The following is a 114,449-nucleotide window of genomic DNA, read 5'->3' on the forward strand; positions in this document are numbered from 1 at the left end:
TACAGGTGCTTGCATATATCAGAGACCTATGATCAGCTAAGGAAAAATCAGTCACCCCAAAAGGGCTGTCAGATACTGTGCTGCTTTCTCAGCAGGCTCTTATTCCACATAAGAGCTAAAAATCCATCAGGTGCTCATAGAATCTAGTTCCTATCTGTGTTACCCACACATTTCTCATAAAGAAACTGGGCCGTCCCTCTTGGTGATGCCCCAAGAAACACATGGATTTTCTGAACACCAGAGATAGCAGGAATGATGAAGGAAGTGAGATTTTAACAACATGGAGATGAGCATTGCTGTGCTTTAGCTGGAAACTCATTTCTCTGAGAAACAGATTTCAGTGCTGAATACAAGTAAATCAATATTCACCATTCACCTACACGCAAACATTTTAAAGCATGAAGTATGAAGTATTTTCCTCATCTTGCCTCTGGCAAGAACCTCAAATTGCACAAATAGGTTACCACTCTTTGTTACAAGAAAGAAACTAGTCTACGAGGAGTTCCCCTCAGGACAGAGCTGAGATACTGTTGTGGTGAAATGGAAAAAACCAAAAAGTTCAGAAAAGTGCTGTCCATGTAGAACAATATAATTGAATTAAAATTTTGTATGGTTCCAGTGTAAGAGAAAATAAATTTGAAATAGACTCATGTCATAACCCTTCTCCTCAACTGTCAAATACTGCGCTGCTTAAACAGAAGAAATTCCCATTGATTTCACTTTTCAGTGTTCATGATCAAACCCCACATTTGTCATTAACAAAGGCACTGCCACCTTCCTGGTGCCTGCTCTGGCTTTTCCTCAATTACTTCAAATATTCCAAGTGTCTTTCGCAAATTAAGTTCATCAGAACAATGCTGCCCCCTATCTGCTGGCACTATAAATTGTCACAATTTTTAATTTACTTCGTTGATTTAAATGCAAATATTTAACAGTTTAGTTAGCAGCCATTTGCTATGTTTTTCCCTTTCAGAAAGGAAGCAGAATCTTATTCAAAGTGGTGTTATTGATCTTACCTGGGTCCCTGAGCTGGCACATCATTAGGTCAGATTAAAGGTGAACCTAGAAATCAAAGGAAATTCAGCTACTAAAATTTGTACGCATTTGTTACTGCCTTTTTGGCTGGGGCAATTAAAAATTATGCTTAGTTCAAATGTACCTGCTGTTTAATTATATCCCGTACATTCAGAGGAAGCAAATTTATCTCAACTTATCTCTAAAGAGAAGTTCTGCAAAATAAAGCAGCCCTCATCTGTACTGAAGGGACTTCTGAGGAGGATTACCATGCTAAAATAGCTCAGAGGTGGACATCAGAAGAGAAGAAATGTAACTGATGACCCAATATATCATATTTGGCAGAAAACTGTCATTACAAGCAGGCTGACAAAAAGTTCAAGATGAAGGGGTGGACATTGATCATCTTGCATTCGCTCCTGCTTGTGGAATTTCTCTATTTCTAGTTGTGCACAGACTCCTGTTGAGCAAGAAAAAGGCTTGCAACAGCCCTGAGAGAATTTATATTTAGTGTTCTCAAGGTGGACAAAAGGGGATAGAAATGCGGGTCTTTGTACCTTTCAAGATACACAGGGAATAGGTGACTTACTTCTGGTCATACATGAAGCATGAAAAGGCTGAAAAATTTCTTCCTAGCTCACTGGTTTTATCACAGAACAACTTCTTTTTTTCTTCCAGAAAGGGCTCTGTATAAGCTGAAGAGCTTCAGGAATTTTAAATGTCAGCTTTCAAGCACCAGTTGCCACAGATTCTTCATCTCCTCTGAAACCTGAAGCCATTCACCTAAATCTGCAGTAGGATGGAACAAAACACGAATGCCAAAAGACCTAACCCACCTGAATCAGCCCAGGATCCCTTAAGAAGATAACAATTTCTTCTTGGGATAACAATTCTCCTGAAGATTTATTATGTAAAAAAATTAGAAGCAGATAAATAGAAAATACGGCCTTTCTATCTTACCTCCAACTTGAGCTGACTATAACATATCCATCCAATCAACTCTGTAAAATCTTAGAATTATAAAATGTTTTAGTTTGGAAGGCACATTAAAGATAATCAAACCCCCCTGCCATGGGCAGGGAATGTCAGTCTTACATCTCAAACAAGATGTCAGTCTTGCATCTTAAAGAAGAAATTATAGTAAGGAACACACTTTAAGACTTTGTATAGGCCCAAAGAGATTGCGATCAGTTACCAGTGTTGAAAATTTGTTGCTAGAGAAAAACATTCCTAGGGCTAAAAAGGGAAGCTCTGTTCAGATTCCAGGTTGGAATTGAGTTTGTCTTCATTCAAGGCCACAGAATAAGCCTGCTTGTCTGGATAGGCCTGAGGTGACATAAGAAAAATAAGACAGAAAGGAAAAGACGAGATCTGAGAGTAAAAGAAAAGAACAAAGCTGAGAAACAGAAGTAAGCTGCAAAATCCATGAATCTACATCCCTTTTGTGCTGGAAAAGGCCCTTGTCTTTAAAGTCTGAAAATAAAGAATTTTCTTTGGGGAGCATAAAAAAGTTTCTCCATATAGTATTGCCTCTGGCACAAAATAACTGTGTTCCTTAGTTACTCAAAGCAAACTGAAAAGCAACAGGTCAATGTGAGGAATAGCTCCATTCCTCCAAGGAGAATACAAGTGCTGCCACAACTCAAAGAGATGAATTCAGGGTATCTGAATTGCAGAACGGCAGATTTTCTCTCCGAGCATGAATTTTCATCTATCTGATGTAATGCAAAGATAATCACCCTACTGAACCAAGAGTTTGAATCAGAAACCAGGAATCAAAAAAGAGAAAACACAGTACAACACTGAAACCTTGCAACATAAAGGATGTTGTTGTTACACTAGCATTATACCTGTAACAACATTGAGGACACTTCAGCAATAACAATCCCTGATTTTCAATATATTACTGTAAGCCTTTCCAGAGAAACAGGCCATTTTGCACTCTGAATAGACTAAATAAGATGCACAAAAGCGGGGACATCAAAGTCCTCATTCTAACATTAAATTAATAAAAGATTCCATGATCACATGGAATTATCCAGTATTATTATTCTAAGGGCTTTCCTTCGTTGAGACTCAGTTACATACTTTAGAAAAAGAAACCAGCACAAAATGCTCAGGGCAGCCATCACCTCATTTAGTTGAGCAGCTGTGTAGTATTTGTCTTTATCCTAGCAGGTTGGGTACACAATTGGTCAGGTTTTAGACACACCTATCTGCTTAGATCAGAGGTTTCTGTGCCAAGCTATTTCTTGCAATTTTTACTTGCAGATGGACTACAGCTAAAGTTACCTGAGGCACTATGGCCAGATGCTCTTATTTAAGGCCGAACACTGCAGCAAGCTCTGATGATGCAGCCCTGTGTCTGAACTCATCCTGTAAAGAGAAGGGTAAATTCTGTATATCTTTATGTTTAATATGTGGCATATGAAGAAACACGGAAGGTTCAACAGATTAATTTTTGGGGGGGATCCCCAAAACAAGATGATTATTTAACAGTTAAAGCCATTATTAATGTCTTTAACCAAATCTGACATAGCTGGTGGGCATGACCAAGCATTTTTGATGTAGAGCCTCTACTGTCATACATTACTCCATTACCTTCCTCTCAAGCTATATCCCCCCTGCACACTTCATAGTCATCTCTGTGGAAGAAATGGATTATTTTAAACACAAGACACTTGTATTTGTATCTCGCTGGTAAACTTATGGTGATACTTAAATGTTTGTTCTCACAGATACTCCAAAAATAGAAAAAAAGTTACTTGGGAATTACATCCTGAGTGAGTTACTCTGTCCCCAGGTTGTAATTGCTGTCTCAGGAGAGGCAGGGAGAGCTGCAGAGGCTGGAATGCGCAAGGGACCACGACTCCCACGAAACACTAGACAAAAAAAGGCACTTGCTGCTAGGAGAGGCAACTTTCCCGAGAAATCACGCCCCCAGGGCCTTGATGAGGAAAAGCTATCGAGTTTCCCATTGAAGCAGCCCTCTGAACGTCGCTTCGCAGAGAAATCAGACACTGGGAACAGCGTTCTTTGGTTCCACCTCATGCACATGATCAGCTCCAGAGGGAGGAGTTTGTTCCCACGGCTACCGAGTCGGACGAAGGGGTTAGGAGCAGGTGGCTCCCTTGGAGCTTTTGGGAGCCGGATGTGCAGCCTGCAGCACGGCAAAAGCAGGAGTGAATGCGAGATGATCAGTGCCCCCTCCCTCCCAGCCGCACAGCAAGAAGCAAGTCTCGATGAACCTTCCAAAAAACAGGAGAAACAAACCTCAGCTGTGTCAGTCAGAGGTAGGTGCAGGCTGCCTCCCAGATGAGTTTGCATGCTTTGTTAACACCCAGGGCTGCTGGAGCGCTGAAATGTGGCTTCAGGATATTGTGTAGCATATTTACCTATAAACTCCTTTGCCTCTTTTCTCTGTGGGTAGAAATAAGATACATATTTTCAGTGCTGCCTCTTTTTGTGGGGGTTGCAATAAAAAGACTTTTTTCCTCGAGCTGTTTGCCATTCTCTGCATGTGTTCTTTGCCACTGATGCACTGAAAACTGGGGTGCAGTTTAGTAAGGAGAGTGGAGACCAAAGGTCTGTTTTCATCTGGTTAATTCTTACTTTTCTTTGCTCAGTTTAAAGTAGCCCATGTAAAAGCACTTTTCGTCTTTAGGTTTGTCCTCCAGCACTGGGTGAATGGTTTTCTTCCCTTCTAAATTAGAATGGTGTGTGGTTGCTATGGAAATGTTACCTGGTTTTCTTCTTAGTTATTTAAATATATAAGCATACATGTTTGTCTCCTGAGTTTGCGCAGACTTCAGTTCTCCATCTCTCTGATAGTTTTGTTTTGGGCCCAGTTTATACACCTGTTCCTGGAAACTTGTAACGTGTTGTGTCTGGTATAAGCTGTTGGCTTTTATTCTGAATAACTTGAAAAGACAAGCAGACAGACAATTGTTGCCTGCATGTTCACTCCACGAATCAAGATCCAAAATGGGGGAGACACCCAAATCATTTTCTTTCCTGAAGTGATAGTCTCTTGACTCTACACTCAGTCTCTGACCAAGAATTGAGAATGCCTATCAGGCAGCCACTTTTGGGAATTCAAAACCATTTCATCTCTGAAGATACTGGTGTGAAAATAAATTTTTTTTAATATTGCTTTCTGAAGTGGGCTTTTGGGGAAGATGCTTTTGGCCCTCTGGCTTTTTCTCTGGCAGGAGGAAGTCTTCTCACCCCAACTTCGGTCATGGTCACCCCGCAGTATGTGATACTTTGCTGCCTAAATACCATGAAAAAGATGATGCATGCCCTCTCCTACCCCCTTATGAGAGGATTTTTGTCTCCGTTCTCAAGCGCGGCATCATTAAACCACCTATCGCCATCCAGCGGCCGTGAGGGGGTTTAACTCTGGTGCCCATCGCCTGAAGGGGGCACATGTGAGCAGCCATGGTGGGGTCAACGGGAAGGGTGAAGGGGCAGACACCGCGGCGGCTCGGCCCCGGTATCCCCGTCACAGCTTATCCGAGCCTACGGCGGGATGTAAGTGGGCGGCTCCTTTAGGATCGGCCCGCGGCCGCGGGAGGGCTGCGCCCCGGGGAGGAGACCGGAGAAGGGGCGAGGCACTTTTCCTCAGTGTGAGGGAGCGGCCCTCTCTGGGGATGGGGTGGTGGGTGCCTGCCCTCATGAGGTACAAAGCCCGTTGGAGCGGCAATGTGGAGGGTTGATAGAGGTTTAAAGGAGTTTGGAGCAGACCTGTGCAGGTGGGGGAGGCCGGTCAGGAACACTCGGGGGTCCTTCATTTCCCACCACGGAAAGGCAGGTGGCTGCATGTGACGGACATTTTGTCAGCACATGGCTGGGTCCTTACCACTGTCGCCACTGGGGGGATCCATAACTAGCCGTGTCTTCCTTTTCCTCGTGGAAAACGCAGCCGGGGAGAGGAAGTGGCAAGGCAGCCGTAGTTTAGGAAGAGTGCCTGTCGTCGTGGTAGAGCTGAACTTTCCAGGGGGAGGTTGTGTGAGGGTTGGAGGCAGTGTTTTCCCATTAAGGAAGTATTTCTGGTACTCAGAATTGGGGTCTGGAATTCCCAGAATTCTGCTTTCTCCATTATGTGTCCTTAGGAAGCACCTACGGAGGTCTTTTTCAGTCTAGTGGGTTTATTGAAGGTGTTAAATTGGCCGTGGTATGGAAACTGCTACTACAGCTACCTCTTGATTTACAACATAGTCCTATGTCTTCTAGAGGACCAGTCACCGAGGAAAATTCAAATAATGCAAATAAAACCTCATCAAATACCATCTGGCTCAAAGCTACCCCTGAGTAATAAGTTGTTTTTTTTTTTCATTTTTCCTTTTCTGCCCCTGAGGTTTACAGAGTTGTCCCCCAACACATAAATTAGTTGTGTAATTTGGGACTGTTAATAGCAATCACATTCCCAAAACTAGATATGTACTAGTCTAGACTTGCCCTAGATTTCAAGTTTTTCTTTTCTTTTGGACATACCTCCAAAAGCACATTGGTGAGGAAAAGGTCTGTTTGGCTTTAATCGGGCAGGTCGGCATAGGCAACATTTGTAGCCAAGGTCAAGGCAGATGTTTATCAAAATCTCATCTTTGGTTTCTCGTAGAAAAAATCTGTATCTGGAAACATCATAGGAAAGTGGTCATGGGTATGATTTGCCACCAATTATTGCAAAACTTAGCAGGCAAGTACTTAGAAAAGCCTGCATCTGCGTTCATTCTGCAAAGCAAAGCATAAGACTTTAAAAAGGAGAGAAACTATCTCCCTGAATATCCTTCATTCCTCCTGCGATGTTAAAATTGTATGGGAAAATTAATTTTTGTTACATAAAGTTGATTTTTAGTATGTTAGAAAATAAAGAGAAATCTCTTTCTCCACAGGTGCTGTTACAATGAGCAAGAATATCCAGGAATTAAGGTAGTACACAGATTTTAATTGTTATTAGATAAATTCCTGTACCTGCTGTTGTCATTATAGTAAACAGCACACTTACTGAAAATGGAAGCCAGAAGATTCCTAAGATGTAGTCTGTTATAATAATGTGACAGGAAAGCTGTGAACACAAAATTTAAGGCTATGGTTGCCCAAGGCACTCTGCAGTGAAGGATGAAGTACACTGCATGATGTAATTTGTGTGCAAGGGTAATAGCTGAATTTGTATCCGCAGCGGAATGAGCTCTTCACTGGCAATGGGATTTCTGCACAAAGAGCAGTATATAGTACTGCCCTTTGGAAAGAATTTGCAGGGGTCTATGATTCTCCCTACTCTTAGATTCAGATTTATTCAGCATTGGAGAAGTGATACTTGTGAAATTCAGTGATTTTTACTGTTTTGAGTGTTTGGGATTTTTTTCCCCAGAATGTAGTGATTGGATTTAGTGATTTTTGTGTACAGTTATGTATATAATATTATATGATTCTATATAATATTTGAAAGTGTCTCCCAACAAAGGATAATTAATGATTTGAAAATTAATTGCCAGCAGAGAAGAACTGGGATTGTATTTTTCTCCCCAAAGCTTTGATTTACTGATTCACTCAGACTCTGATGGATCAGGCTGAAGTGTAATCTCACCAGTGCACTCATTGCAACAGTGTCTAGTGGCAGATGTCACAAGAAAAATGGTGAGGGAAAAGAGGCATTCTTGCGTCGTACATTGCAGTGTCCGGGGAATTGGAACGTAAAGACTTACTGAATCTAAATATCTGTCCCAACTGTCAAATTTATTAGTCTTTAGTATTTGTATAGTCATTCTTTTAACCTATTTACACATTTAGGTTATACTCCACAATAACAGGGCAGTGTTGATAGAACCTCCAGCCTTGCCTCATCTTCACAGTTCCAGGGTTACAAACTCAAGATGCTTTTCCCTATGCTGTGAAGTTCTGTTTGCTTCAGTGTCTTCTGATCTTGTTTCATCAGTAATGCCACAGAAAGAAAATTAAGGTTTATCAGGATGCCTTAATACAGCTGCATAGAGGCAGCATAAGAAGTGCAGTGCACAGACATAGGGACTTACTGCATTGTGAAAAGAAGTGCTGCGTGGGCAGAAATCAACTGTGCATGTTGTAATTGGGTCATTTGTGAATGTCACAGTCCTGGTATGTACACACAAGAGTACTGATGCTCAATGACAGGGAGCTGCTCTCCTTGCTGATCTCCTTGTCTTCCTTCAACTGTAGACTTGCCAATTAAACTGTTTTTCCACAATTTCACATTCCCATTTGTCCCTCAACTATTTTTTTCTTCATGTTTCCTCTTAGTTTTCTTTTCTTTACTGCTTAGAGGTGAACTGCCAAAACTTGTCTGTTATTCTCACTTAGATGGATTTCTTTTTCTTTTGGTCGGAAAAACTCATTTTGCCTTTTTTTAACTTATCTGCCTGCTTTACTTACACACACACACACACACACACACGCACACACCCCGACTCCCCGTCAGGAGTGTAGCAAATTATCTGATGCCAGATCAAGTCCAATAAAATCAGATGGTGTGTATTGGCACAGTTTTCCTTTCTTCTGTGCTCAAGGTTTTATGCAACCAAACAGGTCTCTTGATTCTAAGTTCTCTTAGATGTGTCTTATCATGCCTGCAAATAAAGTATTTGATAGATTTCTATGGGTTTGATGGACTGTATAGTTCCAGCTTTGTCTCAGTAAGGTAGTAATTTACTGGCCAGCTAGGAGAAAAAATGTGGAAATAAAGGGAAATCCCTTTTCGGAAGGTAAACCAACTTAATTCTCTTTGATGAAATGCTGCTTTACTTCTTTGGACTTTAATAGATTATGCCTGCTAGTGGCAAAAGACCATAGTTCAATTGACTACAGTGGAGCTGCAGCAGTTGAAGATCTGTCACATGCAAACCAGGAAGGTACAGCAGTGTTGTCAAATAAATTCTCTGGTTTCACTTTTTTTTCAGTTAGTCCTGTCAGGTTTAATTTGTGATGGAGTGCAGTTGGATACTCCTCTGTATTCAGTCCTGCCTTTTCAGCAAATGTTTTTGTGTGCTTTTCTGCAGGAAGAGACTGGAAAAACAGCCAAAAGAGTCTCTGAAACTCCACAAAGAAACCACCAAATGCATGGTGGAATCAATGATACATTCTTTGAGTCATGAGGAATCTTTACCAAGTGGCGATATGCCTAGTGTGGGCAAGTATTAAATAGATTTCAGAAGATTTGGGAGTAAATTACTATAAACATTGCAGACTGTTATGTGATTTAGAAGTTCATGTTATGTATTTCAAGTTGAATCCTCTTTAGGCCCTGTGTCTTGAGCAGCTCTTGTTAGCACAAGCCCAAGGTAAAGGCAGAGCAGCTCTGAAGTGTTCTCTGAACACCCAGTTTCACACAGCCAGTGGGGGATCCGGGAATTGGCTGAATTTGTTCTACTTAGAAAAGATGATTCCTAGGTTGTACTGTTGGTAGGCACTAAGAGGCACAAACACCCAGTTGTACAGACGATGGATTATTCTCACATATGACTTTTGCTTCAGCAGTTAAATTTATCTGCCTTTCAGGTGCTGCTAGTCCATTTCTCAGCAACCAGAATCTTTTAGATTCTTCCATTCTCAGCACAGTGATGAAAAGCTCAGCCTGTTCTAGTACCACTAGCAGTCCACCCAATAATGTCTGTTCCAAATATGAAATACATACTGATTCTGAGAAAGAAAACGTGAGTGGTGCTGGCAAAGAACACATGGAAAATATTCTAGAAGAATACTCACAGAAAGGTAGAGATGCACAGAAGAGGCTGAATGAAGTGAGTTGCAGATTTGGGGCAGCTTATTGAAATATAGAAAAGCTTTTGTTTTTTTTTTTTGTCATTGCTGAGTCCTTTGACAGTTTCACCATCACTGTTTTGAGCTTCCACTTGGCTGCTGTAAATTGTACTTGGCCATCATGATTCCCACGTGCCTTTTGACAGAAATAGACATTGGGTAGTAGTGTTGGCATGATCCTTGTAACAGTGTTCCATGCATAGTCAGTCCATGACAGCACAGTGTGACTAGCAAGTTAACTAAGACATATTAAAAAAACCCTTAATTCCCATACCCTTGCTGCTCTCAGCCTCTTTTTTTTTTTTTTTTTTTTTTTTTTTGGGGGGGGTGGTGGGGTGGGTGGGTGGGGTGAGGTGTGGCAGGGGTTATTTAATATTTTGGTTGGTTTAGCATCCTTGGGGTTTTTTCCTCCTTTAGACTACTGAGCTACATGAGCAACAGAAAAGCAATGTAAGGTTGATCATTGCTGATTTGAAGACCAAACTGATGGAAGTGCAATTGGAAAGAGATGCGCTTCAGGATGCTAGGTATGAAGGCCAGGACAGATGTGTTGTGAGGAGTGTATATATGGGCTTTGAGAGGCACACCACATCTCCTAAATGAGAAGCTTGCCCTCAGGAATGACAACGATGAGATTGTGGCACCTTGGTTTAGAAAATGGCTTACTATGTAGCTGTAAGAAAAATGGCAGTTGATCAGCGTAAGTATTATACCTGTTATTCAGGATAAAAATCTATGTTGTGAATTCTGTTTTCTGAATTATTTCCTTTTCCCAATTCAGACAAAAGGAATCCCAGAGCCAAGAGAATATCAAAATACAGCTAAAAACTGCTATTCAAAAACTGGAAGCTGCCAGCCACCTGCAGGAGGAAATGCTAAGGGAGGCTGACAGCCAAACTGAACATCTGGAAAAGATGGTCCACAGCCATGAGGAAGTACTTCTGGAACTCCATAGCATCCTCATGGACTACGAAGACAGCACAGGCAGGAAACTTTGTGACCATGAGAATGTTACTAGCCGACACATGCACAGCCTGAGCACAGGACTTGCTGACTTACTGCAAGATTTAGACTCAGATGTGTCATACCTCAAAGAAAAGGTTGCCCTGGTATGTGAAGAAAGTTACACTTTTCCTTCCAAGGCATTTATGTTCTGTATTTTTAGAAGGTATTTTTGATAACTCTGTGACCTCCCATCTAAAGCGGCTGAAGGAAATGGTTATGGTATAAAGGCATACAGATGCTACTTTGCAGTTAAGATGGCAGGTGCTGGTTTGCCAGCCTTTTACAGTACCCTGAACTTGAGGTTGGGTTTATTGCCAGAATTTAACCATGTGTAACTGGTTTCACAGTTTAAGGTGGCAGAAAAGGAAGGAAATTACACTTTGAAATCTACAGTTTCAAGTACCTCTTCTGTAAGCATTAGCATTGTCATCTATTTGCAATAGGTAGAAGAAGAACTTGAGTCACTGAAAAAAGATTCACAAACCCCAAAGCAACTGCTTCAGCAACACCAAAATAGGTACCTGTTCTCCATTTATTTATTAATATAACATAAATAGATGTTTTTTCACATGTTCCACAGATAGTTCTTTTCTGATGACGATGATATTGGGGGGTGGGGGAATTGACTGGATGGGCAGCAAGCAATGTTTTGGAGGACTTAATAATTGTTCCACTCCAGATGTTTCTTTGCTCTTGACTTTCTGTTGCTTTTTCCTTCCATGCTGACAATTTCCTGTTTTATTCACTGCATCAAAACCTACTATTTTGAAAGAATCGCTACACCTTAATTTTCCAGGTGTGATTGGCTGCTTAGGTGGACTTCTAGAATTTGTTGGGAGACTAGTTCCACCATTGAAAGAAAAGATTGAAAGCAATCACTTTAGTACTTGTATCAACTTCTTCTCATTAATTTCACTAAGAGCTTTATCCTTCCCTCTTCAAGAAGTCCTAATTTCCCCAGCTATCCACCTGAATTATATGGTAACCTGTTCAAAATAAAAGGGTCAGTAACTCAATACATAACATTTCATTCACAATAGAACATCAAAATGGTTAAATTTCTGAATACTGGAAAATATCATGTTTTCAGTGCAGAAGTTACTACTTGCCAAGACTAAAATTGTAACCAGTATTTTCTTTTTGAAACAGGATTGAGCAACTAGTAAGTGAGCATTAACAGGAGGTGGCAGCACTGACTGATAAAGCACAATGCACATAGCTGTGCAAATAGTGTGGAAAGCCAGATGGAGATAATTCAGAATGTTTTGTGATTATAGTATAGAAAATGTTAAGAGTAACCTTAACTTTAGAGAAAGTTTATGCTGCTTGTATACTCTGCTCTCTGCCCTGCACTTTTTTTATGTGATCCCACTGTGAGTGATAATCCTACTGCAAAGCAGTGAGTTTCAGTGGTCATAATGATTGCAGTGAAAACCACAAGATGTTTCATACTTCCATGGTTCTTACAGTTTCTAATTTCTCTACCTAAAAATTTTCTTAGAGAACAAACAAGAAATCAGAATTCAGTGCGTGCACATCAAGTTAGTCACTTCGAATCTACAGTTTCTCAGCTGCATTCTGAATTACAAGAAGCTAAGAGGATATATGAAGACAAGGTGTGTATGGATTTCTGTGTTAGCATTAGTGCCAATGAAACTGTATATGCCTGAATGTTCCAGTTATATAAGAAAAGTATTTTTGTAAGGGCTTGCTTCAGAAAAACTGTGGACAATAAGATAAATTACATCATCCTTGACTTGATTTGTTTGTGTTAGTTTTAAGAACACGTTATCTTTCTTTTTAGCACAAAATATCTCTGCAAAACTCACTGAACAAAATAGTTTTGCTGAGTGTATTGAGAGCATACCATAATGATGCTTTCTGGAGATAAATAAAAATATTTTGCGCTGCAAACATCACTTGTACATGGAGGACAAGAATGTTGTTGTACTGTACCGCAAGAAAATATGTCAGCAAAAAAAGCAGTAAAAATAACTTCTTATTTATGTTGCACTGCCCAGAAAAATGTTTTCATAACTTTTTGTCTTGGTAAGTGGAAGGATGGGAGGACATTGAGATTACAGCAGTGTTTGACAAGCATTCAGGTGCCCGCAGATGCCCCATTTGTGAGTTAAGAATCTTTAAAAATTATTGAAATCCAAAGGCTTCTATTGAAATCCAAAGGCTTCATACCAACAGGATACAATACAGGCGAAAAAAAAAAAGGGTCTGGGCAGCACCTGTGTATTCAAACTATTTCTTAATCCCATTAGAAAACATTAATCTTGACTTTTTTTTTTTACCCTGCTGCTCCCTGAAGCCCAACTCCTTTCCAGGTTGTACAGCATGGAGTTACTGCCAAAAAATAGAGAGAATTTCTTACAGTTACACAAAAAATCTCTGCCATGTCTTGAACTGCAGCATTTTGTATCCCATTTCTATATCACACCCACTGCATCTTTTAATTATTTCACTGCTTTTGTTTCCAGTTTTATAAACAATTTGAATATCTTTAAATTCCTTCTTATTTGTGATGAAAGATAATTCATGTTTTCTTTAGAAAATTATCTGAAAACCGTTACTGTCCACTCTCTTTAAAAATCAGTGGAGCTGATCCATGCAGAAATGCTTGATGGATCCAAATCCATCTTAGATTACAAGTCATGAGGATTTAGGCATCCTTCTCCAACATACTGTTGAAAAGGGAAAGTTCAGGTCACAGGAGTTCCATGAAGTTTGGCAGAGCTCATGGTCTCTGATCCAAAAAGGTCTGAGAATGGAATGGCAGGGATGTGCAGGTCAAGCCAGTAAAGCAATGGGGTGTGTGTGTACTTGCAGTATAAAACAGCAGGAAGGACATGGTGGTATATCATTTCCGTAGGTTTCCGCTTCTGTCAATCCCATTGATTGACATGTATTAAAACTCACATCAGTCAGTTCCAAAAGTAAGTTTTTACAGCATCATAACTGACCTGTAGGGAATTTCCAAATAAATATCCATTATTGTATCTCATCCTCCAGGAGGGTACAGTATATGGTATGTTTTCATGTTGGCTTTACCTGAATTCTTTTGATTGAAATCATGCAGCACACAGCATAAGGTCGTATCAGATTTATAGCTCTAACTATAGTGTATACTCCATAGGCGTGTTCCCTTACAGAATGCTTACCTTGTAACAGATGTAAAATTGGAAACTGGGAATCAATTTAAGTCTATTTTTCACAGTCTACCAACTCCAGAAAATGTTTGGGTTGTATATCTATGAAAGAATATGCTACTTTATCCAATAAAAACTGCTTTTCAAAAGGAAGTGTAATAAACTGAATTGCTAAGGGAGACTTTAGTGAGAGACAAGTTGATAGCTGGAGATAATTTGATCTTAGGCTGTTATGTGGAGTCATTCCTTGGAAGATGTGAGAGAGAATCTAAATAAAGGTTTTATAAATGTATGTCTTGCTTTTAGAACATGGCTTCCTCCAGGGCTTCTCTGGTGAGGTAAAAACCTTAGCAACTAAAATTTTCAAGAGAGTAGGTGAAAACTAAAGCCAAAGATGAAGTTAAGCATCAGTTTCAGTATGAGGAATGACTGAGCTGATTAGGACTCTTCAGCCTGGAAAACAGATGTTACATAAATGAGGTTTGCAAGATCAGAACCAGTGTGAAAAGGATGATTGAGAATGAAAGGATGAAAAGGGTGACATCTCATGGTCTCTTCCAGCATAAAATCTTGGGATCTTTAAAAGCAAGGTTTAAAAAATCAGAAAACTGTGTTGGTTCATGCAACAGGCAGTAGACATGGGGAAGGTCCTGCCAAAGTACATTGAAGTTGCAGCAGCTTGCAGAATTGGGCAGGGCTAAGAGTAATGCTCCATCCCTGCCGGTGTTCAAGACCAGGTTGGACAGAGCCCTGGGTGACATGGTTTAGTGTGAGGTGTCCCTGCCCATGGCAGGGGGGGTTGGAACTAGATGATCTTCAGGTCCTTTCCAGCCCTAACTATGATTCTATGATTCTATGGTATAAGTTGTTGATACGAGACAGTTTCAGCAGTCAGAAAAATGTGGTACTTTAGTGGACATAAATCTAAATATGTAAGTGATCTGTTTGCATATGCTACATAAAACCTGCTGTTAGACCTCAGTGTGTCTGACGAACTTCACTATATCATTAAACACAGGGCAAATGTGGCTGAATATATGCTTGGGACGAACTTCTCCCTAAATTAACTTAATTGTATAGGAAAGGCCCTATGTGAGACGAGCTCTTTCTGTCACTGTCAGAGAAAGCACTGTTGATAATGTTGTTCACAGTTGTTGAGCTCTGTAGAGGGTGCACTTCAGGTTTAAATTTTCTGCGAAAATATGGAGTAGTTGTGTAAGGAGGGATTCAGTGAGGAAGTAACCTGGGATTTACTGAGATTTCTCCTAGTGGAGGGCTCCACAAGATGAGAGGAACCCCTTTCAGAAAGGACCTAAGCCCATTACAGGAAGAAGAGGCCCTCAAAATGTCCTTCTGCTATTTAGCCATTGGAGCTTCAGGAGGAGAACCAGTCCAGTTCAGGGGAAGAAAAACTTCATAAGAAGATCTTCAGAACTTTCCCTTGACAACATCTTTTCATTATGATGTGCCCAACCTCCATTTGGTGAAAGGCCTGAGGTTTTGGCGCTAACCCTGCATAAATGGTCCATTAGTAATTAAAAAGAATTATGTCTTCATTATAATCAGATGCATGAAAGAGAAGGGCAAAAGAGGAAGGAAAGAGATGAATGGTTTTGTCACAAGCTGAAGAAACATTTTTAAGGAAGTAGAAAGGAAATGCCCAGCTTTTGATGGTAGCCAAAAGAGAGATTGCAGATCCTGAAGTGCTTGTTAGAAGAGTGGTGTAGGAGATTTCATGTATTCTTATTGAATGATTCCATATAGATTGTGTTTTAGTCATACTTGTATTATGTTGGCTTTTCTAACTTGTAGTATTACAAATCAAGCAAGGAGCTTGAACTTTTTTTCTCAAGTGGCTGTTTTCCTGTTCCATTTAATGTTTACAGTGCAGGTAAGGAATTAAAGAGCTGTGGATCAGGGTGGAAGCCAGTTCATTCTCAGGAACCTCAGTTAGCTCTGCAATGAAATTGATGTTAATCGCTGAAAAACAACACAGTTCTGAATACACCTAGGGAGTAACTGCTGAGCTAAAAGATGATGTTTGGTCTTCTTTTGAGTAGAACCTAGAAGGACAGTAGAAAAAATCCAATGTAGTATTTAAAATAGAGTATGTTAAGGTAATTATTAATGAATATTTTTCTTTATTCTAGGTCAAAGATCTTGAGAAGCAGTTGCACCTAGCTCATTCTGAGGTGGCAGAAGCTCAGACAGAACAGGATCAAAGCAGCCAAGAATCTGGATATCCAAATAACGAGACTCATCAGTTACTGGTAAAAACGAGTGATCGTATAGAAAAGAATCTTGCTTTCTAAAAGCTTCTCTCTACTGATGGTGTTGAGATTTACTCATTGCTTGTTTATGAAGTGCAGCAGCCCCCTTATAATTAAGTATGAGCAGTATTTTTTATTTTTTTTATGAGGATTATTTAGAAAATTGAATTAGCCATCAAGAAAATTTCCCAAGGGCCTTTGCCATTAGTTATGCAGGCCATTCTGTATTAAGATTAACTTTGTCAAAAACACAAAACCTTTGAATCTTATGCAAATCATATTAAAGATCCTGAGCCACCTTCACTTTAACCTCACAGTTTAGGTCCCTCTGTTCAAGAACCTTGATCCCTTAACACTTTTTTGCAAGACATATCTGGGATTTTCCTAATAGCACTAAACATTCCTTTGTAATTGATTAAGAATATTCACAAATTGAACATGCAGTATAAAAAAACTTTGCCACATAGGGTTGATTTCACCACAACTGACTTCATATACTATAATTAGCCTTGCTTTTCTTCTTACACAAGATTATTCCTTAATGACTGAATTTTGGGATATTAGTTCATGTGGTTTCATTAGGTTTGTTTGCCTAGTTATTGTCACAGTGCTCTGAAAGAGATGTTGAAATAATTTCATTCCACACTGAATTCTGCTACTCAAGGGTATGCTAGTGTAAATCTTTTCCTGGCTGGAAAACAGACTGGAGACAGAAAAATCGTTCTATAATTGTGGGTTAGGAAACTCCTTTTAGGATTCCATTTATTTCTGTCTTCAGCTCTTGTTTTTATTCTGCCATTCTCTGCGCTTCCCAGTTGGTTTTCTACTTCCACTTTTACAATATGCAGATGGTTACAACAGCAAAAGTTATGACTAGCAGAAATGCCTACTGATAATTCAGTTTGTGCGCATTTTAGATTTATATTTTCAAAATGAATCGCTCTGAAATGTCAGGATTTTTTAATAATACTTACATTCTAAATTATCATTTATAATTTCAATTATGGACTGTTACATCTGAGGTAGAAGAGATTTAAGCTATGGGGAACATGTGGCAAGTTGCTTCATGAGATGTAATGAGCAATTCTTATTAGTGGTAAAGATGGATATTTATCAAGAGCAGCCTTCCTTGGAATGCAGTGTGCTTCATTGTTTTTCATTTGATACAGACACAACACAAACTTTTTTTAATTTTGTAGCTTACACTGATTTTGGAATAGATATAAGTGACATGAAAGACTTCAGTGCTGAGGTGTTACATGCTTCAAAATAACTATAGCAGCAGTATATGAAGTTGAAACTTACTGCTTTGTTGGAAGAAAACATGTAAGAGGTGTCAGACTAGTTTAGCCAATATTCCTGTCTTCTGCTAAGTGTAAATCCATACAGTAGTCCCTATTCAGTTATCAAATTGTGTAATTGAATGTTGCTGATGTTAAGAGAAAGAAGAAAAAAATCCTAAATGTGATTAAAGAGGGAGGTGACTTTAATTTCTTGTAGCTTGAACTTCATAAAAAAGAGATAGAACTAAGTCTAGAAAAAGAGCAGAACAAGCAAATCTGGGATCAGAACACAGACAGCAGCATCAGCATTGACCATCTGAGGAGACAACTAGACAACAAAACCAAGCAACTGCAGTGTATGGAAAACATAGCAAAGGAAATGGGGACTGAATGTCAGAGACAAATGGAGTACCAGGTTGGTGAGCAGCTGCAATGTAATAGTATTCAGGATAGAAAGAGTGCCAAGTAGGGACTTTACTTCAGGTAGAAGCATTATAACTGGTTACTATGGGATGGGGGGCCTCTGGGGCTAACATGGCAAAATTTTGCTTCCAAAGATGCAGATACATGACACTCAAAACCTGCATTTTTTCTCCATTTTTTTTTCCCTTTTCTGACCTGTCCAGCCCTCACTTCGCATTACTTATAAAGATGTAGAACCATTATTTAAATTTTGATTTTTGACATGCAAGGCTTAGGAGGAGGTGAATGTTCTGCTGATCATGTGCTTGATTTTGACTATAAACCTCTGAAACAACCTTGTGTAAATTTCTAGAAAGTTTGATGTTCGCAGATGTAACAAACAAACTATTGAAGGTAGTATTTTCTGTAAGAATAATTGGTAAATGAAAGGCCTTCATAATGCTTTCATTTATGTAGTGCTTAATGAAAGCATAATGAAGTTTATGTTTATAAACCTAAGCTGAATGCAGTGCTATGTCAGAAAGAATTAATTCTGACGAAGTAGATTCCTAGACACTGACTTGTAGTACTTCTTTCTTCAAGAGTACTTCTTCAAGTACTTCTCTTTTTTCAAGACTTCAGCCCCTCAGAAATGAGCTGTAATTAGGTATCCCTCTTTGCATTATGGGTAAAGATCAAGCTAATTACTTTGTATTTCGACCAAACCACAGGCTTGTGGTACCTCACATAGCCTTCTACATTTTCTCAATCCATTGTTTTTCCTTTAAAATCCTCCCACCAGGAAGTTTATTCTTTTCTCCTGTTCCTATTTTGTACAATTAGCATATCCTGAGTCAACAGTACTTGATGCTTTAAATGATGCACATTGCTGCCTGCAGGAATAAAATCAGTATAAATTATTCACGTACATACTTTTTTTCCACCCAACTTACAGTGCTGTCAGTTGAGTTCTAACACTTAAAGTTCTTTTGCCTCAGCTGCGCTAAATTGCCTACTAACATTGCAGGTTTGTGGTTTTGTTGGTTTTGGTTTTTTCCCATCAGTTTAACCTTTTCCTTTTTCTATAATAAACCCCCAATATTCTAAGCAATACTTTACTTATTAAGATGGGGAAAGGAAAGAAAACAAGAAGAATCACATAGTCATTATAGACTAGATCATGCTGACCTAATTTTCTTGTAAAGCCCAGATGTTTTAAGGTGAACGCTAGAAAAACAGAAATGTGACAGAAAGTTTTAAAGGTAGAAATAAATGTTTCTCTTGGTTGATCTTTATATTTCTGTTATTCAGATGGCTGCAATTAAGGAAAAAAATAAAAGCATTGGAAGAATCTCCTCTTTGACTGTCCAACTGGAGTCAACCAAGGAAACGCTCCGTAAAGTTAAAGAAGATCTTACAGCCAAACAGATCGATTTGGAGATTGCTGAGAAAACAGTGTCAAATCTGACAGCCTGTCTGCGGGAGAAAGAGAGAGCGCTTGAGGTTACCAGTGAGGAAATTGGGAAGCTGCATTCACAATTTAGCAGTAGGATGCAGGAGTTCCAGCATCTCAAGAATGAAGAGGACTGTTTACATTATGTGCAGTCAGAGTGTGAAACACTGAAACTGCAGATATCAGAGAAGGAAAGGATTATTGAGATCTTCCAAAAGCAAATTGATAACATGACCCAAATTGTGGGCCAGCACAGTCGAGCTGCTGGAGCAATAGAAGTTGAGAAATCCCAGCTTATAAAAGAAATAGATGACTGGAAACTCAAAGCAGAAGAACTTAAGGTGTGCAAACAATGCTTTATTTAAGTCTTTGTAATACAGTAAATATTTTCTGTTTTTAAATGTTTGTCTTAATACTGTGGTTTTAACGCAGATCAGACAATGCACCTTGAATCCTAGCAGCAATAAAAGAGTTAGTGGGCAGAGAGAATATTACCACCAAAAATGAATAATTCACTGGTAAAAAGCAGTTGTCAAAAGGCTTCTGAAAGCTGGAATATAACATGCTGTCCTCAGTGGTACAGTTGTCCCCACCAGTAACAGAACCAGAAATACAAAGTGCAAAGTGTTACTGAAAAATAATACAGAGGAAGCACTCAGAATTCCAAACTGAAGACACTATTTAGAACTGCTTATTACTCTGACAAGAATTACAGGATAGGGCAGTCTTATGTAGGTCAGTATCTTCAGAATAAATTCACTCCAGATGGGGAATCTCATTCTCTTCTGGGAGAGTTAGGGGTGAATATGGAGGTGCTGCTAGTAAAGGATGGAAATAATTTTCATATAATATACCTGCTAAGATTAAATATGCTGTAAACCATCAGATCAGATTCTGTTGCACCCTTTTTGCCTGGATTAGCAATTTTCACAGAACTAATCTGTCCACTTTACTCTAATTTTCTTTCTTGCCCCAAACTCTTCACTGACAACCAAGTTTTAAAGTAATGATGATGTCTGCACATCTTCATGCTTATTTTATATAATTATGTGTATTGCATATAGTTAACATTGTCTTTTATGTAAGTAGATTGCAAAGGATGAGAAAGAAACCAGAATACATGAAATGGAAGCCAGACTGAGTAAACTGGAACTGGAGAAGGTTAAACTGGTTAACACCTGCAATGAGAGGCTCCATGCACTTAACGATACGAAACTGGAAAAAGACCGGCTAATGAATGAACTTGAAGCCAGTCGGGGTGAGCTAGCTGGCCTTGCAGGTAGGGAGCCTCAACTTGGCTCAGCTCTGATAGCCGCTAAATTGGGCTGGTGTTAAAAATAAAAGAGCAGCTTGCTTGCTGAATCCAAATATGGCTGCTGGTACAGCAGAAGGTTCCCTGCCAGCAAGGGGTGGTCAGGTCACTTCAGAGAGCTATGTCGTGATTTGGGATTCTGGCACACAATGGTGGGAGTACAATCTTTATGCAGTCTCTCACTACCCTGAACAAAAGTACTTAAACTGCCTGGCTCTGGAGACTGAAGAAGGAGACATAGTAAATCACAGAAGATACTTGACTGCTTTTTACTGAGTGTTATTAAAGAGCACTAGAGGATCCTATTAACAGGCTGTGGTCAAATTACAGTGGAACTTTGTTTCTGTTTTGTTGTAGCTTTGCTACAGTGTTGTTTAGAAATTTTTATGTTGTAACTCCACTGTTTTCAGAAGTAATGTGAGGGAAAGCAAATCAAGATAATATAAAAAAAAAATCAAAAGTAAGGTCTGGAACTAAGCGAACCACCAAAATTCAGGGGGATCCTCAGCTAAATCTGCACTGCAGCCAGTCAGATGATACTGTTCACATGTTTTGCTCTAGACACCCCTCTACTCTCGTAAAATTCCCATTGGGAACATGGATGTCCTCACTTCTAAACTTACTAAGTTTTGTAAGAATTAAACAGAGCCTGTGTGTCTGCCTTTAACTTTGTACAGTACTATCAGGGTGAATGAGCTTTAAGAAAGGCTTATTGGAGTGAATGACCACAGAGAAATTAAGGCCAAGCTGTTGACAGAGTCTGAGCTCACAGCTGACTAGCTTGTAATGGTGTGGATGACATAAGAGTTGCAGAGAAATAAGAGGAGCAGAGCTGAGAAGCAGAGTTACATGGGAATGTTTGACAAATTAGATCAGTTCAGCCCTTGGTTATAAGTATGGCTGGAGAAAAGAATGACCAGGGTAAAATGCTGTCTCTCACCAATACCCTTAACTTTCACAGTGTGCAGTTGGGTCTAGCAGCAGAATTCAGAAACATGGGTTTATACCACTTACTTGAGCTGTTGCTTTTGTGAGCAACCAAAGAACACATTTGTTACTGGTGAAATAGAAGCTTTTGATGACATGCAGGACAATGAATTGCTAGTTGTGCGTTTGTTAGTTATTTGCTTTATGCCTTAGCTATCTGCATGTCTCATACTCCTTTTAAGAAAGTAGGTGAGAGATCAGTAATCTTGGCTAGAAGAATGAAAATTTTTTGTCACTATAATTTCAATCTTGCTCTCACCAGAGGGATTTGAAGATTTTAAGAGGTACTACCAGGATAAAATCAAGGAGATGGAAAATACAGCAAACAGACTGAAAACGCAGTTGAAATCTGCCCAAGCTGAATTGGAACAGACCAGGACTGCTCTAAAGGCTATGGAAGGATATGATGGCAATGGTAATTATGGATTGAACTTCCCCAGAATCACATACATTTATATTTTTAATGAGGGGATTTTTCTAAGTATTGATCCCTCAATAGATACTATGATAATATTGCAGATGTTTTGTGAAATAAATAATCAGTACTGCAGATAACAGCATACTTTTATTTAACCTTTTACTACATACTGTAAAACTTAAATGAGAAGTTGAGTTTCCTTGGGTGATCTTTATGCCCATTTCCAGGGAATGCTCTCTTTTCATCTTGTGAGTGTGATGGGTCTGGTGCCACTACCATGGACAAACTCTAGCTAATGCTAATGGGTGGTTTGCACACATAAGTGACTATGGAATCCTGGTTCGACTTACTTATTCTAACATATTACTGGTAACCAACTTCCAGAGTCTTTTGACAGAATACTTAATCAATGTTGTTCATTGAGAATGAACTTTGTCTTTTATAGCTATGAAAGTTGCAGTGGGAATGCAGAAGCAGATCACAGTCAAGAGAGGACAGATGGATGTGTTACAGAGCAAGATTAAATTCTTGGAAGAAGCAATGACAAATGCAGCTAAGGTCAGAGGAGCTCCCTGTAAAAGTATTTAACTGTATTTAGAGAAATTTCTATTTAGAGAAATGCATGGTCCAAAGCACAATTGTCCCAAGAAGGACCAAAGAGAATTTTACTTGGTGTAATGATCACCTTCCCTGTCCTCCCCCTAACATATATGAGAGAATATCTCCACTACATAAATAAGCCTTCTGTATAAAGACAGGTTTTAATTTATAGTTATTCTCTGTGAAAGAACAGTACTAGTTTCAGTAAGAAGCAGGCTCTTACATATCCATTCTTTTACAAAATGTCAGCTAATGCATTTTGTATCCTTCTGAATGGATCTAAAATCTGAGATGTTAATCTCATTGTGACCAGTCTGATTGTACTTTTCTTTATAAGAACTATCTTCTTGCTGCAGAAACCTCATCTTTCTGTAAAATGCAATAGCTAAGCTTCTGAAAGGGTTGATTCAGATCTGTCAAAGAGAAAAAAATAATGCAGAAAACAAATACATATAATGTAGATAGTTACAAATTTTTTACTCATACTTTTTATCCTCATCTTAAATTCAGGAGAAGCATTACCTCAGAGAAAAAAATTGTAAACTAGGTCAAGAACTGAGCTATATTACAGCAGAAAACACCAGGATTGCTGGGGAACTGGAGATCCTGAGATCACAAGACAAACTTCTAAAAGAAAAAATATCCAAGATGGAGGCAGCCCTTGATAAGGTAATTTAAGGGGCTTTGAGTGAGACCTTCCTTTACAGTGATTTAGGAAGAGAATGTCTGACCTCTTACCTAGGTTGTATTTAAGTATGTCCTATTCACAGGTACTGTAAGATTCTTACCTGAAGAAAGATCTGTAGTTAAGACTGTCTTTTGGGTTTTTTTAACGGTAACAGTCTTCTGTTTTCATTAAGAGAATTCTTGATTTACTCCTTACTATTTTAGGAAAATTAAAGCTGCAGGGAATTTAAAGCAGATTAGGCTGACCTTCTGGACCTGGCTCTGGCTTTTTGGCACAAAGAAACTCTTATGTGGAAAGAGGGACAATTATTCAGTATAACAGGGGCTCCACTGAAATCAAGCATTGGCACACCCAGGCTCAGCACACTTCTTCGTGCTCCTTCTCTCTCTTTTTGCGCTTTGGCCTAGAGCTTCCACTCTTCTTTCTATCCTGATAAGCCCTCAGTGAAAAATAGCTCCATAATTAGATTTTTTCATACCTTTTCAGGGTAAACTTGTAAAGAAGAAAGAGTATATAACAAGAAGACAGGTCAACAAAGTTATCAGCCACCCATTTTAAAACCTTGAGTTCTGCCACACTAGCACAGTTGAATTTTCTAATCCCAGAGGTGTTCAGTAGGTCTAGGACTGTCCCTGAAGGGATTAGCTCCCTCCTGTGATATCATGGTGTGCATATTATGACTACTAGGATCATGTCACAGGTGAGTTGCTTTTGTAAATCTCTCAAGAAAGGCATCTGGTCATATTGCAGTATATCTATACTGATAGCAGTAGATAAATACAGCATCTCTCTTTGTACCTTGTTTCTTTATCAGAAAGAAAATAGAAGACTGTAATCCACAGAAAGTTAGCAAAATTAATGCCTCTTTTTTCCTCTCTTACAGGCATCACTGCAATTTGCAGAATGTCAGTGCATAATCCAGTGTCAGGAACAAGAAGCAATGCGCTTCAGATTGCAGCATACTTTAGATGTAAAAGTAAGTATGTTACTGAGAAGTATGGGTATAAATTTAGATGCATTTGCTTTCTGTCCTGACTTCATGCTTACCTCTATTTATTGCCAAGTACTCTAAAAAGCCTGTGTTCTGAAACCTCTTTTTGCATGTTCTCCATCAGGGACTGTAGCAATAAGACAAGGGGTAATGGGTTTAAACTTACACAGGGGAAGTTCAGGTTAGATATAAGGAAGAAGTTCTTTACTGTGAGGGTGGTGAGGCACTGGAACAGGTTGCCCAAAGTGGTAAATGTTCCATCCCTGGCAGCACTCAAGACCAGTTTGGACAGAGCCTTGGGCGATGTGGTCTAGAGTGAGGTGTCCCTGACCATGGCAGGGGATTTGGAGCTGGATGATCTTAAGGTCCTTTCCAACCCAAACCATTCTGTGATTCTGTGATTCTATGATTGTTGCACAAGTAATGTCCATAATTTCAGTTACTTTGAAGTGCTATGTACAGTAAGGGCTATAAAAAAAATCAATAGCTACAGGAATACTGGATCATATGCTTCAGCTCCTGGGCTTTGGTTTCAGTGACACTTCATCATTTTCTTGCAGCCTTAGGCAAATAAAAGCAAGAAATGTTAATGGCATTATGATGGAAAATGAATTGTAGAGGTCTGAAGGGATGTCTTTTATTAGTGTGAACTGTTACAGCTAGAAAGCACTAACAATCTTTGGGGCACCCACATCTTTCTTCAGGCCTGAAGTAAAACCAGCAACCTTAAAGCTACATAAAGTCTGGAAACAAGGACTCTGAGAATCTGATTTTGCTAATTAAGTTAGGCAGCACCAAAGAAAATCATGTTTAAGAAGCCAGGAGAGATGTTAGCAGGGAGAAAGAAAATACAGTCATGAGACATCTGGGACAGAAAAAGGAAAACTTGTAATTGACATCTGTCAAGCTATAGAGCAGTAGTGAAAGATGGGGTATAGGGAAAATCATGCAGTAATGAAAAGCCAGTATCTCTCTCATAGAGCCTAGAACTTTTATTGCCCAATAGATTCAGTCCAATCTCTACCTTTACTAATGAGTTTAATAGAGAATATTATTTACCTTTGCCTTACTTGTAACCATAGACTATTAAGGCTGCAATGAAAGTACTGCTATAAATGAATGGTACACTTGGAATAGAATTACTGTTAATTTTAGTGACCCACCCCAATTGCTAGTTTTGAGTGAGAAACAAAATATTACTTTTAAAATACCACTCTACATCAGAGTGATATCTACATCAGTGATCCAGTAAGTACTTCATATGAACAATGGCAAAGGCGGGAAATCTCTTACTCAAATGAAAGAAATTCTCATGCAAGTGGGAAAAAAGAGGTACAGGAAATGTGAGACAGTTTAATTTTGTAATGGCCCTGAGATCTCCTCCATTTGAATGGTTTCAGAGCGTACGTTAAAATTCTGACAAGAAATGAAACTGCCGCTCCTGCACCTGATACAGTCACTAGAAGGTGTATGTCTGAGCACACCTAATATACACTAAGAAGTGTTTGAGAAATGAGTGGTGCATATTATAAGGTATTTGGCTAAGAGATGCCCTGCTACAGAGGGTATGATGTCTATACCCATTTATTCTGCTTAGCTGTACTTGCTTATTCTGCCTGGCTCATGTTTTTTCCACAGGAGCTGCAGGGCCGAGGCTACTTGGCACCTTTCCCTTCAGGCAAGCTGCGGCACATAGTGCCCCTTTCCCACCTGCACTCAGCTGTCATGCCACCTTCCCTGAATCTGGCCAGCTGTGTCACTCAAGTGAGTACCTGTCTCAAAATGGGAGACATCACAGGAAATGGGAATGTTCCAAAGAGTAAAAATAATGTGGGATTGATAAATGAGAGAGCATCCAGTAGGACTGTCCAAGAGTGAATTCTTAACACCAAAGATGAAAAAATTTTCTGTAGCTTCTTGTATGCTAGGGCCTCTCAGATTTTCTTTCTTTTTATATGTAAAAAACAACCAGACAATAAAAAAATCTATGGATTGTAATAGGAGTTTATCTTACCTCTATCACCAATGACATTTATAATCTGTTAAAATTGAAGGTACTGATCTGTAAGCAGTTTGATCTTCACGGGGGGGTTTTTTGGGGTTTTGTTGTTTTGGGGTTTTTTTTGCTAGTACTCTACTTGCTGTATATCCCTTACATTTGGCAGTGAAAATAGACTGGTACATAATTTCTGATAAATTTCATCATCTGATCCACCTGTAGTAGCTTTACTTAAATCTTTCTCCAAGCTGGCTTTCACTATGACCAATTTTATTCTAAAAGACATATCACTGTCCTTCCTTTCTTTTCTTTTTGTACATCTTTAGGTGCTAGTGTTCTGTTTTTTCATTACAGAATACATCAACTCAAATCTCTCATGCAAAAATAGAATCTTTTAGTATTTTCTGTGTAGATTTTATCTCATTCTCCAAAAGGGACCTGATGTATCTCCCATAGAAATTGGTAGAGGTTTTTTCATTAATTTTTACCTCAAAATCTGTAGGAGATTACAAGCTACTGCAGATCTTTTTCAATAATATTTTCTGTTTTACTTTCTAATGTGGTGACAAACATTTACATCAAGGAACAAAGGAGAGTTAAGTCTGTAAACTCCCTGCAGTATCAGGTACTCCCCTTCTCTTTACTTTAATTGATGTATACTTCTGATGATAAAGTAGGATTTTTAATGTAGTACCATGGCAACAACCTAACAGGTCATAAGAGAACTTGATTCAAGGTCTACTTGAATCTTCTTGGTTCCTGCATGGTTAGTTATTGTACAAAATGAAGCAGCTCTGTCATGTGAGACAGAGACCCTACCTGATCAATAGCCTGGTTTCTTAGCCAGAGTTTGGGAAAGATGGATTTGGTCTAAGTATCGCATTGACCGGTTATGAAGCTGAGGACTTGTTCTCCATAGAAGCTCTGCTGAAACTACTGTGTTCCCATTGGAAGTAACTTTTTCTTTTTCAATAAAAACATGCTAGCAAAATGTTTCTAGCCAGTTCCATCCACAGATGAAGCATAACTCAGTAGGAGCAGTGCTTTGAACATAAGAAGTGCTTGAGTAGTCTGAAGAATCTAGATCTTTCTGTCAAGAGAGGATTCTTTGAACCAGGCCTTTGCCTCGAGTCCCAGTTAGTAAAATGAGAATAATATTGCACTTCATCTCAGAGCATAGCTGTGACAATGAAGTGGTTTATATTTGCAGACAGCTCAGCTGTGATAGAAATGAGTGCCTAGACAACACCATGATACAACTAGTATTTCAGTCTTCAGAGCTGTGTTTGTGTACTGGACAGTAGTACCTGGGGTCACAGGTCAGAAAGGAGCAAACAGATTTGTCACATAAACAATGATTACTGGTGCTGCGTATTGAAAAAGGTAATGGTTGTAGAGGGGTGGGGGGAAAACTTTCATAATGAAAGGCTTATTCTAATGTTTTTGACCTTGAAACAGTAGTCATAACCTTTTTACAACATTTATTGAAAATGCAGATGTTAGCCATATCCTTCCTCAGTTGTATTTAGTTGCTTTACACATTGCTGTCAGATAACTTCCAGATAAAAGTGCAGTCATATTTGGAGAGTATTTTGACAGTTTTCCCATAATCAAGTCTAGTCTCCAACACTTCTGAACTAAAATGACAAAAAATCTGCCTTGTTTCTAACTGTGAAGACAAGAGTAGAGGGCGGGAAATACGTGACTTTGGATGAGTATAGGAAGGAACTGAAAAAGAGAGTACCTTTATAAATACTTTGTAACTGAAATTTATTTCAGATGTCTTCCAAGCCATACATTTTTAAGGATGAACCATTGCAAGATCTAAAGAGGATTCTTCAAGAATTAACAAGCTCAGGCAATGATATTCCCTCTGTGGATCTTGGCAAGGATGGCCACAATGGTGGGAGAAAATCACCTTTAGCAGCCATGTAAGAGTATTACTTCTGTTGCATGCTGTGTACTTGTCTTGCCTTTAACTGGGATCTGGCTATTTGTGTGCCGCAGGAGCAAACCTTTTTGCAAGAAAATAAGGTTTACAAGTTAGCTTGAGTTAACCTGAAAGCTTCCAAAAATTCTGTTGTTTTCAAGGTTCCTCAGATGCTGTAGGTGGTAGTGTAATAGAAGGTTACTACACCATTTGCCTTTATTTGTTGCTTTTTGATGTTTCTGCTTTTGTTTTCATGTAGAACTCTCTTAGTCCTTTGCCTTGTGAAAATATCCTTCCTCTCCTTGTTGTAGCAGCTAATTACTAAACAACTGATAATGGCCTGAAGTTGAGAAATCAATACAGCTCAAATTCTAATGTTTCTAAGCCAGAACATAAAGATACTACATAAAGGAAAATATAAGTAATGGACTTCAATTAGAATCATATTTATTTAAACCATGACACTTCTCCCATCATACACACTGTTGGAACAAAATTATATTGGTCAATATCCTATGTATTCCAGGTTCGATGCTGTGTTTGGTGCTGTGTTCTACTGAAGACTAGAATTTCCTTGTAGATCAAAACTCTGAGATAGCTTAGTGAAGTAATGATGTGTTAAGATTCATTGGTCAGGCTTGTGTCCATAATCTCCAAAGCTTGTGGTTTTATATACTACAGAATGGATGTTAAACAAGTGGGAAGGATTACCAAAAGGCATTCATCACCTTGGCATTTTCTGGAAAAAAAAATAAATTGTGGTGACATCCACAAGACATTGCTGAAGTCTGTAGAAGTTAAGAAGCTTCCTTTTAAATAGATACTTTATTAATTAAATAGAGGACCTTTACAAAAGGATACACAAGTGGTATACGGAAAGCTGGAACAATGTGCTTCTAGGTAGCTTTAGCAGAGACAAGATTTTGTAGATTGTCTCCTATGAAAATTGAGATGAAGCTCATTTACTACTTTTTTTCTCCTGTTCACAGTGCCTTAGTTAAAAGTTGTAGTGTATCCAAAATTACAATATCAGAATATAAGATGGCAAATACCAGATGCCATTTGCTGTAAAATCTTACTTGATTTATTTTTTTTTTTGTCTATTCCAAAGCTGAGGTTGTCACAAAAAGCCTGACATAGAGCAAGAAGTCTTAGTATGATAAACAAAGATAGCACTTTGTGTGCTTCAAGCGTGCTTAGCAGACGTGGTGTAGATAGAGATGGAATAGCAGAGCTGCTGGTGGAAATGGAGCAGTTCTACAAAAGGTCAACGTTAAATTCAGCAAGATTTTACTTCTTTGGAACACTACCAAGTGTCTCTCAATGCTCAAATTAGTCTAGCTATTTGGGTTTTTTAAATTAATTATCCATTTCCATTCTCTTACCAAATACCACTGTACTCTAAAAATTTACAGTGCCTGAGGAAAGACATAGGTCCAAACCTGTAAGAGGCAAGAGTTTATGTTATGGTGAAATATGGGCTAAATAGAGGCTGGTCTGAAGAAGCTAATTAAAAGCATTGTGTGAGTAACCAGAAGGGAGACTGCAGTGGCACTAGTTGTCTAAAGCAGTTATTGGTTTTTTTTTCCATCTTTATGACTGTGAATCTAGTAATTTCTTTCCCAGAGAAATAGTTTAAATTCCCTCTAACACTAATAGACTTATTTTAGTGGACTCATATAACAATTTTATGATGTCTTTTCTTCAGTATTACAATGTGGCTGCCATTGTACTCTGCTTAAGAAACAAGCTTATCTTCTAAAAATGTGAATGTAGTGATCCTACTGGCATGGCCTTTGCTGGGTTTTTGACAGTGATGTGTGTTTCTCTACAGGGAGACTGCATCTAAAGACTCTGCTACTGAAAACAGCATGGAAAAGGATACTTGTGGATGGTGAGAAGTGCTTTCACTCAGCTGAGTAACCTACTTCTTAAAATACTCATTTAAGAACAAGTTCCTAAGGCTTCTTTAATACAGCGTCACCCCTGAGCTTGTTTATGTTGGTTTATTCATAATGGTAAGGCTTCCTGGGAATTACAAAACAAAGCTGTGATGTTACTTTCATCCTTCTAAGAAAGAGCTCTGGAGTTTCTTTACATCGTTAGCTTTTAATTTACATGTATAAAATCTGGAGATTACATAGGAGAGCTTCATGTTCTCACTGTATTGGCTAGCTAGTATTACCAAAACTTAGCATAATACTTTCAGAATGCCAGTTTTGCCATCATTTTGCTTGCAGGGATCCTTTATCCTTCCATACAGCAGATCTTCAGTCCCAAGATGTTACCCTGCCCTTTACATCCCTTGGTAAGTTTTCACTGGCTGCAGCTGAGGATGAATGTGCCGTATCAATATCCAACTGGAACATTAAATAATATTACAAAAAATATAGTCCAAATACAATATATTTTCCTAGGTCATTACCCAAATACCTATCAGGTTCTGTTACAAAGTCTTTACTGAACTTGCTGTAAATCTGTATTTTGTTGCAAACCAGGTCCATGCAGGTTGATACCACTGTACCTAAAATGGTTATCTTCCATAGTAGTTATTCATGAATAGCAATGTGTACTATGGATAATATTGTCACATTTTTGGTGCCTAAATTTAGGCTTTTGAATTCTATATTCAGATATATAAATATGGATGTGCTTTTGAGAGGAATCAGTTCATTGCAAATTCCATTGATTTCTTTCCAAGTACTGGGTGGTCAGTACCTCTTAAAATGTGGTGACGTGAGTTTAGTAACCTAACCAGAGATAGAAAGATACAGCTTTGAGCATTAGGGTTTGAAGATACCAGACTTTGCCACCGTCTCTTTTTTTGCCCATTGATTATCCATTCTGTGAATTTTCTCTGGGATTTGCCTGCAGATGCTCATATATTTAATTATTCTCTATTATTATTTAAGCCACTGTGCTCCAGGAATAGGCTAGAATTCCTCTGTTTGTCCTGAGGAGTAACTACGATAGGTCCTCTTTTTATATTTTTGAATATTAAAGAAAATCTCCTGGGTAGCTACTGTCAGCCTTCTAGCAAACCTACTCAACATCCAGGGATTTTTCCTAGCTCCCAAAGCAGCTGCAAGCAGGTTTTTTTACATAAAAGACTTGAGATGTAGTTCAGCAAGGGGAGTTTGTTAGAAACCCCCCAAATTATTTTCAGGATGTTCGAGGAGAGGGGTGTTAAGAGTAAGGAAACAGACTATGGGAAGAAAAAGGGAAAACCTGTAGTAAATATTTCCCTTATTAGTTGCCTGCAACCTCTTCTTTATTTTTACATGCACACAGTGTGCCAGCATATGAAAATCTGTTACATAATCTGTCGATTGCATATTTCTGTGCATGTCTTGTCTCTTTTCCTTATGACTCCCTTTCTGCCAGGAACTCAAAGCATATCAGTCACTTGTTGGAAAGAAGGGAAATGGCAGACCTGTGTGAGCAACATTATTTTTTCTGCTTCTTATAACTAAGTTATGAGATCAAAATCAGCAGTAACGTACGGGGACCGCTGGGGTTTAGCACCTAGGATACTCCCTACAGACACAGCAGAAAAAGCAGGCCCTGCTTTCTCCTAGGCAGTTTTACTGGCTGTTCTTTACACAAGAATCACTTTAAGAGAAACAAGCATTTTGCAAAGAGGCTATACTCTCCTGCAGCGTTGGCTACTAGCAAGGAATGGAAAGGATGAAATAATGCAGTGATGAAGGGACCTCAACCCTGTAACTGTTACAGATATAACATCAAAGCCTGAATGGGGGTTTCTTTTGAGGTATGTGCTCACTGCTTTTTGCTTGGATATCTCCCAGGAGGTGCATCCATTTTCTCACCAGCTTCTGACTATACATCTGCCCCCAAGAAGGTGTCTCAGGGGCAGAGACACAGAGAAAAGTCTCCAGTACACTTGTTGTTAACTGCTCCACCGGATGACCTTGCAGCTGGCTCCAGTGCCTCACCACAGCACAGACCATCTGCACAGAAGGTCTGCTCTCCAGAGGGTGCAGCCACAGTCCCCCATATAAGTAAGTACAGTCCCATTCCCTGATCCAGAGAGCTTGGCTAGATCTCTTCCAAGCCAGTACAGTGTGTGAGTTACAAACTGTATGTTAAATTCAGCCATTCTGTAGAAACCAGGGGAATCCCACTATCAGTCACTGGTCTCTTACACTTTATGATTGTAGTATCTGTACTTCACACTGCATTTATTTTTTCATGTACCTTTGTAATACATCACTTACAGAATCCATCCATGTTGCTGAACATGAAGAAGAATAATTCTCAAGTGTACAGGGCTGGCATGGGATCAATCTTCCATTTATGGTTCCAACAACTGCAATTACAGTATGCAAATTTATTAAAACATAATGTACTGAGGGTTCATTTTAAAGCACTGCTTTAGAAGCTGTGGCCCACTTACCTAAAAGTGACCTGTTCTTGCATCCATCAGGCTGCCTGTCACAGTTCTATTCAAGCAGAAAGTTTCTCTGTGATAAATTAATTGTGAGTAAAATGTAGCAGCTAATGAATGTACTATACAAAGAGAGGAGAAGAGAAACTCCATGCAGTACTGGTATGTGTATCCATGCTTTATTTGGATAAATAATGTAGGGATGCTTAACATCAATATTTGCAGTAACAGGCATAACAGTTGCCTAATACTAAAGATTTGTCATAGTTGTTGTGGTTCCTGTAACACATTTAGAAAAGTCTTGGGGTTTACTGAAAATATTGATGTAAGGCTGTGTTTGTGTAGCTCTTAAGTGATAAAAATAAGCTTTCCTGCATCACAGAATAGGTGTGAGGGTGAAGAACATTTTCAGGGTCTATTAATGTCTATTAATGCCAGGGAGCCAGGCTGTCAGGATTGCTTCATTACATTGAAGTGGCAGAAACACCCCAAAATGAATAGATGCAGTAGGAAAAACTAGATTTTCATACAATACTTACTGAATATCACATTGAAACACTACATTTCTCTGTTTTTCAAGGTCTGAAAATACAGACACATAAGCACTGCAGGTAGGAGAGTAATAGAGATGCTGTGCACCTAGCTCTAAGCTAGTGCTATTACAGGCAGAAATCTAACCATAGCTCCAAGGAGTATTTGGAGTATTTCCTGCTTCTCAGGTGGTTTTTTTGTTTTTTTTTTTTTTGTAGTTCCAACTTAACTTCAGCATGTCTGTATTGTATTGTTATCTTATTAATGCAGACTTCTCAGTCACTTTATCTTTTGCATTCTTGGAACACCAGAAGCTTGTCTCTAAAACAGCTGGGCTGAGCGGTCACCCTGACTAGAACATTAATATTGCTGCTCATTGACCTTTGCTTCCCCCAGCTGCTTGGCTGTGTGAAGATGAAGTGCATGTTTGTTAGCTAATCTATATTTTTTTAATGTTTGTTTCACAACTAAGAAATGCCTGTTGGTAAACAGAGCACAAATGTGTGTGGCATTTCCCCATCAAAGCGCTGAACTGGCAACATGAGTGAGGTTCTTTTGTCTTGTTTGTTAATCTGGTCAGCCAGTTACTTCCATCTCTGGCTCATTTTGGGTTTAGTTTGTTTTCTTCCCCTCTTTTAATTTGAGAATTTGGTGACAGTAGCAAAAATGAAACAGTCCAAGTTCTGTTCAGAAAAGTCTGCAAGGGTGGGAGGCTGTAGTAGTTTGTATGGTATGGGCATCACCTTGTCAGTCTGTGGGTGTTAGTGCTCAGTAAGACAGGCACAGTGCCTTTTGAATTTTGCACTGGTCTGAATCCTCAAAGGGTTAGCTTTTCTGGTTTTATTTTTGGCTTCAGTACATCACATCTTTCTATACCTTAGTTTTCCATCTGTAAAATGCAACTGACACTACTGCTCTCCTTTGCACAACTCTTGCAGTTTTACTGGCAAAGAGGGACTTAGACGTTGTGGGCATAATACTCATTTAGTAACGCTTGCTCTCCATTCCCCAAATGGGGACATTTGTAGGCAAAATAGAAATGTGTTTGCATTGTCACTTCAACAGAAATCCCACTAAGTATAAATCTCTGTTAACAGCCTTCACTTCTTACTCATTTTTCTTTGCTACTGGAAGTTTTATTGTTTGCAATTTTATTTTCTAAGAACATCAGATGGAATGTTTAAATAATTTAAAATTACTTTTTTTTTTATCTGTGATAACATATTGGTGAATAATTTCTCACTAGCTTCTCAGCCCATGAAAAATAGTAAGGATACACATAGGAGGCCACAGAACAAGATGGAAAGCCTGCAGAACCTGATGGGACTGTTAAAAAACCAAGGTAAAAGGATTTACCAAAAGTATTCCTATTTTATTTAAAATATACACTCTGCAGAGACTGTTCTTGTTACCTGCCAAAGCACTACCTGTGTTTTTGCTTTATTTAAAATGAGGTAATTTTAGATGTGCCTGGTCTACTAGCAGTATCCACTTCCACATTACCTTGCTCCTAGGAGAAGAATTGGATTAACTCTATGATGCACTGTTGTTCAGCCCCTTAACTCTAATAAGCTTCAAGTTCCTTAATATTTCAAACATGGCAGCTGGTGAGGGGTGCTGTCATGTCCAATTAAGTGAAATTTTTAACAAGCTGATGACTCTTTCATGGAAACTGAAGGATACTCTGACAGCAGTCAACTCCAAAAATGTAGTTTCCCAGCAGTGGCCTCAGAAGCATACCCTTTCTTTCCCAGTTTTTAAAATCTGAGATGACCACAGTGACAATGGAGAACTTTCCAGGTTTTCTTCTTGCTCCCTTGGAAGTCACTGGTAAAGTGCTCATGAGCTCCTCCTGGTAGGAGGCCAAGTGAGATGGAATTTCTTTTTTCTGCACTTCTTATTGCTCATTCCAGTTGCTTCCCCTTTGGCCCTTTAAGTCTCACTGCATAGACTTGGGAAATTATTTCTCACATCATACAGGACACATGTGTCAGGGACATACAAGTGACCTGATTTAGGGAAAACTAATCAAGTTGTTTATTTAAAGTATAAGGTAAACATTCTCATTTTTATTTTTTGCCGTCCATTAACATCTTCATTTTACCTGGTTTTATATCCACATAATAGTAATGTATTAAGAGTTACCATATAAAAGTAAACTTGTTTCCATGAACTGTTAATTTAATTGAATTATTTAATTCTATAATTGTTGCTGATAATTAATAATTTGATTTAATAATTTAATTAAGTATTAATTTTACACCATCCAATAAGAGAGATTCTGAAATCGATAGTACTTCACCTCTACTTCAGCATTTGCTGCTTTGGCTTCACAAAGCACATGAGGTGGTGCCTGTTTAGAACCAGTTTTATCTTTTCTATTAAGGCTCTGCATACAAATAATTACAAACTAAAGCTGCATTTGTGAGGGCTTGATAAGTGCAGTGTAACATGTATACTGGAGAGCGTGAGGTGTCTGCACCTGAGGCCTCAATCATTTTAACGTAAGGTGGTGGTCAGATAATCCGTTCGTGCTGCTATTTTCAGACACATCACCAGTGATCAGAACTCATGAAGTGAAGACAGAGAAAGCAAAGGAAAAGGAGAAAAAGCTATCAAAGGGAAGACGCCTTGTACATTAAGGATTACTTTCATGTATGTACATTGTGTTTAAGTTATATTTTTAAAGATTAATAATAAAAGGTTTTACAGTTTTGTCATTCTTGCCTGGAACCATAACACTCTTTACAGTTTTTTACTTCTAAATGAGCGGGACGTACAGAGTAGAAACATATGTAAATATGGACTCGTTCACTGGCACACATTTTCAATAGCTGCGTGCTGTGAGGGACACTGGTCACAAGCTGATTGCTTTAAGCTGAAGTAGTTCTTCCATGGATTCTGGATCTTGCACACCATTTCAGGTCCTGTTGTTTACAAAGTTAGTTTTAAAATGGTTTGTTAGGCTACTTCTTTTCATTCTAAAATGAACTGGCTTCCCTTCCCTCCATACTTCTTGTTATTACTTCAAAAAACTCCAATTCATCTGAATACCCCAGAAATGCCAAGTATTTCCAATAAAAGCAGGAAATCTCCCTGTGGCATCTGTTAACATTGAAGTAAAGTGTTGAATCACATACCTGCAACTGCAAGACTGCACAGATTTCATCCTATACCATGACTTCTTTAAGCAGAATGGATTACTCAAGTGTAGTACAAGTAGAGGGTCCACAGCCTACCTTGGGCTTAGCTTTGTAAGCACTTTATTTTTACTTAGCTGAGAGCATGTATGTTCCTAGTTTGGGAGTTTTTGTCCTTCCTCAATTTGTGTCCTTCTATAAAAACTAAAATAGGTGAAGTTCAGGCATAAAAAAAATGCATTTTGAACCTATGCTTACTTATTTAATAACAGCCTAGTATGACTTATATACCATGCTACACCACCCGTATTAAGTGGTTTGCTAAAATAGCGGGCATATTACTTTCCGTTGGTCTCAAAAATGCTCTTTACTCACCAACACAGACAACCTTCCCTTAATATGAGTGCCTAAGAATAATGTATTCAAAGGCCATTCCTAGTGTGAGATTAGTAATAAACAGGAGGGCATGTTGAGAGCACATGGCATATGTGAATTGATTTTAAAGCCTGCTATGTGTTTGACATTTGAGGATTTTGCAGCAGTGGGCAAATGACTTACTGCACTTAGAAGACTATCCAATGCTAAAAACAATTCCAAAGTAAGAAGATGAACAGGATCACTAAGTATCGGATTGATGTTTAAAGCCTCATTAGTGTTTGACAGTATCTCAGGGAACAAAATATTTGTTTAAAAATAGGCAGGGGAGGAAGAACTTTGAACAAGAACCCAAACTGAGTACTTTTCCAGGATTTGCCATTGGATTTTTGTGTGGGGACTGGTTGTGAAGAGCAGATTAATAGTACTGCCCCTTCAGACTCCAGCAAGGCTGTCTGAGAAGTTGCTCACAGAAGCTGCTGAGCAGGTAGCAGAAGAGTCCTTGCTATATACAGTACTAATAAAACAAGGTGCAAGACGTCCTGCGATAAATCTGTACCCCAGCAAATCATCCCCAGGGTCAGCATCAGGTGCCAGTGGCACAGCTTCACTAGCATTAGTGTTTTTCCTCATTATCTGCTTTCTGAAAAGCAGTTATTGCTTTGGATTTGAGGCAGCATGGAATGCCATGCTGGAATTCAAGGGGCTTACCCAGTGATTTTGTCCAGACCAAATGTTCTATAGCTATGGATCAGCAAATGTAGCTTCGTGAGCACAAACCATGCAGATACAACCTTGGGTTTGTTGACTTTAAAGCTACAGAACTGTATTCAGAGTGGATCAGATCTCTGATGTTTTTTCAATTTAGGGTCTTCTTGTGCCAGAGGAAGAGATCAGTGAGTTGGTCCTAAGCTATCCTCAGTTATTGTCAGCAGTATTTTGTTTTAATTCAGATAATTTGCTTTATTTTTTATTAAGTGATTCTGTCATTTTTTGCAACACTATTGCAAACTTAGTCAAAATGTTAAGCTACTTCTCCTTTCCTAGGAACTGATTGTACTGAAAATGAAAGGATCATTTTAGTTGGCTTGTGTATTACAATTTGGATTTACTACATGTATTTGACAGATCTACCAAAGTTTTCATAAGAGTGAGGTATAGAGGATGGGAACATCCATTCACCTTGTAGTCTTGCAGGTTGGAAAAGGTCAATGAAAAGTGCACTCTCGTTTGTGTTTAAGGAGCCAGGCTAAAAAGAATTCCAAAAGACTGCAGCTCTATGAGAACAGAAAGGAGTCGGTGGATCAGTAGAAATAGCCAGAGAGAAGGGAGATCTGTCAAGCAAAAAAGCAGCTTAACATCCTTGTGGTGTAATCCAGTGAAGCTGAGAACACGTCTGGGCTTCCTCCCTGCCACCAGCACCAGGCCTGGGGAGGCAAGAGGGTCAGAAACTCATGGGCTGTAGAGCAGCTCTAGGCATCCTGGACTTGAATAGCAGTAGAATAGCACTTTGTTATTCCATGCCATACAGGCAGATGACACAGGAAGACCATTAGGCAAATCTTGACCACAGCAGGACACCACAGATGGCAACCATCCTCCTAGAGAGAAAACCTAATATCAGGCTAATATTTTTGAATGGATCATGTGAAGGGCTCCAAACAGTAAGTCTAACTCCCAGAGAGAATGTGGGGTGGAAATGGTTTTTGCAGAGGCACCTGCAAAATTAATAGGAAGCAAACAAGCTGCATTGCAAGATTTCTGTGTGTGACTTGAAACTGCTTTATGCCCAGTAGTTGCAGACTCAGGTCATCAGCTCAAGCTTATCAACCACATACAGCATTTAGCATCTGTACACCAAACTACTTCATAAGTAGGAGTAGATTGCATTTTACCTAGAAGTAATCAGATATGTCCAATTTGTCAGAAGTTTATTATCAGCAGTATGAGCAGGTGAACTTAAAAGGTAACTCCTTGCTTACAGAGTTACTGGCTTTGCCAAACTGTGAGAGAGACAGTTTATTATTTGCTCTTTGATATCCTGAGCCACTGGCTGCTAGGCTGTTACATCCACATAGGAATGTCAACAAGGACTTGTTTCTCACTTGTTGCTTCACTGGTCTCACAGCCAGGAAATAGGATTAGCCAGATAGCAGCCCCATCTAGATAAATAATTTGTATGCAGCAAGGCAACTTTATTTAAATCTAACTTCACACTTAAGTGAACAGATTCTCCAATAATGAGGAATCAGCTCTGTACACTTAGAGAAAATACCAATCAACTCCTCCAATAATACAAAATAACATTTACTTTTTGTAGCATTGACCCTGCTGGGCCAGCAGTGATGTGAATAGCATAATAATGCAGAGGTTAGAGAAAAAGCACAGTGCAGGTCTTTGCAGAAACCTTGCTCAACCATTCAGCAAGGTGGTGCAATCATGCCTTGTCTGTGGGATCAAAGTGCAGGGTGTTTAATTGAAAAAAAAAATAATAAAAGTTCTCAGTTTGGGAGACCTTTTGGGGTTAGTCTGTTTGAAGCATGTTCATCATTGCATTAGAGAATCTATTCTAGTGCAGGTTAAGTGGCTTTCTAGATGTCCTGGGTTCAGCTGTGAAAATCTAATACCACAGTTAATCTCCTGCAACAAGCCTCCAATGTAGGTATAAAAACACTCAAATGGCTGTGGCTGCTGGACAAATGCCTATTAAATTAACAGTATCTCACTATTTGAACAACTTGTGCTAACGGGAAAAGGAATTGTGAACAACTTGAAACAATGTTTTGCTTTGACTTGAAAAATCATCTATTACAGCTATTTCAGCTGCACCTCTGAGAAAGTTGGGGCTGTTCAGCCTGGAGAAAAGCAGCTGTGTGGATCCCTTAAAGCAGCTTTCCTGTATCTGAAGGGGGCCTAAAGGAGGCTGTAGAGGGACTCTTCATCAGGGACTGCAGTGACAGGACAAGGGGCAATGCAATCTAACTTAAACAGGGGAAGTTCAGGTTAGATGTAAAAGTTCTTTCCTGTGAGGGTGGTGAAGCATTGGAATGGGTTGCCCAAGGAAGTTGTGAATGCTCCATCCCTGGCAGTATTCAAGGCCAGGTTGGAAAGAGCCTTGGTCGATATGGTCTAGTGTGAGGCATCCCTACCCATGGCCAGGGGGGTTGGAACGGCATGATCTTCAGGTCCTTTTTAATCCAAACTAGTCTGTGATTCTATGAATCTTAGGTATAGTGTTCATTTAAATTTATTGTTATAAAAAAATGCAATTGCCATTATAGGCATTAGGTCAAGCACAATTTCACCTTTCAGTTACAGCTGTAAGTTACTGACTGAAACCCACATAGACATTCTGTGTGCTCTCTGGTGGTGCATATGGATAGGATTTAAGAGCTTTCTGTTTATACACAGTAAGCAGAGTCACAGTAAGCAGAGCACAGTAAACAGTACAAATATTTCTTACAGTGAAACAGTAGACTCTAAAAATAAGCTTCATCTTAATATTTATTTTTTAATCCAGGGTGTGCTAACTATGTCCTATTTTCCTTTTAAGTTTATAAAGTAAGTAACTGAAGTCCCCTATTAGTTTCCAGTTGAGAGAATTGAGGACTAGTACATGCACATGCTGATATGTTTAAGACCACTGAAGCAACATCAACCACCTACTGAACTGTCAGCTCCATCATCTCCCTTTTGAGTTAGTGGACAGAAATGATACCACCTTCCTCTCAGACCTGCAGTACTTCTCCCACAGTAGTTACAGGGGTACTTCTCAACCTGGACAAACAGTTAACACAAAGCTTACAGTAAGTCTTGAGGTCAGCTCCCACCCACAGTTCCTAACCTGTTCTCTTCTATAAAAGATCCCTTGAAGGCAATAAGATTTATTCTCCCAAATCTTCAGGTTCCTCGAGGCAACCAGAGAGCAGAGGTAACTCAGCTACAGAGCAACTTGTTCTGTCACGTAGCAACAGCTGGGAGGAGTTTGTCTTACATGAGAGCACAAAAACTCCAACTTGTCAGTGCAGTTGTTCACTTGCCTTGGTCTCTTTCCCTCTCACCCTCCCTTCAATGCTCGATCCAGATTTTCTTCAGCTAAAGTTGGAAATAGATGATCTTAAGGTCCTTTCCAACCCTAACCATTATATGGTTTTGTGACTATGCCTGTATGAGCAGGCAGCCTAGCCTGTTCCTAGTGGACATGTTCAATGAAATAGCTGGTGCTGAAGTCCCAGTAACAGCATTCTAGACAACTGTTCTTCACAGCAGCTCTGGTATTATCCCACCATCTGGGTGCCCATTAACCATTAGATGCAGGAGGTAAGCTGCTGAAGCTCGTCTTCCAGTCCACAACCAAAACCCTTTCCATTTCACATATTCAGACTGCTCCACCATGCAAAGCAGGAAAGACTTAGCGGAGACAATTGGATCAGCAACGTGCTTTTGAATTAAATGTTCCAAACCAGCATACTAATTTATGCATTTCCAGACCTCCTAGAAAATTATGTTCTTCAGACCAGGTTCACTCCAACGAAGTGGAGTGCAAGCTAGACCTAGGTTCCTCATTATGGAAAGAAAAGCTTGCTTAAATGGCAGCATTTGTTTGTAACAAAAAAACCCAACAAAGAACTGGCAAGTACAGCAGCTTTCTGCCCTATAAAAATATCACCTGATAGAAGCTGGAAGTATTCTACATTATCTGTCGTATAAGGCCACACCTTAAAATAAATTTGTGTTGAAAAGCCTTACCTTGGAAAAAACCCCATACAAATTTAAGCTAAGTAGTTGCTAACAATACTGTGGTATTGTTCTAGGTATGCAGAATATGCCATCTAACTCTTATTTCAGAAACAATCCTATTCCCTAGCCATCAGCGCAGTCCAGGTTTTTTAAAAGCCTGCTCCCACCCTGACAAAGTAATACATTAAGCCGAGGACAGTCCTCCCTGACCTTTGCTCTTCTCCCAGCAGGATAATCTGACTAAAAGAGACTCACTCGCCAAGCATCTGAGCAGAGGTGCTTCCTGGAGAGTAGGGAGTAGAGACTAAGGTTCTCTAGGCTTAAACCTTTGTTACTCCAGCCACTCTTCAGGAATTCTTTAGCACTACGATTTCAGGTCAAGTAACTCACTTCTATCAAAGTTAATAAATTGAGTCAGTTCACTGGTCAAGTTGTAACAGACCATCAGTCTTAAAGCATTTATTGTTTACTTAATACATTACATAAGTTAAAACACCTAAGTTCCTATTACAGTGTAGGTAACCACACTTCCTAGTATGTCTCAAAAGCCGTAAGCAGTCGGTGCAGAGATGCATTCATCCCGTAGCCCTACGCAAAGCAACACCAGCTCCAGTCCAGGGGCCAGATTTACCTAGCCAGGCAGCTGCTTGGAACACTGCTCATGCCTTTGTAGCCTACCTTGCACATCTTCAAAACACACTTGAGGTTCATTTTTCAGGTTGCCAAACCATTTCCTAAAGGGGGTGGCAGAGATCTGTTGCTTTTGCAGTTGAACCAGATTTGAGACAGGATTTACAGAGCTCTGCACTTGAGAAGGTTTCCTACTGCAGACAGGGTGAAGTTTAGGGGTTCTATGATTAATCTAAGCAGGTCTGCCGCCAGATAAGCAGCTTCCAAAATTCCATCAATGGTGTCCCCACCACTGATGAACAACTCTATCCTCATGTTCAGTCACCAGGGTTCTGTTACCACATTCTTCCCAGCGTCTCACCTTCCCATTCTCCACCAAGATAAATTTCCACTCAACTCTGGTGTCTACTGGCAGACTAACAGATTCAGACCAGAAGTCATCCTTGTCATGCTTGAGGGGAACGTAGCTGTGCCACTGGCCAAGACACTCATGGTCACCAGTAACACCAATGAGCTGAGCAGCCGAGTGGGTGATGTAGTGCACACGGAAAGTCACGTGAATGTTTTGAAACATGGGGGGCACAGCTGCAACTCGCTTGGCTCTCAAATCCCCATCGGGGCAGTCTCCTTGTTCCCACTCCTTGCTGTCTGCGTCTTCCATTCTACCATTCTTGCCAGCCTCCCCCCAAGCCAGATGCTCGGAAACAACTTCCCAGTCTTCATGGTCCAAGTCCCTACTCTCCTGACCTTGCTGTTCCTCACTTCTATCCTTACAAACACCATCAGGGGCTCCTGCCGAGTTCATCACACACCATCCATCACTTTCCTGTCCCATCTGGGGTCTTGGTTCACCGGCCTGGCTTCCACAGATATCAGCTGGATGCTCCCTGGAGCTAGTGGCACCCTGCTTCAGCAGCAGCTGCTCCATCTCCAGAGGTTCACTGGAAACTCCACCACCTTGAACATGGTTAAGCTCTTCTCTTGGCCCAGCCAACAGACCCTCTCCTGGCTTCTGAGTGCTGGTCACGGTAGCAGCCTTGGCCTCTGTAAGATCCTCTAGAAACAGAATGGGAATGGTTTTAGCAGTGCAGTTAAGCTTTACAGCAGCAAACCAAGTCCTCGCTTGCACTTGGGCAGACCGGCACACCCCGGCCCCCAGCCGTCCCCCCGCCCGGTACCTGTGGCCGTCGCCGCTGTCTCATGGGCCACCTCCTCGGCTCGCCCATCATCTCCGCCGTACCAGAACCAGGCGACGAGGGCGGCCAGCAGCCCCACCACCAGCGCCGGCCACAGCCCCGGCCATAGCCAGCCCCAGCCGCGAGCCTCGGCGGGCAGCGCGGCCGCCGGGAAGCGCGGAAGAGCGGCGGGCTGCTGCAGGACGGGCGGGCCGCGGTCACGGGCCATGGCCGGGCGCTTGTAGCGGGGCCGCCGCCGCCCACCCGGCGCCGCTTTAAGCCGGGACCCGGCCCCGGGGAGGAGCCGGCCCTGAGGCGGGAGGCGGCTCTTGTCAGACGGGCGGGGGGGCTGGAGGGAGGGAAAGGGCAGGTCAGGACAAAAAAGGCAAAAGTTAGGCGAGAGAAGCTGAAAGGCTTCCTCTTCTCTGCTCCCCTGTTTATCATCTCCCCTTTTTTCCCCTTCTCTTTCTTCCCTTTGGGCCTGTAGGTAGGCAGTCCACACAAGGTAGCCACATAAAATGCAAAAATGAGGGCAGAGGACACACAGAAGTTAAGGACTGGATGAGTGAGGTTCTTCCTTGTTTCTGCTATAGGTGCTGCAGAAGTTCATGGAGCTTAACTCTAGCAGTACTGGTGACCTTAGATTTATACGCTGTAGCTGAGGTAACTGATTTGCTTTGTACTTTTAATGCCTGACCTGACGAAAACCCAATTTTTTATCTGGTATCCCTAAGCAAGTGAGATTGAATTCACTACTAATTTTGTCACTTCTAAAGACTACAATTGGATTTCTTAACACTGTCCTGCTCTTCTGTCTCCTTCTGCTCAGGAAGCTTTTTTGGGCTACCAAGACTTCAGAGTCCATTAGTGCAGATGATAACTGATGTTTAATTTGCCTTTGTTTTACTACTCAAGTTTCCTCTTTCAGCGATGATGTCAAATTGTATTTCAAAACTAAGAGGTTATACAGATAAATCTCACTAGGAACCCAGGAAATTTAGTAAATGCAGCTTATGACTTCGTGTTTTGGTAGTTCTAGAGTGACAAAGTGTAAAAATGTTTATGGGTGTACATTATTAACACCAATGATTAACCCCAGAGGAGAAGTTAGGGGAGGCAGTTCCCGTGCAGTCTGACTGCTCCCTTTCTGAAACCCATTCTCTTTCTCTGAACAAAGGAGTTGTCGTTACTTGATTTCTAAAGCCCACTGATGAGATTTTATCGGCTATCTCATTAGAAAAGTCTATTTCCAGTATGTGAACTTCTTAATCTTTCCGTGTCATTTGGAGCAGTGCTACCTCAGCTTAACAGGACAGTAAATGTCATTTGAATTTATAGAAGCACAAGTGTGCAGCCTTCACAGCGAAGTTCCCTCACTGATATGGAATATGGTGTCCTGTGCCAATGCACAGAATTCATGATCTACATATTTTCCCTTTCTTTGATTAGCACAGTAGCTAAGACACCTTCTCTGAAGCATTCCTCCAGCAAAGTGCTGAGCTTGTGTAAAGTAAAATATCTACTTTGGTACTTTAATGTCTGGATGTGTTCAGGCATGTGCTAAGCATGTACTGCTCAGATCTTCTGCTCAATAATACGGTGAAAGAAAAGAACTGAGAAGCCAGGACCTGCCTGGGCACTTTCTCAGGGAATGTGGTTTTGGGTGCACTCTTTTACCACTGCTGATGCTTCAAGGCCAGCTTAGCCTTCCTACTTAAAACAGACAATTGACTGTAATGAGTTGTGCTAGTTACTGAAGCTCTTTGCATAGTAGATGATATTTTCCCAGTTCCCTTACATTTCTTTTTTCTAGCCTTCAAAGCAGAGACGGTCCCATTGTACACCACCTTGCTCAGCTGGGATTATTAGTTAGGGCACCTACTGTTTGTGAGGTAGTATGTGTGTACTGCAAGTTAAACCTCCTAGTCATTTCCCTGAAGCAGAGCAGACAAAAATCCTTAACTATTGTGTTATGAGACTAAAAGAGCATCTTTCTGCCACCCCTCAGCACAGATGAAGAGGTAGTGTTTGGAGCTGCTAACCACGTTTCTTTTCTTAGATATATTTGAAAAAACAGCTTAGGAAGGAAGAGACACCAAATTGACACAGCTTAGAAGTGACTATTGCAGAAATCCTTAAGGAACAGTTTATTTTGGAAGACACAAAAATTCACGTGATGAAAGGCAGGGTGCTGCTTTAATGGGCAAGGGAAGAGCAAAGGTCTCCTCAGTTCTATTCATCTTCCATGTTCATACAACTCTTTTCTGTTGCCAGACTGTTTTTCACCCATTAACTCCAGAAGAAACTAAAGCAAAGCACATAGATCACTTTGAGTGCTCAGACAGTAACTATTGTTACTAGAAATGCATTTGGCTGCATAACTAGTACATGTACTATATGTATAGGGTATAACTAGTTTTAGATTGCTCTGTCGTGGTTGAAACAGTGATACCTTTTCCAGGTAGCAGTGCATTTGTGCTTCTTAACTCTTCTTAGGATGTCTGTAATTTATTTTCTGTTCCTTTTTTTTTTTTTTTTTTTTTTTTTTAGAACAAGGTTCTTGGAGAGCACTAAGGCTGAAATTCCTGAGTCACTCATTGAATGTTAGAAGCAGAGATACTGTACAGAACAGTCATGGCCTAAGAGCTCACAGGATGCTGAGGTTCCTTTTCTGAAGCAAATACACAGGTTTACCTTAGGTAACATCCCCTTAGGTTTTGGTAGCCTTTCCTCCGTAGGATTCTTGAAATACTCACATCCCATAGAACATGGAGATCTCTGCCTTCTCTGGGAATTTCCGAAGCAGCTTAACAGAAATGCTCCAAACTGTGTCTTGTGTTTTTCTTGAACCTTTCATTGGAACAACTTGAAGGGACAGTACAACAAAGGCATAAGGAAATAGTTTCTCCAAGCCTCAGGGGCACAATTCTGTTTCTAATTAATTCAAGATTTTAGTTTGTTCATGCATCCATTTCTGATGTGGTGTTAGTTTGGAACTTAGTGTTCTCTGAACACTGAGGCTTCATCCCACCGTTGTTCATTCAGTAAAATGGGATAGCAGCTGCTGGACCATATTTTGAAAAGCTACATGTAACTTTGCAGAATTACCAGCCTAGGATTAACTACTGGCCTGAGATCAGGAGCCTCAAACCTGCCACTTCACACTTCAAAACCAAGTCAGAGGGCAGATATTTGCTATTACAATTCTACTACAACAACTCTACAGCCATAGGTGTTATTGGGAAGGTCTAGCTCACATCCGCTGTCTCAGATGAAGTTTCTGAATTTTAGTCTGTAAAACGTGCCATCTAGTGTGGTGACAGGGAATCTCAGCTGTAGCTTAAGAGTCCTGCTGAATCAGAATTCCAGTTCTGGCAGTAAGGGATATTATTTCGGGAGTGCTTTTGAGCCTGGCCAGTGTCTGATCCCGTGGTATCCATAGTTGCTGTATTAAAGATGTTGGCAAGCACTGCTCTTAAACAAGCTTTGTGTGTGCAGTACTTCTTCCGGTTTTACTTTTATAATGGAACAAAATGGAAATGTGAACACCTACAAAAGAAATACAAATAAGGGAGCCCTGTGGCTGTACTAGCAGGCATCTGCAAGATCCAGAGACAATTCAAGAATGAGATTGGCAGGGAAGGCTTTATGGAGGTTTGCAGGGAGCTCTTCCTGAGGATAAGGACAGCACATGTAAAAATCCCAGTGGTGCTTTTAGGAAGCTGTATTGAGGAGGGAAAGGAGAACAGGTCACATACCAGACATTTGCTAGTGAGTTGGGTTTTTTTTTTTGCAGCCAAACAAGTAAATAGTTTAACTGGAAACAGTCAGATTTGTTTGGGAATATACCTCTGTAGTAAAAGAGAAGGCACAGCAAAGTAGAGGAAGGCACGTAGGAGATATAAGGAGAAGGGAAAAGCACAGATGGAGCTGTGGATGCAAGGACGGAGGTAGGTTATTTTGTTCATCTCTTCTTCCTGTCCCCAGTGAGAAGACGCGCCCAAAGGCAGAGCTAAATGGAGATGGGCAAAGGAACAACATCATTTCACAGATGTCTTAATTGTAGCTCACAAAGCCTAAAGTAGCTTTCCCTAGAAGCCAGGTTAAAATCTAAAATTCAAGACACTGCTGCCATGGAGGCTTTCCCGGCAGCTGCTTCACGCTTTCTGTGTTGGGTCCCCACCTAACCAGGCAGGAAAATGATATGGGCAAAGTATTCACCTACTTTGGACCTGCATCAGACTCGGGAAGAAACCACAACCCTGTGCCATCCTTTTCCCATGCTGATTGCGAGCACATCGGCTGTGAGCACTAAGCGCTCTTCCGGGTGCAACATTTCCCAGAAGCCAGCAGGTGGCACATGAGGACCTTCTGTCCTAGATTGCTGACCGACAAGTTGCTTTCTGCAGTAAGGGACTGAAGAAAGGGAGAGCAGAGAAGCAGGCAGGTTACAACTGGTGGGAGTGGTGCTCTCAGAACTGTCCTTCAGGGTAGTTAGTAATGAGGATACCCCCAGATCCAGACCTGCTTTACTTTACCAGCTATTAAAATCTGGAAGGCAGCCAGGGATGAGCTGTTTCTCATAGTGAATCAGCACAAGTGTCTATATGTCTTATGGTGAAGGAAAGCCAGGCACCGTAAAAGCCTTTCCTTGTGTGCAAAGAATCAAAGCAATAGGCTGAAAGGGATCGCTAGGGTCCATTTTGCTGGTCACCCGGAGGTCATCTGTAAATGTATTTATTTTTAAACTCCTCCCCTCCAACATGCACATGGATGACAAATACATTTCTGCCTGTCAGCAGGCACAGGTTCCCAACCACTGCCAGCTACAGAGTTGAATGTTTATCATTCTTATTGTGAAATCCAAGTATTGTAAGACAGTAAAGCTTAACTATATCTTAAGGGCTTTGTTGTTCATAGCCACCAAAATAATTGTGAGAGGGTCCATGTGTTCTCTACAAAACACAACTTCTAACAGTCAAGAAATGCTGGTCTTTTTTACCCTTCTGCCACAAGACAGCATCAACCTACTGATGATTATGTAGCTGATCTTGAACGAGCAATAAACAAGAGCCTTCAAGATGATGTATTAAATATTTAACTGTCCTTTCTGTTAGAAAATCATTGTTTTGTAACCTAACCCTGTCCTAAAGAAATATGGTAAGCAAAGTAGTTCCAGTGTCGTTTTATCCCCCTTGTACTTAATTGGATCTTCTGATGCATGCCCTCAGTTACCTCTTAACTGTATTAGAAACTCTGCTTGCTCTATCTTGGCATGCTGGTCACAGGTATGTAACCAGTCCTGCAGCTCTCCCCATTTTCTTTAGAGTTTGTTTCCATCTTTCCTGAAGAACAGTAACCAAAGCAGGACACAGACATCATCCCCAGAGGTGGTCCCACCCAAGCTGAGAAGCACAGAGTTATCTCATGTTTGTCTTGGTTCTCACAATAGGATGGTTCCCTTTTTTGCACAACGAGGATGTGGCTGACATTTACAATCTACCAGAATCCCCATATCCTTCCTTTGCTGAACTCCTACCTCATCAGTTGTTCCTCGTTCAGTGTTTGCAGAGCTGAGAAATTCTGCTTCAGAGAAGTCATTCGGCACTGGTTTTGCACTCCCTTACTTTTCAGGTTTTGTCCAACATGTCAAGATCACTTTGAATCCATTTGAAGGCCTTCAACCTCTTTGTAGTGTTTTCTAACTGGGTGCCATCTGCACATTGAATAGATTCTTTGGAAGTACACCAGGTTTCCATGAATTTTCAAAGAAACAGCTTGTGATTCTGAATTTCTTCTACTATTTTTCCATATTATAATGCATTTCACCCTTGCTTAGCTTACTCAAAGCATCAAATGGATCTAATATCATTCTTTACTACTTACCAATAGTAACTGGGCTTGTAATTGCTTCTTGGGTTTGAGGAAGAGCTTATGGCTTGCCCGGGCCAGGCTCTTGTTGTATTTCCTTTATTTTCTCTGAACTTGTGTACTGTGCTGTAGTATCAAGGAATGACAGCTTTCCATAAACCCCGTTTCCTCATAGATTTCTTTCCAATGAGCCATTATTTGACAGCTTTTTCAGTTTATTAGTCACCCTCTTTGCAAGTCATGCTTTCTATTTTGTTGTTCTCCATTCTCTTTTGTCTTAGCTGGTACAGTTGTATTTCGTGATTGGTGCCTGATGTTTTTTTCCCTCCTCCCGGTTTAGAATTAAATCCTTTATCAGGATGCTACATATTTCTCCTCCCTGAAATAAGCATCCAGGGATATATCCTTATTTATAAGTAAGGCAGTAACAGCAGTCTTTCATGTGCCTTGAAATACAGTTTTGCTGACAGCAAATCTGCATGCCCTATTCTGAAACTGTTCCTGCAAGTTCCTCTTCCCGAGTCAAATTTTTGAGGGATGATGCCATTGGTCATTTAGTCATGTGCTGCATTGGTCTGATGACAGGAGAAAGCAGGAAGTCCTTTCCCACCCAGTCATGTTAGAGGAAAAGGCAAGGCATTAGCCAGTAATTTGGCTTAACAAGCTAACACTTGATGTAGTGACTCCATCCTGAGACCCAGGTCACATGCTACAACCAACCAGGACTGTGATTTTCTTTCTGCTTCTCTGAAGTGTCTTCTGCTTTGCCCTGACTGTGGTGTCAGGGGGTACAGCTAACCTATACAAGATACTGCAGACTGTGCTGAAGCTCTAGTTTAATGGTTCCCACCCTAGGGACCAGCACTGCTTTTGGCCACAAGATAGTAAATACTCAAAATTCAAGCTGGCAGGCACAACTAGCTCCAACTCACTTGCCATGGGCAGGAACACCTTCCACTAGACCAGGCTGCTCAAAGGCCTTAAGGAAGGAGATGCCTTAGGCTTCGTACCAGGATTAGGCCCCCTCGTTTCTTTAACTTCCTAGTCTGGGCTATTTGAACATAGTTTCCTCCATCCTTCTCTTGCAGTGGTCACTTTAAGACCTCAGCTGTGTGGCACATTTCCAGGGAAGCTAGTGCCTATCATGCCTTTAGCTAGTGTTGCCCTGCTCCAGAACAGGAGCTGTGGGCTGTCACATACAGAGCCTCATTGTACAAGCTGGTAGACACAAGCTATTTGTATCAAGGCTGACACACAAAACATTTGTTTACTGATGGCTGCCACTGACTAGCTGGGAGTAGGGCTAGGGAGGACGACTCATTCTGGCCTTAGTTCTGGGCCTACCAAAACGTGCATTTATGTGCAACAGACATTGGGGATCAGGAAGAGACTCCCTTCTGGTCTTTTTCCTCATCTGTGCCAATGAGTTGCACTTAATAATAGAGTCATAGAATCATAGAACAGTTTGGGTTGGAAGGGAGCTTAAAGCTCATCCAGTTCCAACCCCCTGCCATGGGCAGCGACACCTTCCACTAGACCAGGTTGCTCCAAGCCCCATCCAACCTGGCCTTGAACACTGCCAGGGATGGGGCAGCCACAGCTTCTCTGGGCAACCTGTGCCAGGACCTCACCACCTTCACACGGAAGAACTTCTTAATGTCTAATCTAAGTCTCCCCTCTGTCAGGTTAAAGCCATTCTCCCTTGTCCTGTCCCTACAGGCCCTTGTCAAAAGCCGCTCTCCAGATTTCTTGTCAGCCCCTTTAGGCACTGGAAGCTCCTCTAAAGTCTTCCTGGAGCCTTCTCTTCTCCAGGCTGTACAAGCCCAGCTCTCTCAGGAGGGACAGTCTGCAGGATTTGTGCATGGTAAGACTCCAGAGAGCTCAGCTGTGCTCGTATTGCTCCATGCTGATACTGCCTGCTAAAATATACTTGCATTTCTGAATTTCAATTACAGTTAGTTGATTGCCTGAGTAAGTAAGAATGTAATGCAGGCTAGAAAATCACCTAATTGCAGCCTTTGATACCTGTGTTTATTTCAGGAACAAGGGAAGATATCAGCCTTGACTTAAGACACAAAGCAGACATTGATGAGAGGTCTGCAGTCTTGCTCAAATGCACAAGCACAGTCAACCTGCAGTTAGCAGAGACTGGAAAAATCCCTTGCTTACTGTTCCAGACCTCCACTTTTCATTAGTAAAATAGTATGTAGAGGTCATGTGCATCTAGGCTTCATTGCAGCAGCATGCATTTTAAGCTCCAGAATCTGCTCTTGAATTCTTTCAGATCAATAAGAAGTTGAGCTATAGGCTAATAAAAGGGAAAAAAAAAGAGAATCCTAGAGCACTGCAGTGGAATTTATAAAGGTACTGGGTCAACTGGTCCCTCACAACTACACAAAAGGTTTGCCTTTGGCTTCAAAAGAAGTAGTATGGGGAGTGCTGCGAATGGGTGTAGCAACAACATATTTCAGGTGTGCTTCTGTCTTACTGTATTCCAGTGGAACATCCTTCACCTTGTCAGAGTGGCATTCATGTGGAATTTGACTCACAGGGAAGTGCGTGCCATTGGTTTGCCAATTTTAAAGGTACCCTCTGCAGTACCGTTCACTTCAGACTAGGTATATGGATAGTTGCAACTGTGCTTAGTCAGGCTGAATCCAAAATGAGGCAAATAAACGTAACAGGTCTCTCTGACCCCTCACCAGCAAGTGCTGGAGTAAACAGATGCACTTTGCAGCTCTACAGGATAAACTGACTTGTGATTTGCTTTGCATTTCAGCACTCTGTGTACAAAGCTCCTGTCAAATCAAAGACCTTGGGTCAGGAACCATAGTTTCCATCTACCGCTGAATTTATGTGGATTTGGGTCCTGAACAAAGTCCCACTGACAGCTATAGACTGCAATCCTCACTTTTTTAGGAGCATAATATAGAAAAAAAAAACAAAAAAGTATATGATCACCATTTATTCCATTGAAATAAGCAATTCTTTACTATTTCTGGCAAGTTCAGGGTTATCACAAGATGTTGTGGGGGTAAAGCTGCTGCTCTCCAGTGCCCTATACTGATGGGAGTGTGGGACTGGTTCAGTAACTTGAGCTGTGTGACTAATCTGACCATGCTAGCAAGGTGTCTCAGAAACCTGCCAGCTCCTCATATCTTTACCTATGGTAAAGCCAAAGGTATATTTTTATGGTGATCCAGGCTTTGTTGTCTTCCTATTTGTAAGTAATAATGAGGGGCAGGGGATTTATAAGGCAAAAAGGAACACAATCCTGGACTGGTTTTGCATTTCAGGTACTAGATGGATGCTCATTTCAAGAAAGAATAGCAACACCCACATTGTCTTCACCTCTGTAAAGATGCTGTCTTTCAAATGACAGTGAAATAACTGAGGGTGGTGGCTTAGGTGGTGGTCCATCCCCCTCATGAAATCTTTCCCAGCTCCCTGCTTTGACCTGAGCTTCCAGTTTGGTTTAGCAGATGTTTTACGTGCCCTTATTTGAACCAGGTGGGCACAAAGTAGGGGTCTTCACTGGCTGGTGTCAAAGCTGAGGACCAAACATGCAGGATCACTCAGGCTCCAAGGTCTCAGGGTGTGAGAAGGGACCTATGCTGGATGCTGACATTCAGAAACCAGATGAAGGACAAGATTACAAGCCAGGGGCTGATAAAACAGATTTGGTTTGCCTGTTTTCCCAGTAACACACTTAAAAGGGAAAAACTTGGTCCAAATCGTGCTAACCCTAATGGGTTTGGGTCTACTCCAGATGGAGCTTCAGGAGGAAAGAGTGAACATGCCAGAAAGGAGAGGCAGATGCTTGTGAACTCCATGTCACTAGGAGACTGCATTCAGAACTGCCTGCAGGGCCAAGAGAAGCTCTCAGTCACTCATCCCCAGGTACTATCTGCTTTGTTTGCCATGTTCTTAGGACATGTGCTCCACACTCTCCTCTTGCCTGTCCCCATGCTCACCAGGTCTGCCAGGAGCCCTGCGAAGTTACACATTGCCCTCCCTCCTGTTGCAGATAAGAAAGCCAAGATGAATTATGGATATCCTATTTCTGTGTCGGCACAGCCAGATTATCCTTTGTTCTATTGCTGTGAACAGCATGGGCACATCTCAGCTGTTCTCTCAGCTCCTCCCTGGGTGCTCCTGCACTTCTGCTTGTCTCTTGGTGTGCAGAGGGTGTTCCCAGCAGTCCAGGGCTGTTTGCAGGGCTCGTCAGCAACAGATCAAGCAAACCTCTTTGGTCCTGGAGCTGCTTCAGGACTGTATTGCTCTGTCAGCCTCCTTGGGCTCTACCAGTCTAACCCATAATGGCTTCTCCCATGCCCTGAGCTGCCCTCGGGGAAGAAACTGGGTGGAGAGCAGGACTAAATGAGCAAGTGTATAAGATCAAGCAGTTGAAAAGATAGTGTTCTTGGCTGTTGCAATCTGCAATGAACCACTATGCAGTCTAGCAGCTATAACTTGATTTAAGGTAGTAAAACTCTGACAGTAGGAGATTTACTGATTAGATGGGGGTGGCACTGCAAGCCAGATACTCACCAAACTTGGTACACTGTTTATGTTATCCAGACAGTGCCACTTGCCAGAGTCTCCCATATGTCTGAGTGCAGATTCTTCTCCTTTCATAGAAAAATCTCTGTTTCACAGCTTAATGCAGGTCATAAGCCACTAGTGGCACTCTCCCACTCCACAGCATATTTCATAGAATCACAGCTTGGCTTGGGTTGGAAGGGAGCTTAAAGCTCATCCAGTTCCAACCCCCTGCCACGGGCAGGGACACCTTCCACTAGACCAGGTTGCTCCAAGCCCCATCCAGCCTGGCTTTGAACACTGCCAGAGATGGGACAGCCACAGCTTCTCTGTGCCAGGGCCTCAGCACCCTCACAGAATCACAGAATCACAGAATCCCAAGGGTTGGAAGGGACCTAAAAAGATCATCTAGTCCAACCCCCCTGCAAGAGCAGGGTAACCTACAGTACATCACACAGGAACTTGTCCAGGCGGGCCTTGAATATCTCCAGTGTAGGAGACTCCACAACCCCCCTGGGCAACCTGTTCCAGTGCTCTGTCACTCTTACAGTAAAGAAGTTCTTCCTGATGTTAACGTGGAACTTCCTATGCTCTAGTTTACACCCATTGCCCCTTGTCCTATCACTGGATATCACTGAAAAAAGCCTAGCTCCATCATCCTGACACCTACCCTTTACATATTTGTAAACATTGATGAGGTCACCCCTCAGTCTCCTCTTCTCCAAGCTAAAGAGACCCAGCTCACAGGGAAGAACTTCTTCCTCATGTCTAAATCTCTCTTCTGACAGGTTAAAGCCATTCCCCCTTGTTCCGTCCCTACAAGCCCTTGTCCAAAGCCCCTCTCCAGCTTTCTCATTGGCCCCTTTAGGGAAGTTGCTCTAAGGTCTTCCTGGAGCCTTCTCTTCTCCAGGCTGAACAAGCCCAGCTCTCTCAGCCTGTCTTCAGAGCAGAGGTGCTCCAGCCCTTGGAGCATCTCCATGGCCTCCTCTGGACTTGCTCCAACAGCTCCATGTCCTTCTTGTCCTGGGGGCCCCAGAGCTGGATGCAGGACTCACCAGAGCAGAGTAGAGGGAGAGCATTGCCTCCCTCGACCTGCTGGCCATGCTTCTTTTGATGCAGCCCAGGACAAGGTTGCTTTCTGGGATGCAGGGACAAAAATTATTTCCTCCATCTCCCATCCCCTTGCATGGTTTCTTGGCCGCTCTCATCTTGAGAGTGCCCAAGATAAGCAGTGAGGGCTCTGGCACTGTTCTGCAACAGTGGTGAAAACAAGATGTTCAGCTGAGTAAAGCAGACATAGTGTGGGTCAGCAGACAATGCGGTGGAGAGAAGAGGGTGGAACAGAGCAGAGTTGACTGGGGAGAGAAATGTGGGTGAAAAGAACAGCAAGGAAAAGGTGGCCTGAAGCAACACTCTGCCCTCCCACAGAGGTGGCACAGTTGGCCACCCCCAAGTCACAAGGCTCTATGTGTAGAAGCAGCCAATGAGTCAGGGAAGCAGCAGACCAACCCAGAAGCAGGGTGTGAGCTGCTGCACTAGCTAACCTCTATAGAGCTCAGATTATGAGGAATATACCCGTGTATGTGCAATATTAAAATGTACTACATGACCTATATCACAGTTATGACAAGAATGAAGAGGTATGTGTGGCTTACAGCTCGTGAGGACTGTGGTTATTTAGCTGGAGAGTGTCAAAGAGTCAAGCAGGACTAGATTTCAGAAGGAAGAACATTTTTGTTAAAAGTATTAATTTCCTCAGAAGCAAAGCTGTAGACAACACTCTCATCTCCTAAAATGTCATTGTCCCAGTTGTAGAAGTCAGACAGTGTTCTAAACAGAAATCCCTGCCCAGTGCACGCACTTTGTGTGCATCCCTGTGCAGCTAAGCCAGGAGCAAAGGCTGCTGTTGCACAAGCATTGTTCACAATGTTCACAAACATTTCTGAGGTTGCTGTTGAACCTGGTAATTGCAGGGGAGCTCTGCCCTGTAGTGAACTACTTCCCTCCCAGCAGTTAATTTGTACTGCGTGGGCAGAAAGCTTGAGTGCAGTGAAATTTGGTTGCTACCCACTTACAAACCTTTCAAAAGTTTCTCAACTCTCAGATGAAATCAGTATAATTAGATTATTATTTTAGTAATTATGCATACAGCACTAGAAACATACATAATATGTGTAATTTCATTGATGACAAGTATGTGTATTATTAGCTGCACATGAAAGTGGGAAGAGCAAAGTCTCTGAAAACATCTTCCTTGGGTGTTTCCCAAGAGCTGCATCTAAGACTGGGAAACATCCAGCCAGCAGAGGCTTTTCGTGGTGAGCTGTCAGGAAACTTGAGATGTTAAGGACCTGCAGGTCACCTGTCATGTTTTATGTTCTGTTGGTGAGCTGGGCTGAGCTAAATGGCACTCAGGAGTTAAATTCCTGACACTATGCCAAAGAGAGAGATGCTGCACCTTCATAAAATCACCATTCTTGATAACGAGAAAGTGTCAGTCCCTGTAACATTTATCTCTGAATTTATTCTGTTGTGTATTCCAGAGGAAAATATAGCTAGGATTCAGAAACACAATGATGGAGATGGAAGTAAAGAGCACCACAGATACATAGATGAAAGCAGACTGCAAACACCATGCAGGAGAAGGAGATGAGTGGACAAGTCTTACCAAAATGTTAGCAAAACTGGTAATTTGATAAGTAAAACACTTTTCTAGTTACGATTGCATTCTCACTGTTGATATGAAACTACACTTGGTTCTGGAAAGGTTGTTTCATGTCTCTATATGCCCTCAGGTCACAGCTCCTGAAGGAAGCAATGTAAGCCTGGTATCCAGTCAGACCTGGTGTAAACAGGTCTATCAGCAGTGAGAGACAATTGGAGCACCAAAATCAGAAGTAAGGACAAGCGCGATTCCTGTCTTGGGTGGCAAGGACCAGAAATACATGAGGTGACATGGATGTGAACAAAGAGACAATGAAAAAAAATCCTACTTCTCCTGTCTGCTGTTTACACCCCAACATAAAACATTCCCTAAAGAAAGGTTACTAATAGTTACTAAATTACAGGAGTAGGATGAAGGATTTCTGGAATCTCTTCTGATTTGGCTGATGCCATGCTAGCTGATTTCCAAATTCCTTCCTTGACAAGCCTTTTCCTTCCTTACACAAGCCCCAGGGAGCCAAGAAACTCGTGTTAAACTGGAGAAGCCATGTTGACAACTTCAGTAAGTAATGGCCTTTTATGTTTATTAAAAGTTTTCCCAGTGCATAGGGCAGGACTTCTTCATTTATGGTTTAGTTTTTAGAAGGGATTTTCAAACAATTTTAATAGGTGGAAATCATCAGGAGAGACCTTGGGCTAAAGCCCTGGGAGCATGAAGCCTGCCCATTTCATCACAAGACAAAATCTGGGGCAGCCCAGCAGTGTATGTGGGTGATGGGTGCAGAACAAGAGGCAGCAACTTTCTGGGGCAGCCTCCACAACTGCCTGCTTCGTGTGTTCTTCTACTATTTTCACCATATTTACGGTGTTGGTGCAAGACACCCACCATGCCTGGGATCCCAGCTGCGATGGTTCTGTACAATAACAGAAAAACAAGCTGTGCTCAGAGTTTACAATGGAGATATGACAATGGTGTAGACCATGAGCAGCGTAACTATTGTGAACATCACAGAATCACAGAATGGTTTGGGTTGGAAGGGACCTTAAAGCTCCTACAGTTCCAACCCCCTGGATGGGTGGGGACACCTTCTACTATACAAGGCACTTTCCATTAGACCAGGAATAAACACTGTCATTTTAAGTGGTGGCCATTCTTGAGAATGGTAAATTAAATGGTTGTCCTGGGTTGAGCAGCAGCAGTCATTTTTCTCCTTCTTAGGAGCTAGTACAGTGCTGTGTTTTGATCTTTTGGCCTTGGAGCAGTGGTGATAACGCCGATGTTTTCAGTTGCTGCTCGAATGTTTGGTGTGGCCAAGGACTTTCTGAGCCTCATGCTCTGCCAGGGAGGAGGGGAGGCTGGGAGGGAGCAGAGACAGGACACCTGACCCAAACTGACCAAAGAGGTATTCCATACCACAACACGTCATGCCCAGGATGTAATGGGGAGGGACCCGGAAGGGGTAGAGGGACTGCAGGGTTAGAGAAGGTATCGGTCGGTGCTTGGCTGGGGGGAGTGGGGGTGAGTTATTGGTCGGCTGGTGTTGAGGTGTTGTATTCTTTCCTCTTGTTATTTCCTTTAGCACTATTATTATTGGTGGTAGCAGTAGTGATTTGTGTTATACCTTAGTTACTAAACTGTTCTTATCTCAACCCGTGGGAGTTGCATTCTTTTTGATTCTCCTCTCCGTCCCTCCAGAAGCAGGGGGAGGGCAAGAAGGGGGGGAGCGAGTAAAAGAGGTTTGTGGTTGGGTTCAAACCACGACAATGGTGAAAAACTGAAAGGAGTGGGGAGAGGGAAGGCTAATGGAAGGGGGTAAGAAAGGAAAAAGAATGAGGACACAAAGTCTTTCGCTAAGCACATATTTTCCTGAACGTGGGCCTTATCTGCCTCTTCCTCTTGTAATATCATCTGGTACGGGAAGATGTGCCTCTGCTTGCTTCAGGGATTTATAATTACAGCACAGTATAGTGCCATGAGCCAGCAGTGCACCCACGGCATTCCCATGTTGCACTTCAGAGATGGAGTCACCCTTCATGGGAATGTTTTAAGTGTGTCAGTGCTAGTAAGCACTTTCTCCATTTCCAAAGGTAAAATAGTTTGCCAAAAAAGAAAATAATTCACAACTGACAATCTGGAAAATCTGTATGGAGAAATGATGGTGTTCTGTGCATCACAGGGGTAGTTTTCTATGAAAAAAAACAAGAAAAACCCCAAACAAAAACCCCACTGAATAAAGCAAAACCCAAAATTCAAGAAATCACCACTTGATCTGTAAATATTCATAAATATTCATGCCAGGGTTCAGCTAAAAGAATTTCAGTGGTCCTGTGGGCTGCAAGAATCCTTTTGCAGTAGCAAACCAAATTTAGCCTTTGAAAGAAAACCGTGTATCTCCCATTTAAGATATCTCAGAATGCTGGAATTCCTTAATATTCCTGCCTTTCTTTGGATTTTCCATTATTTCAGTGCTCACATAAACCAGCGTGTTCCTTAACATCATTAATAAAAATGCTTCCTGGCTGTGAAAAGTAGTTAAGATAAAAATGGCTTTGCAGAAATAGCGAATTTCTGTCTGTGCTTGTTCTTCTGTGTTTATCTCTCATTTAGAGACACAAGACCTGGTCAGCTTCTTTCTTACATAGGAGTACAAAGGAGGTCTCCCTTCCACTGCTTTAGCAGCCATAGAAAATAGGTTTAATGTGCTGCAGGAGGAGGCATCTGCTTGTAAGAATTGTCCTTACAGCTGGTCGCCACCAAAGGCCAGTATTTTACAGTGTTGGGGAAGGTTTATAGTTTCAGAGAGAGAGATCTCGTGGGAGATTTTTTCCAGGGAGAGAATTCTACTGCTGTCATTAAATTAGCCTTCAAAACCAGACTGTAATTATTTACTGTGTTGTTTGCTTTTGGAGAGCTGGTGATGAAACAGAGCTGAGAACACCAGAGTGGGACTCTGCAGGAAAACAAACTGCCAGAACAGTATTCTCCTTTCCTTTTTTCTTTTTTCTCTTTTTACTGCATGGGTGGAACCACAAAAATTTCCAATTTTCCAAACTATGAAATGTGACCTCATCACCTTTCACAAGCAAAAGGAGCAGAGTAACATAACACTGTTTCTGCAATTACAATTACAGGAAGTAGTATTTACGAAGCAAAATGCTTCAGTCCATCTTAGCAGGATATCCACTTGATGGTCTGCTTGCTCCCTTCTAGGGAAGGCATTATTAGGAACAGGCTGGGGATGGCAAACTGCCAGCCTCATGGTTTGGAAAAGCAAGAGAAGAGGGAACTGACTCAGGACTTAGGAAATGCTGGCAGCTTGATGATGGTTATGGGACAGGAGCCCTCTGTCTCAGAGGCTTCCCTTCCTGCTGTGCAGTATGAAGGCTGAGGTGAACTGAACTGTGTTGGTAGAAGCTGAACTGTTACCAAATTATGGAAGAGTCTGATCCCTGTGAAGCTGAAGTCATTCTAGAGACACTTCTTGTTCCCTACGAGTTTTTCCCTAATCTAATTCTTAAACCTAACACCCCATTTTAGGCTTTTCCCTAACCCAAATGCCCCATCCCTGGCAGTGTTCAAGGCCAGGTTGGATGGATCTTGGGGCCACCTGGTCTAGTGGAAGATGCCCATGGCAGGGGGTTGAAGTTGGATGCGCTTGAAGGTCCCTTCCAACCCAAACCATTTCATGATTCTACGATCTTGCTGAAGAATAGCTGTTCTTCTCCTTGTTTTCCAGAAAATCTTTAAAAGATGCATCGGGAGATGCACCCTAGCAGATCCATCCACAGCAGACAGCGAAATTTCAGCTGTGCCAGCGGGAGCTCGTCTTCCAAGCAGGAACAAACACGCATGATTTGGGAGCTATTTCCCCCTCTCCTGGTAAGCAGGGCACAGCGAGCAGCCTGGTGCCCCCAGCGCAGCCCGCCCAGACCCGGGTCACAAACCTCCCCGCAGCAGAGCTACTGCTGCTGCTCTGCCCCTCGCTCCCGACGGGCACCGGCACCTCCCGCCCTTGCGGGGCGGGTGGCACCGGCGGCTCCTCCCGGCCCGTCGGCGGTCGGGGCGGAGCGAGGCGGGCTCCCGCCCCTGCGCCCGGCCCGGGGCCTGGCGGCTGCGGCGGAGACGGTGGCGGTGCCTGTGTCTGTCCTCGGCTGCAGCCATGAAGTCGCTGTGCCTCGTCACCGTGGGGGTCCTGGCCATGACGCTGCTCATCGCCAGCATCTCCTTGCTGGTAGCACACGTCTTCCAGACTGTGGTGGACCTGCAGGTGAAGCAGGTGAGAGCACGGCCCGATTCCCACCCCAGTCTCTTCCGACTGGGTTATTCCCTCTCAAAATAATCCTGGAAGAGGATGGAGGGAGGGAAGAAGGGGCTGGCGGGTGGCGTGGTACAGCTCCCTCCTTGCACCAGCTGTGGCTGGGGGAGGGCAGGAGCATCCCTGGGCAGTGAGCCCTCTCCTGCCCTGCATCAGCCAGCTGGGCTGGGGCTCAGGATGGATCTGAGGCTGCACTGGGCCTGGGCTGCGTGAAAACTGAGTGAACGGGAGAAAAATCAGTTCCCCTGAAGCGATTTTATTGGCTGTGAAGAAGCAGCTGCAGTGAGAAGGCTTCTCCAGAGCAGTAGCACATGGAGTGAGCAGGGGACACCAAAAGCACACACCCCTTCCTTCCCCCCCCCCCCCCCCCCCCCCCCGTTTTAGCATCCCTGTCATAGATTTCTTGCAGCTTTCTTATAGTAGCTTGTTCTGCTGCTTCATTTGCTGCTGCCTCTGGAGCACAGCCAGGGGTGCTATGTGCTGAAACATGTGGTAGTAGCCCAGGCTAGGTGATGACAGTGAAGCATTTCACCCTGTTGTTACAGGGTGCTTGCAGGACATTTTGGGGACACCCAGCCTAGCCTGGTTATGAATGCAGAGCCCTTCAGTGTTTGTGGTCTGCCCAAGCTTTTGTTCTTCTCTCATACTGGCTCTTTGCATTCATCCAGTGATCTAGTGAGAAGAGTCAGCCATGTTAGTTAATGCCTTTTGGGGTACTGATAGGGAGCACTTCCTAACATAGGAGCTGTTTTGTCTTACCTTAAATCAGCTGGGTTTAGTAAGTGCATTTTCAGGTTGCCAGTCATGGTAGAGCAAGTTGATGAGTGTGCTTGTGAACTTTGGGGGATAGCAAAAAAAAAGAGGCTACCATAGGTTAAGCTGTCGTGCAGCCTGGCAGTGTGTCAGCTGCTTTTCAAGAGCTGCTCATACAGCTGTTCCTATAGTGTTTGTTCTCAGGCACATGTTTCTGCTTTGCTGGAATGTAGCAGGGGCAGTGGATGGTTTATCATAGAATCACAGATTGGTTTGGGTTGGAAGGAACCTTAAAGCTCACCCAGTTCCAATGCCCTGCCACTGGCAGGGACACCTTCCACTAGACCAGGTTGCCCCAAGCCCAATCCAACCTGGCCTTGAACACTGCCAGGGATGGGGCAGCCATGGCTTCTCTGGGCAACCTGTGCCAGGGCCTCACCACCCTTGTAGAAGAGGGTGGCGAGTTATCCTGACTTATTCTGAAGTCATCTGATCATCACCCTGTACCTTTTCTAGGGCAGTCTGAAAGCCAGGTATGGGGTGGTGTGCATGTTCATGTATGCAAAGTTTCATGCAAAGCAGTGCAGCTTTGCAAAGATGTACAGACTCATATCCCGTATCAGAGGTCTTTGGAAAGGACCCCGCCATCTTCTGCATCACAGTAGGACTCCTGGTTTCAAGTCTGTTTCATGCTCTTATCAAAGAGCAGTGGGGTATAAAAACATGGTTTGATGAGAGCGTGTAGAGCTGTCAGGAATTAGGCGTGATCCTCCTTATGCGTATTACCTCTTAGCCACATGCTCCTTACCCTTAATGGTTCATTATGTAAGAGTAAGTTGGTATTCACTCAGCAGAGCTTTCAGTAATGCAGGATAAAGTTTCCAGAGCTCAGTCTTTCCCTGCTTACCACTCTTCAGCTCATGCTGGTGTACATCTGGATTGTACAGAATCCAGTGTCCTGTACCCTGTGTCAGCCACTGCTTCCCTCTTGGACTTCTGTGGGAGCCACACACCCAAACTGCAGCATGCAGATCTCAGCCCCAAAGCAGCGTGCTCCCAGTTACTCTGCTGATTCAGCTGCTTTCCACATGGGCTTTATCTCACATGAACTTTTCCTCATTCATGTGTAGTCTAGAAAGCTGCTGTCTCTTGTGTAACCATGTGTGCAGCTTTGTGCAAATAGACAACTATTTGCCTTTGAAATGTGGCAAGACTTGGGCTTTTCCAGCTCTCTGCAGGGCAGAGCATGGGACATGACACATTATCTCTGTGCTCTGGCCCTTCCTAGCCTCAACCATTCTGTCACTGGAGGATGTGCAGCAAGGACAGGAGATTGTCCTTATGACAGGTAGTTCATAGAATCATCTAGGTTGGAAAAGACCTTTAAGGTCATCAAGTCCATCCATAAACCCATCATTGCCAAGTCCAGCACTATATCATGTCCCTAAATGCCACATCTATACATCTTCCAAATACCCCCAGGGATAGGGACTCCAACACTTCCCCAGGTAGCCTGTTCCAGTGTTTGACAACCCTTTTGGTGAAGAAACTTTTCCTAATATCCAGCCTAAACCTCCCCTGGCGCAGCTTGAGGCCGTTTCCTCTTGTCTTATCACTCGTAACCTGGGAGAAGACTGACTCACACCTCGCTCCATCCTCTTTTCAGGTAGTTGTAGAGAGCATTAGTATCTCCCCTGAGCCTCCTTTTCTCCAGACTGAACAACCCCAGTTTCCTCAGCTGCTCCTCACAGGACTTTGTTTTTAAACCCTCTCCAGATTCATTGCTCTTCTTTGGACATGCTCCAGCACCATGCTCCTTTGAGAGCTTCTCAGCAGTCCTGAAACAGAGCTGACTTGCAGTCGAGTTTTGGAGCAGCTGAAGCACGCCTGTGTCCAAACCCAGGACCTGTGAAAAACTGAGGATTGGTTAGCTTTCAGCGGGGGGTTTCTGTGGTGCATCCTTTCCAAACAAAGGCAGGGTGCCTTAGTACAGAGAGGGTGTGGGAAGAGTGGGGAATCCAGCCTGACGTCACACTTCCTTGAAAATCATCAGGGAGATGTGTCATGACAAGGACAGTGGGAGCACCTTTCACAGAAGGCATTCAGATATTGTCAACTTATCCTCTGTCTTGTTTGCCAGTCTTGCTGGCTTTTTGTGAACTAGGGTGCCATGCCACTCAGATGTTCAACTTATCAGTATCTGTTCATTGTCAGGGGCTGACACCTGAAAAACCAGCAAATAACAGGAAAAACCCTGTAATGAACAAGAGTAGCTGTCCACAGGAGAAAGTCCTTCCTAGCTCCTACCAGTGCTTGCCTTGTGCTCTCTGTTGGTTACATGATTGTATTGATGATGGTATTTTATTGCCATAAGCTTGCAGCTTATGAATATAAAGACCTTTGATTTGTACACCTAATTCCAAACCTGGGCAATCAGTCCTCTACCTCAGGTGAGGCCCTGGGACAGGTTGCCCAGAGCAGCTGTGGCTGCCCCATCCCTGGCAGCGTTCAAGGCCAGATTGGATGCGGCTTGGAGCAACCTGGTCTAGTGGAAGGTGTCCCTGCCCGTGGCAGGGGGTTGGAACTGGATGAGCTTTAAGCTCCCTTCCAACCCAAACCAGACTGTGATTCTATGATTCTTTATGCCATATACCTCACCCTGATTATTTTAGAAAACACTTAAGTCTTCTAAACCCTTGAAATGTCACTGGACATTGGCTGCCAGCCATCTCTGGAGCTGGAATTTCTGGAGCATTTAGGACCCAAAAGGACAGGGAAGATACCTCATCCCTTGATTTAGTTTCTGTATTTATCATTTTTTGCTGTTCTTGTCAATTTTGAAATACTAGAGCTCCTAGCACAGTTAAGTAGAGGCTTTTATGAAGGATCAGTTGAGATGCTCCTTTCTGTGTAAGTTCCAAAAATGTTCAGCACCATTTCCCACCCACCCATCACTAACAGTAACTTTGTGTAAGGGAAGCTTGCTTTTTATTTCCTTTGTGTGAAGCATGGTCAAGACAAGGAAAACACCAGCAAATAAGCTGCAAAATCAGGACTGGCATGATAAATAAAGTGAGTAGGAAGGATGCTTTGGCACACTTGAAGTGAGTGTGGACTCCACTTGGAAAGGAGAACCTCTGCTCTGCTTCTGAATGTAGACAGTAGATGATAATTGTCCACTGGTTTTAACCTGTGATCTTGCAGTAGGTACACCCTGTGTTGTATGTGTGCTTGTGTTGTATCTCTCTGAGGCCTCTACGCTACTCCCTGCTGGACTAGGGTCTGAGTTGAGGCTTCTGAATACTTTGTCTTTTTCTTGCTGTTGTGGTGTAAGCCCAGACAGCAACCCAGAACCACGCAGCCACTCGCTTACTCTGTCCCGCCTTCCTCCCCCTGCTCCCTGAGGAATGGGGAGGAGAATCGAAAGAATGCAACTCCCACAGGTTGACATAAGAACAGCCCAGTAACTAAGGTATAACGCAAATCACTACTGGTACCACCAATAATAATAATGATAAGGGCAAGTAACAAGGGAAGAGAATACAACTGCTCACCACCCGCCGACCAATACCCAGCCCAACCTGAGCAGCGATCTAGCCCTTCTGGGTAATTGCCCCCAGTTTATATACTGGGCATGACATGCTGTGGTATGGAATACCCCTTTGGTTAGTTTGGGTCAGGTGTCCTGTCTCTGCTTCCTCCCGGCTTCCCCTCCTCCCTGGCAGAGCATGAGACTCAGAAAGTCCTTGATCAGAGTAAACATTACTGATCAACAGCTAAAAACATCGGTGTTATCAGCGTTTTTCCCAGGCTGAAAGTCAAAAACACAGCACTGCACCGGCTAAGAAGGAGAAAAATGGCTGCTACTGCTGAACCCAGGACACTTGTGTATAAATGCATAAGGGGAGAAATCTGATTCTCTGGCCTTACAGTACAGCAGCAGTAACAACAGCAGAGCTGTGTCTTTTACATAGTTTGGATTAAAAAGCAGTGCTGTGTTCCAGTATCTTGCAGCCTGCCCACCCTAGTAGTGAACACAAGCTCTGATGAAAAAACCCACTGGTGTAACACCAGACCCTGCTCTGGTGTGGAGGAAAGGCAGCAGAACTAACCCTGGATGCCACCAGCTGAGGGACATGGACATATGTTTTGCTCAAAAATATGTGCTTATGTTTTTCTCTCAGCTCTAGGCTGTGTAATACCACGTGACAGAGCTACTGGGTAACATTTTGTGAAAAACTGAAGAAAAGAGCTTACCATATTTCATTATTTGAGCGTTTCACAGGGTCTGCCTGACTCCAGCTCAGAGGTTTGTGAATCTGGGTTTATAACTGGAACTGTCACTGTACAGAGCTATAAATAGACATGTCATTTCTGTGGGAGATCCAAATGGTGCCAGACAGATCCAGGAAACAAGTCACCAGATGACTTTGTTTCACTACCCCTTTGCTCCGTAGCCCATCTCCCAAGGGATCACTTGTGACTGCAAAATCTCAAAAGCGTGTGTTTAAACTGACCTGCCAGATAAAGGCTCTTACATTTCCTTCTTATTAATGCTTATTGCATGTAATCTGATGCATACATGTATATAGAGAGAGCATGATAGAACCCCACCTTACATTTAGCATTGATACATTGAGTTGAGGAGCTTCTTGTGTTCAGTCTAGCTCAGGAGAGGGGGGAAGGGGGCCATGGCCTCCCTGAACACTATAAAGGTGATCTCACCATCATAAGGGATCGATTTGAGCCTAAAACTGGAATGAATATGACCAGGGTGCACTCGTTTTTTAAACATTGCACATTAGTTGTTAGGGAACAGTTCAAATCCTTAGATATAGATGGTTAAGGTCAGGACAGGCAATAGTGACTCTGTTTATCAGTGTCAAGCTCGTGAACACTCGTGGTGTTTCATGCATGTGCTCTCACACATGAGCTTTGTACAACTTAGGAAGGGAGCAGACATCCGTAGTTCACTACGTCACCACTTTGGAAATAAATTGACTTTGGAATGTGGTTATTTGCATATGGAGAAAAGCTATCATGGTCATCTGGAGGTATCTTAAATACATTGCTATCTTGCTCCCAGCTGTTTAGGGTGGAACCATGGAAACACTACATCTGATCTGGGGAGGTTTCCTATTCCTGATCCTACAAACCAACTTTAGGAGAGCTCTGTCTGAATACAGAGATGAGCCTCCTTGTCACAGTCACAAGTACACAGGATCAAAAGCATTGGGCTATGTAGGAAATGGTATATATGAGGTGCTTGTAGTTCCAAAGAAATGCTGAAAGCTCCTGAGGCATGTCTAAAATAAGTTATTTTTCATGGTGTGCACAGAATATGTGGCTTGAAATTCCCCATGGGAAGCAGTCTGCAACTGGGAAGTACTACCAGCTGGGTTGGCTTTCACTGCCATTCAGTGATACTGCTGCCATTCCAAGCTCCTGCCAATAAATTTGTCTTTGAAACAGTCTTCTCTTTATCTAGTCCTCCAAAATGAAAAACTACATGGAGAGAAAATAGCTCCTTAAATGGGAAGCCCAGGAATGAGTCCTGAGGCAACTGTGGCTGATGAAGTGAGTGAAGGCCCCGTAAACAGTAACCAAAGAATGGCAGTTGTCCAGTCTGGCCTGCTTTTCAGCTTGCATTTACAGTATTTGACTTGTTTTCTCAAAAGAATAAAAAGAGCACGTGTTGACGAGACCCATTTAATTGCAAATTATACCCCCTTCCCTTCTGCCTACAGGTGATAAGGTTTTCAAAGATGTAGTTTTGTTTGTGCTTATTTCTGAAAATTCCACTCTGCAAGCCAGATTTCTGTACTACTACCACAGTGGCAGAACCAGTGTTGTAACTATATGAAAAGCCTTGATTTTGGTGGTGATACTTTTGTAGTTGGGGGTGAATTTTAACTAAAATGTAATGGTAATAAAACAAGGGGTTGAGACCTATATTATGTATTTCTGTTGCAGCTACCTAGAGGTTGTGGTTGTGACTTTCCTTATAATATGTTTATGCTGGTAGGTAAAGAAATTACTGATTCATTACTTAAGTGCTTCTCTCATAAAATAACCATTTATAGCTGGTCTTTTGTAGGTCCGTGTTTAATTGGTTACAAAATAGACTGAGAGTCCATGGGTCTGGAGTTGCATGTGCTCTCATTGCTGCAGGAAAGTAACTGTTTATGGTATCTTATACCAGGTTAGGGTTTTGCTGGCACAGGATCCCTGTGTAATAGCTGGTAAGTCTTCATTCTGAAAAATGTCAGGCAGAAGTGTTTGTGGAAAGAAGTAGAACAACAAAGCCGATAAAGGTATGCCTCTAGCCTGTGAGCCTGTAGCGTGTGTCTGATCTTGTTGATATTTAGTGAGATGCTTCAAAAACTTATTTATAAGCATTGTAGAATTGGAGTCTCAAATTCTATTGCCTGTGCTTATTCTAAGGGCATAGAATTCCTTCTTTCCAGAAATATCTTACAGCATCTGTCATTAACAGCTAATGTGTCTTCCTCTTGTTTTAGGGAACAGTATTGAAAAATGGCACGGAAACCTTTGAAGCCTGGGAGGATCCTCCTCCACCAGTCTACATGCAGTTCTACTTCTTTAATGTGACAAATCCTTTGGAAGTGCTTCAAGGCGATACTCCTCTTGTAGAGGAAATAGGGCCATACACCTACCGGTAGGATCATTATTTCACTGTTTTCACATCGCGCTAAACCTGTTGTCTGTGAGGAAGCAAGAAAGTGGGATCCAGAGTGCTTGGGATCCAGTTCTAGGAGGAAAACCTAGCTATTAATGTGTGATTACTCACATTCAAGGGAGCATCATCATACACCACCCAGACAGCACAACTAGACTGACATTTGGAGTACCTGAGATCAGTTTTGGATTAAGACAGAGAGTTTTGTCAGATGTTGGGCAAGATTTTGCTTGTGTGCTGCTGTTCGTCAGCTGCTGGACACAGAGGAAGTTGTTTTCATCCTAGTAGAGTGTCTTCTTTGAGGAAAGAACAGTTGTGTCAGGTTTGAGAGTCTGGGGAGAAGATGATTCATGTGTTCACTCAGCTGAAGTTGCACAATTTGCATTGGTAAAATGTGGCCAGAAAACCAGTTAGAGAGTGGTACTATAAGGATCTTAAGGATCTTCCTCAGCCAACCCCCACTGTAAAACCAACTTGGATTCAGACATATCTACCATTTGTACAGACTGATAGAATTACTACAGCTATGTGCAGTGTTGGAACTTTATCTGGCCTCTTGAACTTTCCTTCTGTGTGATACGGCTGCACAGAAAACAATCTGCTGCATGTAGAGGGATTTTAAAGTCACCTTACAAATGAGTTTTCCTTTAGAGATTCATTCTGCTCTGCATGCAGCAATGTAAACCAGGAGTAGTGCTGTGGCAGGTAGTATGGTCTTTGAAGTTACAGAGATACAAAAACCACACAGTCATTCAGTCTGGGCACCAGCTCAGTGCCAAAAGGAGATGTTTTTATCTAAGCTGCAAAAAGATCAGAATCTGGTTGTTAGTGTTTGAAAAAAATACTGTAGAATAAAAGGGTGAGCCTTTGTGGTAGCTTTGGCCTCTGCAGTATATCTTGCCTTTCTGCTTCTTTCCTCCCACACCTCAGCTTTGCTTCACCCTCTGCCATCAATCTTTTTCCCCATTTCCTCTCTATTTCAGTACTGTGTCTGTTTAGCCTTGGCAAACTACATGGCAAAATACCTCGTCTTAGATAAACTGGTAGGGCTGGAGAAAAGACATAATCTTTCAAGTTCCTAATCTTTTCTTCACATCTCTAGTATAATGCTGATAATTAGCCAGCCATGCATTCTCTCTGTCAGGAAGATAAATAGGGTCAGCTCTAGGTGTAGTACAGCTACATGAAACTGCATAGGCTCATGCTTTTCTGCAGCCTGGTACTCAATCCCCTTAGCTACCTTAATTTTTTCTCCTTTTCTTAGTTCTGGCTGTCTCCTGGGTGTTATGCATAGCCCCACTTGTGAAGCTGCACCTTATCCATGAGAGAGTGTGATGGGATGGACAGGGCTGGTGGTGTAGCTGGCTGGGTTGGTCTGTTCCCAAGGGGAGGCCCAGCTGGAGCTTCTGGTTTGTGGCTAGCTGGGAAAGCCTTCCTCTGCAACACCACAGGCTGGCTGTGAGCCAGTTGGGTGATGCAGACTCTCCCTAAATTGTTTGTTGCAGTGTGAGGGAGGGAGGCTGTGTGTTTCAGTTGCTTCTGGCTTGTTTGGTTAGCCTGATTTTGACATGTCCAAACAGGATTTGATTGTTCTGTGCTCAGTTTGATAGAAGGAAGAGGAAAGTTAGGAAACGGAGTGCTCTTTTCCAGCAGATTTGTTAATCGTTGCCTGGCTGTCACTGCCGGTACCAGACTGCAGCGGTGGGTGGAGGAAGAGAGGAGGCATGTGGGAGGAGAGGGAGAGAAATGTCACATGCTGGAGCCAGAGAATAAACACCAACTTTGTCTCACAGGCCCTGTGTAGCAAAGCCTTAAAAACCTCGTTTAGGTTTAGCATGTGGCATAACACCTAAAATGCCCTAAACGTGAAGTATGTGGTTCAGTGCTCTTATGAAACAGGGTACTGGGGAGAAAGGCTGGAAGTAAACTGGCTCAGACAAGCAGAGTTAAAAAATCTGAGTGACAGAGAGGAGGTGGGAAGGCTAAATAAATCTCTTCCTGCATATTCTTCCTGCGGTTCATAGTTTGGAACAACAGAGTTAGATTCTGTAACACAAAAAAAAAAAACACCCCAAAACCCCACAAAAATACCAATGTAGTGCTTGTATTTTAAAATCCTGGAAGTTAAATTTGCAGCATATAAAATAATTATAAAGTACAAGCTGCTTATCTGCCCAAGCCGAAAGAACACTTCAATATTGTCTGCTCTTGCACAAATACACAGCTTTTTGTCTTTAACATCTGAGATCCTCCTACTTGTATCTCTAATCAGAGAGTATTGTTTTTCTCTCCTACCCTTTTACACTTGGAGAGGCTTCTCAGGTTAACTCTGGCCTATTTTAGGGAAGGCACTTACAACTGTCCATTGCCATCCCCTCAGTTCAAGCCCTGGATATAAAGTAGGTTGCTGTACAAGAGGCTTGTGCCAAGTCAGGCTGGAAGTGTGGCCAGACCAAAATGTTCTTTGGTGGTAGAGATGCTGAAGAGTGGTAGATTTGCTGTTTGTGTAAGAAAGATGGAAAATGGTTGGAACAGTTTCCCAGGCCTTTCCAGTTGAAAGCCTGAACCAGATTAATACAGCTGCATTGATGGATCTAGTGCAGCCGGAATAGAATGTAATATCTGAAATGAATAAAAAACATCATAGGACAGGGTCTCACAGAATAATTCACTCTCACACCTTGGGGCTTAAAACCTACATCAGAAGCAAAGCAATGAAAAAGTCAAAAAACTCTTGAGTGAATGAAGACTTGGGAAATGCAAAGCATTTCACTTCATGTGTACACCAAAGGTTTCATGCCATGGGCAGACAACCTGCCATTCCCCTTTACTGAAGGGACACGTATAGCTCATTTTCAGCCCAAGCCAGCCAGTTGTGCAGAATTGTGTGCTTCTTCTTTGTAAGATGGTAGTGGCCATGGATTGAATTATGGTTATGACCTGTGTTTCAGGGTAATTAAGATGTGACTTCCTCATCATGCCAGCAGGCAGCATTTGATGTTTCTTGCCAACTGCACTTGTTTGTCAGTAATCCTGAGTTTTATGATGCTTGTCTGGGTGCATAGACAGTAACAGAAATAACCTCCCAGGTCATGAGTAGTTCAGGGCAAAAATTCATTTGAATTTCTGTTGTGTCAAGGATACCTGCCTGAAAATTAATGGAAAAGAGCTGAAATGAAGCTTGTTATATGCCCATGCTACATGTAAGCCCAGAAGTCCTAGTGCAAAGTACTTTAAAGCAAGCAGTAAGATGCTGGTAGGTTCTTAGATCAGGTTAGTGAGACTTACATGAAGCCTACATCTTGCTCTGCCTGAAAGTGGATTTTGCCTGAAGCAAAGTTTAGTTTTCAAATTCTACTTCAAGGGCAGTCCCATATCTAGTGCCTCTGAATCCTTCTGTACTGTTAAAATTGTTCTCTTTCCGTGGAGGTTTTTAAAGATGAGGCAAAATACAAGCTGAAATGAACATGTGGGGTGACATTTCTGAAATAGCCCTAAGAGGTCTGATTCAGCTTACACTGATACAAAGGGGAGTTCTGTTGCTGATAGCAGCAGAAGCAAAAATTAATCCACTCCTACTGAACTGTTCCCACCCTTTAAGTGCTTAAAGCAGTAGAACAGCCATAAGTTAACTGCAATTAATGTTATGCATACTTGTTTAACTTAATTAGAGAACAAACACTTTGTTTTTCAGAGAATACAGGCCAAGAGTGCACGTTCAGTTTTTGGACAATGGTACCAAAGTATCTGCTCTGAATCCCAAGACATATGTATTTGAACCTCAGAAGTCAGTTGGAGACCCTGAAGTGGACCTGATTAGAACAGTTAATGTTCCTGCAGTGGTGAGTTCTCTTTCATTTCTGCCTGGAAATCATCCTAACACACTTCATAACTCGCAGCTTGTTGCTTCATGCTATCTCTGTCTTTGTGGTAGATAAATGTGATTGAAGAACCAGAGAGGCAGCTTATATCTGGGGCAGACACTGCACTCAGTTTTGGGTTGGACTGTCGTGGCGTTTTTTTATTATATTGCTCCTTCACCATACACCTCTGTAGTGTTAGTGCCTCACCTTTGTGCTGAAAGCTGACACACACTGCAGGGCTGAGCAGAGATCAGGCTTGTTGGGATTCCAGGTGTTAGCAAAACCGTAGAATAAGGTGAAAGTAAGCAAAGAAAGTCTTATTTGGGTGATCAGAAGCAGACCATCATTTTGGGTCTCATACAGGAACAGTATGAGAACAAGCAGATCCAAAGCTGTCCTACCTTCCAAAGGAAATTAGGCTGTACTAAAATATTTGTTGGTTGTGCAACTAAGCCTTTACTCCCTGTACTAGTTTAATTGACTTAAATTACAGAATGCATTCATTTTTTCATTTCTTGTCTGACTTTATGAATGAATACATAAATGCACTATATAAAGGAGTAGATAGGACTCAGCTTACTACAAGTTACAAATAAGACAGTGAGTGTATTTACAGTTCCTCCCAGGATTTGAGTGGTGGTAAGGATTATCTCGTGTTCAGATTTTTTACTGTGATCCACTGTAGCAGGTAGTGTGAGGAGAACTGAAGTTTGGTTTGCCCAAGGCATATTCCCTTCTTTTGGTTTTGCTTTGTTAAAGACATTTTGTGAATCACTTGGCAACTAGAAAGGAAATAAATTTGGGTATTGTTTGCATTTTGGAGAAATTGCTGTCTTTTAAAAGCGTAAACTGTGACTTCCTAAGGGTGAAATTCAAAGCATGTCTTCAGCTGTAAAATACTTGTGAAATCCAGGCTGTTTAGAAAGCAGTTTTGCACATTTCACTTAAAATCTGTTCTTAAGGCTATGGCAGTTAATGACATGGAACTGAGCTGGTATTACAGTGCCAGGCTGAAGAGGAACCTGCAAGAGCACATCCCTATAGGAGAAAACCTGGAGAACCTGTTAGCCAGCACTTACTTGCCATGAGCAGAAATAATGGAGCCAAAAAGTTGAAATGTGCCTGTGTTTGTATGTGGATGGTATTACTTGTACAAGAAATCTGACCATTTCTCCCTTATTCTGATATCCTGGCAGACCGCAATGGAGTGGACCAGGTCAACCCCTCTTCAGTTTGCCACAGAGGTGCTGCTGCTTCTGTACCAAGAATCCCTGTTCACAGTTCACACTGTCCATGAATTACTGTGGGGCTACAAAGACAGGCTCTTGTCAACCATTCATCTTTTGCATCCTGAGATAGATCCAGTGTTTGGTTTCTTTTATAAGGTAACTGTCATGCAAGACTTTCTGATGCTTTACATGGGAACAATGTTGGGGTTTGTATAGTTTGGGCTGTCACAGCCAGCCAGTTGGCAAGGCTGGAGATGGGCTGCAGGGACAGCAAAAGGGTGTTCCCTCTTCAGTTTGGCTGGATCTAAGCACTGGCTATAGCACAGCTGTGGGTGTTTTATGTAACTTCTCTTTATCGGGTATGGATAAGCTTCCCAAGGACAAATCACTCCGCTATTGCCTGTGCTCTCTTGAATAACATGGGCTTTGCAGGGCCACTTGTGCAAACTACTAGAACATTTCCTGACCTTTTTCCTAAGGGGAAACAGCTAAGGGTTGTTTTTTTCAGTGGCAGATTTCAAAGGTAACATTAGATTAGCCTTTTATTCATTTCCTTTACTTGGGAGGGGTAAGAATCTAGCCCGATCCTTCCACCTCATTGATAATCAAGGTGGAATTTAATTAATTGCACTTACCTCACAGGGAGTCCATCACTTCTGAGGTGGATTTGAAGTGATGACAGCTTAAAATCCTGCCACCTCATTTCAGTTACAAGCTGGGTGTTTCAAAATGAGCAGAGTGATTAAAAACTCATGTATCTGTTTGCAGATGAACGGAACTGATGACGGAGAATATGTTTTCCTAAGTGGGGAAATCAACTACCTTAACTTCTCAAGGATTGTGGAATGGAAAGGAAAAGAGTAAGTTTTTCAGTGTGGTCTCTGTCAAAATCTGTCCCTTTTCATATTTTGGATGAAAATAAGCATTGTTCTCCAAAAAAGAGTTATTTTATAGCTCTTAGCAGCTTCAGGCTAGCCCCCCAGTATTTTGGTATGTGTCATATAACTCTGAAGGGAAGACATCCCAGCCTTTAGAAAGCAGACTGCTGGGACTACTCATCTCTGAACACCTGACTGCCCTTTGGCACAGGTGACCCTCTCTCCCTTCCCTCCTGTAGGACACCCATCCCAGCCACCTGTCAGGACAGTATTCCCACATCTACATAGCCAGTGTTTCCAGACACCACACTTTCTTACTGCTCTGTACCCAGAGCCAAGGCTGGGTATCCAGCACCTCTTCAGTGGGCAGCCTGTGTTACCAAGAAGCCAAAAGATGAACTTTCTAAAGCACAGCCACTGCTCAAATATATTCTAAACCTTACTATCTTTTTTTGGCTTTCTTCAGGTCATTGAGCTGGTGGACAACAGAGACATGTAACATGATCAATGGGACAGATGGGACATCCTTTCACCCGCTGATTAGCAAAGATGAGAACATTTATATATTTTCATCTGATTTCTGCAGGTAATGAGAAGAAAATGTTACTCAGGCTTTAAAGCAGAGCATTTACATCCGTTCCTCTTGGCATTTCATGTTAGGCTGGTGCTTTTCCTCCTGTGATTTTATTTAACACTATGAGTGTTCTGCACTCATTCATGGTATGAAGGATGAGAGACTTACACTAAAGAAACGCCAGTCTGCATCAAGTGAAGGAAGTGCTACTTCAACATGAAATGAAATCTGGAAGATGACTGGAAAGACAGACCGGATTGCCTTGTGACACTAGTCATGAGAGGAAAGGAAGGATTTACATCAACTTTGCCCAAAGCTTCTTTCCTCCAAAGTCTTCCTTTGTGCCCTGCTTTTTTAGAGAACCTGGATTGTCCTCTTTAGACATTCATGACTTGACATAATGCTGTTTGAAATGCAATAAGATGCAGAAAATCTTGGTGTTTCCTTCCATATGTTCCACCTCGTCTCCTCCCTTGTCCCTTTCCCTGTCTGTGAACACCCAAACTGAGCTGAAATTCCCTATTTAAATCAATACAAATGTATGTTATGCTGAATTCAGGACTTGCCAACTTGTTCTGTATTCCTTTCCTTGTCCTTCTCGGTAATACATACAATTGCTGTCTCACACAAGAGGCAATAGCAACATGGGGACTACAGTAAGACCCTGAGATGCTGGAAGCAGGCATTAGTGTCCCTGCAGCAGCACAGATGGCACAGGATTATCTATTCTGTGCCGCAGCAGAGTGATGGAATGCGCATTTGCTGATCAGAAGCCTAATAAATTTAATACTTAAGATCTTTGGAATGGTCTTAAATGAAGGCTGTAGATTACTGCAGACTGAAGTAGATACATAGACAAGTGCTCAAAACTTAATAAATTGGGGTCTGGCTTTTCCTCCTTGCAGATCTTTGTACCTGGTGTACGACAGCTCGGGAACTGTTGCAGGCATCCCAACCTACCGCTTTGTGCCCTCTGCTATGGTATTTGCTAACACGACGGTTAACCCAGGCAATGCTGGATTCTGCGTGCCACCAGGAAACTGTCCTGGCACTGGTGTTCTCAACGTCAGTGTCTGTAAGCAAGGTATGTTACCAGGGTGTGGAAGCAGAGTGGAAGAATGTCAGTGGGGAGCATGCTTCTTTCTGCCTGAAATATAGGAAGACACTTAGGTGAGGCCTGTAGAGTTACAATTGTGCTCAGTGAGATCTGCCACGAGCAAGTGATCATTTGGTTGTAAAATGCAGCAGCAATCTGAGGGGATGTTCTTGTCAGATCCTGTCTGCTCCAGCAATGATTTAAATCAAGGAATCAGAAGGAAGTTACCAGACATGAGACATGAAGCTGTGCTGATTCTGCACAAGGGAAGAACTGGCTTGTTCTAAAGACAGGGATTCAAGAGTGTTGATTCTTTAGCTCCAGAATGGACTTTTCCTTTCAGTGTAAATAGCACAGTGATGAGTTTTGAGGTTCTAACAAACTTTCTTGAATCCTGCTCGTCTTGTTTAGGTGGTGACTTTTTATGTTTTCACATTCTAGGAGCTCCAATATTTCTATCAGCTCCACATTTCTACCAAGCAGATCAAAAGTTTGTAGAAGACATAGAGGGCATGCACCCAAAAAAAGAGTACCACGAGACATTTCTGGACATCAATCCTGTAAGTGCAGCCTTTTTAAAAGGGCTATATAGGGAATCCAAGTGCATGGGTTTAGGTCACCTTCTTGGGTGGTGTCTATCGACATTGTTACATTGACCTCAAGGAAGGTGTACTAGTTTATGTGGAACTGGTCTACTTGGATTTGCTTGTATAGAGCAAACTTTGCTGGATAGCAAGAATTAAAATACATTTCCCTTTGTGTTGTGCAATTAGAGATGCCACCAGACTGGTAATGATGAGATGAAGGGGTTAAAATATTTCTTAGAAACAGGTGAGGCTACTTTTCTGGTTCACCCTGTCATCCCAAATATCTGAGTATTATCTTGACTGTGTTTTGCTCAAGCTGAAAAAATTGGGTATGTGGACCAAGAGAGGAAATCAATATTCCATGGATGTTGGACTCAATTTAGATAGCATGGAGTCATGAGAGAAGAGATACAGAAGCGTAGTGATTACATCTTTTATGGGTGTTTAAAGAGTTGTTGGCATTTTCAGCATGAAATTGCAGAAATAAAAGGAGCTTGGAAGTGATGGTCTGTGGTTTTTTTACACTTGTGGTTTAGCCCCAGCCCAAGCAGGATGGGGGAGAGAATCAGGAGGACAAAGCAGGAGGAACTTAAGGAACTATGAGAAAATGATTGGACTACTAGTGCGGCTGCTGCTTGGTATCTGGTTTGGTGCCAGGTTCTTCCCGTGACCCTGCTCCCGCTTACCCATTTTTTTGATAACTGCCACAAAATGGTACCTTCCCCCTCCCACCCACTCTCCAGAGTAAATTTTGCTGCTTGAATGAAGAAAATATTCCTGTGCATCCCACTGCAGCCCTTACTGTGTTGTGTTTTATGCTCATTATCCCTGTGGCCATACACTTTTATTAGTTTTTGATACTCTGATTTGTTTTATTCCCCAGTTGACAGGGCTCGTCCTGAAAGCAGCCAAGAGGATGCAGATCAATGTTCACATCAGAAAATTACCTGAATTTTTGTAAGTGTTCTCTGCTGCTAGCTGGATATATCGCATCTGATTTGATACACAAAATTAATTTGTCTGCAGTGTTCAAATAGAATATTGGTTGGAGACAGCAAGTGGTAGAGAGAGAAATCCAGTCAAATCTCAGTTGTAAGTGGCAGTATCCTCTCTTCTCAAAGACCAAGTAGATTTTGCAGTTCCATCTGCAGAGTAAAAGCAGTATTCAAGAAAAGCAAGATGCTATGGACAAGTTCCAGGTGGTGCTTGTGGTGCATCAGTCATATATCACACTGGCTTGTTTGCTCACAGAGAGCGTCTGCCACCATGGAGTGCAGCGAGGACATGACATTCTACCCTTCACAGCTTGCGGGAGATAAATACTGCAGTTACCATTGTTTCTCAGCAGTGGTCACATGAAAACCAAGTGGAAAGGCATGAGGCTTGCCCCTGCCTTTCCCCAACAAGCACAAAACACAGACCAAGTGCTATGTCTCAACAGCAGGCAAGAGAGGGCTAGTTTGATCAGGTAGAGGGATCTTGCTTGTGACTGCATTGATATGGTAAAGAGAAATCTTTGTACTCAAATTTTGGCAGTCAGTACAATCCTACAAACAGGAACAGGGTACAATCCCAAGTTATGTGTGGGTAAAATACCCCATGTCTTTTTTGTTGCAGGTAGATTCTGACTGGTTTTCTGGGTGTTCCTGTTTGAGTGGCATATCCCCAAATTGCAGCTCAGTTGTACAGAAATACTGTTCCCTGCATCTTGTGTCTTTCTGACATACTGATTTACTTACCACTGAGGCTGTGTGGTAGCTATTCTTTCTACTAATCCTCTGAACTCCTGTTTATTGGCATAGCTTTGCTACATACTGTATAAAACAGAAGTATCTTACCTGCCTGATACTCCTGGAAGAGTCAATGATGTTTCTTCAGACCAGCCCCACCTTATTTTCTAGTGTCTAGAAACTGTTACATTAACACAACTGATGCATAAGCTGTTATTTTCTGTGTGCCAAATGTTGGGGGGGATGGAGGATTGCTGCTGTGAGCATGTTCCTTGGAGAATAGTTTCTGTGTTTTGCAAATATAAATAACCTTCAACATCAGCTTAGCTTAGCATTCTTGCTGACCAGCACAAATCTGCCATTCAGTTGGTGATTAATAGGCCTCTTATGGATCCTTCCCTTTTCCTCCCAACCAAGCCCCTTGCTTGCCATTGCTCCCAAAACAGAACTCTCTATCCATCTTGGAGACTGAGATTGTTCTACTCCAGGAGGGAGGTGAAAATCAGCCACAAGGAACAGCCCAGAGTTTTTTTAGGGACAGTTTCCTCCTTCGTTGTTCGATTATAATCTGTCTTCAGAACCCCCAAGTTGAAAAGTTGTGAAACAGTATTTTTTTATTGTTGCTTTTTTCTCACACAGTGAAACAGGCAACATCCGAACACTGATTTTCCCAGTGATGTATATAAATGAGGTAAGTATTGTTGTTGTTTCATTGCAGCATTGTGCTGTGTTTATGCTGGCAAAAACACTGGTTTTGAGCTAACCAGAAAAGAAAATGGTGTCGATCACTTTTACACAGTGATAGGTAGGAAGCTGTTGCTGTTTCTTAACTAATATCCTCTGCTGCTTGTTGACCATAGCATCAAGTTCAGCCCTGCAAAACACTCTCAGACAGTCTTTTTAATTTCAAAGGTCTTTGAAAGGGTCAAAGGCCCCTGAGGAAAAGGGATGTTCAGATGAGGAGGTTGGAGTTCACAAGACACATCCTTTTTTGTGTCATCTGTTTTAAATACTCCTGTGCTTTAGCTGGATCACTGAATTAACTGGATTCAAGGAGGACTCTAGGGGACCAGTTTCAATGATGTACACCATTATTGCAGGACTGTATTGTTCCATGCCTAAACTGAGAGTTAAAAATCGACTTTCTTTTGAAATACAGACTAGGTAAAGCAGTCTCATACAAAGGAAGAACAGAAATCGATCTTTTTTTTACCTCCTCACATCTCTCTCTTCCAGAGTGTTCTGATTGATGAAGCATCTGCTAGCAAACTCAAGCACGTCCTGCTGGAAGCTAGTGTTGTAATTGGAATCCCATTCGTAATCATGGCTCTAGGAATTGTTTTTGGGATTGTTTTTATCGTGCTGGCATGCAGGTCCCGAGGAATAAGTGAAGAGGTAAGCAGCATTTGAATTTGGCCTTGCTTACTGTATATCTGCCTGAATTTGATTTTCTTTCTGTTGCTTTTTACCTGCTCAGTGTCTTTGTGCACACAAACTTTTTTATATGTTGTTTTTGTTTAACGTGACTTTTCTAGGGAAGGGAAGTTCTAATAGACTCAGAATAAATCGCCAAAGCAAAGGAATGGAGCTAATATGAGGAATGTGGTAAGGCAGGTCATGTGTCCTGTGCCCAATTCCCTTTCCAACAGCAGTGAAAGAATCAGCCTGTCTAGAGGACCCTGGTGGATAAGATGCAAGAAGTCCACTGTATTGAAGAACACTGTCAGAACACAATCTGACAATGTTCTCAGAAACAGTTTTCAGAATCATAATGCAAATCTATGACCAAGGAATGGGTGAATTTTACAGACAGCAGCATGCAGAAGGTTTTCTCCAGACAGTACTGATTTCTAGGTCTATTTATGAAAAGTCCTGTCATAAAGTGATGTGCTGGCATTAAGGTTCTTAGTCATGCTGAAAGCTGATGCCAAAATTTTACCCTTATAGGCAAGGCAGTCAGGTTCAGACAAGACAAACTACAGATCCTCTGGTTAGAGAAATAGACTGGGTACTCTAGTAGGCTGTTTTTTCCTCGTAGTTGCTGTTGTCTTATCGTGATCGTGCTTGTATGGTATTTCCTAAATACTACTTTTTAACAGTGTGAGAAAGCACCCTCACACCTACCTCCAGAGCACCCAGCCACCCTGTTCATGTGCTTTGTCTTAGTCCAGTGGGACTTGGGAGCGTGATGGTAGTGGCAGCAGTGGTGGCACTTTGGCAGCAAGGTCTCCAGCCTCCTAGCCTCAAGTGGTGGCTTTGAGAAGCTGATCTTTGGCTCTCTTGGCTTCATTCTTGATTCTCTCATGAACTAAAAGTGGTTCTTCAGGTTCCTTTACAAGAGAGACTTTTGCCATTGAGCTTTTTAGCTTGCCTGTTACTGGCTGGCTCAACTAGAGAGTCAAAACTGTCCCATTGCCTGAGGCCCCTGTCCCAGGCATTCCTGACCAACCCTACAGGTATAGCTTCACATCATCTCTCTTGGATGTTCCTGAACATTGTACAAGGATTAAAATGAGAATGGAACACCTAAATTCCATGTTTTCTCTACAGTGCCTTTGTTGCTTTTCTTGCAAACAGAAGTAATTCCGCTAGTTAATGCTCTCCTTGTGATCCCCTCCATGCATGGCAGTTATGGCCATCTGTCATCTGTAAGGTGCTGCTGTGAGCCTGAGGTCCCTGCCCAAGCTGCCACCCACCCTCTGGTACTTTTACAGTGCACCACTGGTTCTCTTACAGGAAATTGTACTTAGGAGTAGGAGCCAAGAGCTTTTTCCTTTCTTGTTTGGAATCTCAGCCATGCAGTTTCCCCATCATGGAAGCCCTCTGATGTGTCACATCTAACTTGCTGTGTTGTGATTTTTTTTCCTTTCAGAGTACTGAAGATGAAAGGTCACCGCTCATCAGGACATCTTAGTAGGTTTCCTTTAACACATGAGCTTGGAGAATAAACTATTAGAGCTGACCTAATACCAACTACCACTACCCAGCATTCTCTACTGCAGAGAAACAGTTGTGTCAGGTGTAACTTTTTGTGGTATAGAGATGGAAGAGAAGCTGCACTGTCTTGAAGGGAGGAGACTTTTCTTACCAGCTAAGTTACAATTACATTTTAAAACTGCTTGAGATCCTGCTTTTTCCAACCCCGCACTCTCTTTATACCTGCACTGACAACCATAGATGATCATAACCACTGTATCGTTGAAAATAAAATGGTCTGAATCAATACAGAAACAAGACAAGGGACATTTGCACATGGCCTTGGGAGTGTGGGCGGCAAAGGACCTTCTCGGAACACACCAAGCTCCTGTGTGCCCTGGAACAACGGACAATTGGGCTGTAGGCCTAGGCTTGTCTTTTCTGTCAAGTGTTGTGCACTACTTACTACCAGTATGCACTGACTGTGTGTTACTCATGTCTTCAGTCCTTTCACAAATGTATTTGTACAACTAATCCAAAACACTGAGTGAAACGTTGTTCACCACCTCCAGTTCCCAGGTAAAAGGAGGCTGATGATTTGAGATGTGATGCTGTATAGACCTCTTCACTATTGTAACTCAGAACAGGACCCCACTGCATATTACGATGCGTTTCTCCTTAAGGTCTGGGTTTTTTTCAAACCACACCACAGCGCAACATTGTTCTTGATGGTGGAGAGTTCAGAAATTGTGTTCTTGTTCCACTGGTATTGGTGTCATGCTTGTCAGCTGGTTTAATGTGAATGCAGACTTGGCAGTTGACTGTTGAGGATAAAAGCACATCTCCATGTTAAGGTAGGCGTAGGGCTTTGAGAAGTCATAACACTTATTTTACTTGTCAAGCGGAAACTTGTTTTAAAAATCACAAAGGTATTTTTCCCCTGATTAAAAGAATATTCTTGTGGAGGAGTATTTCCATTAGACCTAGAGAGTGAAATGTATTTTAAAAATGTATTATTGTCTTCTAAATAGAGGCATTGGGTTTTGCATTGTCTTGGTTTTGTGTTTTTTTCCCGAGATGGTGATGTGTTCATCTGGAGCCAGTCCCACCCAGGAAGTTTGAGTTACTGTAATTATTTATCATTTGTATTAGCTAAAAGCACCAGGCACAGTGTGGGCTCCTTGCAGTACTGCAGTTGCAACTTTGCCTCTTCAGAGTGTTTGCCACGGCAGAGGCCAGAGTTGGTATCTTGAACCTCAGCCAAGGGCTCCGGTCAGACACTTGCCTGCCTCTTGCTCTGGGGAACAAACAGCTTCTCACAACTTCTTGCAGTGATCTTGTCAAGGGAGTTGTGCTGGAGATTCAGCAGGCTGAAACTGTCACTTCACACACCCCCAAAGTGTTGCTGTCTGAGTGGTAAAACAACACTGGGAAACTCTGCTTTTACCCACATACTGCTCTTGCATGGTCTGGATGCCAGATGTGTTGGTGGGAGTTACAACTACCCCTTTTGTGCTATTCACAGAATCATAGAATGGTTTGGGTTGGAAGGGAGCTTAAAGCTCATCCAGTTTCAACCCCCTGCCACAGGCAGGACACCTTCCATGAGAGCAGGTTGCTCCAAGCCCCATCTAACCTGGCCTTGAACACTGCCAGGGATGGGGCCGCCACAGCTTCTCTGGGCAGCCTGTGCCAGGGCCTCACCACCCTCACAGGGAAGAGCTTCCTAATGCCTAATTTAAATCTCCCCTCTGTCAGGTTAAAGCCATTCTCCCTTGTCCTGTCCCTACAGGCCCTTGTCAAAAGCCGCTCTCCAGGTTTCCTGTCAGCCCCTTTAGGCCCTGGAAGCTCCTCTAAGGTGACCCCGGAGCCTTTTTCAGGCTGAACAGCCCCAACTTGCTGCAAGGAACATGTCCTGGGCGGAAATCTGGTGGAGGGCGCAGCCGCGCCCGAGTCATCAATCCCTGCCGGGAACGGGGAGTGCCCCCCTGCAGCACGCCCCGGTACCTGCCTGCCCCTCCCGTCACACACACGCACGCCCGACGCCACCGCTCGCAGAGATACAACCCGGAAGCGCTTGGCAGCAGCGGCCGGAAGGCGGCGGAAAGGTTTATTTCATGGTTGCGCCGACCGGGGCTCCCCGGATCACACCGCGGCTCCGCCATCCGGCACCTCATGGCCTTCAACTTCGGGGCGACGGCGGGCGCTGGGGCTGCCAACCCCACCGGTGAGCAAAGAGGATCCCGGTCCGGGGAGGGACTGTGGGGCGGCTGCGGCGGGTGTTGTCTCCCTGCGGCGCGGTAGCCGATCCCCAACGGTCCTTGGGGCGCGTGCCCCCTCAGCGGTGGTCGGGCTCGCGGTGCTCTCCTCGGAGCAATCCGTAGCCCCTCAGCGGTGCTGGGACGTGCGGACAACCCTCTTCATACCCATCCGCAGCCCCTCAGCGATGGCGGGGCGGCCGAATACTCACTTCATACCCACCCGCAGTTCCTCAGCGGTGCCGGGGCGCCCGGGCACCCCTGTGATCCCGCTCCGCAGCTCCTCATCGGTGCCGGTGCGCCCGGGTACCCCTATGATCCCCATCCGCAGCTCCTCATCGGTGCCGGTACGCCCGGGCACCCCTGTGATCCCGCTCCGCAGCTCTTCATCGGTGCCGGTGCGCCCAGGCACCCCTATGATCCCCATCCGCAGCTCCTCATCGGTGCCGGTGCGCCCGGGCACCCCTGTGATCCCCATCCGCAGCCCCTCATCGGTGCCGGTGCGCCCGGGCACCCCTGTGATCCCCATCCGCAGCTCCTCATCGGTGCCGGTGCGCCCGGGCACCCCTGTGATCCCCATCCGCAGCTCCTCATCGGTGCCGGTGCGCCCGGGCACCCCTGTGATACCGATCCGTAGCCGCACAGCGGTGCCGGTGCGCCGGGGCGGCCTGTCGTCTCCCCCTCGGGGCAATCCGCAGCCTCTCAGCGGTGGCGGAGACCCCGGTCCCTTGTTTGTCCGGGGCGCGGCGGGCACGGCCGCGGGGAGCTGCTTTCGGCGTGGCTTCGGCGGGGCCGGGCGTAGCCGTTCCTGCTCGTCTGTCCGCGGCAGAGCCGGTGAGATGCGCTTTTCTCCCTGGTTTTCAACCCCGCTGTTTTTCCCCACCCGCCTTCAGTCAAACACGGTTCCTGCCGTACTGGTCGAGTTCCGTTCGGTTTTTATCTCCTTCCCGCTTGAACAGTGGGCCGTGTCAGGGGACGTCCGGGGTCTTCATCCTGCCCAAAGAAGTGTAAGTTCATAGAATCATAGAATAGTTAGGGTTGGAAAGGACCTTAAGATCATCTAGGTCCAACCCCCCTGCCATGGGCAGGGACACCTCACACTAAACCATCCTATACAAGGCTTTGTCCAACCTGGCCTTGAACACTACCGGAGATGGAACATTCACAACCTCGCTGGGCAACCCATTCCAGTGCCTCACCACCCTGACAGTAAAGAATTTCCTCCTTATATCCAATCTAAACTTCCCCTGTTTAAGTTTGAACCTGTTACCCCTTGTCCTGTCACTACAGTCCCTGATGAGGAGTCCCTCCCCAGCGTCCCTATAGGCCCCCTTCAGGTACTGGAAGGCTGCTATGAGGTCTCCACGCAGCCTTCTCTTCTCCAGGCTGAGCAGCCCCAACTTCCTCAGCCTGTCTTCATACGGGAGGTGCTCCAGTCCCCTGATCATCCTCGTGGACCTCCTCTGGACTTGTTCCAGCAGTTCCATGTCCTTTTTATGTTGAGGACACCAGAACTGCACACAATAACTCCAAGTGAGGGCTCACAAGAGCAGAGTGGAGGTCCTAAGAGTAAGTTACTCTTAGGGCACTTGTGCCCTGGTGATTGATGCTCAGTGGTGTCTGGTTAATGCTGCCAGGTCACTTGGATCATCACTTTTGATTGCAGTAGTGTTCCTGTTTGATTGGTGTTGCAGCAGGGAGGAATCAACACGACCATTGTGATCAATAAGCACGATTCGTTTATTGGGCTTCTACCTTCGGTTAATATAACAGTGAATATGCAAATACTAGGCACTTGATTGGTTCTGGCACAAATAAGGTATTGCGTAAGCTCTACACTTTTACAGCTACACCGTGCAGCCCCCCACCATCCTCCTTCTCATGCACTTATCGCTTAGTGTCCTTGGCTGTGATTAGTCATAGCATATTGCTGTTTGCCGGTGTCCTTCAGTTCCTCATTATCTGGTGCTAGTAAGTCTGCACCATTCTACACAGATGTCTTGTTTCAGCTCGTTGATGGGAACATGACCTTTCTCTGTTAGCCACTTCTCCACAGATTGGGATGCTCTTGAAATTTAATTTTCGAGCAATGCAAAAGTGTTTAATTTGCACAATGGAAAAAGCCTTTTTTCCTTTGTTTTGCTGCTGTTAATTGACACTCAGTCTTGGTGAAACATAAGCCAGAATGTGCCTTACTCAAACTTAGTGAAATCTTTGTTGGCTCTTACTCAGAGTAGACACTCTGGATAAGTCCTTTGGAAAGGGCTCATCTTCACTGTAGTTAGCCTGGTCTGTACCATGTGGTCTTTCACTCTGATTTAGGCACAAACTTTCTGGCCTCATCTCCAAGTAAAAGATAATCTTGCGCTGCTTGTACAGGGTTTATGGTGCTCACAGACCAATATTAGAGGGAGTTCTGGGATCACACTTGCCATTGTCTGTCTAATGTGAAGATGTTCCCAGCTCCTCCTAGGAGAGAATTGGGGAGCTGCTGTGTTAGCATTTTTCTTAGAGCTGAAAAAAACGTGGATGCATCAGGTAAGTTATCATCAAGCACTGGAGCTGACAGAGTTTGCAAATACAACTTGAATAACTGTGCCCGGGAGTATTTGAGGTACACGTGGTGCCTTGGGGGCTGGACTTGTAATTTGTGGTTATTCTGCCATTGCTGCTCATGTGTAGGTATGGTATTAGCGTGAAAATAATTTATTCTTGTCTTCCTGATAGCTTATGAAATAATTATGGTACTGTTGGTGCTGCTAGTGCAGGTGCAGCTGTATCGGGCAATCTTAGGTGGTTAAATATTCCTCTTAACAGGAATGTTTAATTGCATGGATATTTTCATGTGTAGCTTTGTAATAAGATAGGAAAAGTGTTGCCTGCTTTGTATACAGTATAGTTGAAAAATAACACGCTGATAGCAGTGGAGTAGGGAGAGTGGGTCAAACAGAAAACTTTTAACTGTCCTTCTTGTGTTCAGTAAATAATGTTTAATGCCAGTTAATATATTACTCTTGTTTTTAACTATGCCTGTCTTGTCTATGGTGATGGAAAAATATTTGAGTTTTTCTTTCCTGAACCTACCTTTTGTTTAGAACTAATGTTACCTTGCTCTTTTTCTGCTTCCCGCTTGTCAGGATTTGGTGGGCTTGAAACTACAAACTCCACTGCCAGTGGGTTTAATTTTGGTGGTTTTGGCTTAACTGCTAATCCCGCAGTGAATTTTAATATTGGGAATTTCGGTGTTTCCACTACCTCAACTCCACCATTCAATTTTGGTAACAGTCTGGCAAGTGCAGGTAGATAATTCATAAATACTTGTTCTGTTATAAATGTTAATAGCAGGGGTCCAAGAATTACATTCTAAACTGAGAATCCATATTTAGTGCTACTCTTCGTATCCAGTGAAGGCTGGAGATAAAAGCTTTGAAAGTGGAATGGGTTTGAGAGCCACAGGCTTGTAGAGGTTTTGCCTATTAAATTCTGAAGAAACAGCTGCTGAGGAAAAATATGAATGTACCAAATACTCAGTCTCTGAAATGGAAATGAATTGTGGTAACATATCAGTCTGACCCAGCCCAAAAATGAGCATCAATTACCTAGCAAAACAGCATCAGTTCTCTGTTCAGACCCAGACAATCATGAGCCATTGCAGAGCTGGTCCCTAACTCCACGTTTCCTGACATGAGATTCTTGGACTACTGCAGTCATGTTTTCCATCTTCCCCCTGTGTCTCCTCATTGGCCCTCCATCAGCTGTCATGAATGCACCACATAGTTTCTGTGGAGAAACAACTTGTATACAATCAGCACAAAATGAACAGCCCTTCCTGTGACCTCTTTTTCCCGAAGGCTGTTCTGAAACGCACTCACTCCAGGCTTTTATTAAGAGATCACCTGCGTGGTGCGTGTACTGAGTGCTGACTGTAAGAACTGTTCCTAGCCCATGTAGAGCTACCAGTTCTAAGGATCAGGTGATACCATTTCAAGTTAAGTCTTTTCCATTTCATATGAAATTACTAACTGTATGGATTTCTAATGCTTTTACTCATGTAGAATTAGCTCATGGGGTCTCGTTGCCACTGCTAGTTGAGGAATTACATTCATTCCAGAGTGCCATTGCTCCCTGTATTAGTGCATCCCTGCAGTGCTCTTACCTGTTTTGTACATGTGAGGGTTTTGTTTTTGTTTGGTATGAACACTATTGGACTGTATTTCTTCATCTGGGTTTGAACTGCTGCAGGAGAGAACTTGGATACTTAATTGTGTTTAGCAGTGCACTCCTAGATCCCTTTTCTGGAAAGGATGACTACATTTACTGTGAGTAAAAGACTACCTAAAAAATTGTGTTATCTGATGGCACTGCTGCCAGGGTTTCTTGCTCGTTGGTAGCTCAAACATCACAAGGAGCAAATTCTCTCCATTTGCATTAAGATGTTTCCTGAATGAGAATAAAACGTGATTTCATGTCAGCTTTGGTCTAAGCTTTTTTTTTTTTTTTTTTTTTTTGATGTCTACAAGAGGATGGCAAGTGTCATAGGTCTAAGAGACTTTTTTTTGTTGTTGACATGTGAGTAAGCAGTAGCAGAATCTTTTTGACAAATCCTTTGTCACAGACTGTTTTCCTTCATTTGAGTATATGTAAAAGCAGCTAGAAATGGAGAGAACTTGGTGTCCTGGGGCTAGTCAGAAGTCCACAGGCTGTACAGTGCATTGGCACCACTGGAGCAAGGAGGTAGTATGGTGGCACTCAGCACCCATGCAACCTCACGTGCTAGGAGGCCATCCACCTCTCCTGGCGCAGACACCCTGTATTGGGGCACCTCCTCTGAGGGGGCAGATGGGAAGAAGGTGCTCTCTTGGGGCTTTCTGGCAGAGTTGGAGCTCAGGCACTCACTTCTCCTTTTAGCCATTGACTGGTTTTCCTGAAAATCTGTGGAAGTCTGATCGCTTTTGTGTCTGTCTTCCTCTGATAGATACTGAACTGCAAAATGAGATTTAACAGTGAGGATAGTAGGGAAACTGGGCTTAAAAAGAAAGACCTTGTAGAATTTTACCTGTGTGTAGAAAGAAATCGTTGCTGTGACAGCATTCCTGTTATGCACACAGCAATTTTGTGCACCCTACCCTTTACCTGATGCATTTCTGGTTTTGCTCTGAAGAGGTTAGGAATGTTTCAGAAGCTCACACAGGTCAGATTGTTTGTTAAACACTGAGCAACCACACTGACCATTTGATGTATTCCTCAGAAGGAATCTAAGTAATACTATTATGAGTTGTCTGTCATTAAGAGAAGCACATCCTGCTGGTAAAGGAGCAGGATGGTAGCTCACTGCTGCTTTTTTACTTGCTTCTGTGGCACACCATTGATGTATTGGATATCTGGTTCATGTTTTCTCCGCTATAAACTCGATACCCATGATCTATGTGAACTACATGCTTGTAAATATAGCACATTGTCTGTCAGCATCTCTTCTCATAACACTCCTTGGTGCCTGCAGTTTTTTGTTGTGTTATGCACAGCTGTTTCTCACAATGTTCCATCTACCTTACTTGTGGTCTTTTTTTGTTAGGTGCTTTTGGAGGATTTGGGACGACTGCCACCACTGCGGGACCAACATTTAGTTTTTCTGCTCCTACCAACACAGGCACCACTGGTAAGATAGTACAAGTCCAAAAGGATTTGCTTTAGAACAAACTGTGGGGCATAAGCCCTTCACAATAATGTTTTGGATTGAGCAGGTATCTTCTTCTCAATAATTATTTGCTTATTTCCCCAGGACTCTTTGGTGCTACCCAGAACAAAGGCTTTGGATTTGGTACTAGTTTTGGCACAGGCACTGGAACTGGCTTAGGCAGTGGGTTGGGAACTGGGCTGGGCTTTGGAGGCTTTGGCACCCAGCAGCAACAGACCAGTAAGTACAGCCTTCTCTTGATTTACCCCTTTCTTGGCAACAAAAGCATAAGGCTGCAGCAGGCATGCAAGTAGTTGAATGGAAGTGTGTTATAAAAGGGGGCTGTTACACTTCTCTTCTGATCAATGGATACTTCTCAGAAACTTGGCTTTTGAAATGCCTGTGATTGCAGCCCTTGAGGAGCTCAAACAAGTGTCTGAGTTTCACCCTTCAGTTTCCAACAGCAAATCTCCCTTTGGTTTGGTGGTGGTTAGGGGTAGTTACAGAATTGGTGCTCGCAATGATAGCATTACTAGAAAGGTGAGGAAGTGGGGTTGAGTTTAGTTTAAATGTGACTTGGATCATGACCAGCTGCAGACTGAGTGCACTGAATTTATAACAGCAAATCTGTCCTTCAGACTGAGGTCTTGAAGGTGCCACATGATGTCTTGTGTTGATATAAATGTCTTATTTAAAGAAAAACTAATCTTCTAACTCAGAGTTCAGAAACTTCTGTTGCTGATGAATATTGAGTATGAAAAGACACTTTTAAAAAACATTATCCAATTTTGATTATTTATTCTGTGCTTCTCAAAATATGAAAGAAGTGATACCAATGGTACACAGATGGTGTGTGTTAACAAATGAGTCTCTTGGTTGATAAAAGAGTTAATTCGTTTTCCTTCATCCTACACAGCATTAGGAAGTGGGTTGTTCAGCCAGCCTGCTCAGACCCCTGCCCAGTCAAACCAGCTGATCAACACAGCAAGTGCCCTCTCAGCTCCAACACTCTTAGGAGATGAGAGAGATGCTATTTTAGCAAAATGGAACCAGCTGCAGGCCTTCTGGGGTACAGGCAAAGGGTACTTCAACAATAACATTGCACCGGTGGAGTTCACACAGGAAAACCCTTTCTGCAGGTTTAAGGTATGAATTGTTCATCTGCCCACAAACAGTTCTGAAGCAATTGCACTACTTGCTGGGTAGTGGAGGGTCTTGTGAACATTACATCAGATATAATTTCTGTTAAGAGTATTCTGAAAGAGTGTTTTTCCAGGTGATGTACACAGTTCTGATGCGTGCTAATGAAAAGATTTGAAGATGCTGGAAATCTGGACATTGTTACAGTACTAGATAACAGGTGCATATGTAGATCGTGAAAATGACATTTTCATGTGATAGTATTCAGATTAGTATGTGTGTAGTTGCAGCAGATCTCTAGGAATTAATTCCAGTAGGTATTTGTTTGGGTTATAGTATTACAGAAACTATTTAAAATAACTTTCTAAATAGCATCCAAAAGAAACTGTAAACAGCTGGAAGAAGAACTTCAGGGTCTTTCTTTGCTTTGTTTACATTAGAAAGACCCTCTATGAACCTGGCCTGTACGTACCATTTTAAGTACACCAGCCTTCAGATTTCTGCTGCCTTTATACTTGCCAGTGCTAAAGCTCACTCTGTGCCCTATGTGATATTGTCAGCTATTCCATGTCCTGCTTCTCATCTGAGCAAAAGACGACTTTCTTGCTAAGCTTCAAGCTTGTCAGTGGATTGGGGTCAGGGATGGTGATATCCTCCTTTCCCAAGCCAGTTCTTTTGAAGTACAAACTTTCTAACCTGAATGTAGGTTAATACCTAATTAAAACTAGTTTCGATTATGCACATCATGACAGTTTTATAAAATCTTTACAGCAACTGAGTGCCTGGGTAACAAATATTTGGCTTCTGCTGCATTATCTTTTTAGGTGTTACCTTGAATATTTTGTTGACATTGTTCCTGAAAGCTTGCTTTCCCGTAAGTTGTGGCGTGAAATAGCTTTATAGCTTTCTGGCCTTTGAAAAATTACAAAGTATTAGTTGTGTGATGCAAAATTTATTATCTTAGAGTTTCATTTACTAGAAGAAGTTTTCCTTTCAGGTTAGACAGTGCCACATACTAGGCTTACTTTTGTCCCTGTGACTTGAGTGTTATTAATACCATTATGAATCTGCATACCTAAAGTTACATACTGAAAAGTTCCATGAATGCCAGCAGTGGCAGATGCCTAAAGAAAATGTTGGAGAAGTTGGTAGCATGGGTATTGGAGCAGAGTGTCATAAGTTAGTTTGGTTTATTGCCTCTGTAAGCATCAGACATCTAATAAGAATGAAGCATTGCCCAAAGGGTTTCACAGGTGTTCAAGGAATGCACTTGGTACCCAGTTCCAGCTCTAGAACAAATGAGAAGCATGCAGGTCTTCACCAAGAAAAGTGTGCTTCTAAGGCATGTGATACAGGCCCTCATTTAAAGGACCACAACAAAGCAGATAATCTGTTACAGTTTGAAAATGCTTAATTGCATAAAGAAATTGTGAAAGATGTGTTTAAGACCAAATGTATGTGTGGTCTTAGTACTGCTTTGCACATGATGAGATTTAATCTTCCATGTACTGGCAAGTTGTTCCCCATGGGGTGGGCCTCTTTCACAGCCATGAAAGTGAAAGGCATGTGTTTAAACTCAAATTCTTGCTTAGCTGTCGTTGTGCTGCACCACAGGATGGCCCAACTGAAGAAGGCTGACTCATAGTGGTAGGGAGTTACCCTCCACTGACAAAGCTCAGGCTCTTGGGCACATCTCCAAATCATTTCTCTCTTCAGCTGAACTTACACAAGGGGAAAGGCGCAAGTCACCCATTCAGACACAGTGTCAGGGCCTTAAAAAGCACTCACTGCCTAATATGTCACCGGTGACAATGAGACAATGACAGTTTATGGGCAAGATGAGACGGAAACAGCTGCTCTGCTTATAATGATTTAACAGTTTAGATCTTTCTTACGTAAGTCACATGGAGTTTACACTGGAGTTGACAGGGGATTTTTGAAATGGGTAAAGCATGATGTTACTTAGAATGGATGGCAGAAAGTGTTCCTGTATTAGATTATGAGGTTGAATTAAACAATTAACCTTACCACAGCTTTATCACAGCAAGGATAAAGATAACATTAAACTTTATAAGCAGTTGTACAAACAGAACTTGGCACTTACACAAAGAAAATTGACTCTCCGAAGTTCTTACTTGATGCATGTCTTATCTAGTAGAAATACACTGTGTCTGTGTTTTGACTTGTACTGCCAAGCAAACTGTCTTGGATCTACAGGAGAAAAGTGCTGAGAAACCCATAAAGATTTATAATTGGCTTATCTTTCAGTTTGGTTATGTCAGTAACTGGTTTTCATTCAAGCATCTGGAAAGGTAATACTGTAAACTATTCTGGAACTCTAGTGATTGTTCTGTATTGAAGCTTGGTCCTCTAGTTCCTTTTGCAACTTGGAAAATGTGTAGATTTGTACCATGTTCCTGGTTGGTATCAGCTGTGAAGTAACACAAATACACTGTTGAGTTGGCCTCTCCCCGTCCATAGCTGCTTTTCTTTTTTTTTTTTTTTTTTTTTTTTTAAATGAAAGTGGATAATTTTTCTAAGTATTTAGACTGTTTCAAAAGCTGGTGGCCTTGTGAGATAACATTTAAAGTGAATAGATTCTATGTTTCTGCATTGCTGAATATGTAGTGACTTAAATTTTCAACCAGTTGTTCTACAGATTGAAGGCTTTAGCCCTTCCCCTTCATGCCACATAGATACGTTTTTGCTAAGTAATACATCCCCAGTTTTTGTTTGTTCGTTTGCAGGCTGTGGGTTACAGTTTAATGCCCAACAACAAAGATGAAGATGGCCTTGTGGTCTTGGTCTTTAACAGAAAAGAAGTAGATATTCGAAGCCAGCAGCAGCAGCTTGTAGAATCACTACACAAAATTCTGGGGGGAAACCAGACACTCACTGTCAACGTAGAAGGTGTTAAAACGATGCCGGATGACCAGTATGTGACCTTGATGCAGCTTTGGCTTTCTATCCAGTATTGCATATTGTAAAGGGACGTGCTTAGTCTGTTTTGGCTCTCTTTCTCCTTGACTTTAGATCTGTTTATCCCGAGTTCAGTTTTGTGTGTCTCATTCCTTGGTGTTGCTTTTTTCTGAAGGTTTTAAGACTATTATCTTTCCTGTGTATGTTACTTGCTTTTGCTGGAGTTCAAAGCTGAGGACCTCAGCTAAGGTCAGGAAATAGGCTTCTTCAGACCCTGCTCAGCAGCAAAAGTTGGAGATAAGGATGCTAACCATGAGGACGAGATAAATGCTTCGTATTTTAGGAGCTGTGAAGTTTTTTTCACTTGGTCATGCATAAGATAGAATGGCATTGGGGTGTATTGTAATAGTGACTTTGCAGTGTTCCATGTCGCAGATGTTTGTTTTGGTGGGAAAGCTGTTCCAAGGCTAGCAGAGTGGTCTCATTCTGCATGTGTTATGTCAGAGAGCTGTCTGCTTGGAGTTGTCTGGGGGCCTCAGGCTACTCTGCCTGAAGTACTTCATTCAGCACACTGACATTTCTGCTTCTTACTTTCACACTGTTCATTCTGTTTCAAAGACCAAAGGTTTTAGGTTATTCTTAATGTAGTAGTAGTATCACCTTATAACATGGTTGTTAAAAAGGGGGCAGAATGTAATTCTGTAGAGTATTGTCAGTTTTTTCTTTCTGCCTTGCTGTGTTAAACCCTGTGTTTACTGGTGTTTTCTATGTCAGTTACCTCGCAGAAGTTAACTGTCGGCTGGGAGAGGTGGTAACTTTGATTTAGGGTTGTTCTTTGTTGTGTTAGTTTCTGTGTACTGCAGACCTCTTTCTGACAGTGTACATGTTGTCTGGCTCAGGACAGAAGTGATAATTTATGTTGTTGAACGCTCACCCAATGGCACCTCGAGGAGAGTACCTGCAACAACCCTCTACGCGCACTTTGAACAACCCAACATCAAGTCATCTCTGCAGCAGCTGGGGGTCAGCTTCTCTATGGCCCGAACAGAGCTTTCCCCAGCACAAGTCAAACAGCTCCTGCAGAATCCTCCTGCTGGTATGTGGTCTGGGGCTGCACAGGGGCACAGCTGGACCTCTGCTGCAGCTTTTTTGGGCCTCTGGGAAAAATGATGGTGTTGGGCAATTGGAAAACACCTTTTAAAACTACAGGAGTTTCCAAGGCACTCTGACATACTCTTGTAATGGGTTTAATGACAGCAGGTTTTGCTGTGCAGTGTAGTCTGCCAATACAGTTATGATTTATCAGTAATATGCCACACACCACTATACTATATGATACAGCCGTCATAAACCCCTTCAACTTGTGCAGTTAAAAAAAAAAAGTTCAATAGCAGAGTAATTGTGTCCTGTATTCACTGCCTAATTTTCAGTGGAGTCGCTTAGCCTATATATGTGGCCAAAGGTAGTACATAGCTTTGTTTTAGAGTAGGCAAGTGCCATTTGTGCCATTTCAGAGGATAATTGTAGCTAATGCTGTGTCTATACAGTATCCCATGTAATACTTGAAGGGAATTCCCTGCAGGGGGTCAGGGGAAGCAGCCTGTGGTTTCCAGCAGCCAGTGTGGAGCATGTTCAGTAAGACCATAGTGTTTAAAAGCACAGCAAAGGTTATATCATCTGGATGGCAAAAATGAACTTGGCCTGTTCCTGCAGGACAGAGACAAGCTGCACTGTTTCCCAGCTGCTGCAGTGCTGGGGAGTAACTGCTCTGTGCACAAGCAAGTTAGCCGTTTAGTGTTGGAGGTGTATCATGAGGCCTGTGTAATGATGGTTGGGCACATGTTGTTAGTCCATGACTGAGAGGGAAGCTGAAGTTGTAGGCTTACAAGCAGTAGGGTGGGCAAGGAGAGGTGTTAGTCCTGAGCTCAGGAGAAGCAGGCACACCCCAAGAGTTTTGGTATAAAGGCAAGAGCTCTTACAAGAAAGTCAGTTGCTTCCCTATCTCTGTTCTGTTTGTTTTTAACTAGCATGCCTACGTACGTGCATTTCATACATGGATCTGATTTGCACTGAGTTTTGGAGAGTAATATCTTGCATCATGATGCTAATGCACATGCACAGTTAAACTGCTTTTTCTTTATGTAATTAGCCAGGGAAGCAGTTAATGACAAAGCAAACAATTCTTCTGTCAACAGATAAAATCCGTAAATAAATCCTGTTAGGAACTATGATAATTCTTACTGGGATTACTTTTCCCACTGGTTTGGTACTTTGATCACTTAATTACTGACTTTTTGGTATTTCATTTTATGCAATAACCAACTTGAAGAAGAAAGATGACCCAGGTGTAGCGTACGGTAGGATCAGCAGGAACTTTTCACCTTGACATATGGATTGTCCCATTTGATTACCTGTGGGTTGTTCCTTTCCTATGCTTTCAAACCAGTAGAAGTGATTGACAGCCTTTTGGACTGAACTTAGTGCCATGATCCGCGACCAAGATTTACTTAGTGAACCTTAATTTGTATAACAGTCATTCAGGTTAGCATAGTTGAGAAGGTTTGTAACAGCTGTAAGATATGATACCTGTTCAGATCTATCCACACTAAAAACTTGTCTGTTTTTTTAAGGTGTTGATCCTATTATATGGGAACAAGCCAAAGTTGACAATCCTGACCCTGACAAGTAAGTCTAATAGTCTGTATCAGTATTACACAAAGGTGAAAAATATACAATATTGTTTAGTACCCTTCAGGTAACTTGTAAGAAACTAATTAGAGAATAACTTCATCAAGTGCTGATCTCTTTTGAAGCAGTGAGGATTACTAGAAGTGCCAGTCTAATCCCTTTACCCGCTTAGGCGCATAAGGTTTGTCAGGATCAAGAGCCTTATTACTTGGATTACTTCCAGTTGTTGTGTCCTCCATTATATGAACTGGTTATTGTGACTTAGTTTTTGCAGCCATTATAGTTTTTTTCTCTTTATTCCTGCAGCTGAAAGTGTTGTACCCTTGTACCCTCCAGTGATTACAGATAGCTCAGGCTGATTTCTTTATGAAACAGGAGCGGGTTGTTAGAAACAGTGAGGACTGTAGAACATAGCAAAACAAGATATGTCTTATTTTGTAATCAACCAAGATGATCTGTAACTTCATAGTAGATTATGTTCATGATTATTAATTCACATCACCTATTTAATATGAAAATGTGTTGTAAGAGATATTTGTATTCTTACAGACTTATTCCTGTGCCATTGGTGGGCTTCAAGGAACTGTTGAGAAGATTGAAGGTCCAAGATCAGATGACCAAACAGCATCAAACTCGATTAGATGTAAGGTTTCTTATCTTATCATGACTGCTTGCTGTTGATGAAAGATGGGCTATTAAAGAGCCTCCCCCTATGCCTATTTTGAAAACTGGAACCATGCGCATGGGGCTGTGACTCTGTTTCTTCATATATTTCTTCATTATATCTTTTGGCCAAAACTGAGCAGTGCAGTTTGGCTTGGGTTTTTTTCAGGTTCAAGTTTCCTGTGTTGTTACAGGCTAATCCAAACCAGCTGAATTAAGTTGCACTGGCATGGACTCTTAATTTGGGTGCCCGGTTTTCTGATACCTTCTGAAAATCAGTTGCATATGAAAATAAATAGAAATCAGAGCCGTAAAAAGCAAAAAGCTTTCTGAAAGCATCTTTGAAACTCCTCATTTCAGATCAGGACTAATGTGTTCTATTATCAGAAACTCCTATGGTTTCTAACTGACTCCACCTCCTCTGCAGATAATATCAGAAGATATCAGTGAGCTGCAGAAAAACCAAACGACAACTATGGCAAAAATTGCCCAGTACAAAAGGAAACTGATGGCACTGTCTCACAGAACATTACAGGTAACATGGATAGTCTAAGAAACTCATTCTGATATACAGTGTAGTGCCAGAAGGCAAACAGAGAGGGCAGGATGACCTGTGCAATTTTGTACATGGATGATGTTGAGAATGAAATTCTGACTTCATCAAATGGTGTTATTTTAGTAACAGCAGAGGTCTCAGGGAAGGCCTCCAATGCACAGCATGTCATACTGCTGTGGGAAGTACACTGTCAGTATTTGGAAGCTGTGGGACTGCCCCAAGGTCACAGAGGAACAGACTAAAGAGAGTAAATCTGATGAGAGACAAGCTGGTGGAAGGACAAAAAGACATGGTTGGGTTAGTGGGGAAAGATGGGTGAAGTCATCTCTAATGAACCTGAAAGACTTCTTTTGGTAGGTGTTAATAAAGCAGGAGATCCAAAGGAAAAGCGGTTATGCCATCCAGGCAGACGAAGAGCAGCTTCGTGTACAGTTAGATACAATTCAATGTGAACTTAACGCACCTACGCAGTTCAAGGTGAGTAGTTAATAGCACTTTGCTAACAACTTTGTTTTTTCCTCACAGAAGAATGCAAGTTTTCCAAACCATGCATGTAGAGTTCTTGTGGAAAGCTTTCAGAAGAAAAGTCTAGCAGTATTGCTGCATTGTAGCGTCATGCTCTTTGCTGCATCACTCATAGGTATTTAAGTACTTTTCAGTTTGGAGAAGTATTGAAGTGGCTTGCCTTTTGCATGTCTTTTCCTCTCCCTCCCCCCTCCCCAAAAAAGAAGTTTAAAATGGAATGAGCAGCAGTGCTTCCAGCCCTGGTGCCTCAAGGAGTGGTACATGCTAGAGCTCTGACAGCTGTGAATGAGTTGGGTTTGGTTTAAGCCTGTCTCTCTTCCCAGGGCAGACTGAATGAGCTCATGTCCCAGATCAGGATGCAAAACCACTTTGGAGCTGTGCGGGCTGAAGAGCGCTATTATGTAGATGCAGACCTCTTAAGGGAAATCAAGCAAGTAGGTATTACTGGGGAGAATCCAGGGATGCTCTTTTAGCTTCGTAACTTAAGCCAGCTACACAGGAACTTGGGAGATCTGTCTAAGAAATTATACCAGGCTTTTCAATCAGCCAAGGCCACCGTACCTTTGAGAAATACTACCTTAAATCTGTTAAGTTGGACTATGCTCATGCTGTTTTTTAAACTACCTATCTGCAGCATCTGAAGCAGCAGCAAGAAGGCCTGAGTCACCTAATTAGCATCATAAAGGACGACTTGGAGGACATCAAACTTATAGAACAGGAACTGAATGAGAGCATTCCCAGAGGAGTCGTCTTCAGTTGATGCAGTGGATGCTGCTGGGCTTACACAGGTGTTACTCAAGTTCATGGTTTACCTTGCAAGGCTAAAAAAAAATTAAAAAAATAAACCACATACATACTTTCTAAAAGCAATGATATTTTGGCTGTTATCTTTAGAATTAGCAAAGCCTCTCCTAAGCTTTTGAACTTGACCTTTGGAAGGTTTATATTTTGTAAAGCTGTATATGCTTCAGTAAAAGAAGGACAACTGAATCTGTTCAGATACTGTTTTACTATAAAACTCTATGTACTGTTGTACATGTTTCCTTTTTTTTACCTTTTTTTTCCCCCCCTTTTTTTACAACAGCATTGTCCTAGAAATGCAGTACTTGTGGAATTGTTCCAACTGTGACTTGATCTGAGGAAAGCTTAGCGCACTTCCATGTGTTTGTCAAAAGAATCAAGTGCCATCCTTATGTAAACAGCCAGTTTAAATCCTTACAGATCCGTATGTTGCTGTATGTACATTGGTCTCTGCAATACCAGTAGCTTAATGGGGTAAGCTGCTGGGGGTTGGTGTTCCCCATTTCTGTCCTTCCTTTGGACTGCAAGGATCTGAGTTATGTTATGTTTTCATCACTTGACCTATGTGAATTATACAAAGCTTTGCTGCCCCTTAAATAACAACACAATCTCTAGATGTTGTCTTCTGCCTTTTTTTAATTGCTGGAGAGTAATAAATTCAGTCTGACTTTGTAATAATGTGTGAATAGTGTTGGATCTTGCTCAGCTCCATCAGCAAAGCAGTGAACCTACTGGCAGCTCCAGGTTAATGCATTCTCTCTCCTCCAGGCACTGCAGGTAACAGGTATCAAACCCAAGGTCACAGAGCTGCTTGGCAGCCTCTATCCCCAACTAAAATACAAGGTCATAGTCCATAGATCCTACCTGAGACCAAGTACTCCAGAGCAGGGGGCTACTACAAGCAGGGGAGAGACAGCTTCCCCACCCAAGTTGCCTTTTATTCCTTATTACAAAAGTCACAGAATAACTGAAACAAAAATACATTATTCTCTGCAATAGGAGTCTGTTATAATAGAGACAGAATAATTTTGTTTATTAACCACAAGAAAAAAAAAAGGTAAAGAAACAAAATAGGCCAGAACCAGCAATGTAGAAAAAAATGTTTATTAAATGGGAAGATGTGCTCTAGCAGTTGCTACCAGCTTAAAACACTACCTACAAGAAATACTTCCATTTCACTACACTGGAAGTAGACCTGTAACGTTTCATCACATGTATTGACAAGATAAGTGAAGTTCCACATTCCCTTTGAGCAGGAAGCTCTACTTGAAACAGCTCCTTCTTAAAAATGGCCAGATTTGAAGTGCAGCTTACCTATTTTACCCCTTCCCTTTCCAGAATGGATCACTGCTGTTGGCTATAGCAGTCACTGTTTTCAACCAAGAAGTGCTCCAGGTATCTGCCTTGCCTTTCTCCACATTTGCAGGCACGCTCTGCGGTTAGGTGGGGGGCATTCCTGTCTTCATGGGCAGTCAAGGCATTGAAGGTGGCAACCCACACCAGGTTCTCACTACTGTGACTGTTTGACAAGGCGGAAGGCTTCTAGGAACTCATTGAAGTCAATGTTTCCATCCTTATTGAAATCAATGCTGCGAACTAAGTCGTTGATGCCATCATCCGTGAGTTCAGTGTTCATGTGGGAGCTGAACAGCTTCCAGGTTTGGTGGAATTCCTCAAATGAGATGAGACCTGTGAGAGGAAAGGAAGGCCACAGCCACCTCAGCACAAGGTCACCACAGGCACTGCTGCAAGGTGGGATGCCTACTCAGGCTTGAACTCTCATCCCACCCCTGCTGCCTGAGTAGCCTTAAAAGAAGGAAAGAAATCACTCATCATCTACATTTCACATGCTGCAACTAAATTTCCTATCATGGAGAACACTGACTAAAACGCAACTTAAAGGAGGAAAGAGACATAATGCAATTTGGGAGAACAAAAGAAGCCAAAGACTTGTATTTTCTCTTGCCCAAAGTAATTTGGTGGAGATGACTGCTTGAAAACAGGTATCACTCAATATCCTGAGTATGCTGCCTTACTAGCAGTGCTCTCATTACAGTTTTTGTTTTGCTGAACTTCAGAACAAAGACTTATTAATTCTCTACCTGGACTGCACAGCGCCCTTCAAAATGCATCAAGTTAGTGGAATCACACAGTGACATTTCAGAAGTTCTTGCGGGAGGAGAAAGACCCAAGCCTTAAACCACCAAATAAAAATGCCTTTGTACATACTAAAAGGGGCCCAGAAGTAGAACAGAATACAACACAGTGACCAACACCCCTTGCAGACCTGCTTACCTGAATGATCTCTGTCGATGATCCTGAATATAGTCTCCAGGTTGGATCTGTTTCGATAAATGACTTCCAGCAAGCTCGTCTGGATGTGCTGAAAGACAACAAACTTACGCTCCTGCCCTTCTGACAGCTGTCTGCTTTCTTTGAGCAGTTGCTGCTACCTTCACATACATGAAAACATTTACTGCTCTCAAGAGTTTGCCAGCAGTGCACTTAGCATCATGTGTGCCTTATGAAGCAGGTTGGTGATGACTGGATCCTCTGTGCAACTCTGCATTGTAGCAACTTACTGCTTCCAAACATGGCTTTTCTAGGCTAACAGAGAAGACAGTGACTTGGATTATGCTTTTTAACCATTGCAGAGTTGGTTTTGCTGGGTGTAGTTAAAGAAACGGTGACTCAGAGAATGGAATATAGTTTCCTACTCAAAAGCCTGCATCCAAAACTACCTCTAGGTTTTGATTGCACATGCATCATCTATTTCTGCAGTAGACTGAACGTTTCTGGACTGATTCAGTTCATGCAGGCTTTTCTTGTATAACTTCAGTATGATATTGAATTACATAAAAAATATCAATTCCCCTGTAGTACCTTTCTTGGTTCCACATGCTGAAGGGATCTGGTAACCTGCTTTGATGGAAGGAGGTGAGCCCTTACCTCTTGGCTCCGCCGCTCCATGGCCAAGTCTTCCAGCCAGGACTTGTATTCCAGCATGCCATCTGCTGTGCTGCACACCAGCTGTGGCCTCAGCATTCGCCAGGGCAATCCCAGGTGCAAGACTGACTCCACTGCTGTTGCCCAGTTGCTCAGCGTGATCCTTCCTGTAAGGAAAAGCCCTCTGAGAATCAGACATCTGGAAGCACATAAGGGCAAAATAAAAGTTCTACAGCAGTACTCATACACAGTCTACCATGCTGCTGACAGCTCCATGGCACACTTCAGCTCTTTGGTACAGGCAAAAGCCCTACATGGCTGTACAGGCATCAGGCACAAGTGCATTGCTGCTTCCCCCTGCCTCAGCAAGCTTTTGATCATTGCAAGAAGTCTGGGCCATGAGTCTGCAATCATCTGCACAACAGGAAGACACTAACTTTGGGTATTTCGTTATAAATTTGTGGCCTACAGCCCAGGTCACCCTGCAGATTGTGGCCTACACAGCTGCACTAGTATTTCCACAGGGACCCAGAAACCTGGAAAATCCTCTAGTTTAGCAGCTGCTGGAACAGCTGAACTGGACTTTTATCAACAATTTGGCTACCAGAGAAGAAAGCAAGAAAGTAGTTCTACCCGGAAGCAGCCAACCACTGTGTCCCCTTTGTCCCCCAGCCCACAAATGGACAGACCTCAACACCACATCTTGGCAGCTGCACCAGCAGAGCACTCCTGGCAGATGTATAATTACGAACTATCATCTCCTTCCTTAAGGCTCTGTCAGAGACAGCTGCTACAAAGGACATCCTCCACTTCCCTCTTCCCTGTGATTTTAGACTCCAGGGATGAAGGAACATCTAGAGACCACGCAGCCCTTCCCAAGTGGCACAACAGACATGTTCTAGGTCAAATTCACCCGTATTGTCCATATCATAGGCCTTGAACGCGCTGATGAGGGCAGAAGTGTGAGCAAAGAGCTTTTCCCGCAAGGCTCGAAAGGCTGACTCCTCTACTCTGCTGATTCTGAAGGGTGCAGAAAAGAGAGAAGCATATTAAGGGCTTGCCATGAAGCATAAGAGAAGCTGCACCCTCCCAGTCCTCTGGCCTATCCCTGCATTGCCCAGCCCCTCTCACAGCTGCTCTGCTCTGCATAGCTATGGCTGCATCTAACTGCTCCTGACGAAGCACTGCAGGACAGGCACAGCCCTGCACCAATTTGTGAAGTGAAGAAGGGAACCTCAGCAACTGTCAAAACTTAAATTTGACATGGAAAAGAAAAACTGGAAAATCAGCAGTCTGTAAGTTTCTGATCCTGTAAGCTCCCTCCTCAACCCTTGAGCCCACACAAAGCTGGAATCCTCCTCTAGTGCTGTTATTTAGTAAATCAAGCTGTGAAAGTTCAGCTCCAAAGTCAAACATTTTCAAAGTTCCCCAGGTTTTCCCTTGTGGAATTTTGACTTGGTGAATACAGCGCAACAGGAAAGCCTTGCCTTTGGGTCATAGTGAGAGTATGGGCTGCCTTGTTGGCTTGGTACTGAACAAAATGGGGGACGAGGTCTGGCCCCAGCTTCACGTAGGCTCCCCTGTTGCTGCCAATCTCATAGTAGTTAGAGGCTGAAAATATGGTCAGCACCTAACCCAAAAAAAAGAAGACATGTTTAAGATCAGTACATACATCCTGTATAATACACACGTGTATCTGTGCAAACACCACAACCAGTCCTGTCTGGAGTTAACAGAGTGAAAGCACCATGTTTTATGTGAAAGAAGAGTAAGGTGGCCTGGAAGCCTTACAGGTTGGAGTTTGAGGGCAGTGCAGTTCCTAATGTGGATCTGAACACACGCTGAACTTACGTGATTTCACTGTGTTCTCCTGACAAACTTCCACTCTCCACTGCAGTTAATGGAGTCAAAAGTGCCCCTGTGGAAGTCACTGAAGTGACCCTGAATCTTCCCAGAGCAACACTGCTGCAGCAGCTTAGTAACACCTTTTGTATGTCATCTTCAGAAACAGCTGCGTTAAGTGGGGGCAATGGCACAAACGGGTTCAAATCTCAGCTACCACGCACAAGAACTTGCTTTGCCTGCACATCAAATGCCCCTCACAGTGTAGGTGGCTCCAGACTGTCCTGACCTAAGATCTCAGCAGGAAACACACTTAAGTAACTCCCAATAAGGCCGTTCAATGATTTTGTATGTACCTAACAAAGCCCCATTGTAAGAAATGCAGAGCTGAGAGAAGCCACTGTAGAACACGCACCCGGGCAGGATAGAAACCCAAGTATCCTTCATGCCACCCCCCTCACCGACCTTCCGGTTGTGACAGAACTCATAGCCCTCTTGCTTGCACTCGTGGGAGCGGATGAGGAACTGCAAGTTGTGCTTCTCAAGGATCTTCCTTGTCACATCAGGCCCAAAGTAGCAGCCACCACCTCGCACCGTGTTTACTATGCAGCCTTCCTGAGGCATGGGGTCACTCCAGAGAATGTCTAAGATCTGAAGGGGTGTGAAACATTTACTGAATGAAGTGTACCCAACAGACACCACCCATCAAAGTTTACAAAGCAAATACAGCTCTGCCTCCAAATCCCTCCCTGGAGTGCTGCTATTACCATAGTGCAGGGAAACAGGTATTTGCTGCATCCTAGCTGAACCGCCATAAGGCTCTGCAGCGGTGTCACAGATCTGGTCCACCACAGAGGAGACAATATTGTAGGTCTGGGGGAAGAGGGCTGTCCATACATCAGGCCTGATACAAGCTTTCCTTTTGCTGCCTCTAAGCCTTGCCTGTCATCCTCCACACCAAAACACAAGTCCCAGGGCAACAACACCTGGCAGATCCTGAGGTCATGAGCAGGCTTAGTGTTAAATTCCTTTGTACCCTAGCCAGGACATTCCACAGCCTCCAGAAATGTAAGTGCTGACTCAGTAACTGCTATTTGGATTAAAGTTTAATCTCTTTAACCCTGACCTCAATCTATAGCTTTATTCTGTTAAGATGTGCAGTGCTGAGTTGTCATGTAACATGGAGTAAGGATGGTTTCAGAGCACACAGAAGGAGCTTACAGACTGGTCTAACACAAACAGGTAAGCAAATTCCCAGGCTCTGACACTCCCTAACAATCTATTGGTAGGGCAACCCAGCTAAAACCTTCAGTCCGCTCTTAGCACACAACATCACAACTCACTTGTCGGCAAATGACATGCCCATTCACTACCTACAGACTGACTTCAGGTACCCCACATACACAGCCAGCGATACAACCCCTGGGCTCTACAGTCAGTCTTGTCTATTCTATTCTATTCCTTCTCTTCCCTGCAGTGATTCAAGAAAACCTGCTGCTCTGCTCTATGTCAGAGCAGCAGTTTTAATTATACTACCATGCAGAGAGATCTGTGCACTGCCCTGCATGTTTTGCACTGAGATTTCTCATAACAGAGAGCAAACCTGCAAGAGGCACACACAGCTCACCAAGCTCAGGGCCCCACTAGACTACTCACCTGCTTCCAGTCCTCCTGGCGAGTCCGGCACGGCCCATCCAAATCTGTCAAGGAGACCACGCTGGCATAGGTGAGCTCCTCCTCCTCTGACTCACTGATGTCCACGAGCCGGCGGCACCACTCAATTTGCTCCTGCACTGTCTGCCGGACCCACCTGGAGAACTCCAGCCTGTTGGCCGTGCTGGGAGCCTGGGCTGGTTGGGGTGAGGGAGGTAAACTGTGAGCTGCCTCATTCCCTGCTGAGTCAGTCTCTGCTTTGCTCTCTTCGTTTGTTTCCTGTATTTCCGCATTTCTATTTGACTTCTTTCTTTTCTTCCCTCTCAATACAGAAGCAAACTGAAAGAGGTAAAAGAGAAAAGAGAGCTGATCACATCACTTCGAAACCAGTATCTTCAGCTCTAACATCTTCCACTGGCAGACTGTCAAGTGACCAAAGCCTCAGCTCCCTTTGCTACCATCAAATGCTGAGTAACTGTGGGTGATTATTAGTGCCATCCTCTCGTATATGCCATTCTAGATTTACAGCTGGGGCCCCCCATCCATCCTGACTACAGATCACTCTTCTTCATTGGCTTTAAGCTGCTCAGGCATTTCACAAAAGATAGAGTACATAGATTTAATCTTCAATGGGAATGTGTTGGCAGAATGATGAAAGGACTAATCCTACACATTCCAGAAGCCAAGAATGCCTCTTCCCTTCACACCTCCTGCACATATACTATTAAACCAAAGTGATCCTCTCCAAGCCTGTACCTAAACACAGTTTGTCTAGGAAGACCATCAACAGCCAAGATGACTTGTAGAAATAAGCTCCTCACCACAGATAAGCAACACTGTTGTCTCTTGCAATGTTTAGGAAATGAAACGTACTTTGTTCCTTTGAATTTTGTCAAGCACATCCAGGTCAGTGGTGTCAGAGATACCCCCATGTATAATGAGGACTTTCTGATCAAGCAGGGTGGCAAGGGGGAGCCAGCAAAAGACATTCTGAATCATCTTCAAGATTTTCTTCCCATGCACCTAGGAGGACAGGTCAGAAAGGAAAAGACGCTAAGAAGCATCAAGGCTTTAAAGTCCACCTCTCCCCTGGTAAAGGAGATACAAAAGTATACCTACCTTGTATTTATGCATTACTTCCTTGGTGAAACCATAGCTAAAGGAACAGGAGAAAGGAAATTCAGTGGGATTTCACAGCGACACCCTTGACATTGCAACCAGCCCCACACAGAACCCATACCGTAAGTTGACCATGTGGTCCTCATGGTTCCCACGGTTGAGGTGAACCTCCTTTGGATAGATCAAGAGGAAGGTAAAGAGGATGATGAGGATCTCAAGGGACTGTTTGCCTCTGTCTACAAAGTCCCCGTTGAACACATAGGACTTAGAAGGGGAAGGAAGGCCATTCTGTAAAAGCAAGGAACAGGAAGATGTCACAAGAGAGGCCTCCACACAGTCTCCATGTACCTCTCCCTACCAGCCCCACATGCTCTCACTCCTGTCCCAGATTACCTTATGCAATCTGTCCCAACTCCTACTTTTATCCTGTAGGTGCCCAGTGGCAAATGCACCGACAAGTGAAAGCTGTCAGTCAGGAAGAGTTGCCACTGGTATCAGCGCTTACAAAAATGTTCACTGTGACTTCCTAAATGTACATGTATATCAGATTTCAGCAAGGGAATAAGCTGCTGCTTTGTGAAGCCAAACCAATCAAATTGATCTGGAGAATTGCACATGAAGGTCCCAGTTTTGCAAACACTTCTCAGCATGACCCATGCAAACCCTTTCCCCATGGCTGGCCAGCCTCCTTCTTCAGATTAGGTGCCTACCTTATAAAATATGAGGAACAAGTCATCCAGCTGGCCATGCAAGTCTCCTAACAGGCACAAAAAGACAAGTTATGGTATGTTTACCTTCAACTGAAAAAGACACCAATAAATAACTTCCTATAAAGTATCACCTCTAGAAACTGAAATATTTGAAATATTGAAATGAAAAATTTGAAATAAACTGAAATATTTGGGAAGTTCAAGGTACAAGTTTCTTCACACTGAGGCTTGTGCCCAAAGGAAAATGACATCGTGTAAAGGCTGACACCTGAGAATACCAAAAAACCCACACTAGCTTCTGAAGCCTCTGATTCAGAAGTTTTGTTCATTTATCTCTTATGATGATACAACATGACACAAGAAACTGATCATTACATGGGAGAAAGCTTTGCGTACGAAATAATAATCAAACTAGTTACCATCTAGGGGCAGGGTTTGCCAACGGTGTATCCCAAAATCTGTCCCAGAAGCCAAACACAAGATACAAACAGACAAACCATGTTCCCTCAATGCCCTGTCTCCTTCCTGTTCTAGACCAAGCAGAAAGGGGGCCAAGACGCAGACATGCTCCCTCCACCCTCCGGGCTAGCCTTTACAGCAGCTCACATTAAAGCATGGCAGGGTAAACCTGAATATTTTGGACAGCACCAGCTGCCTCTCAGTGCAAACAGGCGTTTGCTTACAGGCCTCATTTATGTTCCACATTCAGCACAGAGGAGGGCACAGGTGCTTGCTACCGTCTGATATCTTTCCCACCCCTTCCATGCGAGTGATCTGCCGTGGAGACTGTGCAGTACCCCCAGACCTACCGCACACGGTGACCTCCTCGCTGTAGCACGTGAAGACATGGCTGATGTTTGGCAACTGCTTGAGGTGCTTCCTGGTCTCATGCAGGAGGTTTAAGACATAGCGAGCGTGGAGCTGCTACTAGGAGAAAGCGAAGGGGTTAAAGCAGGAAATCAGTGACCTCTGAGCAGCAGCGCAGCTGTCGAAGGACCCAAGGATCCACCAGTGATTGACAACCTGGATGGCAGAAGCTCTCATTGGGACAACAGTGCTGACCTATGGGCTTGTATACAAGGTGAGGACAATACTGGGAAACAGCAGGACTGAGGAGACTGACCTAAAGCAGTTCATGCTGCTGAACTGGTACTGGCCTTCCCCAGCAAAAACCTCACGTTTTACATTTTAAATATAAGTCAAAGCTGCATGGCACAAAACATAACTTCAATCAGCTGTTTCCATCTGGGCCATCCTAAACCTTTTAACAAATTGGAGAATTGCAACAAAAAATCACAGACTGTTTCTACATGGACTGGGGGGTTGGGGCGGGAGGGGGGGGCTCCCTTTTAAAATGAAATTCAGGTTAATACTGGTACACACCTATGAAAAGTTTTGGGGTTTGTCAGAACTGCATTTTCAGAAAGGAAAAAGGTGCCTGTGGTAGGAGGAAACACCAAACCATTGCCAGCCCCATTTCCTTCACAGCCTGCCAGCTTGTTATACTCCAGTCCGCTTAGCTGATTAGGAAGGATAAAACCAAACTATCTGTCCTAGACCCTTGCACAGAGGATGGGAAAGCATGGTTCCTTTTGGGATCCTTACTTGTTTCTGTTTGAAAGCTTCCAGCAAGGCAGTCGCATGGTCAGGAAGGAGTGGGAAAGAGAGACGGGGGCCGGTGTAGGAGTCTGGCACCTCTATGGATTCATAGTCACAGTACTTTTCCAGCTCTGCCTCTTTGAAGCTTTCCCCACTGATGAACATGCGACTGATAAAATCCCCTGGACGGCAGATGGGTCAGTTGTTTTAAAAATAGAGACAAGGAAAAGTTAGGTTGGCTCAATGCACCATTCTAGCAATTTGCTAAAGAAAAGCTGTTTGGTGAGGTTAGAGCTAGTGGCAGGGGTGGGAGACAGCTTCCAGTTTGACATCACTACAGAATGTGCAGTAGGGGAAAAGGCTGCAGGGACAAGTTTCCACGTGCTATGTGTCAGGCAGTGCTGGCAGCTACGCTAGCAAAACTTTGGTAGAGCCAGATGGACATTGGTTGCCATGACTAACTGAAATCTTATTTTCCATGACACGCAAAAGCAAGCTGCACCATAATGAACCATCTCCTACACCCCACTGGGTTTTGTAAGCTCGCACCTACATTCTCAGCACTGCACAAAATCTGTATAAATACACATACACCCGGTTTTAGTGCTGTAACATCTCAGAGCCCAACTCTAGGAACAGGACACTATTGTCCCCTTTTACACAGGCACCACAAAAAAAGTCTTCCTCAACAGTTTTGCTGCAAAATATGTGGGGTGGTTGTAAGAAAAAGGGTGACAGTTTGAAAGGAAGGAGCAAATGCTTCAGCAGGTTATGGTCAGCAAAGTAAATGGTTAGTTTTGACTTACTACCATGAGATTTTAGAGCTAAGCTCTTTAGCAAGTTCCCAGCACTAAGATAACGCTCTCTACAGATTCAGGAAGATGCAGTGTATAGATACCCTAGGGATTTCTAATTCTACTCATAGAAAACATATTGAGCTTCTATGCCCCCTTCCAGCTCCTAACTGTCCCACATCCCTTGCACAGGTCTGAGAGTCTCCAGACAATTCACTCCCTATCCAAATTCCTGATGCCATCACTTTTTAGACTCTTTTCATTCCTCTTGCCATCCTGAAGGGGCAGCACTGGACAACGAATCAATACAGGGTGCAACCTTGCAACCTGAGCTGCTCATCTACAAGCGTCAGGTAGAAACTTACTCTCTTTGCTGCTGCTTGGTGTGAAGTGATCCATGAGGTAAGTGAAGAAGTTGTGAAGCTGCAAGAAGAAAGCAAGCCCATCATCGTTCACCCTGGAATGAAGTCCTGCAGAGTAGCAACTTAACAGGATCTTCTTTCTAGAAGTATTGTCTAAGCCCTTCTCACATTGTTGGGTGTGTACAACAAAGCATACTATACCAATTCTAGTTTGACTATCTTGTGATCAAATCACCAAAGTAGCTTTACCTTCACCAAATAACATTGTCTATTGTGTCCAACTCAGGAAAAACAATACTAAATGATCCTTACAGCTTTCTTTCGAGACTCATTACTTAGGGTCTCATCAGACATAAGCAGGCAGGAAGTCAACAGGGTAAGAAGGGGCAGGAAACCCAGTCCTTGGCCCACTGACATACTTAGAGATTTACCATCCAGTAGCCAGAAATGAGTGAGCCTGTGGCACAGAAACCACCCTCCTGCGTATTTTCCTACGAGGACTTTTCCAAGGCACCTTACCTTGATCTGATCCTGCTCACAAGCGTACTCTATGGACTGAAAGATTCTCCAGGTGCAACGTCGGCGCATTTCCAGGCGAGCAACATAGCGCCGATACCACTGCTGGATCAAGACAGCTGCCTTGAAAGCTGGGGACAAAACCAGAACCAGTGTGCTGCACTGCACTGGCCGCAGCTGAGGCACCCTGCTACAGCTCCTTTCCTGACCCTGAAAATTGCAGAGAGACCTATCTTTTTCAGCAAAGGTGTTCTGATGCCTAAACACTGTGGGTAGCAGAACACCCGCATCTTTTCAGCATAGTGTGAGAGGTTGATCTGACTCTGCCTGACCAAAGACCTCTGATGAGGCACTTCTAACCATCACTGCTGGCTCCTCAGCACCAGCCTTAACAACAGCTTATTAGCGCCTAAAGGCCCAAATGTGCTATTCATTATTAATAGAAAATTTCTTCCCTTTCTATCTACCCTGATCATTTTCATGGCCATCTCACAGTCTAGGTTCTGTGGCTTCAGGAAACTAGAGATTTGACTGAGGCGCACAAGGAGTTGAAGGAAAACAAGACAATGAGTCTTCTTCCACCTTAAAAATATGGGGATTATCCACCTTCCTTCTAAGCCAAATCAGTTCTTCAGGTTTTGCTGTTCTGGACAAACTTCAGAAGGGATCTATTCTAGCATAAATGTAAACATACCATTGCCTTAGAATAAAAGAGACAAAATTAACACCCACAGTGAAAAGAGGCAGACAGATCTTTGGCCACTTACTGACACAGAAGGAACAAAATGCAGAAAATGATGACTATTTGCCCTGATATTTAAACCATAACCATTCCTCTGTATTTTCCCCATTCCAGTGTTTTCCATTAGAATACTATTTCACACGGGGTGTGTGCATATTTGAAGTACATTGGTGCAGGGTTCCGTTTGCTTTTTCAAGTTCTGCCACAGTCTAGTACCTCTAGAAACAACTCCATCCTCCTTAGTTGCTCTTGACCCCATATGGACTGCCTGGTTACTTTACAGCACCCTGCCAAACAGCTTTGTAACTTATCTCTCTTTTGATAACCGCTGTGCACCTTCCTGGAGTCCTACCCTAGAGCCCTACATCTAAAACATTTTCTAACACTGCTTCTCTGTGGCATCTTTAGCTGAGGGAGGGAGGGATGGCTGCTCTATCTACAGCCTAGCCCCAGAATCAAATGCAGATGACAGTTAGCCCTGCTGCAGAAGCTTGTGTTCCTTTGTTATCTGGTTTGTGAGAGAGCACTGCCATGTTTACTGAAGCAGGGAGAGCAATGAGGGGTGTGGGGTGGAGAAACCTGATTAAAAAGAAAGCAACACCCCACCTGTACCCCAAAGACTACTATGTGCTGGCCTAAGACAAAGAGATCACATTAATTCAATTATGTGATATAAACCACCTGTACTTGAGCAGGAAACATTGATCTTTACCTAAATAAGATGTCCTGATGGCTTACTTATGGAAAATAATAATCCTTCTAAATTATGTTACTGTTACAGGAGGAGGAGCTGCAGAGCACAAAACACAAAGAGCTATCACTATTGTGCAGCTGGGGAACTGAGTCGTGGTGAAGTCATGGGCAAGAAGGTAAGACTTGGCTAGCCTTAATTCAACAATAACTTATGCAGTCTTTGCCTGAGCCTTATATCTTGAAAACAAAAATGCTTACTGAGTTGCTGCGCTTTGGGAAAAGAAAGGCTGACTTTTTCCTGCAGGTCGGTGTTCATGATGCTACCTCTTCAAGGCTCTTTAACAGACACAACACAAGCTGCCTCACTCCCTATACAGTAATTTGGCTGGCACATAACCAAAATCCCAGTAACAATCATTCTCTAAAATAAACAACTTCTAAATATCTTGCATTCCCCTAACAGTGGGTAAGTGCCTAATTACTGTGGTAGGAGTCAGATATATTTCAAGTGAATACCGAGTGGAAATTCATAGCTATGACTCCACATGCACCAATAAAAGCTAAATCCTTTGAAACATTAAAACCCAAATCTATGAAAGACTCACTATCAAACATACAGTAAGGACATCTACCACCATCCACATTATTTTAAGATCCAGATGGGTAAGGCATTGGATTTTTATGCTACTTTAGAGAGACTGACTCTGCAACTGAAAAAGCCAGGTATTGTAATTCACCAGCTTACCTGGGTGAGTTTCATCTGGCAGTGTTTGTACTAGTTTAGAAAAAAAGAATAAAGGAAGAGAAAGAGGTTTATCCATATTTTATGGGGATCCAAGCAGTAAACTGAATTATACATCATCACATAAGCTACTGAAAGCAAGTCAAAGTGGCAGCATTCAAACTAAAATCCACTGTTCATGCTAGCAGTACAGTTCACACATCAGGATCTAGGCTTGAGGAACGCTGTCTTGGGCTCCCCATCCCCTTCCTCCCTCAGGTCCCTCAAAGGCCAGTTTATCAGAGTGCTGCTGGCTATGCTTTCTATTGGGAACAGCCTCTGGGCCTTATGGAAGGGGTTAGGACAACACCTGGCACTCTGTACATGGATGGAAACTTCTGAACCACTCCACATCTGCAGATCACCAGATCTGAAGGGTTTGGAGAGCCAGGCACAAGAAATTCAGAGAGGTTTTACTGCCATGGGAAGCTGCTGATGGGGTAGCGGGTCTCATGCAGAGTTTCTAATAAGTAACTAGTTTTATGGTATACTTTGTTAGCTATAGACAAGCCATTATCATAAAACAGCCCTGAAGTTGTTGGGCAGGTCTGTGGTTTTCTGGTGCTATAGGCAATAGACAGATTTAACTTACTTAAACAAAAGTTGGAGGGAGATTTTCAACAAAATAGAATTACAGTCGAAAAGACTGAGTCACAATGGTATCCTCACTTCCTTAATTTCTATCTGCAGTCACTACTTTTCTTTCCAAGGCCCCTGAAACAGTTTACACCATTCTGCTGGTCTGCCAGTGCCAAATGATTCAAACAACAAAGGAAGCAAACATTTACTTCTTTACACTTCATTATATGTAAAGTTTCACTCATAATCTCCCTTTGTTCCACAGTAGGCCTAAGCACACACCCACAAAGCTGATACTATCATACAGAGGGTTTCATAAAAATAAATCATTACAGCTTTGAGAGCCAGCAACTGATAACCCTTCAGTGTTAGTTCTAACTGAATTGCTTTTTGCTGCTTAATTTCCGTTTAGGTTTTGTTGATTCTCATCTAACCCTGGTCTAAATAGCTGTCATTTTCTCATGCCTGTCGGTGGTCTGCCTGACAGCTGAGACTCCTTGTTACAGGATACTGGAAGATGTGACCTCAAATTCAACACTACGAAGAAAAGCAGGTAACTCAGAATAGAAACAGATCCACTGCAACCTCCCAACAGCAGGCGCAGGAGCAGACACTCAAAGACTTTTCAAAGAGACACTCACCATTTTCAGACTTCTGCAGGGAGTACTTGTAGTTGGCATTTCCAGAACTACCAGATCCCATGTTCTCCAACCAACGCTCCTAGAATGTTGCAGTCTTGCCCAGTATCTTCAAAACCACCAGAGAGATGCAGGAAAGACCATTCAGTGAGAATCAAGACAGCTGCAACATGTCCCACAGTGCTGAGAATCTATAATTAAATATATAAACACTTGAGATCAACGAGCAGGTGGCCTATCTTGTGCCCAGTCTTGTGCCCAAGTACATCTTCCACTACCAGGTTTTTCCAGCTACTTTCTTGTCTTCTGTATAGAATTCATTAAGTTGATTCATTAACAATCAGTATATGCAGACAGATATTCATGCATATAGCCATCCAGGAAAGACAATTCTCATTATGATGGATGAACACAGAGACGGTATTAAAATCTATTTGCAGTACCACAGCTAGAGGGGAGGTAAGTCTAAAATAACAATTAGCTATCATAAGAAAGTAATCAGTCAGCTTTGTTAAACACTGCTTTCCTTCATCTCGTGGATCTGCTTGAGTGTGGGATATTATACCATCAGCTGCTCAGGTCCCACCAATTGCCTATATAAAAGGACAGACAGCCAGGCTTCTATAACATCATTAGTGTGGAGATCTCTGGTCAGAGCAAGCAGCCCCTGTTCCAAGATTAGGTCAAATTCTGAAATCCCTCACTTTGAGAACACCCAGAATATCGCTCACAGTCAGACATGTTTCCTCAGGGAAAAAAGCCAGCAACCACGTACTACCGCTAGACTACTCCCAGGCTATCTGGAATGAGAACTGTACAGATTTTTATTCTAACCAGGAACCAGAGGAGGGGAAAGTTAAGAGAGAAGGAAATAAACACCTGTAAAAAAGTTAAGCCTGGTGCTATGCAGAGACCATGGCTCCAAGGATTTTGAAGGGTCAGGACAGAGGCACCACTTCCCAGAAAGATGAAGACTTGATGAATTTGAACAGCCGCATCACCTCAAATACAGGCTGTATTAGACAGCTAGGTGAGACAAAATGATGCCGATTGCTTCCCTCCCTCATCTTGCTCTTGGCCACCACTGCCTCCTGCAGAGATAATTATATTTCCCCTGGTGCTTCTCCCTGAGAAGCTGCAGCACATTCACATGAGGTACACACCGCCTTGTACAGCATCGCCAAAGAAACCCATGGACTTAAGAGTCACACGTGATCAGAGACAACAAAC

The 114,449-nt window shown here is 42.7% G+C and overlaps 5 protein-coding genes across 6 annotated transcripts; 3 read left to right on the forward strand and 2 right to left on the reverse strand.

The window, feature by feature from the left end:
- Positions 1-4,030: 4,030 nt before the first annotated feature.
- CCDC158 (coiled-coil domain containing 158) lies at positions 4,031-35,951 on the forward strand. Its single transcript, XM_065665178.1, is given in 25 exon segments — positions 4,031-4,307; positions 6,909-6,945; positions 9,048-9,178; positions 9,547-9,788; positions 10,225-10,334; positions 10,589-10,916; positions 11,256-11,329; positions 11,962-12,018; positions 12,020-12,079; positions 12,314-12,428; positions 16,121-16,240; positions 17,741-17,938; positions 19,237-19,719; positions 20,468-20,657; positions 21,940-22,092; positions 22,541-22,653; positions 23,206-23,364; positions 24,267-24,359; positions 26,013-26,138; positions 28,153-28,304; positions 30,138-30,197; positions 30,544-30,611; positions 32,113-32,325; positions 34,489-34,584; positions 35,790-35,951. Coding segments are annotated over 25 exon segments (3,717 nt in total). The 5' UTR covers positions 4,031-4,063; the 3' UTR covers positions 35,885-35,951.
- Positions 35,952-41,923: 5,972 nt separating this feature from the next.
- On the reverse strand, positions 41,924-43,588 carry STBD1 (starch binding domain 1). The gene is made up of 2 exons (XM_065665179.1): positions 43,306-43,588; positions 41,924-43,183 (listed from the first exon to the last, which is right to left on the reverse strand). Exons 1-2 carry the CDS (start codon positions 43,529-43,531, stop codon positions 42,402-42,404), a joined length of 1,008 nt encoding a protein of 335 aa, XP_065521251.1. The 5' UTR covers positions 43,532-43,588; the 3' UTR covers positions 41,924-42,401.
- A 16,847-nt stretch (positions 43,589-60,435) lies between these two features.
- Positions 60,436-82,074, forward strand: SCARB2 (scavenger receptor class B member 2). Of its 2 annotated transcripts, none has more exons than XM_065686833.1 (12): positions 60,436-60,656; positions 67,970-68,127; positions 71,843-71,990; positions 73,208-73,396; positions 74,009-74,100; positions 74,585-74,704; positions 75,598-75,776; positions 76,230-76,348; positions 77,259-77,332; positions 78,745-78,796; positions 79,342-79,500; positions 79,641-79,764. In XM_065686833.1, the coding sequence occupies exons 1-12, from the start codon at positions 60,540-60,542 to the stop codon at positions 79,668-79,670; spliced, it is 1,437 nt and encodes a 478-aa protein (XP_065542905.1). In that variant the 5' UTR covers positions 60,436-60,539; the 3' UTR covers positions 79,671-79,764. The 2 variants fall into 2 exon arrangements, with proteins under 2 accessions (XP_065542905.1, XP_065542897.1); XM_065686825.1 differs by lacking the exon at positions 79,641-79,764 and adding an exon at positions 80,978-82,074 and having other exon boundaries at positions 60,440-60,656.
- A 999-nt stretch (positions 82,075-83,073) lies between these two features.
- NUP54 (nucleoporin 54) lies at positions 83,074-98,923 on the forward strand. The gene is made up of 12 exons (XM_065686845.1): positions 83,074-83,248; positions 88,852-88,935; positions 89,059-89,193; positions 89,870-90,099; positions 92,841-93,028; positions 93,912-94,108; positions 95,643-95,697; positions 96,250-96,343; positions 96,791-96,898; positions 97,277-97,396; positions 97,768-97,878; positions 98,079-98,923. Exons 1-12 carry the CDS (start codon positions 83,197-83,199, stop codon positions 98,202-98,204), a joined length of 1,500 nt encoding a protein of 499 aa, XP_065542917.1. The 5' UTR covers positions 83,074-83,196; the 3' UTR covers positions 98,205-98,923.
- A 440-nt stretch (positions 98,924-99,363) lies between these two features.
- Positions 99,364-113,283, reverse strand: PPEF2 (protein phosphatase with EF-hand domain 2). The gene is made up of 16 exons (XM_065686860.1): positions 113,223-113,283; positions 109,790-109,917; positions 109,274-109,331; positions 108,121-108,296; positions 107,325-107,439; positions 106,516-106,562; positions 105,927-106,093; positions 105,806-105,842; positions 105,560-105,709; positions 104,690-105,025; positions 103,499-103,684; positions 102,679-102,821; positions 102,105-102,211; positions 101,195-101,358; positions 100,541-100,628; positions 99,364-99,934 (listed from the first exon to the last, which is right to left on the reverse strand). The coding sequence occupies exons 1-16, from the start codon at positions 113,281-113,283 to the stop codon at positions 99,756-99,758; spliced, it is 2,142 nt and encodes a 713-aa protein (XP_065542932.1). The 3' UTR covers positions 99,364-99,755.
- Between the last annotated feature and the right edge of the window lie 1,166 nt (positions 113,284-114,449).

This window comes from Lathamus discolor, chromosome 1, assembly GCF_037157495.1.
Source record: "Lathamus discolor isolate bLatDis1 chromosome 1, bLatDis1.hap1, whole genome shotgun sequence".
Classification (NCBI taxonomy): domain Eukaryota; kingdom Metazoa; phylum Chordata; class Aves; order Psittaciformes; family Psittacidae; genus Lathamus; species Lathamus discolor.

Excerpts from the sequence above, each read along its gene's own strand:
- STBD1 (XM_065665179.1), bottom strand. The coding sequence starts at position 43,531 with ATGGCCCGTGACCGCGGCCCGCCCGTCCTGCAGCAGCCCGCCGCTCTT. Across the intron at positions 43,184-43,305 it reads GACAGCGGCGACGGCCACAG|AGGATCTTACAGAGGCCAAG; the intron begins GTACCGGGCGGG and ends TTCTGTTTCTAG.
- SCARB2 (XM_065686825.1), top strand. The coding sequence starts at position 60,540 with ATGAAGTCGCTGTGCCTCGTCACCGTGGGGGTCCTGGCCATGACGCTG. Across the intron at positions 74,101-74,584 it reads GTGGAATGGAAAGGAAAAGA|GTCATTGAGCTGGTGGACAA; the intron begins GTAAGTTTTTCA and ends GGCTTTCTTCAG. Across the intron at positions 77,333-78,744 it reads AGAAAATTACCTGAATTTTT|TGAAACAGGCAACATCCGAA; the intron begins GTAAGTGTTCTC and ends TTTCTCACACAG.
- NUP54 (XM_065686845.1), top strand. The coding sequence starts at position 83,197 with ATGGCCTTCAACTTCGGGGCGACGGCGGGCGCTGGGGCTGCCAACCCC. Across the intron at positions 88,936-89,058 it reads TACCAACACAGGCACCACTG|GACTCTTTGGTGCTACCCAG; the intron begins GTAAGATAGTAC and ends TTATTTCCCCAG. Across the intron at positions 96,344-96,790 it reads AGCATCAAACTCGATTAGAT|ATAATATCAGAAGATATCAG; the intron begins GTAAGGTTTCTT and ends CCTCCTCTGCAG.
- PPEF2 (XM_065686860.1), bottom strand. The coding sequence starts at position 113,283 with ATGGGATCTGGTAGTTCTGGAAATGCCAACTACAAGTACTCCCTGCAG. Across the intron at positions 106,563-107,324 it reads CGAGGAGGTCACCGTGTGCG|GAGACTTGCATGGCCAGCTG; the intron begins GTAGGTCTGGGG and ends TGTGCCTGTTAG. Across the intron at positions 101,359-102,104 it reads CTATGATATGGACAATACGG|GAAGGATCACGCTGAGCAAC; the intron begins GTGAATTTGACC and ends TTTTCCTTACAG.